This window comes from Pinus tabuliformis, chromosome 1_1 (assembly GCF_031772625.1).
Source record: "Pinus tabuliformis cultivar Carrire ecotype Pingquan chromosome 1_1, CPIR1, whole genome shotgun sequence".
NCBI classification, from domain to species: Eukaryota; Viridiplantae; Streptophyta; class Pinopsida; order Pinales; family Pinaceae; genus Pinus; species Pinus tabuliformis.
Window position 1 is genome coordinate 271407399 of NC_142297.1, and position 144179 is coordinate 271551577.

The following is a 144179-nucleotide window of genomic DNA, read 5'->3' on the forward strand; positions in this document are numbered from 1 at the left end:
AAAGGAGCTGGAAAAAGAGCTTACACTTGGTAAGACTCTAGCTGAGGTCAAGAGAATTTTGTGGGCCAAGATTGGCCAATCCATTACAGACCAATGGCAATCCATTGAAACTATACATGAGCAAATGGATTTAATAGGCCTGGCTCAGTTTGAAAATCAAAAGGCAAGAGCATCTTTGGGAAATATGCCTGAGCTAGCTAATAGAATGATCCACTTCCTCAACACTCATACCAAGGAGAAGCTAGCAGCAATAGGTATCAGGAACAAAACTGATACCATTTTGCTAATAAAAAGGGTGATGACCCTAAGGAATTTTGTACAAACTCTGGAAAGGAAATGCCAAGAAATGCAGGCATAAGTGAATGAGTTCACAACAAAGTTTGCAGCATTACAGAGCCGAGGGCTACCCAGTTTAGTAACCAGTGCTGGAAGATTGCTATCACATGAGCATTATGCCAACAGGTAAACAACTATGCCTCCAATCAAATCACAGCGTCCGCAAGCACATCAGAAGAAACAGGGCCTCCATTTGGACAAAGTCTTTATGACAAGCTGGAAAATCTGTTATACATTAAGCATGAGATAAACCACCTATTTGAAGTCCAGCCAAACTTCTATAGATACACTGAGGCTGAGGAAACACTGATAAAGATACAAAGGCATCAGCTACCTACAGAGGATTGGTGGAGAGGAATGATGGAGACATTGCTCAGGTGATTTTGATTATTAATTCTTTTTGTAAGCTACAGGTCAGCACATACAGATGGCACGTTCCACCTGTCAAAAGGGAAGAAAAGGCAGTGCAAGGCAGAAACAGAATGGTCACTACAGCTCATTGAATGCAAAGAAACCGAGCACCGATGATGAAGACAAAGACAAAGACAGCAACAGACAGCGTACCAGCATCAGGACAGCACACGCAGAATGAATGCGCAGCAAACAGCCGACTCATTCAGCCCAGAAAGTCAAAATTCCTCTGACAAATTGGACAGCTAGCGCATTCATATTTACTACAACATTTATTCCCTCACTTACTACTTCTTAATAGTTGGTAAAGAAAGTTATGAGTTCAAGACTTATCTTCATGATATTTTGTATCACCTTTTCGTATAAATACCTCCCCATAATATGTATTTGGGGTTGGTAATTTCATTTCTGAAAGGCTGTTGGAACTTCAATGTGCTGAACCATATGAATGTGGAATTGATGCCCTGGGAAATGCTACAGAATTCTTGCGTCGTTTATGGATCAATAAGTCTACTCTTCTCTGTGTTTTTATGTTTTCTATGTATGCAATTTCATGTATATTCCATAAACTTGGTAGCTGAGAAGAAGAATAGCACAGACTTTGCTTAAAGAACACTCTGTGTTCGATCTCAGCTATTTTATATGTTTTCTTCAGAATCGGTCATAAATAGGAATTCTTAATTGCTCCTATTTGCACTAGTTCTTTCACTGTGAATGCTACTTAGGAATTCTTCATTGCTCCTTAGTAATTTTCATTCACTTTCCCCTGCCAGCATAATGAAAGATTCTTGATTGCCTTTCATTCACTGACTTCATTCCACCATTTCAAATATCAAAATTGCTCCTAAATTGACTACCCTGCTGTGTAGCAAACTCCTTTTACCAAATGAACACTTCAACACTTCACCAGTTCTTTCACTCTGACTCCATCTACCCAATGGAAGAAACTGTTTCATACTTGCATCCCTGTTCCACCTGAAATTACCTTCCAAAAAACTTAAAAAAAAAATCTATGCATAATAGCTAGCCTAAAACACTTCAAAACAAAGTTAAATTACAAAGAGAGAGCCCTCTCTGGTTGCAGGTAGGCTAGGACCTGCAGCTAAAAGATTGGTTAGTGGTTACCTCGGCTGTATTCCCTCCGGGAGGCAGGGAACAACCTGAGTGATAACATGTCCCTCCTCCAAAAATGGGTATGGTGGCATAGGAAAGATCGAGTTACAGTGAACCACCTAGTTGAGCACTCTAGATCCTTTATAGGAGCATTCCCTATTTATGAGTGACACCAGCTACTACTATGCCCATAAAAATACTTTTAACAGGAACCTGGGCTAGAACTACTACCAAATATTTAATTATACCTAGCACTCAACTCTTTAGATAATAAAAGGAATATAGATCTCAATATTCTCGAGTTATGGTTAGCTTGAGTTTATCCATAATATCTTTTGGCATGAGATTGTGAGAGGTGCTATAATCTATCATACAATTATGAAAATTCCAATCATGAATCTTTAGGCTAATGTAAAAAGGGGGAACAAAATTACCATATTTTTGGTTTATAAGGCCAAGAGTAATTTTGGGAGCATCATCTTGGATGTTAATAATGTATGTTAGCCCCATTTCTTGGGATTGTTGATAGGAATTTTTGAAAAAATAATCAATTTCTTCTTTATAGTTAGAAATCTTAACAACTTGATTTAAAGGCATATTAATTTTGAGTTTGTTCAACTCATTCTGTAATCTAAATTTTTGTGTGAAAGGTGGATCAACCTTAGGGGGATTAGGCTCATGGGGTATGAATGGTTTATCCTTACATGGAAGTGGATGAGGTGCTGGTTCTTTCTGAGGGACATGGCCCTTCAAGGGTCTCAGGTTATATTTGTGTTGAAACTAAGCTTCTAACTGTTCAACAAAATGTTGAAGTTGAGGATCCCAAAAATATTGTTCTATATAATCCAGTGCATCTTGATTGTGCATCTCAAAGGTATTAATGGAATTTACATTAAGATATTCCTCCTCTTCAGGGTTCATCTGTTGACTAGTAGCATCATTGTCGTATTCATCAAAGAGGTTAGCATTATTTCTAACAGGAGATTGAATGTGGACCTTGTCTGGACTTTTTCCCCTTTGGAACATTTGTGGGGCATGATGATGAGGGGCTTGATTTCTTGGTGGAAAATTGGGATTTTTGTTTGGCGGATTAGGAAGAAATTTTGGTTGTACAAGGGGGTTTGCAGGAGGTGGAGGAACTGCCCTATTCCCAACCTCAAGGAATTGGATTTTATTGGTTAATGACATAATAAGCTTCAACATTTCCTCAATTTTATGATTTTGGGAAGAGGAAGAAGCAGGTATTTGAGGAGATGTGTTCACCATATTCTTTTTCCCATCAGATCGATCATCTCGAGAGGAATGTTTCCCAATAGAAATGAGATTCCCCTCACAAGAACAAGCCTTGGATTGAGCATCAACTAAAGTAGTAGGTTTTGTCTCTCGCAAATCATATGAAAAATTGTCATCGAGAGATGTGGAATAAGACACGAATGTGTCGATATCATATGGTCGAGAAGCAACAGGTAAAAGGTTATAGCATTTCATGAACCTCTTGTTAAAATTAGAAATTGACTCATCATGTTTTAATTTTAAGGTAGAAAATTCAGTGAGCCATAACTGGTTACTCTTTTTGACAACATACTATTGTAAAAAAACTCAGTCAACCTATCCGTTGTATTGATACTATTATGGGGAAGAGCTCTAAACCATTTTTGGGCCTCCCCTTCCAAGCCTTGCATGAAAAGTCTCATGGAAATGCCATCGTATTTGGCACCTAAATTCTCATACTAATCTTGAAATTTAACAACATGTTCTTTGGAAGTTCTTTCACCTTCGTTATCGAACCTAGGTAAATTTTTATTGTATTTTGGGGGAAAGTCATGAAGAGGCCCCGGTAGATTAAGGGGATGATATCGGGCATTCACCCAAGCATTCAAGGGTGACATAAAAGGAGGCGAAGGTAGTAAAGATTGATAAGGAGAAGGTGACAGACTATTCTGCAGAGTGGAAGTGAGAGGAAAATATGAGTGGGCAGGTTGAGAAATTGATGATGAAGGTATAGAATGAGAGCTAAAATGAGAAGAGGGTAAAGAAAGAGTTTCTAGTATTCTCGGATTAGGAGACAACAAATGATTTTTCCTAAAATATTCAAGGCATCTCCTCCTATTGGCTATGGTAACCAACAATTCTGGGTCCTCTAAAGGAGAGTGACTAACCTCTGACATAGACCTAGTCAACCTCTGGGGAGTATCCATATTGAAAAATGAACTATGCTACTAAAAGAAATGTACAATTTCACTACTAATTTTACAATCTTAAATATATATATATATATATATATATATATATATATATATATATATATATATCTATATATATCTATATATATATACACACACATTACACAACTCAATATGATATATATTAAACTCACTTCTATGACAAGTTAGAGATAAGGAAAAAAATAAGTGTGATTGATAAGGTACCTGGGAAACGATGGACGTGCACTTTTGTTGTAGACTCAGACCCTCTATTATTGTCATCTTCTATGAGTGTTTGGGTTCGTATGTGCTCACTAGTATTATTGCGCTAACACGTCCCAGTTCTGATGGAGCTCTTGGTAAGTTTTGGAAACCTGCAACGAGAGTTCATATAAACCATTTAATATATTGTGTTGATCAACTAAACAAAAAATAATATGTGGTTTATGTGGGTTAGAATTATTCATCCAATAATTGTTGAACTATTCACTCCCCCATAACGATGTCAAATAATTTTAGTGCTCAAATTGTCCCCACATATGAGAGACTCGAATACACATTCACTGAGGACTCAGAAGCCCTATTGCTCTAGGGTTATAGGATAACCTGCAATGCACCACCGGGGGTAACCCTGATGATAATTATATAATTTTCGATAAGAAATTATAATAAGTTCAATTGATGATAATTTCTTCATTGTAGTAGTTTAATGGTATTAACAGAAGAGGAAGTTATATCCAAAACAATCTCTAAAAGTTATAATCCAAATGCAAAAGACGGATCTTAACAACTAAATTTTCAAATTAGATTATAGAAAGTAAAAGAAAGTCAAAATAAGAACCTACATAAAGGCACAAGATACCAAATCATTTCAAAGATAATGAGAGATCATTACAACATGTGCAAATGTTCTCCAAACTCCCATTCTAAATCTCTAAAGATAGTCATGTTAAATAATAAATATTGAAATCTACAACTTGCAGAGATGATATAGAAAATTATATATTTTAAAATGTGAATAACATCATGCACAAAAAAATTATAAAATGTAACTGTAACAATAAAAAACGTAAAACAAAAATTGTCTTAAGTTAGGAGACAAGCTTCTAAGATGAATTCCAATCAAATTTTTATCATCTAGTGATTGAAATCGATAGTATAATATCAGAACATAAAAGACCAAACGGAATGATTTCTAAAAGAGAATAAGTTTCAAATTTATCTTTCTTCCATTGTCACACACACATAAACAAACAAAACATGATTAATCTAAAACAATAGGAAAATATTTCAGTGATGTAATAAAACATTGTGTAACATGTACAAGCAGTTTTCATAAAATAAAAAATTATCATTTTTGTCAACAACCCCCCCTTTATGGGAAACAAGGTCTTAAATCAGTCTGAAAAATAATTGTTTGAGTAACTATCTTAAATGTAACAAATCTGAATTAAAATAAATAAAAAAAACTCATAAAATAATTTGTTTATATGCTATGACACCTTCGCGGCTTTGAAGTTCTGACTTTTTTCATTGTGCCCGTAGGGGATAAAGTATGGACCCCACGCATCCTGACTATTGGCGACTGAGTAGTGATTAAAGGGATTTCAGTCTAGTCTTCTAGCTGCTCCATTATGGATTGCATTGGTGGAACTGGGTAAACAACTTGAGTGGTTGAGGAGACCTATTCGATAACGAGATTTCGTTTTAAATCGTTCCTCAGTTTAGCCATTTTATCCCATTCTAGAGTCGGAAACCAAGGCACATTTTTATATTTTGTTATAACCACCACGACTAGGGATCTAATTTGGTAACGAGTTGTAGGAAGGATCTATATTATCTTGTTAATCCCAACCAAGATGGTAAATTCTCTGCAAGTCTGGTTATGACTGTAGTTGTCGAAATTTCTTCCTCACCTTGTATGGCCAAGCAACCAAGTTCTTGCTCTATATTCTTTGGTTTATCAAGAAATTCCTCCTGAGATATCACCCAACTATATTTTCCCAAAAACAAAGGCATGCCAATCCTGCAAATATAGTTCGAGTCGGCTCTAAATTCATCTATTTCCTTAGTTTCCTTTTCGAATTCTTCCCGCATCACTTGCCTCACGACATGATTTTCTTTTAACATACGGATAGAGAAAACACATTGATCTTTGGGAGGTAGACCCAAGTCTTCCAAAGTTTTATCTTCTAAAATGTTGATAATATAAATGAGTAAATCAATGTCATTCAATCTTTCCTCAAGAGTCGAGGCTGTACTTTTTTATTCTAAGTTTTCACTCCTAATAATACCCTTTTCACAGTCGGAGAGGATTTTAGCGTAAGCCCGAACTGTAGAAATAGTTTTTCCAATTCCCCTCAAAATCTCTCCTTTAGCCTGTACTAACACTTGCTTACCCATGTAGGTAGATATAATCACATCCTGTAGGGTCTCAATCTCATCATTTTTTTCCTTTAGAGTAGTTTAAATTTTCTTGATCTCATCTTTTTTTCGACTTACCAAATTATCCCCTCTGCATTTGTCTCTTTTCCTCTCTGAGTAGGTCAGTTCCAATTATTTCTCTAATTAAGTTATCTTAATATGTATTATCTTGGAATCCTCAGTTTTGGATGCTCGAATATAGTCAAGATCTTGATCAACTGAAGCTTTTTATTTTCCCAAGAGCTTGAGATGATGCTCCTCTCTTTTATGGGATTCTATCTTTAGCAACTCCATTTGTTTAAGAGTCTCTTAGCATTCTTCCTCCTTGAGGCGCAAGGCTATTTCCATCTCTTGGAGATGGGTTTCAACCTCTTATTTTCTTTCAAATTTTTGAATTAGAACATTAGGGTCATTATCAAGTATTTTGAGAATAGCTTGTAGAGCTTTAATCTCTTTTTCTTTCTCTTCTAGAAACTTCTTAATGGGCCTAGTGTCTTTAGGATTTCCAAACTATGAAACTACTATATCTTCTAATTCACAAGGACGTTCCAACACTTATTGGTATCCATTATCCATTTTCCTTCAGAAAATTTGTTTCTAATGTCAAGGGCCTATCCCCCTAAATTTCACGGCCTTATGTCATTAATAGCTTGCTGGATTTCCTTACCCAACTTCTATACCTCTTGTTCAAACATGTAAATGGAAATATCATCTTCCTTTGCCTTTACCCGTCATGATACTTCAGACGGGGTTAAAATATTTTCCTTTATTTTTGTTGTAGTGGCTAGAGAGACAGGGGTTATTGGTTTCGTGTTGATCTACTGCATTTGTATTTTAGTACCCCTTGGAGCAACATGAGTTCTTCCTTCGTATTCTGTAGGTACAAGTGATACTATTTGTATGATATTATCCATAGGTAACAGAACATTCGCCACCTTTTCCATTTTAGGCTTGCTCTCATGAACATAGGATGATAACCCTACCTGCATATTTAATTCCAAGATGATTCCTAAAGGATCATAGTGTTATATATTATCCTCCACAAATCCAAAAGACAACATTTCCCTTTCTAGGGTATCTATAGCATTATGATTTTTAGCAATTATGGGTGAAACTACATATGGATAGCCAAATAATGCTTCTTTTTTCTTAGAGGCAAAATGTAATTCACTCACAACAATATTTTTCCTAAGAACTTCATAAGAAAACAATAAGGGAAAAACATACTTTAGTCGCTGAAAGCGCTACTTCTCAAAACCATATAGACGAATCACAGTAAGGCTAGGGTATAAAAACCAACTCCCTATACTTTGCTCTTCAGTAAGCCTTAATATTCTTCTCTGCTCTTATGAAATTATTTCTACCTCTGCCTCTATTATTTTAACCTTTAGAGGATATGAAAAGCAATCCATATATTGGGAGTATGAATGAGAAATTTTCAAAGCAATTCATTGAGAAATTTCCAATCAATTTCATCTTCACAAATTTAAAATGCAAGATTGCAAAAGTTTTTGTGAAATTGCTCAATAGATTCATCAGGTGCTTTCCATAATTCTAGAATTTTTTTATTGAGTGCTTTACAGTCTTAATGATCGAAAGCGCGGGCCAACTTTTCAATCAAGTGATTAAAAGAGTGAATAGATGTTGCGGGTGTTGGGATGGGGTCCCCTAGATCAGTGTTGGGGTTAAAATAACCCAAGTTTTTATGTATGTTTTGTAAGTAACATAAATTCTTCACAATTTTTGGATGTGGAGTACGTAGATGGTTAGGAGTCAAATGGGTTTTAGCCCCTTGCTTATGTAAAACTTGAGTCGGTTTTGAGATCCACCCATGGTCCGTGGACAATGGGATTTTGTGTAAAAAGCTATAAATAGGTGAGTCTTAGAGAGTCTAAGGCATGTCTATGTGGATGTAATAGGTTAGTAAGGGAAAAGGGATAACACAGAGAGTGGGTCAGATAGGAGAGAAAGGATTTGTAGCTAAGTGCGCACAGGCCTAGCTAGAGTCTACAGTTGAGTGCACGAACCCCTGCAGCTGAGTGTGCAGGGTAGTTTTGAGTTTGTAAAGTTGAACTGAAGATCAAAAAAGAAGATTAACAAAGATATACTGTGTATGTTTGTTTATTCCTATTTAATCATGTTTACGATATATCTTGTTGATGAATAATGTGTTTATGAAATATTGATCTAATGGTATGCGATTCTATTAGATAACTGTTAGATAATGTACACAAGCATGTTTATGTATTTTCGTGAAGACTCTGATGAATTATCTAATGTTTTCTAAATAAATTAAATAGATCTGCGTGAACACTAATCTAGGCTTGTTCTCTGATGCGCATAAGTGGATAACTCAACTGATAAGGGTCCGAAAAATCCGAACGTAGACCTTCATGAAGGTCTGGAGGCTATTTTAGTAGAGTTGCAATATTGAGCCCTAAGGGCTTTTAGATCTGCCTAAAGGCAGATCTGAGGCGCTAAAAGATATCACACTCATATTGGGATGCAGAAACTTGGTTCCTGCATCCCCCCATACTACTTCGAGTGAGACTATAGCCTGCACTACACGGGATGTTGCCGAAAGGGCCAATAGTGTATGGATTTTTTGGTTGGCACAACTAAATCTGAACCTGAGTCAAGACCCCCTAAGCCAACAAATGCTTTCGTTTCCTGGACCAGGATCTGCATGAAGGAGAAGTGTGATGTCGCATCATTGGAATTCGACGAAGAAATAAATTTAAAAGTGGCTGGATAGAAAAATTCACGAATTCATGACACAGGAAAATAGGAATCTGTGCCTATCAAAGGAGTAGTGGTTGGATAGGTATTTGTATATGGAGATACACGAAATTTTCTTCTACACCTTCCCGATCCAATTATATGAGTGGCTAGCTAAGTTGGAAAACAGTCAAAGGAGGTGGAAGCTTGATGGTCCAACAGTGTGGACTCTGGAACTGGTACGATGATTAGAAGCCTCTGAAGACAAAATCACGCAGGTTGTCGATCACTGGCTCGTTCGAATTATAGGAGGATTTGTTACAGAATTTTCAGTTGATACCTCAGTTAGCTACAATGAAGCAGAGTGATAGTGTTTCAAGGGACCACAAGGTAAGTATTTAAGATCTTTGAATACCTGGATTGAGATGTTGTTATGTGAAAAACGGGTTATGCCATCGCCTTGATGTTCAGAGCTACACAAAGTGGAAAACTCTTCAGAGATCGAGAGAGATCAAGTCCTGAATATAGCTCGTTGATCGAACCTCCTTTGAGTGATGATGAGGGAGCGGTACAGGCCTCACCACAGAGTGTTTTTCATATGATAAGATAGGGTATTCCGTGGACACATCATCCATCCACTCCACCTCCATCGCATACACTTTCGCCCACACCTCCACCACCACCACCACCATTAAACATGTCGAATACAATGAAGCTGCCGATTTTCAAGGGCATAGGGAGTGAAGATACAGAGCTATTCTAGTTTGTTGCAAATTTTGAGTGGAAAGTGCAACATATTACTAATGATAATATAAATAAGGCACAGTTGGTTACCACTCTACAGGGTCACGTGCTGATTGGTATATTAAGTATTGTTCTTTTAACCCTCTTGTAACACTAGGAGAAACTAAGGCTGCTTTAAACAAGGAGTTTAGTAAGCCTAAGTCTAACTCACAGTCAGTAGTTAGATTTAAGGAAATCATGATGAGGGTTGATGAGACGCCTTGGGAATTAGATCAAAGGTTGAAATGTGTGATTCAAGAAGCAAACATGCATCTCACAGATGGTCAGTATCGAGAATGATTTATAGTTTCGATTCTACCCCACTTGAGGATTTCTCTATCACAACAGAAGATAAGAACTCATGCAGAAGCCCTAGAAATCACAATGAGGTTGCATGCAACACCCATTTAGGATGAAATCTTGGGAGTACAACATATTCACTCTTAGTTACAAAGCCTCTTCTTATTGCAAATATTGAAGAAAGACAAGGAGACTAAACCAAAGGTGCGCACAGAACTTTGGTGTCTGAAGTGTAAGGGTCATGGGCAAGATAAATACCATTGTCCCATAGTTGTGAACTATATCACAGGAGGGGGACCAATTCCCCTGAGGCCAGAAGCTCTAGCAGGGCCAATAATAGGGGTTGCACTATGGTGCGCTATTTGTCGGGCTGCTTGACAACATGTGATGGATAACTATCATTTGCTTCAAAACTTCATCTAGACACCTCAATAGTTGTTCTGTAACTTTTGAAAATCAGTGGGCCACAATGAGCACCACTATTCCAGCTATGAGTTGATGATGGAAGGAACACCTACCTACTAGATGAAAGCAAAATCTTGGCCTCCAGAGCAGGGTGTCGGAGGAGCGCGCAGAGGATATCAAGGATGAGGACAAGGTAGAGGGGGAGGAGGGCCTGGTAGAGGGTGAGGACAGGTTATCTGTTACAACTGCGGGACATGAGGTCACTATGCACAAGATTTTCAGAATCAGATCACACTATAGAAGAATTCCTGGTGCTGATAGATAAGATGTAGGAGAAAAAGGTGCAGCCTCAACAACCCACGTAGAACTTATAGATGATGAGAGTTGAGCGTCGTGACGTGGATCATAGTGTGAATATAGTGATAAGAATTTGAATGAAAACTGGTGATGATAAAGGAAAAAAACTTCATGAGGACGGATGGGTCCGCAAGGCCCCAGAAAAGGAAGCTGGTTTTGATTTTGCGAACGCTAAGGAAACTTTCATGGAAGCCAAGAAAACCTTCGTTGAGGCCTCCACCTTAGGAAGCCATAACAAAGTACAATAAATCAACGTGGCTACAGAGGTTGATCCCTCTATGCTTACCACGTTGTTGGGAACAGGTCCCCTAGGGTAAATTTTGGGGTTAAAAGCCCAATGTTTAGGGTTAAAGGCCCAAGGTTTGGGGTTAAAGGCCCAAGCTTTGGGGTTAAATGCCCAAGTTTTGTATAAAGAATGTAAATTCTCCGCATTTTGTGGTCGCAGAGCGTGAAGATGTAAAAGAGTCATCAAGGGTCTCCGCCCTTAGTTTATCTAACTTGTATTAGCTTTATGAGATCCACCCTTGGTCTGCAAACCATGGGATCGTATAAAAAGGGGAGTCTTAGAAGCGTCTAAGGTAGTTTTTAGTTCAATTCAGATATGTTTTGAGGAATCATTGACGTAATGGGTCTATGAGAGCTAAGAGAAAAGAGTCTTAGCGTAGGAAAGATTCTTTGCAGCTATGTACATAGAGGCCTAGGGTAGAAGTCCACAGCTGAGTGCGCAGACCCTTGCAGCTGTGTGCGCAGGGTAGTTAGAGTCTGTAAAGGAGATATGAACATCAATAAAGAGAATTATTCTAGAATTACCTATGTATGAGCTATTTTACTTTTGTTATGAATGCACGCGATTATGTTATGGTGAATATTGGGTTTATTATTTAAAGTTGAATTGATGCGTGAATCTATGTGTTTTACTTTGTTATATGAATGCAAGTAGGAATATTTGTTTACACGAAGATAATCATAATGCATGTTGAAGTTATCCACTACTTAAGCTAATCTGGGTAAAAACATCAATAAGAGTAATTACAGAGGTGTGTAAGTATCTGAATCGCCTGTTTAGGGTATGCGAAAGACATTTGTAGACCTTTGCGGAGGTCTAGAGGAAGCATAAGGGAAGTATATCGATAAGCCCTAAAAGGCTTATGAATCTGCACGAAGGAGGGGTTAGGGTATAAAGCGATATCATTGCCATCTCAAGGTGTGGAAACTTGGTTCCTACATCGCCCCATATTGCTTTGGGTGAGACTTTAGTCTGCGCTCTGTGGATTGATGCCGAAAGGCCGAGTAGTCTAGGGATTTTCTTGGCTAATTAACATTGATCCTGGGTCAGGGCCCATCAAGCCAACAAATGGTTCCATTGGCGGGACCAAGATCTGCATAAAGAGATGTGTGATGTCGCATCACTGGAATCCAACTAAGAAGGAGATTGAAGACTGGTTGGATAGAAAGATCCATGAATTTGTGGCACAAGAGAACAAAAATCTGCGATTGACGAAAGAACAATGGTTAGACAGATACTTGTACACAGAGATACATGAGATCTTTTCTTGTTCCTTCCCAATCTAATTGTATGAGTGGATCACAAAATTGACAGGCAAAAAGCAAGGTGGAGGCTTGACAGTCCAATAGTTTGGACCCCAGAGTTAGTGCAAATATTAGAATCATCTGAAGATAAGATCACACGCGCTGTCGAGCATTGGCTCGATCATATCATACGAGGGTTCATGACAAAGTTTGCGATTGATACCTTAGTCAGTTACAGTGAAGCAGAGCGTCACTTCTTCAAGGGGCCACGAGGTAAGTATTTAATGTCTTTAAATACTTGGATTATGATGCTCTTGTGTGAAAAGCGGGTTATGCAACTACCTTGATGTTTGGAGCTACACGAAGTGGAAAGACCTTCAAGAATAGAGGGAAAATATGCCCTGAATATAGCCCACTGATTGAAACTCCTATGAGTGATGATGAGGAAGCAGCACAGGCTTCTCCACAAAGCGTTGTTCAGTTGATAAAGCAAGGGTTCCCATGAATACTCCATCCACCCACACCACCTCCATCTTCACCTCCACCGCATACACCTTCACCTACACCACCTCCACCTCCACCACTGTTTAGTATGGCAAACTCAGTAAAGCTACATGTGTTCAAGGGCTTGGGAAATGAGGATTCAGACCAGTTTTGGTTCGTCACGAAGGCTGTATGGGAAGCTCAGGGTATCACAGATGATCAAATGAAGAAAGCAATGTTGGTTAGTGCTTTTTAGGAATGCATGCTAACATGGTACATTAAGTATTGCACTGATAACCCAACGTTTGCATTGGCAGATATTCAAACTGCACTAAATAAGGAATTCAGTATACCTAAGTCTGAAGCGCAATCGATTGTGGGATTCAAAGAGATCATGATGAATCCTGGCGAGACACCCTGGGATCTAGATCAGATATTGAAGTGTACAATCAGTGAAGCTAACATGAATCTGACACATGGGCAACATCACGAATGGTTTTTGGCGTCACTCCTGCCTCATCTAAGGGTTGTGCTATCACAACAAAAGATTGGGACCTCGGCGGAAGCTCTGGAGATTGTGATGGGATTGCATAAGACACTGATGCAAGATGCTAATTAGGGGGTTCAGTAGATTCATGCGTATTTGCAGAACCTTTACCTAGAAATGGTGAGTCAGAAGAAGGATAGAATAGCTCAGCCAAAGGTACACGAAGAATTTTTGTGCCTAAAATGCAAAATCCAGAGGCATGACAAAGGTCACTACCTAGTCTTCGCAAATTATGTTGCAACAGGAGGACCAATGCTTCTGAGGCCAGAGGCTCAAGCAGGGCCAAGTGTAGGGCTCGCGCTATGGTGTGCTATTTGTCAGGTAGCTCGAAAACACGTGATATAAATTTTCCATTTGCTGCAGAAATTTGTACAGACACCGCAACAACTCTTCTGCAACTTCTGTCAATTGGTGGGTCATCATGAGTGCAATTGTTGTAGTTATGAGTTAATGATGGATAGAATGCCCGCATATAGGGTGTAGGCAGAAACTCGACCTCTGGACCAAGGGGTTGGCAGAGTGAGAGGTGAATATCAGGGGCGCAGACAAGGCCGAAGTGGAGGAGGACCTAGTAGAGGTCGAGGACAGGTCATTTGTTACAACTGTCGAGGACCAGGACACTACGCGCGAGACTACCTGAATCCGACGCATCTATCATGCCGATATTGTACTTAGTTTGATCACGTAACTTAAGATTGCCCAATATTGCTAGCTAAGATATGTGAAAAGGGGGCACAACCTCCACAACTGACTCAGAACCTGCAGATGATGAGGGATGAGCCTTGTGAAGAGGATCCCAAGGTAATATTGTGCTGCGGAGTGGGATGATGACTGGAGAAGATAAGGGGAAGCAGCCTGAAGAAATTGAATGGGTTTGCAAAGCTCCAGAAAAGGAGGTCCAATTTGATCTGATGCGCGCATGGGAAATGTTTATGGAAGCAAAGAAATGCTTTGCGGAGTCCTCTACCTCAGGAAGTCAGGATAAGCTAGCTGAAGAGATGGACCCTTCCATGCTTACTACTTTCTTGGAGACCTGTATGAAGCTGCTGCGTGACAGCAAGGTTGTGAAAGGAATATAGGAACTGATAAATAAGTGTGTCAGGAAAGAAAATGTTCCTGCTAGACCATGCGTGGTCAAGAATATGGGTAAGCATAAGGCAAGAATGTGGTTTGAGATGAGACTCACAGCGCAGATAGGAGAATATGAGATGGATCAAGTAATTCTGGATCTAGGGTTAGACATGAATGTTCTGCCTAAACAGACATGGGAAAGGATGGGGAGACCTGCACTGCAGTGGTCTCCGATTCAGTTAAGGATGGAAAATCAGCAGAAAATTATCCCCATGGGAAGATTGCAGGGGGTGAAAGTGGACATTGAGGGTGCGAGAGCATTGGTTAACTTCGAAGTGATAGAGATTGTGGATGACAACAATCCATACCTTGCGCTCCTTCGAATCAATTGGGCTACAGACATGAATGGGGTAATCAATTTGAAGAAGTTGAAGATGATATTTGAGAAGAAATCGCTCCACGTAGTAGTGCCCCTGGACACTACAGAAGGACCACGATGTATTGAACCAGTCTGCGATTATGAAAGAAATGATGATTTGGACCAGATTTATAAGATAATAGTGTGAGATCAGGATTGGGTGAATATGACAGTAGATGTACGCATTTCCTGGGACCGCGAAAGTTCTTGCACATCATATTCATATGAGGAGTTGGAGCAATGGCAGAATCAACAACATGAAGTGTCTACGTTGTGCTATAATATGATGACCAAGTCGTTGCACTGTTTATCATCCAAGGTAAGAAATCTACCTTACTATGATGGTTTAACTGATGTCGATAAATTTTTGGATGCATTCGAAAGGGAAGTGCCTGAGAAGCATCGCTTCTAGGCCTTGGATTGGGTGCTGCGTGCTACACCTGTGAGATGGTGGGGTATGCACAAAGATAGTTTTGACGATTGGCGCGTGTACATAAATATGATGAGGTTGCGGTTTGGCCACCCACAAGTGTGGCTAATAGAGAAATATGATGGAAGGAATGACCTGTGCGATCACCCCAGATGGACTAAGGTTTATGGAGCGGAGCCTCAGCCTAAATGGGTGCATCTGTTTTGTCATACTTTGGATGTAATACCGATGAATTGGTACTTGGAGATAGAGCTCTGCCATGGCACTGAAGAATGGGATGTTTTACGATAGGTATTCTTTTTAACGTTTAGCTTTGAGGATAGGGTTGAGAGTATTAACAAGGCATTGCAAGAAGTTAAGGCAACAATCTTTAGAGTACCATAGGATCCCTTGGACTTAATCCAACTGTTGGGCAGCGGATCCCCCCCATAACAATTTTGGGGCTTAAAGCCCAAAATTTTGGGGTAATAGTAGGGTAAAGGTTCCGCGAAGTGCGCGGAGCACGAACCGTAATGAGTCAAGTCAAAGGGTTGTCCGCCCAAAAATAATGTAAGATAATAGAAAGTGAGTCAACCTACGGGCTAGGGGAATGTATAAATATAGTAGGGCTCTAGGTTTGGAAGGCAATTTTTTTGTTAAGATCTGAAGCGTATGGGTTTGTAGAAGAAAGATTTCTCTGAGTCTGTAAGTCGGAGTCTGAGTCATGGCTGGTAGTAGTTAGAGTAGGCTCTGTAGCTGTGTGCGCAGAGGCCTGGTAGAGTCCGCAGTTATGTGTGCGGACCCCTGGAGCTAAGTGCGCAGGGTGGAACTGATTGTACTGAATCGAAGATTAATAAAGATAAGTGTTTCTGAAATATAGTGCATCTGGTCGCAGATCTATATGTTTATGCTTATGTTCTGATTTTATGTAAATCTGTAATATTTATGGTTGCGCGCGCTGGTTATACTGTTGAATGCTTGATTAAAGACCTTAAGAATTAGATTTTGTTATAGACATATTTGGGCATTGCAACCCAAATCTCATATGTCCATAAAGCAAGGGCTTCTAAGCCCCTAAAAGTGTTGTTTCATACCCTAAAGGAACAAGGTCAGCTGATTACATCATCTCCCAGAAGTTCTCCATGAAAAACTACTCAAAACTGGTCAAAACTGGACCATACAGACTGCTCAGTGCTAAGGGTGCGATGCATCTCACCTGCCACATGCAAAAAGTGTGATGCATACTGAAAAGCCCTTCTATAGGGTGTGATGAGCGAGAGCAGACAAATGGTAGAGGTAGTTGGCTAGGTGGAAACCCATAGAATCTTCTAGAAACTACCCATTTGACACTTGCCTCCCTGAATTCGCCCAGGGATGAGTAAGAGATCATGAAATCTCCAAGCGGAACCAAGAACTATAAGAGAGAGGACACTAATCAAAATCCCAGAAGCTGACTCACCCACCTGCAAATATCTATATATGGATCCCTCATCCTAGAGATCCAGAGGTTGGAATTTTGTATTTTGTATGGAAGTGTTGTTGGTTTCTCTGTGTAACATTGTATTGTTGGGTGATCTAAGCTTTTCATGAGATGAAGAGGGCTTTCATGCTGGGAGGATGGCGCTGGGTCAGACCAATGGGTTGTAATCCTCTCTTCTACTACTTCTATAAATAAAGCTATTTGAGTTTTCCTCCATATTCTTGTATATCTCTGAATCTTGTATTGATATATGCATTTGTATGGTTAATATACATATGATCCTATATTTTTTATGGTTATAGATCTCTATGCTTTGATGGTATCATGCTGCTTTGACTCTACAGGTGTTCTTTGAAGCGGGACAAGTAAAGAAGGAGTGGCGAAGCTCTGTCAAAGGAGGGAGGAAACAAGCAAGGAGCCAAGCGAAAGATTGAGGTTGGTACTCTCTGCTTCTCTCTCATCTATCTCTCATAAAGGAAAACACAAGTAACTTTAGTTTGTTTGTTTCTAAGATAGCTACCCGTCTTAGTGGGACTAGCAGCTCTGAATGGACACTAGTTTTCCCGATAACAAAATGGCGACACCACTGGGGAGCGAATATCTTGTTTTCTTTATAAACCACAGATGGAGCCTAAAGTTAAGCTAGCTAGCCTTCGAACTGCATTTTCTTTTCAAGTGCAAAGTATATCAACGTTGCTTTAGTCAATCTCCAAGTTTGTTTATGAACTGAACAACTGACTTGCAAACATCCTAAGTGCCCTTGTGGTAGCTCAAGTAACCTCATTAGATCAGCCCCTATACTTTGTGTTTACTGCCTATCATTAGCTCAGCCTAAACCCCTGAACTTAGCTATAAATTGTGAGCAAAAACCAAGCTCAGTCTCATTCCTGGACCATTGCACTGTCTCTCATTGGCAGTCTGGATGCATCGCACCTCCCGTGTGCTGTAGGTGAGATGCATCCCTATTTCCCTATGTTACAGGTGTGATGATCAGGTAAGACTGTTTCTGCCTCCAGATTTTGGTTTTTTCTTCATTGTCTTCAGCTTTATTCAGTAGTTTTGCTATCTGTGATCAGTATATCACTGTTGAAACTCCCTTTCTTTGCATTATTCAGCCTCCATTGATAAAGAATTGTGAATGTTTTTATGTATTTTTCATCATTTACAGTTCTCCTTGGCAAATAGTAGCTTAATCAAACTGTCGTCTTTTGATTTGAAAGTGTCGCAAGTGTCGTTTTCAGTCAAAGAAAAGAGTCTTCCTCTTTTTGATAGTCGATTACACTTTTGCCATTGTATCTGATTTGAATTAATAGTATTTCAATTGTCGAAAGCATTTTTCAAGTTGAAATTGAAAGTGTCGTCTTAGTCTTCCTTTCATTTTTTTGAAAAGAAAATTGTTAGTACTGTCGCTTCGAAAGAAAAATAGTTCAGATCTGTACTTAGCATTCTTTTTGTCATTCACACATTAAGAAAGCGGAAAAAAAATACATGCATGTACATTTTCATTTAGATTGCTTGTGGAAATTGATTTAGGACAGTGCATCTTAGTGTGCGGTCTCTGCTCTATGTTGAAAGGATTTTACTTCTCTTTCCTTAGTAGCTAGGATTTTCATTGCAAAAAGAAAGTAAATGACTGTTTATCATCTTAGATTGCATATTTAGGAATTGTATATCTACATCACGCAGTGAACCTTAAAGGAAAAATTCTTAAGAAAGATCAACTGTAAAATAAATTTCAATGAACATAAAAACACTTTGGAACCTAACGCACAACATCTAGAAGTCTAGGCTAGAGACGTATTCCGACATTGTAAAGCCTGGTAACTATCACTTTCATCGTAGGTTGGGTGATCCCTCCTCTTTGAGACGACAAGTGCTAGTATGGACTTGTGCTCCCACGTATCATCGAGTATATATTGGGAGACCACAATAGGCTATATCCTTTATCCTTAGGAAGCCGTGTCTGCCGCCCTATCGATTGCAATGCACTGAACACAACATTCGGGAAGATTGACTGCCGTACTGTAAAAAGTATTCTGCAGTTTTGCAATTGGTTTGGTAATCCCACTGTCTAGATTTCCAGAGTAGTCACTTTTGTTCCTTTTCAGACTCCTTAAAAGAAAAGGTCCATCTGAGAACTTGTCACTTCAGGCTCATTAAAAATCGAAGGCAACTAGAGTCATCTTTAGCTTTTTCTCGACTCTTAAAATTTGAAAAAGCAAGTTGTGTCAAAGCGTCGTAAAATTTATTTTAATCGAAATAACATCACTATTCCCTCATTGGTCTTAGGTTGAGAAAATGGAGTCCACCAATCAAGGATTTCCCCTTGGGGGGAATCCTAGTCCCTTCTCCTCTTAGGAAGATGTTGGAACCAGGGCTTACAATTGGTCTGCCAGTATGGCTTTTCTCGACCTCTGTCATTCAAAACACTGTGATTCCTGAGAAATCAAATTAGCAACCAGATGATATTAGAGTTACCCCCCAACCTTCTACTTCATTTGTTACTCCCTCTCCTTCTTCCTCTTTGCTTGGTGAAGCTAGTGAAACTAAAAACCAAGCAATTGAGAAGAAGAAGAAGAAAGGGAAGGAGAAGAAGAAGAAGAAGCCAACGGCGCAAGGAGGCAACCATGCATCGTTTGGCGAAAATCCACACACTGCACCATCCAAACCTAAATCTCCATGTGTCATTTGCAAAGGAGACCACTATCATCGAGATTGTCCTTGCATCCCACAGATCTTAAGGGACTGGTCTCCTCGCTTGCACAATCCGGTGTCCTCAACCTCTAACGATCATGTTGAAAGTACACCGTCAACTAGTGAAAACGAAGTCAATGGACAAAAAGGAAGATCTAAATTTCCTTGTAAAATGTGTGAAGGCGATCATGCCCTCCACCATTGTCCCTTCCTGGATGGAGCTAAAAGAGTCTTGGATAACCGTCTTGCTTCGCCACAGTGACTTCCTCCTGGATACAAGAAACTCTTGCCGAGTCCATCGCTAGTTGAAATTCGACTCACACACCTTTGTTGTACGTCGAAGCACCTATCATTGAAGGAAAACCCTATGAGTCCACATCGGACCAAAGTCAACAGGTCAAGACAGCAGTCGACCCAGTCTTGTCTTCAGAAGGTCCACCTTCAGATGATACTGTCACAAAAGAGAATGAGAACGACATTGTTCAAATTCTTTTCGTAAACACAGACTCCGATGAACATGGGGGTAATCTATCCATTCCTTTACTGTAGGAAGGAGGTTCGTCAGAGATTTATCTGGCTGTTTATTCGGTCCCACCTCCAAGCAATCTAGTCGTTTCCTTCGATTAGAATCTACTAGGTAGACCCTGCCTACCATCTAATGTACCATTCTGAATCATAGTACAAGCTTACAGAATGATCATGGTTGGTACTATTATAGATGAAGGGGTTTCTGTGAGTATCCTTTCCTCAATTTCTTGGAAAGCGCTTGGTTCGCCATCGCTTCTACCTGAGATTCGAAATCTAACAGGCTTCGACAAAGGAACCAATCGACCGTTAGGGATCCTTCCAAATTTGCCTATTACTTTGAGAAGGAAAACCATTCATATAAACGTGATGGTAGTCCAAGGACCTTTAGATTACAATCTACTCCTTGGACGTGACTACATTTATAGCATGGGAGCTATTGTTTCCTCACTCTTTCGAGTGATGTGTTTTCTGCATGAAGGCAGAGTGGTCCACCTAGTTGACAAGCTTTCATTCCCTGGTTCAAACAGAGCTGTTAGTCAAATGCCATCCCTAACTGGTATTTTTACGCAAGGAATGTCTCATCAATATCCAGTCCATCCACCTGATAAGCACGAGTGATTCGGTGATTGTGACTGAAACCTAGAGGGCATGCACCCTGGTCTACTTTGGCAAGAAAACTTTAGGTATAGAATAGGTTTCCACAAAGGATATATGACTAGTCTGACACACCCGTCCATTTAGGAAAATGGGATTAGACTAGAATAAGATTCCCTCGTCAAGGTTATGTGATTGGCACTGACAACAGTCACCTTTGTCCATTTCGATGGACATCGCCAAGGAAGTGTTTTGTCTGTGACGCGGATGGAACAATCTTGCTAGTGCAAGAAACTTCCATATGGTGACCTGGAAACTTTACTTTATACCTGGGGGCATGCAAACCCTTTTGCATGCAAGTGAAAAGTGACCATTTATTTTCTTAGTTTGTAGGCTCTTAACCCTTTAGACTCGTAGGTTGGTCGTTCCTAGCTTGCATGACGAAAGGCTCCAGAGCAAAGTTGCGAATGGGGCAATCTCCCTAAAAAATGAACCTACTGATGAGACATCCTTATTATACAACTGGCACGAGCAGTTTTACGCGAAGTTCAAGCTCGTTAAAAAATAAACCTAGCAGTGAGCATATGTTCCACTAGAGTTTAAGCTCATTAAAAAATGAACGCACCTTCGGTAAATAACCATTGCGATCGCTTAATTATCAGCTTTTGAACCTTGGTCGTGTTCTTACCATCACCTCCACTCTTTTTTAGCCGATCATATGCCTCCATTTGATTGTTTACCCCTTTTGAGGAACTACTGCGACGAGTGATCCTATTAGCCACCTTCGTTACACTGCTGTGATTGAAAAAAGTTCCAAACCTTACCTGGAACTAGCTGCTATCCAAAAATATCACTCGTTCCTCAAAAAATGAGTCTACTTTAAGCTCTTTTCATCTAACTCGTAAAATATGAAAAGATTGCTGAGCAATTGACCTCTCCAGCTCATTAAAGTGATTGGAAGTGCCATCCCTCCTCTAGATTTTAATCTTTTTGGACCTGAGGGATCATTACACAAAATGATCGAGTGCTTGTCTTATTCGGCTCGTTAAAACTATGGAAAAGTCATCCCTTCCATATTATTTTATACTTTTTCAGACTTAAGGGGTTATATTACGAAAAAGGATTACTGGAGTTTCCTTTCCGTCTCTTTTCAAACTCTCTAAAATTGAAAAGGACCAAGTTATCTTTGTCGTTAAACTTGTTAAAACAACAGCGACAAACTTGTTCATGCAGACAAGAGTGAGTTTCATTGTCGCTAGGCTCTTTAAAACATAGCGATGGGTTTGCCCGAAGGGAAAATTATAGAACAAGCATATGTTATCCTCCTCAAGCTTGAAAAAAATAAAGAGGTACTAGTCAGCAATGACTGGGGAGAAATTGGGAAGAAAACTTGAAGAAACTTTATTGGTAGTAGGTCACTCTTGAACATGACACTTTCACTCCATCACCATGATTGAGTCGGGTTGGGTTATTCCATTCACCAGTCATATCACCATTGGTCCTCCGTACCATCCATTTTTGGGGTTAACGCTACCAATCCATTTCTGTGTCGCTGATATGTTCAAGAGAAGTTGCTCAGAGAATTCACCAACCCAGCTTATGTCTCATCCGCTGCAATACTTTCACGCTTCATTCTTTCATGATCGTGACCCTGAACCTTGTATCATCAGATCATTTTCACCTCCACAAAATCATTTTCTCCGTTTCGTGTCGTAGATGTGGGATTCATTAAGGCCCTCCTACGATGGGTCACTTCTTGTTGACATCAACGCATTATCCAAGAAGTCAACTTAGGAACAACCCTTTCAGTAATTTGAAGCTTGCATGCCTCAATGGCAAGTTTCTCACTTCCGGTGACAGGTTTACATCCATGGCCTTCGACTGAAAGATTTTGCGTGGTGTTCGGCATCGACTCATGTATTCACACCACGTGAATTGTACTACAATACCTTGAGGGTCATTATCATTACCTGTGATTCCTCTCGTACCTGTTAACAACTTACATCATTGGCTGGTAATCAGGCATTGTCTTTCCATGTTCGACACCAGAACCTCTTTTCACATGGATCGACTTGTACTTCGGGCGAAGATTGAACAAGTTTGAAGACCCCGGATCTAGTTTTATCCATCTGAGCTACGATATATTCAGGAAAATAAAGACATCAAATGTACATCATAGCTGCACAGATAATCATCCAAGCTAAGTGATGATGGCTCTACCAGAATCATCAGTCTGCCATACAGACAGTTGTCTGTCCTATGTACATGAAAATGAATTTATAAAGCTGAGCATGGGAATGCCTGCCTTAGCTAGATCATGAAAATATTATGAAGATAATGTATTGTATTGTATCTTACTATAGGTCGCCTTCCAGTTCGAAAAACCTTGGATCCTCATGATAAAGCATTTCACCCGACATCAGAAGATTTATGACCTCATGCTTTCGGGGGCAACTGTTATAGACATATTTGGGCACTGCAACCCTAGTCTCATATGTCCATAAATGAAGGGCTTCTAAGCCCCTAAAAGTGTTGTTTCATACCCTAAAGGAGCAAGGTCAGCTGATTACATCATCTCCCAGAAGTTCTCCATGAATAACTACTCAGAACTAGTCAAAACTGGACCATACAGACTGCTCAGTGCTAAGGGTGCGATGCATCTCACTTGCCACATGAAAAAAGTGCAATGCATACTGAAAATCCCTTCTGTAGGGTGCGATGAATGAGAGCAGACAAATGGCAGAGGCAATTGGTTAGGTGGAAACCCAGAGAATCTTCTAGAAACTACCCATTTGACACTTGCCTCCCTGAATTTGCCTAGGGATGAGTAAGAGATCATGAAATCTCCAAGTGGAACCAAGAACTATCAGAGAGAGGAAACTAATCAAAATCCCAGAAGTTGACTCACCCACCTACAAATATCTATATATGGATCCCTCATTCTAGAGATCCAGAGGTTGGAATTTTGTATTTTGTAAGGAAGTGATGTTGGTTTCTCTATGTAACATTGTATTGTTGGGTGATCTAAGCTTTTCATGAGGTGAAGAGGGCTTTCATGCTAGGAGGAAAACTAGTGTCCATTCAAAGCTGCTAGTCCCACTAAGGCGGGTAGCTATCTTAGAAACAAACAAACTAAAGTTACTTGTGTTTTCCTTTATGAGAGATAGATGAGAGAGAAGCAGAGAGTACCAACCTCAATCTTTCGCTTGGTTCCTTGCTTGTTTCCTCCCTCCTTTGACAGAGCTTTTCCACTCCTTCTTTACTTATCCCGCTTCAAAGAATACCTATAGAGTCAAAGCAGCATGATACCATCAAAGCATAGAGATCTATAACCATAAACAATATAGGATCAGATGTATATTAACCATACAAATGCATATATCAATACAAGATTCAGAGATATACAAGAATATGGAGGAAAACTGAAATAGCTTTACTGATAGAAGTAGTAGAAGAGAGGATTTCAACCCATTGGTCTGACCCAACGCCATCCTCCCAGCATGAAAGTCCTCTTCACCTCATGAAAAGCTTAGATCACCCAACAATACAATGTTGCACAAAGAAACCAACAACACTTCCATACAAAATACAAAATTCCAGCCTCTGGATCTCTAGGATGAGGGATCCATATATAGATATTGGTAGGTGGGTGAGTTAGCTTCTGGGATTTTGATTAGTGTCATCTCTCTGATAGTTCTTTGTTCCACTTGGAAATTTCATGATCTCTTACTCATCCCTGGGCGAATTCAGGGAGGCAAGTGTCAAATGGGAAGTTTCTAGAAGATTCTCTAGGTTTCCACTTAGCCAAATGCCTATGCCATTTGCCTACTCTCTCTCATCGCACCCTACAGAAGGGATTTTCAGTATGCATCACACTTTTTGCATGTGGCAGGTGAGATGCATCGCACCCTTAGCACTGAGCAGTCTGTATGGTCAAGTTTTGACAAGTTCTGAGTAGTTTTTCATGGAGAACTTCTGGGAGATGATGTAATCAGCTGACCTTATTTCTTTAGGGTATGAAACAACAATTTTAGGGGCTTAGAAGCCCTTGGTTTATGGACATATGAGATTGGGGTTGCAGTGCCCAAATATGTCTATAACAGTTTCCCCCTAAAGCATGAGGTCGTAAATCTTCTGACGTCGGGCGAAATGCTTTATCATGAGGATCCGAGGTTTTTCAAACTGGAAGGTGACCTGTAATAAGATACAATACAATACATTATCTTCATAATATTTTCATGATCTAGCTGAGGTGGGCATTCCCATGCTCAACTTTATAAATTCATTTTCATGTACATAGGACATACAACCGTTTGTATAGCAGACTAATGATTCTGGTAGAGCCATCATCCCTTAGCTTGGATGATTATCTGTGCAGCTATGATGTACATTTGATGTCTTTATTTTCTTGAATATATCATAGCTCGGATGGATGAAACTAGATCCGGGGTCTTCAAAATCGTTCAATCTTCGCTCGAAGTACAAGTCGATCCATGTGAAAAGATGTTCTGGTGTCGAACATGGAAAGACATCGCCTGATTACCAGCCAATGATGTAAGTTGTTAACAGGCGTGAGAGGAATCACTGATAATGATAATGACCCTCAAGGTACTGTAGTACAATTCATGTGGTGTGAATGTATGATTCGATGTCGAACACCATGCAGAATTTTTCGGTCGAAGGCCATTGATGTAAACCTGTTACCGGAAGTGAGAAACTTGCCATTGAGGCATGCAAGCTTCAAGGTACTGAAAGGGTTGTTCCTAAGTCGACTTCTTGGATAATGAGCTGATGTCGACAAGAAGTGACCTGTCATAGGAGGGCCTTAATGAATCCCACATCTACGACACAAAACGGAGCAAATGATTTTGTGGAGGAGAAAACGATCTGATGATACGATGTTCAGGGCGGCGGTCATGAAAGAATGAAGCGTGAAGGTATTGCAGCAGATGAGACATAAGTTGGATTAGTGAATTCTCTGAGCGACTTCTCTTGAACATATCGGCAACACTGAAATGGATTGGTAGCGTTAACCCCAAAAATGGATGGTACAGAGGGCCAATGGTGATATGACTGGTGAACGGAATAACCCAACCCAACTCAATCATGGTGATGGAGTGAAAGTGTCATGTTCAAGAGCGACTTGCTACCAATAAAGTTTCTTCAAGTTTTCTTCCCAATTTTTCCCCACTCATTGCTGACCAATACCTCTTTATTTTTGTCAAGATTGAGGAGGATAACATATGCTTGTTCTATAATTTTCCCTTCGAGAAAACCCGTCGCTATGTTTTAACGAGCCTAGTGACAGTGAAACTCGCTCTTGTCTGCATGGACAAGTTTGTCGCTATTGTTTTAATGAGTTTAATGACAAAGATAACTCGATCCTTTTCAATTTTAGAGAGTCTGAAAAGAGACGGAAAGGAAACTCCAGTAATCCTTTTTCGTAATATAACCCCTTAAGTCCGAAAAAGTATAAAATAATATGAAAGGGATGACTTTTCGATAGTTTTAACGAGCCGAACAAGACAAGCACTCAATCTTTTTGTGTAATGATCCCTCAGGTCCAAAAATATTAAAATCTAGAGGAGGGATGGCACTTCCAATTACTTTAACGAGCTAGACAGGCCAATTGCTCGGCGATGTTTTCATATTTTACGAGTCAGATGAAAAGAGCTTAAAGTAGACTCGTTTTTTGAGGAACGACTGATATTTTCGGATGACAATTGGTTCCAGATAAGGTTTGGAACTTTTTTCAATCACGGCAGTGTAAAGAAGGTGGCTAATAGGATCACTTGTCGTAGCTGTTCCTCAAAAGGGGTAAACAATCAAATGGAGGCGTATGATCGGCTAAAAGAGAGTGGAGGTGATGGTAAGAACACGACCAAGGTTCAAAAGCTGATAATTATGCGATCGCAATGGTTATTTACCAAAGATGGGTTCATTTGTTAATGAGCTTAAACTTTGGTGGAACATATGCTCACTACTAGGTTTATTTTTTAACAAGCTTGAACTTCGCATAAAACTGCTCGTGATAATGGTCAGAGATGTTCAATTCACCGTTAACACTATGTTCTCTTTACATTCGTACTACCTGTTCAATTGCTCCATCAAACTGATTAGAAATGAGAATACATGCTTGAAAAATGAGTTACGAAACTAATACCTTACTTGAATTACGTGAAAAGTAACTTAAAAGTAGTTTTTACCCCTCATTTTACCATTTCATTTGAATTTGGGATTGTTGGAGCTCTGGAGGTGTTTTCCCCCTTGATTTTCATCAGCTAATTCTAGGAGATTCTGTGGACGATTTTTGGCGCCATCTGGGCCAGGTAGGAGCTAACCCTGAGCTCTTCAATTGCATTCTTTCCTTTTATGATTCTGAGCATGATTTCCTGCTTTTCTGAGCCTCCTTTTCTGAGCCTCTGGGGTTCGAACATTTTGTTCTCTCCCCATCACACCTAGTATACATCGAAAGGTGCGATGCATACTAGGATGACCATTGGCAAGTCAGTATGCATCCCACCCAGTACACAGCTAGGGTGCGATGGGCACAAGGAGGAAAGTTTGTGCACTGATTTTTCATGGAATTTTTTCCTGTTTTTTGCCAAATCAGGATCGTAATTCTTCTCTTGTTTTTTTTTTCAGAGATTCATCGGAGCAAGATGGTCATTACACGGTGTGAACGTGAGCATGAAGAAGAGGATATGATTGCCTTACATGATCCGGGTATGGTAACTGCATTGCAGAACTGTGGCTTGCTCATGTTCTTCCGCATATCTAGCATGAGGCAACAAATCAACTTGTTGCAATATTTCCTTGATGCGTGGGATCCTACCAACCAAGTGTTCCAGATTAGAGGTAAATCCATCCCTTTGACTGTTGATGATGTCTACCTTTTGACCAGTTTATTGAGGCGTGGTGCCCCTCTCTCACTATCAGGTTCTGCCCATGGGGGCGAATCTGTGAGGGATTATATTTGACGATACTGTAGAGATGGATCTCAGCCGAACAGGGATGGCAAGATCAGTATCAGAGACGTTACAGACTGGTCCTTAAGGACAATCTTATTTACCTTTGCTATATTGGCTGGCAGCGCGGCCCTTCACTTGGCCAACAGGTCCTATATATAGTATGCCTTGGAATGCCTTGAACTGAAGGTATTCAACTGGTGTGATGTAGTACTTCTGGTGATAAAAGAACAACTTACCAAGGTGAAAAACGAAAGATCTAAGAACTTTGGTTATGGTTCTATTCTGACTGCCTTCGCCTTGGAGAAGATCCCACTGATGCAGCCGCAGTACATTTCACTTAGACTGCCAGCGCGGACAGAACCACGGATGCAGAGATGGGTCGATCTCATGGCCAGACATGCTGGTCAGTCATAGATTTCATTCTCTGATGCCTTCTTTGAGTGGTTCAACCATCAGCAAATGGTTTATGCCGAGTATCCATATTCCAGGATGGATTTCTGGGGTGACCCAGATTTGGTGCTGCCGGCTGGCGAGCAGTGGGGTGCCATAGGTAAAAATCTCTCCTATATCTCTGTTCATTGCTTTTATAATGTTCTTGTGCTTTTTAAATGTTATCAAGACTAATCAAAACTCATGTATTCATGTAGATATTAGACCAGCGCGACCAGTAGTGCGCCCGAGAGTGGCAACTGTTGTTCCAGCGGGATAGGCTGTAGGGAGTGCTGTCCTTCGTGATCTGGACGTAGCCAAGACCCTTGCAATATTGCAGGATCGGATTCAGGGTCTCACCCTTGGGATTCAGGATGTGAGGACCGACGAGTTACCTCTGAGATTACAGTGCCATACCACTGCCGTGCCGAGCCGATGGACTAGGCTCTTACGTATGATCCCATAGGCAGTGACTTGTTATCACCAGCACCATTAGTCTAGGGTGCTTCCTTGCATTTTTGAGTTTTTGGGTCGTATGATCGATTTTTTCCTGGACACAGAACACCATGTAAAAACTATAAACAGTTATATATATTTTTGATTTTCGGAGCCTTATTTTGGTTAAGTTACATGATCCTGATGCAAATGTTGATGAAATGATTTTCTTTTATAAATGTTGCAAATGTCTATCTAACACATAATTTGCTAATGAATCAGTTAATGTGTTTAAGCTTCTGGAAATGTGTTGATATTGAATAGAATCGAACTGCCTTTCCAAAATCTTGACCCTTGGGAACATACGATAGATAGCTGGATTCCGAACGGAATAGATGCCGGTAAGCTGTAGAATGACGAGTTGTGAGTCTAGCCTGACAACAAGTCGGCATATGCCATGCACGATGGCATCATAGAGGAGCTCTATCAACGCGCTATATTCAGTGATGTTGTTGATTGACTGACCAATACATACCCCTCTGAAACTCACTAACTCGCTGCTTGGGTCAAAGATGGCCCAGGCTGCAGAAGATAGGTTCCGCGTACTACGACTCGCTCCGTCGGTGTATCCAACAAATGATTCCAATAGGTTTGACATCTGAAACAAATGAAAAAGTGGATTACCTAACCAAAACGATCACTCTTAACAAAGACAAAAATGTAACAAAATCATATGAAGAGATTACTATGCTTAGTCAAGCATAGTAACGCTTAAGGTACAACCCGTTTCGGGGTTGCAACAGTGGAATCCCATCGTAATCTACTAGCTCGTAGGCTCCTTTTGCTAATACACGCTTAAAAATATAGGGACCCATCCACAAAGACTGGAACTTACCTGCTCCCAATTTATCGGATTCTTGATCGTAAAGTAAGACCAGGTCACCTTCTGAGAAGACACGGGGTTTGACATTCTTGTCAAACTATGCCTTGACTCGTTTCTTATGCGCTTCATTAGCCAAGGCAGCATCACAATGGGTTTCATCTAGTTGGATTAATTCCAAGAAATGAGCCTCTTCCTCTGAAGTTCCGGGGAGAAGGTCGACTGCGAGCTTGAGAGATGAAATTTCGCACTGAACTGGTAAGACTGCTTCCAGGCCATACACCAGTTGAAAGGGTGTAAATCCGGTTGCATTTCTCACCGATGTCCGGTATGCCCACAAGGCCGAGTACATGATTAGGTGCCAACTCTGTTTATGGACTCCAATCATCCTTTGCAGCATGCGCTTCAAGACTTTGTTGATCACCTCAACTTGCCCATTAGCTTGCGGATAATACGGAGTAGAGTTGTTGTGGGACAATCCTAATTTGGCAGCCAATTCAACCATCATGTGATTGCAGAAATGCGATCCATGATCTGTGACTATGGCTTGTGGAACACCGAATTTGGAGACTACATGATTGAAAAAGAAAAGAGCAGCCATTTCGCCGCTGTTGTTTAATGTAGGCATTGCCTCGGCCCATTTCGTAAAATAGTCAACTGCGACTATGATATACCAGTGCCCCCCAGCCAAGGTGGTGTTACATGTCATGAAATCTATGCCCCATTTGGCGAATGGCCCAACAGCAACTATTCGATGCAGAGGTGCAGGTGGTATTCTAGTTTTGCGGTCGAAGATTTGACAAGCATGGCAACTTCTGACTGCGATTATGTAATCTTTGAACATTGTTGGCCAGAAGTAACCTACTCGTAAAATCTTTTGTATGATAGCATAACCAGATTGATGCCCCCCACACGCGCCTGAATGACAATCATTCAGGACTTTTTCGGCCTCCTCATGGGTGAGGCACCTTCGCAGAACTGTATTGATACCATGACGGTAAAGTGTATCACCGACGATCATGTAGTCTTTTGCTTGGTATCGAGTATGTCGTTGTTCTGAGTGAGAGGTATTAGGCCTATATGTTTGGGTTTGGAGATAGATGATTATATCTCCATACCACAGATCGCTCGACGATATCAGAAACAAAGATTCATCCACGATTGATGCTCTGGATGTTGAATCGTTGGACGACGATGGGAAGTCGCATAGTAACTCGGCGAAAACTAGAGATTTATTTGATTTGGATTTTACGAATTCTAGATCAAACTCTTGCAAAATAGCTATCCATTTCGAATATTTTCCCCCAAGCAACTGTCGCAACAAGATGTAAGTCATAGGGTTGCAATATGACAAAATGATAGTTTTGCGAAAGAGGATATAGTGTCGAAATCTCTGTACTACTTGAACAGCTGCGAGAGCCAGCTTTTCAACATAGGAGTACTTGCTTTCTGTATCATTTAAGTTTTGACTTAAATAATAGACAGGATGTTCGATTCCATTGTCTTCTTGAACTAAAACCATTGCGATGGTCGTATCTGCTGTAGCTAGATACAGGTTAAAGTCTTTTTGATAGTCAGGAGCATACATTAATGATGCTTTTATTAGGGATTCCTTTAGAGCATCAAAGTAAGCTTTCACAACCTAATCACAATTGAAGGGCACTTCTTTTTTCAAAAAACAGGTATAACCTTTAGCAAGTTCGGCGTAATTTGGAATGAACCTCCTCAGAAAGTTTTCTTTCCCTTGGAGTTTCTGAATCTGAAGCAAATTTGAAGGTGGAGGCATATCGATGATCACCTGAACCTTACCTGCGTCGAGACGAATCCCGTCCTTTGAAACCACAAAGCCAAGTAAATGACCAGAACTGACACAAAACACACATTTGTGCGGATTGAGTCGTGTTGCACAAAAAATTTTCACCCTGACATTCTGCAATCTATGTGAGTCCATTACCACTCATACTTTCCTCCTTTGCAAGTCTTAAGCCTCAGTTCCTCATATCAAGCCTTGAAAATAAGAGAAAGCCCTCAAAAGTCTCTAAAACTCTGGTTCCACACTTTCTCTTAGCATTACCTGCAGTCCGACACCTAATGGTCATGTCTCTTGTGCACCTAACCGCTCTGTCTCTGTGTTATGGGTGCGGACCCCTGTAAAAGTAAAAAAGGTGCAAGTATATTCTTAAAAATTCACTTTGAGTCATTTCTAGAAGCTTTTGGAAGGAATCTTGAGGTGGCAAGTTCGCTCCCTTAAGGTTCATGCATCCCATACCTTAAGGAGCTAGCCCCTTGATGTGAGGAGCTTATCCCTTTGAAGGAGGACTCTATCCATTCATAGGTGGACCTATAACCTCCTTCCTTTGCACTATAAAATGAAGCATTGCGCTGGTTACTTGGGAGGTTGAAAGCTGAATATTTTTGAGGTGAAATGCTGCTGGAACTTAGTCTTCTTAATTGAGCTTTTCTGAGGAGAGATTACATACCTCTTTGATCTCATTTGGAAGAGTGTAAGGCTTGTCAAAGTAAAGGAGATTCCTGTTTCGGACCCTGGGAAGAACTTGTTCAACATCAAGGCTGAAATGGTTGTGAGGTTCTTCTACTTCAAAGTTAATACAAATAAGTTTGTTTTTCTCAATAAGATGTTGTTTTATGGTTTATTTTATGGATTCCTTGATGACCATAATGGACATGATTTATGATATTAGCTATGCAGGTGTTATTTGATGTTTTCTTGTTTGTGATTGTAGGTTCTCAAAAAGAAACTCTTTCGGACGGTTGAAAGATGGCTGCTACAAACTAGCATTGGACTTAAGGTAGGGTATAAACACCTCTATAGTTTTTATTTATGAATCGTATATGTTTAGAGAAAGATAGATTTGTTTGTTCTTCTTGTTGCTAGATATCTTTTGATACTAGTGAGATCAGTCTTGTTCGCAAGATCGATTTATCCAGCCAACAAATTGGCGACTCCATTGGGGAACTGAATTTGGTTTTTGGTTTTCCTTTGTCTTTGACTTGAGAAACTTGTTCTCGTTTCTAGTTTTTGCTTGATGTGTGTTGGATTGGGTAGCTTTTAGAGTCTGGAATATTTTTTGTTTTTTTCAAAGTTTTCATGGGACCGCACTTTCTTTTTACAGACAGTGTGGGCATCTCCGCACTTTTCCTTTAGTACACAGAGCGATACCGCATCTGGTTCTTTTGGAAGCTTGCGGACCTTGTAAAGTTTTTTGAAAAACCTAAAATGTTTTCTTCCAGTTAAGTTTAGGTTTCATTTACGACTTTTAGTGTCTACCTAGATATGCATGTATTCTGTCAAAAATCTCTTGTGAATAAGCTCCATTGGTATTTTTGTTTTGGATGATTTTCTAGAAGTTTTGCATGCCTGGAGTGGTTTTCACTTGGTCTCTGTAGTGACTCAAATATCAGAAGCCTAAGAAACCTTATATTACCTTGGTGTCTTTTTTTCTTCCTGATGAGTCTGACTGATTTTTGAAATCTGTCCTTTGTGAGAAATAGATTTCATTTTCTCTTTGCAAATCTTTGAACGAACTTGATTATAAGTTTTGAATTTCATTTTTATAAAAGAAAACATATCTGGATGTTTTTTGATTGATTTGTTATTCTGAACGAATAAATCCTTAGTTTACTGAACAACTAAGTAAAACATCCTCAAAAATAATTGAAACTTTTATACAATTAGGTTTTTAGATCTCAAGATTAGTTTTTGTAGTTTTGAGTGTTTTCTAGAACTTGTAGAATCTCTTTTGAAAGAAATTGTTTTTTGTAGTTTTGAGTTTTGAAAAGGAAAGGGATTTATTGTGAGCATAATTAGTAGTCTCGTTTTGAGTTCTTATTGAAAAAGACAAAAAAGTTTTTCTTTTCATTTACATGTTGAAAGAAAGATTTGTTTTTCAAAAATTGCATTCTCGAACTCTTTCTTTTAGCTAGAAATTCATTGAAAGAAAAAACGAATTGTTTTTTATTTTAGGTGCATTTTTTAGTGTTTTTGGAGTCAAGTCTTCACACCATCAAAGTTTTATTTCCATACCTATTGAATTAAGGAACAACCCATAAAAGTAACGCTTAATTAAAATTGATCTAGCAATCGTTTTTATTTCTAGGGCTCTTATCACCAATATAGCTTAGGCTAGTATCTTGGAGTAGGGAGTAATTAACTCTCCAAGATAGTTAAAACAAACAAGTAGCTATATCTTGCGGTAGGAAATAAATCCAATTGTAATTGATATAATCTGGGAAGCTTCTCTTAAAGGAGTCAATCACGAGATCATGTCCGAACCTTTGAGGCAATCAAGTCTGTCTCATTGGGAAAGATAGAAGATTTGCGCGTATTATAAACGGTAAACCTCGGATTAACCATTGTCGAGGAGCCTGGGGTCACTTGTTGGTAAACCTTAGATTGATCATGTCGAGGAACCTTCAAGGGGATTGAGCTTTGTTACTCTGCCCTTGCGCATAGATCGGATCGTAGACTGTTCTCCTAGTTGTATTTGCTGTTGTTGGTAACCTTAGTGTCCATAAACTTAAGATTATTTCCTAAGGTGACGATGAAGGACGAGTCTCACTGTACCTGGAGCAGACGTTGACTAGACTCACTTGGACTCTCTGGGGGATTCTCTTCAGTCGAGACGGTTTTGTGAAGAAACTTGTGCCAATCTGTTTCATTAAGCAGGTTGTCGAGGTAACTGTTCCAACCGCCCTTTCTGTATTAAATTCTACGATGTTGGATTTCATCACCAACTAGTGTTTTTAGTACGGGAAGTTACTGTTTGTGTGTGGTTTGAACTCTTAGATTTTTTAGGCGTGTGATTCAATTGTTTGTTTCTTTAGAGACTTTAGGTGGTTTTATTGAAATTTTCTTTGTTTGCGTGTGAGTAATTAAATATTTAATCGTGGCTGAATTACTGAGACAATCTCGTAGACTTTGGGGGCAACCTCCTGAGTATACACCAAGCCAGCTTGAAGGGCTACGAGCTCTTGTATCACCTAGTGACAGTAGAGTTGGGTCACCAGAAGCCGGAGAGTCATCCTTAATTGTTCATCCTGATTATCAAGTTCAAGAAACAGAGTATATTTTTGAACCAATTTCATTTTCTGAAGTTACTGGTAGTATTTCTCCCACCAGTCAATTAACTGAAGAACCTGAAATTTCTGAGCCTGAAACTGAACCTGCTACTACTCCATCTTCAGGATTTGCTTCTCCAACTTCTATTGGTCCTGGTTCACCCAGGGTAGGAAATATAATTACCCAAAATCTTCCTTCTGGCCTCATTTCTATTGAAGAACTTGTTAGTCCGGACGAAGATATAACTCTTCCTAAAAATCAACCAACTATAGAACTTAGGGAGCGTGAATCAATTTTCTATAGTCCTTTTAGGAGTGACGCTGGAGAAAATTTTCAAAGGGCTATGTCTTACGCATTTCATGACATCAAGCACATTGTGCAGCCTTATCTCGATGATTTACCTACCCATTCATTACGTAGAGCCAATCATCTCACTCATTTACGAGCTATCTTTATGAGATGTAAGCATTATCGAATTAGGCTGAATCCACACAAATGTGTATTCTGTGTAGAAACAGGTCATTTACTAGGATTTTTCGTTTCAAAAGCCAGCATTCGTGTCGATCCCTCGAAGGTTGAAGCTATTGTCAAATTACCTCCTCCTTCGACTCTTCGCCAACTCCAAAGTTTGCAAGGGAAAGAAAACTTTTTACATCGTTTCATTTCTAACTATGCTGAGATAACGAAAGGTTTTACCATGTTGTTGAAATAGAATACTCCATTCTTTTGGGATGAGATAGCTGTTATAGACAATTTTGTGCCTTGCATGAATTGTCAATAATCCAAGGGATCCAAAGTCCCTAAACATGATGTTCCTACCCCTAGAGGAACAAGGTCAGCAAGCCAACAGCTCTCAGATCAGTTCTCCACCTAAAAACACTCAAAAACAAGCAATCCTGAAATCAAAGCAGGTGCTCCACTAGGCTTCTGCGCTGAAACACAACTCCTCCATGGTGTACCTGCGTTGCAAAGCAAGTGGAACAAAGGCCACCTGCGCTGAGCGAGTTTGGACATGTGGCACACTGAGTCATTGCTCTGGAATCTTCCAAAAATGACACTTGGATCAGGGATTTCGCCTTGTGATGAGTCAGAGGCTCTGTTTCTCCAAGTGGAAGCAAGGTTCTCCAAGTGGACTCAAGAACTGAAGATCAACTAAAGATTAACTGAAGAGAGAGAGGACACAAGGCAGCTACACATCAGTTGCAAGCTGACTCATCCTTTCTCAATTCATCTATATATTGAGCTCTCTCCTATGAGCTCAGGAGGCTGGAATTTTGTGCAAAGTAATGATATGCTGTTGGTTTCACTATTGAACTATTGGGTGATTGCTTGAGGGAGGTGAAGAGGAGAAATTCTTTCTGCTGGGAGGTGTTGCTGGATTGGGGCCTTCAATGGTTGTAACCTTCTTAGAACTTTACTTCTTCATTAATAAAAGCTATTGAGGTTCTTCTATATGCTCTTGTTTCAATGATATATTGTGATAATTGTATATTTGGTTTACACTAATCCTTGAATCAGTTATGATTGCATGTTGCTTGTAGTTTCCTTCTTTGCCATTTTGCAGGATCTCATTGTAGCTGGGCCAGCAAAAGAGCAAGGAGCTGGGAGCAAGCAAGCAAAGAGAAGAGTTTGGATTCGACATTAAGCGCAAGGCAACGGTTAGTGCATTTCTTCATTCTCTCTTGCTTTCATAAAGAAGTAAACCTTAAGTAGTTTTCTTTACAGTTGTTGCTGAGGTACTATCACCCTTAGAGTGGGATAGGGTCATCCGAGTCGGATACTTTTCCCTACAACAAAATGGCGACTCCGCTGGGGATAGTACCTCAACCCTATCCCACAACACCCCATGGTATCGCACAACAACCCATGGTATCGCAACCGTGGATAGTGCAATACCAACAGCCACAATTCCAACAAGTGTACCAAGGTTCTGAACAGCAAATCTTTGCGAATACTGGACAACCATATATCCAAAATGGTCAAAATCAACCACTTTATAGTGGTCAAGTCCATCAACCGTATCAATCATACCAACATCAACTCCATTATGCTGGTATGCAAAGACCAATTGTTCAGGCGATTCCATCGTACCCTGGTTACGCTTCCCCTAACTTGAATCAACAGTTACCATTCGTGGCGACTTTAGAGTTGCCTGATTTACATCGGTTAACCAATGATCCAATTGCTTACGCCCCATGGTGGCCAGTGATCCCGCACAAACTTCCATCCGACATTCCTAAATTCAATGGAAATCCAGGTGAAGACCCGTCGAATCATGTGATGACATTTCATCTATGGTGTTCGTCGAACACTTTAAATGATGATTCGATAAGGCTTCGCCTCTTTCAGAGGACATTGACAGGTCCAGCGGCAAAATGGTATATAGAATTGCCGAGAGCTTCATTCGACAATTTTAGCTCCCTTGCCACGACATTCTTAACCCACTTTCAATTACCAATAAGGTATGAAACGGGAACAGAGATATTGACCAACTTCAAACAGACAACCGCAACTCATATATCAGATCATATACATGAGTGGCGACGCCGACGAAGAATGGTCAAAACATATGTTCCTGATCAGATTTTAGCTGAGTGGTTTATAAAGTCATTACTTCCGGCCATAACGGAAGATGTGGCAAAGGGAGGGGTCGTAATAGAAGAGCAGGTTATTGCTCGTGCACAATATTTGGACTTAGTATATACTCAGTCCGGCACGCTCTATGACAAAATACCAGACGCCCCTAGACCAGAGTTTTCAATCCCTCCTCCTCCTAAATCAAATAGTGACTCTCATGCCGGCGATGGCGTGATTGGCACGGCAAACTCGAATCCCAAAAAGGCCAATCAAAAGAAGGCCCGTAAGGATTCGAATCAAAATGCACATGAAGAAATTCTTGCTTCGGAAGTAAATGCCGTATCGATAGATAAGGGCAAAGAAACCGATCAACCAGGGAGCAAGAAGAAGCAAAACAAAGGGAAGAAGAATAAAAAAGGTGAATCATCACCAAAGAAAAATTCTTCGAACCCTCCTGGGAATAGGAAATCTAATCCATGTCAAATATGCGATGAGAAGGATCATACCACTAAGAATTGCCCATTCAAAGCTGAGTTGAAGAGGTTCTTTAAGAGTCCTCATACCTCAACTGTGTCAAATGATCCATTTCCTAACCCAGGTCAAAATCTGGTTGATAGCGGAAACGCTTCCCCGTCTCAAGTGCTTATGTTGTCGATTTCAAAACAACAAAATGATGCTTTGATTTCGACAAGGAACAAAGATTACGGGAATCCACCGGTGTCGAACGATAAAGGTAAAGATCAACCTAGCAGTTCGACAACAACTTCGGCAGAAGTTGTACCCCCCATCACGCATGAATTAACGATAAAACCGCCAAAGGGAGTAGTACACAAGTCGACATTTAATCCTCGTGCCAGAGCGGCACAGCATTATAACATAGTGGAAGATTTGGCGCAATCGCCATCTGCTATGTCGACTCTTGAGGTACTACAACATTGCCCATCCCAAAGGCAGGCATTGTTATCAGCAATCGGTGGGGTAGATCCTAAAGATTCCAATCTGGTATCCTTTGATCACAAAGGGTATGATCCTCAGTTACCGGCTCAACTAGCTTTCCTCGTCCAAGTGAAAGCCCTCAACAAAACAGTTCATCGAACGATTATTGATGAGGGAGCATCGACATGTATTATGTCGATGAGTTGCTGGAAAACTTTAGGGTCTCCAACCTTGTCGCGATCATCGACAACATTAAAAGCATTCGACGGAAGGATATATACCCCTTACGGTATCCTTAGTAATCTGAAAGTTGAACTAGGGGGAAAAACAGTAGAAATAGATGTTGAAGTCATTGATGGCAATCTTGACTATAACATCCTACTGGGAAGGCCATGGATTTATGCCATGCAAGCTGTTGTGTCGACTTATTTTAGGAAGATCGCATTCCCCTTTGAAGGAGGGATTACGGTCGTCGATCAACAAAACTTCCTCCCTAATGGTTCACAGGTTACAGGAAGCGTTCCCATGATCCATGGCAGCGACCGGTCAATTCAAGATATTGGAGTAGGTCTGTTGAAGGATCCCACCATGATGGGAACTTTCGCGCTACCACCTCCTGTTTGCATAGGAAATGTACCGTTTGTAGCAACATGCAATATGGTATCCACCTTGAAAGACACAGAAGACAAAGTCGCTATGGATCATGCAATGGTTTTGCCACCAAGCCCCATTGAGATATTGTAGCAATCAATGTTTCATGCCTGGGAGGCAAATCCCAATCAGCGCTCTTCGAGCGTTTGGGTAGATAGATCTAGAGAATATGGTACCCCATTAGATCCTTGGTTGAAAGTACATGGGACTGACGAAGAAATCTTACAATCAATGATGATTGAGGGGGCACCCTGGAATGATTACCACCATCGTTCCCTTCTTCCGGAATACGAAGAAGATACTCAAAAAGATCTTTACCACCCTTCAGTCTTTGAATTCCTAACAAATACTGTAAACACGGTGGATTCCGAGTGGAACTTATCCAATATTGAAGAGACTATAGCCATAAATATCTCGACCAAAACAGATGTTGTAGAGAATATTCATGTTGGCAAAGGTTGTTCCCCTTCAGAACTGGAAATATATAACGCTCTTTTTCGCGAATTTAGAGATGTCTTTGCTTGGTCGTATGATGAAATGCCAGGCATCGACTCGAGTATCGTTGAACATGAAATTAAAATGTATCCTGATGTCAAACCAGTAAGACAACGGCTTCGACAGATTCACCCTAAGAAAGCCGCTGCCATCAAGGCAGAAGTTGAAAAGCTTCTCCATGCTGGATTCATCTACCCGGTTCCTCTAACCGATTGGGTATCGAATATTGTCCCTGTTATGAAAAAACAAGGAACAATACGAGTGTGCATCGATTATAGGGATGTAAACCAAGCTTGTCCAAAAGACAACTACCCTACACCCTTCATCGACCAGATAATTGACGAATGCGCCGGATGTGAAATCTTTTCCTTTATGGACGGATTCTCCGGGTATAATCAAATTAATATCCGCCCACAGGACCAGTCTAAGACTGCATTTATATGTCCGTGGGGCACATTCGCTTATCGAAAATTACCCTTTGGTTTAAAGAACGCAGGGGCGACTTTTCAGAGGGCTATGAATTATGCCTTCCACGACATCAAGAGCATTGTTCAACCATATCTCGACGATCTTCTGGCTCATTCGCGAAAGCAGACTGATCATCCGCAGCATCTAAGAGCGATATTTCTACGTTGCCGACACTACAAGATAAGACTCAATCCACACAAATGTGTGTTTTGCGTCGGTTCTGGTCGTTTACTTGGCTTTGTAGTCTCTAAAGATGGGATTCGTCTCGACCCCTGTAAGGTTCAGGCAATCATCAATTTGCCTCCACCTTCGAATTTGCTCCAGATTCAGAAACTCCAAGGGAAAGCAAACTTTCTGAGGAGGTTCATTCCAAATTACGCAGAACTTGCTAAAGGTTATACACGTCTTTTGAAAAAAGATGTACCCTTCGACTGGGACCAGGTTGCGCAAGCTTCCTTTGACGCTTTGAAAGAGTCTCTAGTAAAAGCATCATTAATGTACGCCCCGGATTATCTTAGGGATTTTAACCTGTATCTAGCTGCAGCAGATACAACCATTGCGATGGTTTTAGTTCAAGAAGTCGATGGAGTTGAACATCCTGTATATTATTTAAGTAAAAACTTAAATGATACAGAAAGTAAATATTCTTACGTTGAAAAGCTAGCGCTTGCTGCTGTTCAAGCGGTACAGAGATTTCGACATTATATCCTCTTTAGGAAAACTACCATTCTGTTGGATTGCAACCCCATGACTTATATACTGTCGCGACAGTTGCTGGGGGGCAAGTATTCCAAATGGATAGTGATCCTTCAAGAGTTTGATTTAGAATTTTCCAAATCCAAATCAAAGAAAGCTCTGGTATTCGCAGAAGTATTATGCGATCTCCCATCGTCATCCAACGATGAAACCTTCGAGGAATCAATCGTGGACGAGACTTTGTTTCTGATATCTGCAAGCGATGAGTGGTATGGAGATATAATAATCTATCTCCAAACCCAAAAGTTTCGGCCAGACACCTCACACTCCGAACAGAAACGTATACGATACCAAGCAAAAGATTTCATGATCGTCGGTGATACTCTTTACCGTTGAGGTATCGATACAGTTCTGAGGAGGTGTCTCACCCATGAAGAAGCCGAAAAAGCCCTGAATGAGTGTCATTTAGGCGCGTGTGGGGGGCATCAATCAGGTTTCGCTACAGCCCAAAAGATATTAAGAGCAGGATATTTTTGGCCAACAATATTCAAAGACTGCATAATCGCAGTCCGAAGTTGCCATTCCTGCCAAATCTTTGATAGCAAAACCAGAAGACCGCCCGCACCACTGCAACCAATAGTTGCAGTTGGGCCTTTCGCCAAATGGGGCATCGATTTCATGCAATGTAACCCCACCTCGACCGGGGGGCATGGGTATATAATAGTCGCTGTTGACTATTTTACCAAATGGGCTGAGGCGATGCCTACATTGGATAACATTGGCGAAACAGCTGCCCTTTTCTTTTTCAATCATGTAGTCGCCAGGTTCGGCGTACCCCAGGCTATAGTTACAGATCACGGATCGCATTTCCGCAATCACATGATGGTCGAATTAGCTGCCAAACTAGGGCTATCCCACGACAGCTCTACTCCGTATTATCCACAAGCCAACGGACAAGTTGAGGCAATCAACAAAGTCCTGAAGCGTATGTTGCAAAGGATGATCGGGGTTCACAAAAGAAGATGGCATCTAATCTTGTATGCAGCCTTGTGGGCCTACCGAACCTCGGTAAGAAACGCAACCGAATTCACACCTTTCCAATTGGTGTATGGTCTAGAAGCAGTCTTACCGATCCAGTGTGAAATTTCGTCGCTTAAACTCGCAATTGATCTCCTCCCCGGAACTTCGGAAGAAGAGGCTCGTTTCTTGGAATTAATCCAGTTGGATGAAACCTGTCGTGATGCCGCTCTGGCTAACGAAGCTCATAAGAAACGAGTCAAGGCTCAGTTCGACAAAAATGTCAAACCCCGTGTCTTCTCAGAAGGTGATTTGGTCTTGCTTTATGACCAAGAATCCGATAAATTAGGAGCAGGTAAATTCAATTCCTTATGGATGGGCCCCTATATTTTTAAAAGAGTGTTGGCAAAAGGAGCCTACGAGTTAATAGATTACGACGGAATTCCACTGGCGCAGCCCCGGAACGGGCTGTACCTCAAGCGTTACTATGCTTAAATAGTAACCTGCATGCTTTTGTTGTATTTTGTTTTCGCTAAAGGGGTTATTTTGGTTGAGTGATCCACCTTTTTCATTCGTTGCAGATGTCAAACCTTATGGAGACATGTGTTGGATATGCCGACGGAGCAAGTCGTAGTTCGCGGAACCTATCCTTCGCAGCCTGGGCCATTTTTGATCCAAGCAGCGAGCTAGTAAGTTTCAGAGGTGTATGTATTGGGCAATCAACGAATAACATCGCTGAGTATAGCGCGTTGATAGAACTACTCTCTGATGCCATCACACGTGGCATATGCCGACTAATTGTCAGGCTAGACTCACAACTCGTAATACGACAACTCAATGGTATATATTCTGTTCGCAATCCAGCTATTTATCACATGTTCCTAAGAGTAAAGATCTTGGAAAGACGATTTGATTCAATTCAATATCAACATATTTCAAGAAATCTAAACACATTAACCGACTCATTGGCAAACTATGTGTTAAATAGACATTTGCAACATTTATAAAAAGGACACATCATAAAAAGTGTACATATGAATCATCCAAATCAACCAGAATAAAACTCAAAAATCAAAATATATATAAGTTGTTCATAAAAGTTCATACATAATGTTCTGTAACCAAGACAAAACTGGTCATATGACCTAAAAACTCAAAAATGCTAGGGGGCACCCTAGCCTAGTGATGCTCCTGATAGTAGGCCACAGTCTGTGCTATCATGCGCAGAAGGCGGGTCCATCGTCTAGGCACACCGATAGTATGCTGCTGCATCGGTAAAGGTAACTCGTCAATCTGTACATCCGGAAGACCACGGGTAAGGTTCTCAACCTGCCCCTGCACAGCTGTAAGGGTCTCAGTATCGCTAAGATCACGGATAATAACTCTCCGAGCAGGTTCCTCCGCCGGAGTAGCAACAGGTGGTCTCAGACGAACTGCCGGACGAACAGGACCGACATCTGCAAGCACACATGAGTTCAGTTAAAGTCTTGATAGAATAAAGCACAAGAACATTATAAATGAAAATGAACAGTAATATGGTTGAAGTTCTTACCAGTAGCATCCCACTGAGCACCGTCTGGCAGTACCATATCCGGATCACCCCGGAAATCCATACCAACATATGGGTACTCGGAAAAGGCCATCTCTTGGCGATCGAACCACCTGAATAAAGCAGCATTGAAAGAAATCTGGGATTGACCAGCATGTCTAGACATGTGATCGACCCATCGCTGCATACGTGGCTCGGTAGGAGAAGGCACTCCGAGATCAATGTACTGAGGTTGCATCAGAGGAATCTTCTCCAAGGCGAAGGCAGTCAGAATCGAACCAAAACCAAAGTTCTTTAGCTTCCCGTCCTTCACCTTGTTCAATTGACTTTTCATCTGAGTAAACACTGCATCACTCCAGTTGAAGATCTTCGGTTGGAGACACTCCAAGGCGTGCTGCATATGAGACCTGTTGGCAACATGTAAAGATGCGCTGCCGGCCATCCTACCAAGAGTATACAAAATAGACCTGAGAGGCCTGCTAGTAACTTCACGGATGATTACCTTGTCGTCTCTGCTCGGCTGGGACCCCTCCCTGCAATACTGGCGGACATAGTCCCTCACAGAATCATTCCCCCGAACTGTACCTGATAAAGAAATGGGGGCACCCCGCCTTGACAAGCCAGTCAAGAAGTAAATATCTGTCACAGTCAATGGAATAGGTTTGTTCCTGATCTGGAATACTTGGTTAACAGGATCCCAAGCATCAATCATATACTGCAGTAGTGAAATCTGTGCCCTCATACTTGAGATACGAAAAAACTTCAGCATTCCACAGTCTCGTAGCGCGCCCACCGTAACAGGATCATGAAGGGCAATCATATCTTCTTCTTCATGTTCTCGTTCTCGCCATGTGAGGGCCATCTTGATCAAGAATCCCTGCAAAACAAACAAGAGAATGAGTCAGCTCCTGAAATTGATGAAAAACTGGCGAAAATTTCATCAAAATCTGTGAAAAATTGTTGTTTTTATGCCCCAACGCAAGTGCCCAGTGTACTACCTGCGTTGAGGGACAAGCTGCCTTCAAACAGCTTGAATCCCAACGCAGTTTTCGAAAGGGGAACCTGCGCTGATCAGAGGGCACCCTGGCAAAACCCCAGAGGTTCAATAGAACAACAAAACAAGCATAAAACAGGAAAATGAAACCATGAAAATGAAGAGCTAAGGTTTAGCTCCTACCTGGTCCAAACGGCGCCGAAAATCGTCCACAGAATCTCCCGGAATCAGCTGGTGAAAATCAAGGGGAAAGAGGCTCCTCCAAAGCTCCAACAAGCAAAATACAAATGAAATGGTAAAATGAGAGGTAAAAACCCTTTTTATTTGCACTTTACGTAGTTCAAGGTAAATATTAATGTGTTAATCTCGTTTTCAAGTAAATATTACTCATTTCTAACTAGTTTGTTGCAGCAATTTGAAAAATGCAGTGCTATCATTTAAAAAGAGAAGCTAATTATGGTAAAAATCAAAAGTAAACCATATAACCGAGCAGTTTTAGCACATAGTTCATGCTCGTTAAAAAATAAACATAAGTTGTGAGCAATCTTCCCCTAGAGTTCAAGCTCACCCAGAAAAAATGAACCGGTAAATAACCTTGGTAAATGTAACCTTTGACAGCCATATTAAAGCCCTTGGTCGTGTTCTTGCAGTCTCACCTCCATCCGTTCATTTGGCCAATCGTTCATCTCCATATGTTTGTTTACCCATTTTGAGGAACAGCTGCGAAGAGTGATTTCACTAAGCCATCCTTGTGACACTGCCGTGATTGGAATATTCCAACCTGTACCTGGAATCTGCTGCTACCCCTGTTTATCACTCGTTCCTCAAAAGACGAGTCGTCTTTGAGCTCTTTTCACTGACTCGTAAAATATGAAAAGTTTGCCGAGTTTTGGCCTTCCAGCTCGTTAAAGCGACCGGAAAGCTATCCCTCCTCTAGATTTTAATCTTTTTGGACCTGAGGGATTATTGCACAAAAAGATCGAGCGCTTGTTTTGTTCGGCTCGTTAAAGCAATCGAAAACTCATCCCTTCTGTATTGTTTTATACTTTTTCGGACTTAAGGGATTAGATGATGAAAAAGGAATTTTGGAGTTGCCTTTATGTACCTTTTCAGACTCTCTAAAAGTGAAAAGGACGGAGTTGTCCTTGTCGTTAAACTCGTTAAAATCATTAAATAGCGACAAACTTGTCTTTAGACGAGAACGAGTTTCCCTATCGCTAGGCTCGTTAAAACATAGCGATGGGCTTGCCCGAAGGGCAAGTTATAGAACAAGCATATGTTATCCTCCTCAAGCTTGACAAAAATAAAGAGGTACTAGTTAGCAATGACTAGGGAAAAATTGGGAGAACCTCACAGCTTTAATGGTAGCAAGTCGCTCTTGAACATGACACTTTGTCCTCCGTATCACATCGGGTTGGGTTGTTTCATTCACCGGTCTCATCACCATGGTCCTCGCCACACCATCCACATTTGGGGTAATGCTACCGATCCATCACATCAGTGTCGTTATATGTTCAAGAGATGTTGTTCTGCAGAGAGTCAACCGGGTCCCATCCACTGCCATACATTGTCCTTCATCCATTTCATGACCGCCACCCTGAATCATACATCACAGTTTGTTTTCACCTCATCACAATCACTAGCTCCGTTCCGTGTCACTGATGTGGGATTCATTAAGGCCCTCCTTTGATGGATCGCTCCTTGTCGACATCAGCTCATTATCCAAGGAGTTGATCTAGGAACAACCCCTTCAGTACTTTGAAGCTTGCATGCCTCAATGGCAAGTTTCTCACTTCCGGCGACAGGTATACATCAATGACCTTCGACCAGAAGATTTTGCATGGTGGTCGACACCAAGTCCTTTATTCCCACCATGTGAATTGTACTGCTGTACCTTGAGGGTCATCATCCTTATCGGTGATTCCTCTCGCGCTTGTTAACGGTTTACATTATTGACCGGTAATCAAGCGATGTCTTTCCGTGTTCGACTTCAAGAAATTCTCACATGGATCGACTTGTACATCGAGTGAAGATCGGAAGAGATTGAAGACCCCGGATCTAGTTTCATCCATCCGGGCTGCGATATATATTCAGGATATAAAGACATTTGATATGTACATCATTGCAGCAGATGATCATCCTTCTCAAAGGATGATAATTTCAGCAGAGAATTATCTGTCTACCATCAGACGATCGTTTGTTCTATGTACCAAAATGAATTTATAAAGCTGAGCATGGGAATGCCCGCCTCAGCTAGATCATGAAAAAGTATGAAAAATAATGTATTGTATTGTATCTTATTACAGGACACTTCTCAGCAGATTGAATGAACTTCGGATCCTCCTAATAAAGCATTTCACCCGATAAACGACCTCACACTTTAGGGGGCATCTGTTATAGACAATTTTGTGCCTTGCATGAATTGTCAATAATCCAAGGGATCCAAAGTCCCTAAACATGATGTTCCTACCCCTAGAGGAACAAGGTCAGCAAGCCAACAGCTCTCAGATCAGTTCTCCACCTGAAAACACTCAAAAACAAGCAATCCTGAAATCAAAGCAGGTGCTCCACTAGGCTTCTGCACTGAAACACAACTCCTCCATGGTGTACCTGCGTTGCAAAGCAAGTGGAACAAAGGCCACCTGCGCTGAGCGAGTTTGGACATGTGGCACACTGAGTCATTGCTCTGGAATCTTCCAAAAATGACACTTGGATCAGGGATTTCGCCTTGTGATGAGTCAGAGGCTCTGTTTCTCCAAGTGGAAGCAAGGTTCTCCAAGTGGACTCAAGAACTGAAGATCAACTAAAGATTAACTGAAGAGAGAGAGGACACAAGGCAGCTACACATCAGTTGCAAGCTGACTCATCCTTTCTCAATTCATCTATATATTGAGCTCTCTCCTATGAGCTCAGGAGGCTGGAATTTTGTGCAAAGTAATGACATGCTGTTGGTTTTACTATTGAACTATTGGGTGATTGCTTGAGGGAGGTGAAGAGGAGAAATTCTTTCTGCTGGGAGGTGTTGCTGGATTGGGGCCTTCAATGGTTGTAACCTTCTCAGAACTTTACTTCTTCATTAATAAAAGCTATTGAGGTTCTTCTATATGCTCTTGTTCCAATGATATATTGTGATAATTGCATATTTGGTTTACACTAATCCTTGAATCAGTTATGATTGCATGTTGCTTGTAGTTTCCTTCTTTGCCATTTTGCAGGATCTCATTGTAGCTGGGCCAACAAAAGAGCAAGGAGTTGGGAGCAAGCAAGCAAAGAGAAGAGTTTGGATTCGACATTAAGCGCAAGGCAACGGTTAGTGCATTTCTTCATTCTCTCTTGCTTTCATAAAGAAGTAAACCTTAAGTAGTTTTCTTTACAGTTGTTGCTGAGGTACTATCACCCTTAGAGTGGGATAGGGTCATCCGAGTCGGATACTTTTCCCTACAACAATAGCTGAAAAATCTTTTGATGCACTTAAACACGCGTTAACCCATGCACCGTTATTGCATCCTCCCAACTACAACCAGGATTACTTTTTGTACCTCGCCACTTCTCATTCCACCATTGGGATGGTTTTAGTTTAGGAAGATGAATTCAACAATGAACATGTGATTTACTATCTTAGTCAAACTCTGAATCCAACTGAGCTTAAATATTCGCATGTGGAGAAATTGGCCTTGGCAGCTGTTCAAGTTGTCCAAATATTTCGTCCCTACATCTTATTACACAAAACCACGGTAATTTCTGACAGTAACCCTATGATGTATATCTTCACCAAAAAATTGCTAGGGGGCAAGTATTCCAAATGGATAGTTATCCTATAGGAATTTGACTTGGAATTTGAAAAATCCAAGGCAAAGAAATCTTTGGCTTTTGCGGAACTGATGTGTGATTTCCCATGTACTGATACTGAAACTGTGACGGAAGAGCCCATTGCGGACAAATCCTTGTTTCTTATCAGTACTCTTGATCCATGGTATGGAGATATGTTGGGTCCCTATAATACTAGTGATTACCCCATTACTATTTTAGTTGCATCCCTTATTAATATTTTTGTGCCCCTATTATCCCCATATTGTTATTACTGTGCTCCATAGAATCCCTCTATTGTTATTTTTGTGGCTTTATATTATTATTGTTAGGTCGGCTGGGTTATATTGTGACTCCTTAGACTCCTATATATAGAAAGTAGGTTTTGTCATTTGAATCATCCAATAATTGTTCATTTATGTAATGTAAAGGAGGTTGCCCCCTCGAAGAGGCTGAATTCTAAGGCGTTGATCTATCTTTTCTATCTTTTCTTGAGCTGGTTTCATAACATTTGGTATCAGAGCTTTGGATTCTAGGGTTTCGCTACTCCAAATAGGTCATCATGGCATTTTCACTATAACTTTTTATCTGTGATGTTTCAGAAGCTAAAAAAAACCCATTTGAGAAGACATCACGCTGAACCTCGGGTCCGAATTTCAGAGCTTTTCGTGCTATATTTGCAGAGATATGATCTGAGGAAGTTGGTCTTTTTGCAGACTCCTGAATTACATTCCAAATAGGTGACCTGGGGAAAATCGTCATAATTTTCTCTCTGAGCATCGGATTGAAATTTTGTAAGAAGTTATAGAAAGAAGACGGACTGTAGTTTCTTGTAGATATTTTTCAGAGCGAAAGGTCGAAACAATGACTCGTGGCACGTCGTACAAGTTCGCTCTACTGAACTAGTCTATAATCAAGTCACTGTGGGAGATTTCACATAACTCTTCCTTGGAGAATCCAATTTGGGTCAGACTGGTGGCATTGGAAAGAGGACATAGAGGGCTACTGCAGGTCACAATTTTAGAACTAGATGATCAGAAAGTACAGAGATACATTAGAGGCAATATCAAGCTCCTACAAAGTGAAAAAAGGTGTGTAGATTTTTTTAAATTTTTGCTTAAGCTTGGTTTGAAAATTTATTTTGAAGGAATTCAAAGGGCATAGTAGGGCATTATTATCGGTAACTGATGCCCCGAGGAAAGAAAATGCAAACACCTAGTAGGAAACCTGAAAGCTCTAGCATGACTCATGAAGAATATAAAGAAATGCTACATGATATATCAAAATTACAAGAACAAGTGCAACAAATGTCACTCTCACAAAAGCTAACAGAAGCTAAGATAAATGGCATGGAATCTAAGATAAAGGGCGTGGAAGCTAAGATGGACATTTTGAAGATAGATTTGAAGAGAGACATGGTAGATTTGAAGACAGATTTGAAGACAGACATGGCAGATTTGAAGACAGATTTGACAAATTTTCTACAAGAAATACTTACTAATGGTGAAAAGGTAGTAAAGGAAACTCATGATGCGAACAAAATAAATGTTAATCATGATTTCATAGACTCTAATGTGGGATTGAAGACCCACCATATTCCAAAAATTGATATGAGGAAGTTTGATGGCAAGGATCCCGCAACATGGATATTACAGATGGAGCAATTTTTCGATCTCAATAATGTGCAAAACACACAAAATGTACGTATTGCAACTTTATATTTGGAACCAAATCAGTTTGTATGGTATCAATGACTTTGCTCTCATAAACAAATTATCACTTGGGAAATTTTTACGGAAGAATTGACAACACATTATGAGGATACAAAAAGCAACACTTTTTTTAGCCAATTGATAAGTCTCAAACAAAACGGTTCAATAATGGAGCACATTGAGGAGTTCCAAAAATTGAACATAAGGGTAAAAAAATATTCCAGAAGAGCATATGATTAATGCGTTCATAAGGACTTTAAAGGATAATATCCAACATGATGTTCACCTTTGGGAACCTGATTCATTAGAGAAGGCATTCAGATTAGCAAGAAAAATGGAAAGCAAAATTATGGCAACCAGGAAGCATACCACTCACAACTATAAAGATGGAAGTGTTGTTGCCCCTAGTCTTCCACAACCTATAAGGTTGACACCACAACAATTGAAAGAAAAATGAGCAAAAGGGTTTTATTACAGTTGTGATAGCAAATACACTAAAGGTCATAAGTGTGCTGAGAAGAAATTATTCTACATAGATTGTGAAGAGGAAGAAGAAAAGGAGCAAGAAAGGTCAAAAGAAGAGGATATACTCCAAGAACAAAGCCTAGATAAAGAAGAAATGAATCCGACCATATCTTGTAATGCATTGGTGGGAATTACCACTCCTCAAACCATCAAGATAGAAGGACAAATCAAGAAGAAAAAGGTAATAGTGTTGATTGATTTAGGAAGTACCCACAATTTTATTCATTGTAAGGTAGCAAAAGAATTGAATTTCTTCTTATATCCAGCACCAGAGTGTCAAGTGATGGTTGCAAATGGAAGAACAATAAATTTCTCTGGAAAGTGCCATAATATCAAGCTATCGATGGGAGAATATGTATTGACTATCCCAATGCTTTCCATTTCAATGGGAGGTGCTGATGTTGTACTAGGAGTCCAATGGCTACAATCCTTGGGTACAATAGCTTTTAATTTTCAAGAATTTTTCATGAAATTTTCTATGGAAGGAAAGGAAGTTGAATTAAGGGGTATTGCAGGGAAACCGAGAAAGATAATCAGCTCTAACGGTATGACAAAGCTTCTAAAAAAGGAACAAAGGGGTGTAATTGCACAATTATGTTCGCTAGATGTTTCCACATTGCAATCATCTATTTCTCCAGATCTCCAAAAAGTCTTGGACAATCATTCCAAGGTATTTGAGACTCCCAAAGGTCTCCCACCTATTCGTGATCATGATCATGCTATTCATTTGATTCCAGGAAGTGTTCCTCCAAACATCAGGCCGTACAGATATCCCTATGCCCAAAAGAGTGAAATTGAACGTATGGTTGCAGAAATGCTAGAGGCTGGTATAATTCAACCGAGTCAAAGTTCTTTCTCTGCTCCAGTAGTATTGGTGCACAAAAAGGATGGATCATGGCGCATGTGTCCGGATTATAGGGAGCTCAACAAGCTCACTATTAAAGATAAGTTTCCCATTCCTGTCATTGATGAATTACTAGATGAATTGCATGGATCAATTTACTTCACCAAGTTGGATCTTCGTTCAGGATATCATCAAATCAGAATGAAGACTGAAGACATTCCGAAAACAACATTTAGAACTCATGAGGGTCATTATGAATTTTTGGTCATGCCTTTTGGCCTTACCAATGCACCTTCAACATTTCAAGGTTTGATGAATTCCATTTTCAAACCATTCCTTAGAAAATTTGTGTTAGTATTTTTTGATGATATACTAATCTACAACAAGTCTTGGAAGGATCATGTTGAACATGTTGACAGGGTGCTACAACTATTGGAGGAGAAACAATTATATGCAAAAAGATCCAAATGTTTCTTTGGAGTACAAGAGGTGGAATATCTGGGTCATATTGTATCTCATGAAGGAGTTAAGGTAGACCCTAGCAAAATTAAAGCCATTAAGGAATGGAAAATCCCCACATCCATAAAGCATCTGCGAGGATTTCTCAGGTTGACAGGGTATTATCGCAAGTTTGTTAAGAATTATGGGAGAATAGCAGCACCTCTAACAACATTATTGAAGAAAGATGCATTTTCATGGACTCCAGAAGCAACAAAGGCCTTCGAACATCTTAAAGAGGCAATGTGCCAAGCACCGGTCTTAGCTACACCGGACTTCACAAAAACCTTTATTGTGGAATGTGATGCTTCAGGAAATGGAATTGGTGCTGTTTTAATGCAAGATGAAAGACCCATTGCTTTTGAAAGTCGTCCAATCAAGGGAAATTTTTTACACAAAGCTATTTATGAGAAGGAAATGTTGGCAATACTCCATGCACTTAAGAAATGGCGACCCTACCTAATGGGAAGACACTTCAAGGTAAAAACGGATCATGATAGCCTTAAATACTTTTTAGAACAAAGATTATCCTCTGAAGAGCAACAAAAGTGGGTCACAAAGATGTTGGGTTATGACTTTGAAATCATCTACAAAAAAGGGAAGCAAAATGTGGTGGCAGATGCACTCTCAAGAAAGGATGAGGATGTGGAAGCATTGTTGTGTGCCATTTCTATTATCCAACCAGATTGGATAAATGAAGCAAGGGAGGAATGGAAGAATGATGAAGAAGTGTGGGCACTTATTCGAAAGTTACAACAAGATTCCAGTACGTCTGATACATTTAGCTGGCAAAATGATTCGTTATGGTACAAAGATCGCTTATACCTCTGTAAGAATTCCCAACTAAAACAAAAGATTCTTATGGAATTGCACACTTCTCCCTTAGGAGGGCACTCAGGATTTTTAAAAACTTACCACAGGGTTAAGAAGGAATTTTTTTGGGATGGCCTTAAATCAGATATTCAAAAGTTTGTGGCGGAATGTTTGGTTTGCCAACAAAATAAAGTTGAAACAATTAAGACACCGGGTCTATTACAACCTTTATCCATTCCAAGCCAATGTTGGGAGGAGGTTTCAATGGATTTTATCACAGGTTTACCCAAGTCTGAGGGAAAGAGTGTCATCATGGTGGTAGTTGACAGACTTACCAAGTATGCACACTTTTGTGCATTATCACATCCATTTAAAGCCAGTACAGTTTCTACTGCATTTATGGAAACAATTCAAAAGCTACATGGAAACCCAAAGATTATTGTAAGTGACAGAGATCCCATTTTCACTGGAAATTTTTGGACAGAATTATTTTCTTGTCTTGGTACTCAGTTAGCTCATAGCTCATCTTATCATCCTCAATCTGATGGGAAAACTGAGATAGTAAACAAATGTTTGGAAGGATATCTTCGTTGCTTTGTATCTGATAAACAGACACAATGGGTCAAATGGTTGCCTCTGGCTGAATGGTGGTATAACACTTCCTTCCATACAACAACAAAAATGACCCCATTTATGGCACTTTATGGATATCAGCCACCATCCATCACATCATATTTAAGAGAAAATTCTAAGGTTCAAGCAGTGGAACATCACATCGAACATCAACAACAAGTCCTCCAACTCTTAAAGGATAACCTCGTGTTGGCACAGAATAGAATGAAACAACAGGCAGATCAACATCGCAGCGAAAGAAGTTTTGATGTAGGTGATTGGGTATTCCTACGGCTACAACCATATAAGCAAATGTCCCTCAAGCAAGCTAAGAAGGATAATAAATTATCACCAAAGTATTATGGTCCATACAAGGTGTTGCAAAAGATTGGTACTATGGCATACAAATTGGAGCTTCCTGCAGCTTCTCGATTGCACCCAGTTTTCCATGTTTCATGTTTAAAGAAGGTTATAGGCAACAAGCTCCCAGTTCAAACAATATTGCCAGAACTTGATGAGGAAGGAAAAATTATATTGGAACCGGAAGCAGTCATAGAAACAAGAACTCGAAAGCTACGAAATCGATCAATTTCGGAGTATCTTATCAAGTGGAAGAACTTATCCGCTGAAGATTCCACATGCAAGGATGAGAATTTTATACAGAAGCATCCAGAACTACTCAAGCGTTGAGGACAACACTTTTTGGAAGGAGAGGGGCATGTTGGGTCCCTATAATACTAGTGATTACCCCATTACTATTGTAGTTGCATCCCTTATTAATATTGTTGTGCCCCTATTATCCCCATATTGTTATTACTGTGCCCCATAGAATCCCTCTATTGTTATTTTTGTGGCTTTATATTATTATTGTTAGGTCGACTGGGTTATATTGTGACTCCTTAGACTCCTATATATAGAAAGGAGGTTTTGTCATTTGAATCATCCAAGAATTGTTCATTTATGTAATGTAAAGGAGGTTTCCCCCTCGAAGAGGCTGAATTCTAAGGCATTGATCTATCTTTTCTATCTTTTCTTGAGCTGGTTTCATAACAAGATATTATTGTTTATCTCCAAACCCAATCTTTTTGGCTTGAAATCTCATGATCTCAGCAACGGAAAATACGTTTCCAATCCCAATAATACAATATTATTGGTGATACACTCTATCGTCGTGGAGCAGATTCGGTTTTCCGATGTTGTCTAACTCATGAAGAAGCTGAAAAGGTTCTAAATGACTGTCACTCTGGAGCATGTGGCAGCCATATGTCTTGGTATGCCACAACCCAAAAGATATTGCGTGATGGTTATTTTTGGCCATCCTTATTCAAAGATTGTATCTATGCAGTCCAGAAATGCCACAATTGTCAAATTTTTTATCGTAAGATGTGTGCTCCACCCGCTCCTCTCCACCCTATAATTGTCGTCGGTCCTTTTGCAAAGTGGGGTATTGACTTTATTACATGTAACCCTCACTTAGCCGGGGGGCATGCGTATATCATCCTTGCGGTAGATTATTTTAATAAGTGGGCCGAGGCGATGCCTACATTTTCGGCAGACGGCAAAACTGCTGCAACTTTCATTTTCAATCATATCATTGCTAGATTCGGTGTTCCTCAAGCTATTATTACTGATCATGGAAGTCATTTTCGAAAAACCATGATGACTGAACTGACAGATCAACTTGGCCTGCGTCACATTAGTTCTACTCCATATTACCCACAGGCTAATGGTCTGGTTGAAGCTATCAATAAAATTCTAGTCACTATGATCCAACGAATCATTAGCATTCATAGGTCGAATTGGCATAACATGTTATTTTCAGCACTTTGGGCATATCGAACCTCAGTAAAAACATCAACTGGTTTCACTCCTTTCCAACTGGTCTACGGTTTGGAAGCAGTGTTACCCATTCAATGCGAAATTCTGTCATTACAATTAGCCATAGAATTACTCCTAGCCACTTCCGAAGAGGAGAAACATTTTTTGTACTTGGTTCGGCTAGATGAGAATCGACGCAATGCTGCATTAGCAATCGAGACTCATGCGGAATAGATAAAAGCTCAGTACGACTGAAATGTTACACCTCGTAATTTTTCGGAAGGAGACCTAGTTTTACTATACGATCAAGAAAATGATAAGCTAGGGGCTGGAAAATTTGTACCCATGTGGCATGGTCGTTATATTGTTAAGCGAAAGCTGGCAAAAGGGGCCTATGAATTGGTAGATTTTGACGGTGTCTCTTTGGGTAAACCCAGAAATGGGCTTTATCTGAAAAGATATTATGCTTAAATTTTGGTGTGGAGATTTTTGTTAGATTAGTTTCTTTATAGCTGGTGTGTTTTAGATTAGGGAAGTGTGCCTAGTTTAGAGAGTGCTTTTATCATTATTCCTGCTTATCTCGATTTTACTCTTGATATTGCAGATATCGACGTCTCTTCAAACATACATTGGTTTTGCTGATGGTGCTTGTCATAATACACAGAACATTTCTTCCGCAGCTTGGGTTATCTATTCACCTTCTCATGAGTTAGTATCTATGCATGGGGTAAGCCTCGGTCAAACAACGAATAACATTGCAGAGTATAGTGCAGTGATTGAGTTATTATCTTAATCCATTTCATTTGGGATTCGGAGTTAGATTGTTAGGTTAGATTCTGAACTCGTTGTATTATAGCTTAACAGGGTTTATGCCATTAAAAGTCCAGTGTTATTAAGATTATTTTTAAGAGTTCGTCTCTTGGAACGTGAATTTGATTACATTGAATATCAGCATATTCCAAGACATTTAAATACATTAGCAGATGCAGTTGCTTCTCGTATGATAAATAGACATTTGCAATAATCAAAACAGTAAATTTAAAACAAATTCAATAACAGGTTACACAAGATAGCCAGTAATAGTGATATATCATAGTATAGAAGTGTGTCAAATATACATCGTCTTCGATCATAGGTTGAAAAACACCTTATGATCGGCAAAAATGATAGTATAAAAACACAAAATGTCGTGTGAGTCTACAAAAGCGATCATCCTATCCCTGGTGATGATCATGATAAGAAACCACTGCTCAGGCCACCCTACAAAGGAACCTCCTAAAAGGTCCTGGGACCCCAATCACATATCGTTGTAACCTAAGTGGAATATCATCTATGCCAGTCTCTGGAATATCTGTTGTTAAACGCTCTAGATGATTCTCCAAATCGGTCACGATCTCTGTAGATTGGTCTTGTGGGGCTGGTACTGCTGCAGTTGGGCATCTCCTCTCATAAGGCTAGAGAGTGGCTGGTCGTCGTGGACCCACATCTACATTTAAAACTTTTTATTGTCAATTTTGGACGATTTAAAAAACAAAAAAAATTAGTTAAAACTTAGAAAGTGTTGAAAATGATTTTACCTGAATCATCCCACTGCTCTCCTAGTGGAAGAATCATGTCTGGGTCACTGCGATAATCCATCTCGGCATATGGGAAATCCTAAATCACAAAAATTTGGTTCCTCAACCAACAAAAATACTCAGGTGGAAATCGAACAACCTCTGAACCCTCCTCAGGATGACGGGCCATCACTGCAACCCAACGCATTATCTTAGGCTCTTAAGGAAGACTAGCCTCATCAGAAAGCTGTTGTGGGACTAGCATAGGGACCCTCTCTAGACCAAAGCTCACAATGAGGAAACCGTATCCAAATTTTTTTATTTGTCCGTTCTTTGCTCTAGATAGTTGGCCTTTTACATTCGCCAACACAGCCTCGCACGAGTTGAAGATGGTACCTCGATAACAGTCTACTGCCATTTGCATCTGGGATCCAGTAGCTACATGCAATGCTGCACTCCCGCATAGTCTGGTGACAGTGAATGTAATAACCTTAAGTTCAGGACGGTCGATAGTTTTAATATCGATTCGTTTGTCCTTTGTTTGATCATTGCAAAACTCCAATCGGAGACTAGCGACAGACTGGCCACCTGGCCTAGTCCCGAAAAGAGATAATCGTTCACCTCTCTTGGGCAAACCAATAAAAAAATATATGTCCTCTAGCTCAATTTCGAGCCAGTGGCCACCAATCATGAAACACTGGTCTTGTATGTTCCACCTGTCTACCAGCCATTGCAAGAAGTCTACTTGGGCCCTCATGCCTGGTATGGCCCAGAACTTAAATAGTTTGCATGCTCTCAATGCATCCAATGTAGGTTGATGATTTATTGCGGCAAGATCCACATCCTCATGCTCGCATTCCCACCAAATAAGCATTTTGTATGTCCTACAATGTAAAAAAGACGTATTAGAACAATTTAGTTCGAAAATTTTTGGGCGGAAATGGAGAAATTTGAGTTTTTAAAATCCATTTCGCGGGGTCCGCACCCACTGGTTACAAACCATGCGTAGGTCCGCACGCATCATAAGCAATAGGTGCAGGCTCATGACTCTTTCCTTTGTAGAAAAAAGTCGGGGTCTGCAGGGGCCTCATGTTGCACCTGCAGACCCCCGCGAGCGAATTTCTAAACTAATTTTTCCCTTAAAAATCAAAATGAAAGCCTAAAAATGAAATGTAAACAGTTGAAATGCAAGATAAGGATGATGTGGATTTCCTGGAGCTGACGGTTTTCGATTCCAACGGATGAATTTTCCGCAATCTTCACAGGAAGTTTCTTACCCAAAAGCTCTCACTTCTCACTCTGAAATCAAATGGTAAAAATGAATTTACAAAAGCCCTTTTTATAAGATTTTTTGAATAAATGAATTTTTAATTTATTTATTTTTCACTTTAAAAAGGTAACTTTTTGATACATTTTTATTTATCTTAAACAGGTATGAGTAATGTTTTGAGTTTTTGTGCAGAATATTGGATTTTTCAGGGAAAATTGATCATTTTCAACAAAGAGCATACTTTTCTCACTTTTTCGGACTCTTCCAAAATTTACGAAAAAGTGAAACATTGGAGTCCTCTTTAAGCTCTTTTCTGACTCGTAAAATATGAAAAGATTGCCAAGTTTTTTCCCTTTTAAACTCGTTAAACAGAATTAAAAAGGTGGTCCACTTACAACTCTTTTATGACCGTATAAACATGAAAATATCGCCAGACTTTTTTCGTTTCAAGTTTGATATTGGTTATAAAACGATGTGTCTTCAATCGCTTTTTTACTTTTTCAGATCGGAGCCACTAATTGTGAAAAGTACTCTTTGATTGTAATGGTCAAGCGGTTCTCTCAAGTATTATTTTATAGTTTTTTGGGCTTGGGGGACACAAATTTACGAAAAAGGACACCTATGGAGTTTTCTTAAGTTTTTTTTCTGACTCCCTAAAAATGAAAAACACCGAGTTTTTCCTATACTGGACTCGTTAAAATTTAACAGTAAAGGACCTGTTCAATTTTAAACAGGAATGAACCACTCCTTCTTAGGGTTTGAATTTTAAACTAAGTTGGACTCATCCGAAGGGTGAGCTTATAAACAAGCAAATGTTATCCTCCTCAAGCTTGTCAAAAATAAAGAGGTACTTGCCAGAAATGGTGGGGGAAAGAGAGGAAAATGAACCTGTTTGTTACACTTTGTGTTTTAGAAAATCCATTAACCACTCTTGAGCACGACACTTTTTGTTCACGTGGGTTGGGAAATCCTTTGCCTAACAGTTAATCAAACCATATTGATAGTCTTCAGCCGGTTTTTGGGTATTAGCTTTGGGTCAATTGTCACCAAACCATCTGCAGTGTCGTTATGTGTTCAAAAGGTCAGTTCAAATAAACCATTCATCTGAAAAATATCTGTCATCCATTTTGACCATCCCTGAGTCAAGTCCTTACCAATATGTTTCTTCAAAACTTGATCTATGATTTCGTGTTGTGGGCTTGCCTATGACATATCTCTTTCTATCGACTTCAGCTCATTATCTAGAAAGATGATCTAGAAATCGTTAGTACCTTGGAATCTGCATGCCCTAATGGCAGGTCTCCCGCCTTCGACGATAGGTTGCATCATTGACCTTCGATCAAAGGATTCTATGACATGTTCGTCATCAGCTCATTTATTCGCATTTCATGGATTGTACTGAGTACTTTGAGAGCCATTGACATTATTGGTGGTTTCTCTCACACTTGTTAATAGTTCACATCATTGACTGGTAATCAAGTGGTTTCTACCATGTTCGACTTTGACACATTCATTGACATGGATAGAATCGTACTAGTTCAAAAAGCAGAAATCAAGACCCTGGATCTAGTTTCTACCATCCAGGCTGCGAGGAATTTTGTTATTCATTATACAGTGGACTATTCAAAAACATATGGTTGCGCCCATACTGTGTCTACATATGTCTATACTCTTGATGTATTACAAACTCATTCCTATATCAAATGTATTAGTCAGTTTTCTAGTCAGTTTTGATCTGAGTATGGGAATGCCTACCTCAGCGATGATATGTTCACATATATATATTTTGCATTGAATGTTTTTACAGGTTCCGACTGGGGTGTCCATAGGATGATCCTTGAAATGATAAAGTACTTCACTCTTCTTAGATGACAAACTCTATCTTCATCTATTACAGAGTTTGCACTTTAGGGGGCAATCTATTGCACAAAAAATTGTCACCTTGACATTTTGCAATCTGTGTGAGTCCATTACCACTCATTATTTCCTCCTTTGCAAGTCTTAAGCCTCAGTTCCTCATATCAAGCCTTGAAAATAAGAGAAAGCCCTCAAAAGTCTCTAAAACTTTGGTTCCACACTTTCTCTTAGCATTACCTGCGGTCCCGCACCTAATGGTCATGTCTCCTGCGCACCTGACTTCTCTATCTCTGTGCTATGGGTGTGGACCCCTGTAAAAGTCAAAAAGGCACAAGTATATTCTTAAAAATTCACTTTGAGTCATTTCTAGAAGCTTCTGGAAGGAATCTTGAGGTGGCAAGTTCGCTCCCTTAAGGTTCATGCATCCCATACCTTAAGGAGCTAACCCCTTGATGTGAGGATCTTATCCCTTTGAAGGAGGACTCTATCCCTTCATAGGTGGACCTGTAACCTCCTTCCTCTGCACTATAAAATGAAGCATTGGGCTAGTTACTTGGGAGGTTGAAAGCTGAATATTTTTGAGGTGAAATGCTGCTGGAACTTAGTCTTCTTAATTGAGCTTTTATGAGGAGAGATTACATACCTCTTTGATCTCATTTGGAAGAGTGTAAGGCTTGTCAAAGTAAAGGAGATTCCTGTTTCAAACCCTGGGAAGAGCTTGTTCAACATCAAGGCTGAAAAGGTTGTAAGGTTCTTCTACTTCAAAGTTAATACAAATAAGTTTGTTTTTCTCAATAAGCTGTTGCTTTATGGTTTATTTTATGGATTCCTTGATCACCATAATGGACATGATTTATGATATTAGCTATGCAGGTGTTATTTTATGTTTTCTTGTTTGTGATTGCAGGTTCTCAAAAGGAAACTCTTTTGCACTTTTGAAGGATGGCTGCTACAAACTAGCGTTGGACTTAAGGTAGGGTCTAAACACCTCTATAGTTTTTATTTATGAATCATTTATGTTTAGAGAAAGATAGATTTGTTTGTTCTGCTTGTTGCTAGATATCTTTTGATACTAGGGAGATCAGCCTTGTCCGCAAGATCAATTTATCCGGCCAACAAGTCGTATCTTGTAGTGTCGGCAACGAAGAAATATAGCTCTCAAATGCTGCGGATGATCAGTTCACTTTCGCGAATGAGCTGGAATATTGTCGAGATATGGTTGAACGATGTTCTTGATGTCATGGAAGGCATAATTCATAACCCTCTGAAAATTTGCCCCTGCATTCTTTAAACCGAAAGGTAGCTTCCAGTACGCAAATGTGCCCCATGGACAAATAAATGTAGTCTTTGACTGGTCCTGTGGGTGGATATTTATTTGATTATACCCAGAAAATCCATCCATAAACGAAAAGATTTTGCATCCGGCGCATTCATCAATTATCTGGTCGATGAAGGGTGTAGGGTAGCTGTCCTTTGGACAAGCTTGATTTAAATCCCTGTAATTGATGCACACTCTAATCGTTCCCTACTTTTTCATCACAGGAACAATGTTCGATACCCAATCAGTTAGAGGAACCAGGTAAATGAAACCAACATGTACAAGTTTTTCAACTTCCGCCTTGATGGTAGCGGCTCTCTTCAGGTGCACCTGCCGAAGCCGTTGTCGTACTGGTTTGACATTTGGGTACATCTAAATTTCGTGTTCAACTATGCTCAAGTCAATGCCTGGCATTTCTTCATATGACCATGCAAAGACATCTCTGAACTCGCGAAAGATAGCGTAATATACTTCCAGTTTTGAAGAAGAACAAGCTTTTCCGACATGAATATTCTCTACAACATTTGGTTTGGTCGAGATATTTATGGCGATAGTTTCTTCAATATTGGACAGATTTCACTCGGAATCCACCGTATTTACAGTATTTGATAGAAAATAAAAAACTAAAGGATGATTAAGGTCGCTGGAACAATCTTCGTTGTAATCTGGAAGATGGGAACGATGGTGGTAATCTTCCCATGACGCCTCTTCTATCATCATTGACTGAACAATTCCTTTGTCTGTAGAATGTACATGCGACCAAGGATCTGAAGAGGTACCATATTCCTTAGACCTATCTATCCAAACACTCGATGAGTGTTGATTTGGGTTTTCCATCCAGGCCGAGAACATTGATTGCTACAATATTTCTATTGGGCTTGGAGACAATACCTGGCGATGATCCATGCTAACATCATGTTCAGAAATCCTCTGAATAGAAGATACCATATTGCAGGTTCCCACCGTGGCCACTTCCGCCAGATTGTTTGGAGGCGGTAGGGAAAAAGTACCCATCAATGTAGGGTCTTTTAGCAGGCCTACTCCGATATTTTGAAGCAATTGAGAGCTTTTGTGGATCATTGGGATGCTTCCTGTAACTTGTGAACTGTTGGGGAGAAAGGTTTGTTGGTCGACGATCGTAATTCCTCCTTGAAAAGGAAATGCAATCTTTCTTAAGTATGTTGAAACAACAGCGGCCATAGCATGAATCTAGGGCCTTCCCAGTAGGATGTTGTAATCGAGGTTTCCATCGATAACTTCAACATCAATTTCTACTATTTTTCCCCCCAGTTCAACTTGCAAGTTACTTAAAATCCTGTATGGGGTGTATGTTCATCCATCGAATGCTTTTAATGTCGTTGATGATCTTGACAAGGGTGGTGATCCTAAAGTTTTCCAGCAACTCATTGACATAATGCATGTAGATGCCCCCTCATATATAATTGTTCGATGAATAGTTTTGCTGAGGGCTTTCACTTGGATGAGGAAAGCTAGTTGAGCTGGTAACTGAGGTTCATATCCTTTATGATTAAAGGCCACGAGATTGGAATCCGCTGGGTCGATCCCACCTATTGCCGATAATAGAGCCTGCTTTTGGGAGGGGCAATTTTGCAGTACTTCAAGTGTCGACATAGTGGACGGTAATTATGCTAGGTCCTCTACTATATTATAATTCTTTGCTGCTTTGGCACGAGAATTAAATGTCGATTTGTGTACTACTACCTTTGGCGACTTTATCATTAGCTCAGGAATGATGGGTGGCAAAACTTCAGTCGAAGTTGTTGTCGAACTACTAGGTTGATCAGTAGCCTTGTTGTTCAACAGTTGTGGATTCTCATAATCTTTATTCCTTGTCGATATCAAAGCATCATTTTGCTGTTTCGAAATGGACAACATAAGAACTTGGGATGGGGAAGCATTGTTGCTAGCAACCAGATTGGTTTCTGGGTTTGGAAATGGATCGGTCAATACTGCTGAGGTTTTTGAATTCTTAAAGAATTTTTTAATCTCAGCTTTATGCGGACAATTTCTCGTCCAATGGTCTTCATCACATATGAGACACGGCTGACCAGGTTTCTTTTGCCCAGAAGGGTTTTCAGAAGATTTTTCAGGAGACGAATCATCATGTTTCTTCTTTTTGCCTTTCTTTTTCTTCTTTCCCCTTGGTTGCTTCGGTTCTTTGCCTTTGTCGGTCGACACGGCATTAACCTCCGAGGCAAGAAGTTCTTCATTTGCATTTTGACCAGAAACCATACGGGCTTTCTTAGATGTAGCCTTTGCGGTTTTCGTGCTGGTCATGCCTATCACGCCATCGCCAGCATGAGAGTCTTTGTTTGATTTAGGAGGAGGAGGAACGGAAAACTCTGGTCTAGGAGCATCAGGGATTTTGTCATAGAGCATGCCAGACTGAGTGTAGATCAAGTCTAGATATTGCGCACGAGCAATGACTTGCTCTTCAGTGATAACCCCACCCTTAGCCACATCTTCTGTAAAAGAAGGTAATAATGACTTAATAAACCATTCAGCTAGCAGCTGATCAATAACATATGTTTTCACCATTCGACGACGATGCCGCCACTCATGAATATGATCAGATATGTGAGTGGCTATTGTCTGCTTAAAATTGGTAAGAAGCTCCATTCCTATTTCGTACCTTATGGGTAACTGAAAATGGGTTAAAAAGGTGGTGGCAAGGGCGCTGAAGTTATCGAATGAAGCTCTAGGCAATTCGATGTACCATTTTGCTATCGGACCAGTTAACGTTCGCTGAAAAAGGTGAAGCCTAATCGAATCATCATTGGGAATGTTGGACAAACACCACAGATGAAAGGTCATCACATGATTCGATGGATCTTCACCCCAAAAATGGATGGTACGGAGGACCAATGGTGATATGACCAGTGAACGGAATAACCCAACTCGACTCAATCATGGTGATGGAGTGAAAGTGTCATGTTCAAGAGCGACCTGCTACCAATAAAGTTTCTTCAAGTTTTCTTCCCAAATTTTCCCCAATGGAGTCGCCATTTTGTTATTGGGAAAACTAGTGTCCATTCAGAGCTGCTAGTCCCGCTAAGACGGGTAGCTATCTTAGAAACAAACAAACTAAAGTTACTTGTGTTTTCCTTTATGAGAGATAGATGAGAGAAAAGCAGAGATTACAAACCTCAATCTTTTGCTTGGCTCCTTGCTTGTTTCCTCCCTCCTTTGACAGAGCTTCGCCACTCCTTCTTTACTTGTCCCGCTTCAAAGAACACCTATAGAGTCAAAGCAGCATGATACCATCAAAGCATAGAGATCAATAACCATAAACAATATAGGATCAGATGTATATTAACCATACAAATGCATATATCAATACAATATTCAGAGATATACAATAATATAGAGGAAAACTCAAATAGCTTTATTGGTAGAAGTAGTAGAAGAGAGGATTACAACCCATTGGTCTGACTCAGTGCCATCCTCCCAGCATGAAAGGCCTCTTCACCTCATGAAAAGCTTAGATCACCCAACAATACAATGTTACACAGAGAAACCAATAGCACTTCCTTACAAAATACAAAATTCCAGCCTCTGGATCTCTAGGATGAGGGATCCATATATAGATATTTGCAGGTGGGTGAGTCAGCTTCTGGGATTTTGATTAGTGTCCTCTCTCTGATAGTTCTTGGTTCCACTTGGAGATTTCATGATCTCTTACTCATCCCTGGGCGAATTCAGGGAGGCAAGTGTCAAATGGGCAGTTTTTAGAAGATTCTCTGGGTTTCCACCTATCCAACTGCCTCTGCCATTTGTCTACTCTCGCTCATCGCACCCTACAAAAGGGCTTTTCAGTATGCATCACACTTTTTGCATGTGGTAGGTGAGATGCATCGTACCCTTAGCACTGAGCAGTCGGTATGGTCCAGTTTTGACCAGTTCAGAGTAGTTTTTCATGGAGAACTTCTGGGAGATGATGTAATCAGCTGACCTTGTTCCTTTAGGGTATGAAACAACACTTTTAGGGGCTTAGAAGCCTTTGGTTTATGGACATATGAGATTGGGGTTGCAGTGCCCAAATATGTCTATAACAGTTGCCCCCTAAAGCATGAGGTTGTAAATCTTCTGACGTCGGGTGAAATGCTTTATCATGAGGATCCGAGGTTTTTCGAATTGGAAGGCAACCTGTAATAAGATACAATACAATACATTATCTTCATAATATTTTCATGATCTAGCTGAGGCAGGCATTCCTATGCTCAGCTTTATAAATTCATTTTCATGTACATAGGATAGACAATCGTCTGTATGGCAGACTGATGATTCTGGTAGAGCCATCATCCCCTAGCTTGGATGATTATCTGTGCAGCTATGATGTACATTTGATGTCTTTATTTTCCTGAATATATCACAGCCCGGATGGATGAAACTAGATCCGTGGTCTTCAAAATCATTCAATCTTTGCCCGAAGTACAAGTCAATCCATGTGAAAAGATGTTCTGGTGTCGAACATGGAAAGGCATCGCCTGATTACCAGCCAATGATGTAAGCTATTAACAGGCACGAGAGGAATCACCGATAATGATAATGACCCTCAAGGTACTGTAGTACAATTAACGTGGTGTGAATACACGAGTCGATGTCGAACACCACGCAAAATCTTTCGGTCGAAGGCCATTGATGTAAACCTGTTTCCAGAAGTGAGAAACTTGCCATTGAGGCATGCAAGCTTCAAAGTATTGAAAGGGTTGTTCCTAAGTCGACTTCTTGGATAATGAGCTGATGTTGACAAGAAGTGACCCATTGTAGGAGGGCCTTAATGAATCCCACATCTACGACAGGAAACAGAGCAAATGATTTTTGTGGAGGTGAAAACGATATGATAATACGAGGTTCAGGGTGGCGGTCATGACAGAATGAAGTGTGAATGCATTGCAGCGGATGAGACATAAGCTGGGTTGGTGAATTCTCTGAGCGACATCTCTTGAACATATCGGCGACACTGAAATGGATGGGTAGCGTTAACCCCAAAAATGGATGGTATGGAGGACTAATGGTGATATGACTAGTGAAGGGAATAACCCAACCTAACTCAATCATGGTGATGAAGTGAAAGTGTCATGTTCAAGAGCGACCTGCTACCAATAAAGTTTCTTCAAGTTTTCTTCCCAATTTTTCCCTAGTCATTGCTGACCAGTACCTCTTTATTTTTGTCAATTTTGAGGAGGATAACATATGCTTGTTCTATAATTTTCCCTTCGAGAAAACCCGTCGCTATGTTTTAACGAGCCTAGCGACAGTGAAACTCGCTCTTATCTGCATGGACAAGTTTGTTGCTATTGTTTTAACAAGTTTAACGACAAAGATAACTCGATCCTTTTCAATTTTAGAGAGTCTGAAAAGAGACAGACTCCAGTAATCCTTTTTCCTAATATAACCCCTTAAGTCTGAAAAAGTATAAAATAATATGAAAGGGATGACTTTTCGATAGTTTTAATGAGCCGAATAAGACAAGTGCTCGATCTTTTTGTGTAATGATCCCTCAGGTCCAAAAATATTAAAATCTAGAGGAGGGATTGCACTTCCAATCACTTTAACGAGCTGGAGAGGTCAATTGCTTGGAAATATTTTCATATTTTACGAGTTAGATGAAAAGAGGTTAAAGTAGACTTGTTTTTTGAGGAACGAGTGATATTTTTGGATAGCAGCTGGTTCCAGGTAAGGTTTGGAACTTTTTTCAATCATGGCAGTGTAAAGAAAGTGGCTAATAGGATCACTCATCGCTGCTGTTCCTCAAAAGGGGTAAACAATCAAATGGAGGCGTATGATCGGCTAAAAAATAGTGGAGGTGATGGTAAGAACACGACCAAGGTTCAAAAGCTAATAATTATCCGATCGCAATGGTTATTTACCGAGGGTGGGTTCATTTTTTAATGAGCTTAAACTCTGGTGGAACATATGCTCACTGCTAGGCTTATTTTTTAACGAGCTTGAACTTCGCGTAAAACTGCTCATGCCAGTCGTATAATAAGGATGTCTCATCAGTAGGTTCATTTTTTAGGGAGCTTGCCCCATTCACAACTTTGCTTTGGAGCCTTTCGTTATGCAAGCTAGGAACGACCAGCCTACGAGTCTAAAGGGTTAAGAGCCTATAAACTAAGAAAATAAATGGTCGCTTTTCACTTGCATGCAAAAAGGTTTGCATGCCCCCAGGTATAAATTAAAGTTTCCAGGTCACCATATGAAAGTTTCTTGCACTAGAAAGATTGTTCCATCCACGTTGCAGACAAGAAACTTCCTTGGCGATGTCCATCGAAATGGACAAAGGTGACTGTTATCAGTGCCAATCAAATAACCTTGACGAGGGAATCTTATTCTAGTCTAATCCCATTTTCCTAAATGGACGGGTGTGTCAAACTAGTCATATATCCTTCACGGAAACCTACCCTCTACCTAAAGCTTTCCTGCTGAAGCAGACCAGGGTGCATGCCCCCTGGGTTTCAATCACAATCACTGAATCACTCGCGCTCATCAGGTGGATAGATTGGATATTGATGAGACATTCCTTGTGTAAAAATACCTGGTAGGGATGGAATTTTACTAATAGTTGTGTTTGAACCGGGGAATGAAAGCTGGTTAACTAGGTGGACCACTCTGCCTTCATGCGGAAAACACATCACTTGAAAGAGCAAGGAAACAATAGCTCCCATGCTATAAATGTAGTCACGTCCAAGGAGTAGATTGTAATCTAAAGGTCATTGGACTACCATCACATTTAGATGAACGGTTTTCCTTCTCAAAGTAATAGGCAAATTTGGAAGGATCCCTAATAGTTGACTGGTTCCTTTGTCGAAGCCTGTCAAATTTCGAATCTCAGGTAGAAGCGATGGCGAACCAAGCGCTTTCCAAGTAGTTGAGGAAAGGATACTCACAGAAGCCCCTTCATCTATAATAGTGCCAACCATGATCATTCTGTAAGCTTTTACTATAATTTAGAATGGTACATTAGATGGTAGGCGGGGTCTACCTTGTAGATTCCAATCGAAGGAAACGACTAGATTGCTTGGAGGTGGGACTGAATAAACGGCTGGATAAATCTCTGACGAACTTCCTTCCTACGGTAAAGGAATGGGTAGATTACCCCCATGTTCATCGGAGTCTGTGTTTACAAAAATACTTTGAACAGTTTCGTTCTCATTCTCTTTGGTGACAGTATCATCTAAAGGTGGACCCCTCGAAGACAAGACTGGGTCGCCTGCCGTCTCAACCTGTTGAGTTTGGTCCGGTGTGGACTCAAAGGGTTTTTCTTCAATGATAGGTGCTTTGACTGACAACAAAGGTGGTTCAGTCGGATTTTCAACTAGCGATGGACTCGACAAGAGTTTCTTGTATCCAGGAGGAAGTCACTGTGGTGAAGCAGGACGGTTATCCAAGACTCTTTTAGCTTCGTCTAGGAAGGGACAACGGTGGAGGGCATGATCGCCTTCACACAGTTTACAAGGAAATTTATATCTTCCTTTTTATCCATTGACTTCATTTTCACTAGTTGATGGTGTACTTTCAACATGATCGTCAGAGGTTGAGGACACCGAATTGTGCAAGTGGGGAGACCAGTCCCTTAAGATTCGTGGGATGCAAGGACAATCTCGATGATAGTGGTCTCTTTTGCAAATGACACATGGAGATTTAGGTTTGGATGGTGCAGTGTGTGGATTTTTGCTAGACGATGCATGGTTGCCTCCTTTCGCTGTTGGCTTCTTCTTCTTCTTCTCCTTCCCTTTCTTCTTCTTCTCAATTGCTTGGTTTTCAGTTTCACTAGCTTCACCAAGCGAAGAGGAAGAAGGAGAGGGAGTAACAAATGAAGTAGAAGGTTGGGGGGTAACTCTAATATCATCTAGTTGTTGATTTGATTGCTCAAGAATCACAGTGTTTTAAACGACAGAGGTCGAGAAAAGCCATACTGGCAGACCAATTGTAAGCCCTAGAAGGGGCAATGTAGCCATACGAGGTGCACCAACATCTCCCTAAGAGGAGAAGGGACTAGGATTCCCCCCAAGGGGAAATCCTTGATTAGTGGAATCCATTTTCTCAACCTAAGACCAATGAGGGAATAGTGATGTTATTCCGATTAAAATAAATTTTACGATGCTTTGACACAACTTGCTTTTTCAATTTTAAAGAGTCGAGAAAAAGCTAAAGATGACTCTAGTCGCCTTCGATTTTTAATGAGCCTAAAGTGACAAGTGCTCAGATGGACCTTTTCTTTTAAGGAGTCTAAAAAGGAATGAAAGTGACTACTCTATAAATCTAGATAGAGGGATTACCAAACCAATCGCAAAACTGCAGAATACTTTTTACGGTACGGCAGTCAATCTTACCGAATGCTGTGTTCAGTGCATTGCGATCGATAGGGTGGTAGACACGACTTCCTAAGGATAAAGGATATAGCCTATTTTGGTCTCCCAATATATAATCGATGGTACGTGAGAGCACAAGTCCATACTGGCACTTGTCGTCTCAAAGAGGAGGAATCACCCAACCTACGATGAAAGCGATAGTTACCCGGCTTTACGACGCCAGAATACGTCTCTAGCCTAGACTTCTAGATGTTGTGCGTTAGGTTCCAAAGCATTTTTATGTTCATTGAAATTTATTTTACAGTTGATCTTTCTTAAGAAGTTTTCCTTTAAGGTTCACCGCGTGATGTAGATATACCATTCCTAAATATGCAATCGAAGATAATAAACAGTCGTTTACTTTCTTTTTGCAATGAAAATCCTAGTTACTGAGGAAAGAGAAGTAAAATCCTTTCAACATAGAGCAGAGAGAATACACTAAGATGCACTATCCTAAATTAATTTCCACAAGCAATCTAAATGCAAATGCACATGCATGTATTTGTTTTCCGCTTTCTTAATGTGTGCATGACAAAAAGAATGCTAAGTACAGATCTAAACTATTTTTCTTTCGAAGCGACAGTACTAACAATTTTCTTTTCAAAAAAATGAAAGGAAGACTAAGACGACACTTTCAATTTCGACTTGAAAACTGCTTTCGACACTTGAAATACTATTAATTCAAATCAGATACAATGGCAAAAGTGTAATCGACTATCAAAAAGAGGAAGACTCTTTTCTTTGACTGAAAATGACAGTTTGCTTAAGCTATTGTTTGCCAAGGAGAATTGTAAATGATGAAAAATACATAAAAACATTCACAATTCTTTATCAATGGAGGCTGAATAATGCAAAGGAAGGGAGTTTCAACAGTGATATACTGATCACAGACAACAAAACTACTGAATAAAGCTGAAGATAATGAAGAAAAAACCAAAATCTGGAGGCAGAAACAGTCTTACCTGATCATCGCACCTGTAACACAGGGAAACAGGGATGCATCTCACCTACAGCACATGGGAGGTGTGATGCATCCAGACTGCCAATGAGAGACAGTGTGATGGTCCAGGAATGAGATTGAGCTTGGTTTTTGCTCATAGTTTGCAGCTAAGTTCAGGGGTTTAGGCTGAGCTAATGATAGGCAGTAAACACAAAGTATAGGGGCTGATCTAATGAGGTTACTTGAGCTACCACCAGGGCACTTAGGATGTTTGCAAGTTAGTTGTTCAGTTCATAAACAAACCCGGAGATTGACTGAAGTAGCATTGATCTACTTTGCACTTGCATATCAAATGCAGTTCGAAGGCTAGCTGGCTTAACTTCAGGCTCCGTCTGTAGTTTATAAAGCAAACAAATAGAAACAAGCAAACAAGCTATTCGCTTCCTAGTGGAGTCACCATTTTGTTATCAGGAAAAACTAGTGTCCATTCAGAGCTGCTAGTCCCACTAAGATGGGTAGCTATCTTAGAAACAAACAAACTAAAGTTACTTGTGTTTTCCTTTATGAGAGATAGATGAGAGAGAAGCATAGAGTACCAACCTCAGTCTTTCGCTTGGCTCCTTGCTTGTTTCCTCCCTCCTTTGACAGAGATTCGCCACTCCTTCTTTACTTGTCCCGCTTCAAAGAACACCTGTAGAGTTAAAGTAGCATGATACCATCAAAGCATAGAGATCAATAACCATAAACAATATAGGACCAGATGTATATTAACCATACAAATGCATATATCAATACAAGATTCAGAGATATACAAGAATATAGAGGAAAACTCAAATAGCTTTATTGATAGAAGTAGTAGAAGAGAGGATTACAACCCATTGGTCTGACCCAGCGCTATCCTCCCAGCATGAAAGCCCTCTTCACCTCATGAAAATCTTAGATCACCCAACAATACAATGTTACACAGAGAAACCAACAACACTTCCTTACAAAATACAAAATTCTAGCCTCTGGATCTCTAGGATGAGGGATCCATATATAGATATTTGCAGGTGGGTGAGTCAGCTTCTGGGATTTTGATTAGTGTCCTCTCTCTGATAGTTCTTGGTTCCACTTGGAGATTTCATGATCTCTTACTCATCCCTGCGTGAATTCAGGGAAGCAAGTGTCAAATGGGCAGTTTCTAGAAGATTCTCTGGGTTTCCACCTAGCCAACTACCTCTGCCATTTTTCTGCTCTCACTCATCGCACCCTACAGAAGGGATTTTTAGTATGCATCACACTTTTTGCATGTGGTAGGTGAGATGCATCACACCCTTAGCACTGAGCAGTCTGTATGGTCCAGTTTTTACCAATTCTGAGTAGTTTTTCATGGAGAACTTCTGGGAGATGATGTAATCAACTGACCTTGTTCCTTTAGGGTATTAAACAACACTTTTAGGGGCTTAGAAGCCCTTGGTTTACAGACATATGAGATTGGGGTTGCAGTGCCCAAATATTCCTATAACAGTTGCCCCCTAAAGCATGAGGTCGTAAATCTTTTGATGTCGAGTGAAATGCTTTATCATGAGGATCCGAGGTTTTTCGAACTGGAAGGCGATCTGTAATAAGATACAATACAATACATTATCTTCATAATATTTTCATGATCTAGCTGAGGCAGGCATTCCCATGCTCAGCTTTATAAATTCATTTTCATGTACATAGGACAGACAACCGTCTGTATGGCAGACTGATGATTCTGGTAGAGCCATCATCCCTTAGCTTGGATGATTATCTGTGCAGCTATGATGTACATTTGATGTCTTTATTTTCCTGAATATATCACAGCCTGGATGGATGAAACTAGATCCGGGGTCTTCAAACTCATTCAATCTTCGCCCGAAGTACAAGTCGGTCCATGTGAAAAGATGTTCTGGTTTCGAACATGGAAAGACAACCCCTGATTACCAGCCAATGATGTAAGCTCTTAACAGGCATGAGAGGAATCACCGATAATGATAATGGCCCTCAAGGTACTGCAGTACAATTCACGTGGTGTGAATACATGAGTTGATGTTGAACACCACGTAAAATATTTTGGTCGAAGGCCATTGATGTAAACCTGTCACCGGAAGTGAGAAACTTGCCATCAAGGCATGCAAGCTTCAAAGTACTGAAAGGGTTGTTCCTAAGTTGACTTCTTGGATAATGAGCTGATGTCGACAAGAAGTGACCCATCGTAGGAGGGCCTTAATGAATCCCACATCTATGACATGAAACAGAGCAAATGATTTTGTGGAGGTGAAAACGATCTGATGATACGAGGTTCAGGGTGGCGGTCATGAAAGAATGAAGCGTGAAGGTATTGCAGTGGATGAGACATAAGTTGGGTTGGTGAATTCTCTAAGCGACTTCTCTTGAACATATCGGTGACATTGAAATGGATTTGTAGCGTTAACCCCAAAAATGGATGGTACGGAAGACCAATGGTGATATGACCGGTGAACAAAATAACCCAACCCGACTCAATCATGGGGATGGAGTGAAAGTGTCATGTTCAAGAGTGACCTGCTACCAATAAAGTTTCTTCAAGTTTTCTTCCCAATTTTTCCCCAGTCATTGCTGACCAGTACCTCTTTATTTTTGTCAAGCCTGAGGAGGATAACATATGCTTGTTCTATACTTTTCCCTTGGGGTAAACCCGTCGCTATGTTTTAACGAGCCTAGCAACAGTGAAACTCGCTCTTTTCTGCATGGACAAGTTTGTCGCTATTGTTTTAACGAGTTTAACGACAAAGACAACTCGATCATTTTCAATTTTAGAGAGTCTGAAAAGAGACGGAAAGGAAACTCCAGTAATCCTTTTTCGTAATATAACCCCTTAAGTCCGAAAAAGTATAAAATAATATGAAAGGGATGTCTTTTCGATAGTTTTAACAAGCTGAATAAGACAAGTGCTTGATCTTTTTGTGTAACGATACCGTAGGTCCAAAAATATTAAAATCTAGAGGACGGATGGCACTTCCAATCACTTTAACGAGCTGGAGAGGCCAATTGCTCAGCAATCTTTTCATATTTTATGAGTCAGATGAAAAGAGCTTAAAGTAGACTCGTTTTTTGAGGAACGAGTGATATTTTCTGATAGCAACTGGTTCCAGGTAAGGTTTGGAACTTTTTTCAATCACAACAATGTAAAGAAGGTGGCTAATAGGATCACTCGTTGCAGTTGTTCCTCAAAAGGGGTAAACAATCAAATGGAGGCGCATGATCAGCTAAAAAAGAGTCGAGGTGATGGTAAGAACATGACCAAGGTTCAAAAGCTGATAATTATGTGATTGCAATGGTTATTTACCGAAGGTGGTTTCATTTTTTAATGAGCTTAAACTCTGGTCGAACATATGCTCACTGCTAGGTTTATTTTTTAACGAGCTTGAACTTCGAAAACTGCTCGTGATAATGGTCAGAGATGTTTGACTCACCGTTAACACTATGTTCTCTTGATGGTCGTACTACCTGTTCAATTGCTCCATCAAACTGATTAGAAATGAGAATAGATGCTTGAAAAATGAGTTACAAAACTAATAACTTACTTGAATTACGTGAAATGTAACTTAAAAGTAGTTTTTACCCCTCATTTTACCATTTCATTCGAATTTGGGATTGTTGGAGCTCTGGAGGTGTTTTCCTCCTTGATTTTCATCAGCTGATTCCGGGAGATTCTGTGGATGATTTTTGGTGCCGTCTGGACCAGGTAGGAGCTAACCCTGAGCTCTTCAATTGCATTCTTTCCTTTTTTGATTCTGAGCATGATTTCCTACTTTTTTGAGCCTCCGGGGTTTGAACATTTCGTTCTCTCCCCATCACACCTAGTATACATCGAAAGGTGTGATGCATACTAGGCTGGCCATTGGCCAGTCAGTATGCATCCCACCCAGTACACAGCTAGGGTGCAATGGGTGCAAGGAGGAAAGTTTGTGCACTGATTTTTCATGGAATTTTTTCCTGTTTTTTGCCAAATCAGGATCCTAATTCTTCTCTTGTTTGTTTTTCAGAGATTCATCGGAGCAAGATGGTCATTACATGGCGTGAACACGAGCATGAAGAAGAGGATATGATTGCCTTACATGATCCGTGTACGGCAACTGATCCTCGATGCATGGGATCCTACCAACCAAGTGTTCCAGATTAGAGGTAAATCCATCCCTTTGACTGTTGAGGATGTCTACTTTTTGACCGGTTTATCGAGGCGTGGCGCCCCTCTCTCACTATCAGGTTCTGCCCGTGGGGGCGGATCCATGAGCGATTATATTCGCTGATACTGTAGAGATGGTTCTCAACCGAGCAGGGATGGTAAGATCAGTATCAAAGACTTCAATGACCGTTCCTTGAGGACTATCTTATTTACCTTTGCTAGATTGGCTGGCAGTGCGGCCCTTCACTTGGCCAACAGGTCCTATATGCAGTATGCCTTGGAATGCCTTGAACTAAAGGTATTCAACTGGTGTGATGCAATACTTCCGGTGATAAAAGAACAGATTTCCAAGGTGAAAAATGGAGGATCTAAGAGCTTTAGTTATGGTTCTATTCTGACCGCTTTCGCCTTGGAGAAGATCCCACTGATGCAGCCGCAGTACATTTCACTCGGAGTGCGAGCACCGACAGAACCACGGATGTAGAGATGGGTCAATCTCATGGCCAGACATGCTGGTCAATCGCAGATTTCATTCTCTGATGCCTTCTTTGAGTGGTTCAACCGTTAGCAGATGGTTTATGCCGAGTATCCATATGCCGGGATGGATTTCCGGGGTGACCCAGATTTGGTGCTGCCGGCTGGCGAGCAGTGGGGTGCCATAGGTAAAAATATCTGACTATATCTCTGTTCATTGCTTTTATAATGTTCTTGTGCTTTTTAAATGTTCTCAAGACTAATCAAAACTCATGTATTCGTGCATATATTGGACCAGTGCGATCAGTAGTGCGCCCGAGAGTGGTAGCTGCCATTCCAGTAGGAGAGGTTGTAGGGAGCGATGTCCTTCGTGATCTGGACGTAGCTGAGACCCTTGCAATATTGCAGGATCAGATCGAGGGTCTCACCCTTGGGATTCATGATGTGAGGACCGACGAGTTACCTCTGAGATTACAGCGCCATACCATTGGCGTGCTGAGCCGATGGACTAGGCTCTTACATATGATTGCACAGGCGGTGACTTGTTATCACCAACACCATTAGTCTAGGGTGCTTCCTTGCATTTTTGAGTTTTTGGGTCGTATGACTGATTTTGTCCTGGACACAGAACACTATGTAAAAACTATAAACAATTATATATATTTTTGATTTTCGGAGCTTTATTTTGGTTAAGTTATATGATCCTAATGCAAATGTTGATGAAATGCTTTTCTTTTATAAATGTTGCAAATGTCTATCTAACACATAATTTGCTAATGAATCAATTAATGTGTTTAAGCTTCTGGAAATGTGTTGATATTGAATAGAATCAAACTGCCTTTCCAAAATCTTGACCCTTAGGAACATACGATAGATAGCTGGATTCCGAACGGAATAGATGCCGGTAAGCTGTAGAATGACGAGTTGTGAGTCTAGCCTGACGACAAGTCGGCGTATGCCATGCACGATGGCATCAGAGAGGAGCTCTATCAACGCGCTATATTCAGCGATGTTGTTCGTTGACCGACCAATACATACCCCTCTGAAACTCACTAACTCGCCACTTGGATCAAAGATGGCCCAGGCTGCAGAAGATAGGTTCCGCGTACTACGACTCGCTCCATCGGCGTATCCAACAAATGATTCCAATAGGTTCGACATCTGCAACAAATGCAAAAGTGGATTACCTAACCAAAATGATCACTCTTAACGAAAAAAAAATGTAACAAAAGCATATGAAGAGATTACTATGCTTAGTCAAGCATACTAACGCTTAAGGTACAACCCGTTTCGGGATTGTGACAGTGGTATCCCATCGTAATCTGCTAGATCGTAGGCTCCTTTTACTAATACATGCTTAACAATATAGGGACCCATCTAGAAAGACTGGAACTTACCTGCTCCCAATTTATCGGATTCTTGATCGTAAAGTAAGACCAGGTCACCTTCTGAGAAGACATGGGGTTTGACATTCTTGTCAAACTGCGCCTTGACTCATTTCTTATGCGCTTCGTTAGCCAAGGCGATGTCATGACGGGTTTCATCCAGTTGGATTAATTCCAAGAAACGAGCCTATTCCTCTGAGGTTCCGGGGAGAAGGTCCACTGCGAGCTTGAGAGACGAAATTTCACACTGAACTAGTAAGATTGCTTCCAGGCTATACACCAGTTAAAAGGGTGTAAATCCGGTCGCATTTCTCACTGATGTTCGGTATGCCCACAAGGCCGAGTATAGGATTAGGTGCCAACTCCGTTTATGGACTCCAATAATCCTTTGCAACATGCGCTTCAGGACTTTGTTGATCGCCTCAACTTGCCCGTTAGCTTGCGGATAATATGGAGTAGAGCTATCGTGGGACAGTCCTAATTTGGCAGCCAATTCAACCATCATGCGATTGCAGAAATGTGATCCATGATCTATGACTATAGATTGTGGAACACCGAATCTAGAGACTACATGATTGAAAAAGAAAGGAGCAGCCGTTTTTCCGTTGTTGTTTAATGTAGGCATTGCCTCGGCCCATTTCGTAAAATAGACAACAAGATCATGAAATCTCCAAGTGGAACCAAGAACTATCAGAGAGAGGACACTAATCAAAATCCCAAAAGCTGACTCACCCACCTACAAATATCTATATATGGATCCCCCATCCTGGAGATCCAGAGGCTAGAATTTTGTTTTTGTAAGGAAGTGATGTTGGTTTCTCTGTGTAACATTGTATTGTTGGGTGATCTAAGCTTTTCATGAGGTGAAGAGGGATTTCATGCTGGTAGGATGGTGCTGGGTCAGACCAATGGGTTGTAATCCTCTCTTCTACTACTTCTATCAATAAAGCTATTTGATTTTTCCTCCATATTCTTGTATATCTCTGAATCTTGTATTGATATATGCATTTGTATGGTTAATAGACATCTGATACTATATTGTTTATGGTTATAGATCTCTATGCTTTGACGGTATCATGCTTCTTTGACTCTACAGGTGTTCTTTGAAGTGAGACAAGTAAAGAAGGAGTGGCAAAGCTCTGTCAAAGGAGGGAGGAAACAAGCAAGGAGCCAAGCAAAAGACTAAGGTTGGTACTCTCTGCTTCTCTCTCTCATCTATCTCTCATAAAGGAAAACACAACTTTAGTTTGTTTGCTTCTAAGATAGCTACCCGTCTTAGTGGGACCAGCAAAGGGATTTTTAGTATGCATTGCACTTTTTGCATGTGGCAGGTGAGATGCATCGCACCCTTAGCATTGAGCAGTGTGTATGGTCCAGTTTTGACCAGTTCTGAGTAGTTTTTCATGGAGAACTTCTGGGAGATGATGTAATCCGTTGACCTTGTTCCTTTAGGGTATGAAACAAAACTTTTAGGGGCTTAGAAGCCCTTGGTTTATGGACATATGAGATTGGGGTTGCAGTGCCCAAATATGTCTATAACAATTGCCCCCTAAAGCATGAGGTTGTAAATCTTCTGATGTTGGGTGAAATGCTTTATCATGAGGATCCGAGGTTTTTCAAACTGGAAGGCAACCTGTAATAAGATACAATACAATACATTATCTTCATAATATTTTCATGATCTAGCTGAGGCGGGCATTCCCATTCTCAACTTTATAAATTCATTTTCATGTACATAGGACAAACAACCGTCTGTATGGCAGAGTGATGATTCTGGTAGAGCCATCATCCCTTAGCTTGGATGATTATCTGTACAGCTATGATGTACATTTGACCTCTTTATTTTCCTGAATATATCGCAGCCCGGATGGATGAAACTAGATCCAGGGTCTTCAAAATCATTCAATATTCGCCTGAAGTACAAGTCGATCCATGTGAAAAGATGTTCTGGTGTCGAACATGGAAAGACATCGTCTGATTACTAGCCAATGATGTAAGCTGTTAATAGGCGTGAGAGGAATCACCGATAATGATAATGACCCTCAAGGTACTATAGTACAATTCACGTGGTGTGAATACATGAGTCGATGTCGAACACCATGCAAAATCTTTCGGTCGAAGGCCATAGATGTAAACCTATCGCCAGAAGTGAGAAACTTGCCATTGAGGCATGCAAGCTTCAAAGTACTGAAATGGTTGTTCCTAAGTCAACTTCTTGAATAATGAGCTGATGTCGACAAGAAGTGACTCATCGTAGGAGGGCCTTAATGAATCCCACATCTACGACACGAAATGGAGAAAATGATTTTGTGGAGGTGAAAATGATCTAATGATACGAGGTTCAGGGTGGCAGTCATGAAAGAATGAAGCGTGAAGGTATTACAGTGGATGAGACATAAGCTGGGTTGGTGAATTCTCTAAGCGACTTCTCTTGAACATATCAACGACACTGAAACGGATTGGTAGCATTAACCCCAAAAATGAATGGTACGGAGGACCAATGATGATATGACTGGTGAACGGAATAACCCAACTCGACTCAATCATGGTGATGGAGTGAAAGTGTCATGTTCAAGAGCGACATGTTACCAATAAAGTTTCTTCAAGTTTTCTTCCCAATTTTTCCCTAGTCATTGCTGACCAGTACCTCTTTATTTTATTTAAGCTTGAGGAGGATAACATATGCTTGTTCTATAATTTTCCCTTCAGGCAAACCCATCGCTATGTTTTAAGGAGCCTAGCGACAGTGAAACTCGCTCTTGTCCGCATGGACAAGTTTGTCGCTATTGTTTTAACGAGTTTAATGACAAAGATAACTCGGTTCTTTTCAATTTTAGAGAGTCTGAAAGAGACGAAAAGGAAACTCCAGTAATCCTTTTTCGTAATATAACCCCTTAAGTCCGAAAAGGTATAAAATAATACGAAAGGGATGACTTTCCGATAGTTTTAACAAGCCGAATAAGACAAGCGCTCAATCTTTTTGTGTAAGGATCCCTCGGGTCCAAAAAGATTAAAATCTAGAGGAGGGATGGCACTTCCAATCACTTTAACGAGCTGGAGAGGCTAATTGCTCGGCAATCTTTTCATATTTTACGAGTCAGATGAAAAGAGCTTAAAGTAGACTCATTTTTTGAGGAATGAGTGATATTTTCGGATAGTAGCTGGTTCCAGGTAAGGTTTGGAACCTTTTTCAATCATGACAGTGTAAAGAAGGTGGCTAATAGGATCACTCGTCGCAGCTGTTCCTCAAAAGGGGTAAACAATCAAATGGAGGCGTATGATCGGCTAAAAAAGAGTGGAGGTGATGGCAAGAACACGACCAAGGTTCAAAAGCTAATGATTATGCGATCGCAATGGTTATTTACCGAAGGTTGGTTCATTTTTTAATGAGCTTAAACTCTAGTGGAACATATGCTCACTACTAGGTTTATTTTTTAACGAGCTTGAACTTCGCGTAAAACTGCTCGTGATAATGGTCAGAGATGTTCGATTCACCGTTAACACTATGTTCTCTTGACGGTCGTACTACCTGTTCAATTGCTCCATCAAACTGATTAGAAATGAGAATACATGCTTGAAAAATGAGTTACAAAACTAATACCTTACTTGAATTACGTGAAAAGTAACTTAAAAGTACTTTTTACCCCTCATTTTACCATTTCATTCAAATTTGGGATTGTTGGAGCTCTGGAGGTGTTTTCCCCCTTGATTTTCATCAGTTGATTCCGGGAGATTTTGTGGACGATTTTTGGCGCCGTCTGGACCAGGTAGGAGCTAACCCTGAGCTCTTCAATTGCATTCTTTCCTTTTCTGATTCTGAGCATGTTTTCCTACTTTTCTGAGCCTCTGGGGTTTGAACATTTCATTCTCTCCCCATCGCACCTAGTATACATCGAAAGGTGCGATGCATACTAGGCTGGCCATTGGCCAGTCAGTATGCATCCCACCCAGTACACAGCTAGGGTGCGATGGGCGCAAGGAGGAAAGTTTGTGCACTGATTTTTCATGGAATTTTTTCCTTTTTTTGCCAAATCAGGATCCTAATTCTTCTCTTGTTTGTTTTTCAGAGATTCATCGGAGCAAGATGGTCGTTACATGGCGTGAATGCGAGCATGAAGAAGAGGATATGATTGCCTTACATGATCCAGGTACGGTAACTGCATTGCGGAACTGTGGCTTGCTCAAGTTCTTCCGCATATCTAGCATGAGGCAACAAATCAACTTGTTGCAATATTTCCTCGATGCATGGGATCCTACCAACCAAGTGTTCATTTAGAGATATACAAGAATATGGAGGAAAACTAAAATAGCTTTATTGATAGAAGTAGTAGAAGAGAGGATTACAACCCATTGGTCTGACCCAGTGCCATCCTCCCAGCATGAAAGCCCTCTTCACCTCATGAAAAGATTATATCACCCAACAATACAATGTTGCATAGAGAAACCAACAACACTTCCTTACAAAATACAAAATTACAGCCCTTAGATCTCTAGGATGAGGGATCCATATATAGATATTTGTAGGTGGGTGAGTCAGCTTCTGGGATTTTGATTAGTGTCCTCTCTCTGATAGTTCTTGGTTCCACTTGGAGTTTTCATGATCTCTTACTCATCCCTGGGTGAATTCAGGGAGGTAAGTGTCAAATGGGTAGTTTCTAGAAGATTCTCTCAGTTTCCACCTAGCCAACTGCCTCTGCCATTTGTCTGCTCTCGCTCATCACACCCTACAGAAGGGATTTTCAGTATGCATCGCACTTTTTGCATGTGGCAGGTGAGATGCATCACACCCTTAGCACGGAGCAGTCTGTATGGTCCAGTTTTGACCAGTTCTGAGTAGTTTTTCATGGAGAACTTCTGGGAGATGATGTAATCAGCTAACCTTGCTCCTTTAGGGTATGAAACAACACTTTTAGAGGCTTAGAAGCCCTTGGTTTATGGACATATGAGATTGGGGTTGAAGTGCCCAAATATGTCTATAATAGTTGCCCCCTAAAGCATGAGGTCGTAAATCTTCTGATGTCGGGTGAAATTCTTTATCATGAGGATCCGAGGTTTTTTGAACTGGAAGATGACCTATAATAAGATACAATACAATACATTATCTTCATAATATTTTCATGATCTAGCTGAGGCGGGAATTCCCATGCTCAGCTTTATAAATTCATTTTCATGTACATAGGACAAACAACCATCTATATGGCAGACTGATGATTCTGGTAGAGCCAACATCCCTTAGCTTGGATGATTATCTGTGCAGCTATGATGTACATTTGATTTCTTTATTTTCCTGAATATATCGCAGCTCGGATGGATGAAACTAGATCCTGGGTCTTCAAAATTGTTCAATCTTCACCCAAAGTACAAGCCGATCCATGTGAAAAGATGTTCTGGTGTTGAACATGGAAAGACATCACTTGATTACCAGCCAATGATGTATGCTATTAACAGGCGCGAGAGGAATCACCGATAATGATAATGACTGTCAAGGTACTATAGTACAATTCACGTGGTGTGAATACATGAGTCGATGTCGAACACCACGGAAAATCATTCAGTCGAAGGCCATTGATGTAAGCCTGTCGCCGGAAGTGAGAAACTTGCCATTGAGGCATGCAAGCTTCAAAGTACTGAAAGGGTTGTTCCTAAGTCGACTTCTTGGATAATGAGTTGATGTCGACAAGAAGTGACCCGTCGTAGGAGGGCCTTAATGAATCCCACATCTACGACATGAAATGAAGCAAATGATTTTGTTGAGGTGAAAACGATCTGATGATATGAGGTTCAGGGTGGCGGTCATGAAAGAATGAAGCGTGAAGGTATTGCAGCGGATGAGACATAAGCTGGGTTGGTGAATTCTTTGAGTGACTTCTCTTGAACATATCGGCGACACTGAAATGGATTGGTAGCATTAACCCCAAAAATGGATGGTATGGAGGACCAATGGTGATATGACCGGTGAACAGAATAACCCAACCCAACTCAATCATGGTGATGGAGTGAAAGTGTCATGTTCAAGAGCGACCTGCTACCAATAAAATTTCTTCAAGTTTTCTTCCCAATTTTTCCCAAGTCATTGCTGACCAGTACCTCTTTACTTTTTTCAAGCTTGAGGAGGATAACATATGCTTGTTCTATAATTTTCCCTTTGGGCAAACCCATTGCTATGTTTTAACGAGCCTAGCAATAGTGAAACTCGCTCTTGTCTGCATGGACAAGTTTGTTGCTATTGCTTTAATGAGTGTACTCAGTCCTTTTCAATTTTAGAGATTCTCAAAAGAGACGGAAAGGAAACTCCAGTAATCCTTTTTCGTAATATAACCCCTTAAGTCCGAAAAAGTATAAAATAATATGAAAGGGATGACTTTTCGATAGTTTTAACGAGTCGAATAAGACAAGTTCTCGATCTTTTTGTGTAATGATCCCTCAGGTCCAAAAATATTAAAATCTAGAGGAGGGATGGCACTTCCAATCACTTTAACGAGCTGGAGAGGCCAATTTCTCGGCAATCTTTTCATATTTTACGAGTCAGATGAAAAGAGCTTAAAGTAGACTCGTTTTTTGAGGAACGAGTGATATTTTCGGATAACAACTGGTTCCAGGTAAGGTTTGGAACAAATAGCTAGTTTTCTTGTTTCTATTTGTTTTCTTTATAAACTACAGATAGAGCCTGAAGTTAAGCCAGCTAGCCTTCGAACTGCATTTTCCATGCAAGTGCAAAGTAGATCAATGCTGCTTTAGTCAATCTCTGGGTTTGTTTATGAACTGAACAACTAACTTGTAAACATCCTAAGTGCCCTGGTGGTAGCTCAAGTAACTTCATTAGATCATCCCCTATACTTTGTGTTTACTGCCTATCATTAGCTCAGCCTAAATCCCTGAACTTAGTTGCAAACTGTGAGAAAAAACCAAGCTCAGTCTCGTTCCTGGACCATCGCACTGTCTCTCATTGGCAGTCTGGATGCATCGCACCTCCTGTGTGCTGTAGGTGAGATGCATCCCTGTTTCCCTGCGTTACAGGTGCGATGATCAAGTAAGACTGTCTCTGCCTCCATATTTTGGTTTTTTCTTCATTGTCTTTAGCTTTATTCAGTAGTTTTGCTGTCTGTGATCAGTATATCACTGTTGAAACTCCCTTCCTTTGCATTATTCAGCCTCCATTGATAAAGAATTGTGAATGTTTTTATGTATTTTTCATCATTTACAGTTCTCCTTGGCAAATAATAGCTTAATCGAACTGTCGTCTTTTGATTTGAAAGTGTCGCAAGTGTCGTTTTTAGTCAAAGAAAAGAGTCTTCCTCTTTTGATAGTCGATTACACTTTTTCCATTGTATCTGATTTGAATTAATAGTATTTCAAGTGTTGAAAGCAGTTTTCAAGTCGAAATTGAAAGTGTCGTCTTAGTCTTCCTTTCGTTTTTTTGAAAAGAAAATTGTTAGTACTGCCGCTTCGAAAGAAAAGTAGTTCAGATCTGTACTTAGCATTATTTTTTTCATTCACACATTAAGAAAGAGGAAAACAAATACATGCATGTGCATTTGCATTTAGATTGCTTGTGGAAATTGATATAGGACAGTGCATCTTAGCCTGTGCTCTCTGCTCTATGTTGAAAGGATTTTACTTTTCTTTCTTAGTAGCTAGGATTTTCATTGCAAAAGGAAAGTAAATGACTATTTATCATCTTAGATTGCATATTTAGGAATTGTATATCTACATCACATGGTGAACCTTAAAGGCAAACTTCTTAAGAAAGATCAACTGTAAAATAAATTTCAATGAACATAAAAATGCTTTGGAACCTACAACATCTAGAAGTCTAGGCTAGAGACGTATTCCAGTGTCATAAAGCCTGGTAACTATCGCTTTCATCGTAGGTTGGGTGATTCCTCCTCTTTGAGACGACAAGTGCCAGTACGGACTTGTGCTCCCACGTACCGTCGAGTATATATTGGGAGACCACAATAGGGTATATCCTTTATCCTTAGAAAGCTGTGTCTGCCTCCCTATCGATTGCAATGCACTAAACACAGCATTCAGGAAGATTGATTGCTGTACTGTAAAAAGTATTCTGCAGTTTTGCGATTGGTTTGGTAATCCCTCCCTCTAGATTTCCAGAGTATTCACTTTCGTTCCTTTTCAGACTCCTTAAAAGAAAAGGTCCATCTAAGCACTTGTCACTTCAGGCTCATTAAAAATCAAAGGCGACTAGAGTCATCTTTAGCTTTTTCTCGACTCTTAAAATTTGAAAAAGCAAGTTGTGTCAAAGCGTTGTAAAATTGATTTTAATTGGAATAACATCATTGTTCCCTCGTTGGTCTTAGGTTGAGAAAATGGAGTCCACCAATCAAGGATTTCCCCTTGGGGGGAATCCTGGTCCCTTCTCCACTTGGGGAGATGTTGGTGCACCTCATATGGCTACATTGTCCCTTCCAGGGCTTACAATTGGTCTGCCAGTATGGCTTTTCTCGACCTCTGTCATTCAAAGCACAGTGATTCCTGAGTAATCAAATCAGCAACCAGATGATATTAGAGTTACCCCCTAACCTTCTACTTCATTTGTTACTCCCTCTCCTTCTTCCTCTTCACTTGGTGAATCTAGTGAAACTAAAAACCAAGTAATTGAGAAGAAGAAGAAAGGGAAGGAGAAGAAGAAGAAGAAGCCAACAGCAAAAGGAGGTAACCATGCATCATCTGGCAAAAATCCACACACTGCACCATCCAAACCTAAATCTCCATGTGTCATTTGCAAAGGAGACCATTGTCATCGAGATTGTCCTTGCATCCCACGGATCTTAAGGGACTGGTCTCCCCGCTTGCACAATCCGGTGTCCTCAACCTTTGATGATCATGTTCAAAGTACACCATCAACTAGTGAAAACAAAGTCAATGGACAAAAAGGAAGATCTAAATTTCCTTGTAAACTGTGTGAAAGCAATCATGCCCTCCACCGTTTTCCCTTCCTGGATGAAGCTAAAAGAGTCTTGGATAACCATCTTGCTTCACCACAGCGACTTCCTCCTGGATACAAGAAACTCTTGCCGAGTCCATCGCTAGTTGAAAATATGACTGACACACGTTTTTTGTCGGTTGAAGCACCTATCATTGAAGAAAAACCCTCTAAGTCCACACCGGACCAAAGTCAACAGGTTGAGACGGCAGTGGACCCAGTCTTGTGTTCAGAAGGTCCACCTTTAGATGATACTGTCACCAAAGAGAATGAGAACGACAGCGTTCAAATTATTTTCGTAAACACAGACTCTGATGAACATGGGGGTAATCTACCCATTCCTTTACCACAGGAAGGAAGTTCGTCAGAGATTTATCCGGCCGTTTATTCGGTCCCACCTCTAAGCAATCTAGTCATTTCCTTCGAATGGAATCTACTAGGTAGACCTTGCCTACCATCTAATGTACCATTCCGAATCATAGTACAAGCTTACAGAATGATCATGGTTGTTACTATTATAGATGAAGGGGCTTCTGTGAGTATCCTTTCCTCAACTACTTGGAAAGCGCTTGGTTCACCATCGCTTCTGCTTGAGACTTGAAATCTAACAGGCTTCGACAAAGGAACCAGTTGACCGTTAGGGATCCTTCCAAATTTGCCTATTACTTTGAGAAGGAAAATCGTTCATCTAAACGTGATGGTAGTCCAAGGACCTTTAGATTACAATATAGTCCTTGACGTGACTACATTTATAGCATGGGAGCTATTGGTTCCTCGCTCTTTCGAGTGATGTGTTTTCCGCATGAAGGCAGAGTGGTCCACCTAGTTGACCAACTTTCATTCCCTGGTTCAAACATAGCTGTTAGTCAAATGTCATCCCTAACTGGTATTTTTACGCAAGGAATGTCTCATCAATCTCCAGTCCATCCACCTAATGAGCGCGAGTGATTCGGTCATTGTGACTGAAACCCAGGGGGGCATGCAGCTTGGTCTGCCTCAGCAGGAAAACTTTAGGTATAGGGTAGGTTTCCGCGAAGGATATATGACTAGTCTGAAACACCCATCCATTTAGGAAAATGGGATTAGACTGGAATAAGATTCCCTCGTCAAGGTTATGTGATTGGCACTGACAACGGTCACCTTTTTCCATTTCGATGGACATCGCCAAGGAAGTGTTTTGTCTGCAAAGCAGATGCAACAATCTTGCTAGTGCAAGAAACTTCCATATGGTGACCTAGAAACTTTACTTTATAGCTGGGGGCATGCAAACATTTTTGCATGCAAGTGAAAAGCGACCATTTATTTTCTTAGTTTGTAGGCTCTTAACCCTTTAGACTCATAGGTTGGTCGTTCCTAGCTTGCATAACGAAAGGCTCTGGAGCAAAGTTTCGAATGGGGTAAGCTCCCTAAAAAATGAACCTACTGATGAGACATCCTTATTATACGACTGGCACGAGTAGTTTTACGCGAAGTTCGAGCTCGTTGAAAAATAAACCTAGCAGTGAGCATATGTTCCACCAGAGTTTAAGCTCATTAAAAAATGAACCCACCTTTGGTAAATAACCATTGCAATCACATAATTATCAGATTTTGAACCTTGGTCGTGTTCTTACCATCAATCATATCATAATGATTATGCCCACCAACCTTATCAAAGTTATCAACATCAAATACATTATGCTGGTATGCAAAGACCCACTGCTTAGGCGATCCCATCTTATCCTGGGTATGCTTCGCCAAACCTGAATCAACAGTTTCCTTTCGTTGTGACTTTTGAATTACCAGATCTAAATCGGCTAACAAATGATCCAATTGCTTATGCCCCTTGGTGGCCGGTGATTCCTCATAAACTTCCGTCAGATATTCCTAAATTCAATGGAATTCCGGGTGAAGATCCGTCGAATCATGTGATGACCTTTCATTTGTGGTGTTCATCCAACACTCTCAATGATGATTTGATTAGGCTTCGCATTTTTCAGCGAACATTAACTGGTCCGGCAACAAAATGGTACATCGAATTTCCTAATGCTTCATTCGATAACTTCAACGCCCTTGCCACCACCTTTTTAACCCATTTTTAGTTACCCATAAGGTACGAAATAGGAATAGAGCCTCTTACCAATTTTAAGTAGACGACAGCCACTCACATATCTGATCATATTCATGAGTGGCAGCGTTGTCGTCGAATGGTGAAAACATATGTTCCTGATCAGCTGCTAGCTGAATGGTTTATTAAGTCATTGTTACCTTCTATTACAGAAGATGTGGCTAAGGGGAGGGGGTTGTCACTGAAGAGCAAGTCATTGCTCATGTGCAATATCAAGACTTGATCTACACACAGTCTGACACGTTCTATGACAAAATCCCTGATGCTCCTAGACCAGAGTTTTCCGTTCTTCCTCCTCCTAAATCAAACAAAGACTCTCAGGCCAGCGATGGCGTGATAGGCACAAACAACACGAAAACTGCAAAGGCTACATCTAAGAAAGCCCATACGGTTTCTGGTCAAAATGCAAATGAAGAACTTCTTGCCTCGGAGGTTAATGCCGTGTCGACCGACAAAGGCAAAGAACTGAAGCAACCAGGGGGAAAGAATAAAAATAAAGGCAAAAAGAAGAAATAGGATGATTCGTCTCCTAAATTTTTTTTTGAAAACCCTTCTGGGCAAAAGAAACCTGGTCAGCCGTGTCTCATATGTGATGAAGACCATTAGACGAGAAATTGTCTGCATAAAGCTAAGATTAAAAATTTCTTTAAGAATTCAAAAACCTCAGCAGTATTGATCGATCCGTTTCCAAACCCAGAAACCAATCTGGTTGCTAGCAACAATGCTTCCCCATCCCAAGTGCTTATGTTGTCCATTTCGAAACAGCAAAATGATGCTTTGATATCGATAAGGAATAAAGATTACGGGAATCCACAGCTGTCAAACAACAAGGCTACTAATCAACCTAGTAGTTCGACAACAACTTCGACCGAAGTTGTGCCACCCATCATTCCTGAGATAACGATAAAGCCACCAAAGGGAGTAGTACACAAATTGAAATTTAATCCTTGTGCCAAAGCAGCACAGAATTATAATATAGTAGAGGACCTGGCACAATCGTCGTCCGCTATGTCGACACTTGATGTACTGCAAAATTGCCCCTCCCAAAAGCAGGCTCTATTATCAAAAATAGGTGGGATCGACCTAGCGGATTCCAATCTCGTGGCCTTTAATAATAAAGGATATGAACCTCAGTTACTAGCTCAACTAGATTTCCTCATCCAAGTGAAAGCCCTCAGCAAAACTGTTCACCGAACAATTATAGATGAGGGGGCATCTACATGCATTATGTCAATGAGTTGTTGGAAAACTTTAGGATCACCACCCTTTTCAAGATCATCAACATCATTAAAAGAATTCGATGGATGAACATACACCCCATACAGGATTTTAAGTAACTTGCAAGTTGAACTAGGGGGCAAAACAGTAGAAATTGATGTTGAAGTTATCGATGGAAACCTCGATTACAACATCCTACTGGGAAGGCCCTAGATTTATGCTATGGCTGCTGTTGTGTCAACATACTTCAAAAATATTGCATTTCCTTTTCAAGGAGGAATTACAATCATTGACCAACAAACCTTTCTCCCCAATAGTTCACAAGTTACGGGAAGCATCCTGATGATCCATGGAAGCTCTCAATCGCTTCAAAATATTAGAGTAGGCCTGCTAAAAGACCTTACATTGATGGGTACTTTTTCCCTACCGCCTCCAAACAATCTGGTGGAAGTGGCCATGGTGGGAACCTGCAATATGGTATCTTCTATTCAGAGGATTTCCAAACATGATGTTAGCATGGATCATTGCCAGGTATTGTCTCCAAGCCCAATAGAAATATTGTAGCAATCAATGTTCTCGGCATGGACAACAAACCCAAATCAACGCTCATCTAGTGTTTGGATAGATAGGTCTAAGGAATATGGTACCTCTTCAGATCCTTGTTCGCATGTACATTCTACGGACGAAGGAATTGTTCAGTCAATGATGATAGAAGAGGTGCCATGAGAAGATTACCACCATCGTTCCCATCTTCTGGATTACAACAAAGATTGTTCCAGCGACGTTAATCATCCTTCAGTTTTTTATTTTCTATCAAATACTGTAAATACGATGGATTCCGAGTGAAATATGTCCAATATTGAAGAAACTATCGCCATAAATATCTCGACCAAACCAAATGTTGTAGAGAATATTCATTTCGGCAAAGCACGTTCTTCTTCAGAACTGGAAGTATATTACGCTCTCTTTCGCAAGTTTAGAGATGTCTTTGCATGGTCATATGAAGAAATTCCAGGCATTGACTCGAGCATAGTTGAACACGAAATTAAGATGTACCCAGATGTCAAACCAGTACGACAACGACTTTGGTAGGTGCACTTGAAGAAAGCCGCTGCCATCAAGGCGGAAGTTGAAAAACTTGTACATGTTGGTTTCATTTACCCGGTTCCTCTAACTGATTGGGTATCGAACATTGTTCCTGTGATCAAAAAGCAGGGAACGATTAGAGTGTGCATCGATTACAGGGATGTAAATCAATCTTGTCCAAAGGAAAACTACCCTACACCCTTCATCGACCAGATAATTGATGAATGCGCCGGATGCGAAATATTTTCATTTATGGATGGATTTTCCGAGTATAATCAAATAAATATCCACCCATAGGACTAGTCAAAGACTGCATTTATTTTTCCATGGGGCACATTCGCATACCGCAAGCTACCTTTCGGTTTAAAGAACGCAGGGGCAACTTTTCAGAGGGCTATGAATTATGCCTTCCATGACATCAAGAACATCGTTCAACCATATCTCGATGATCTTCCAACTCATTCGCGAAAGCGAACTGATCATCCGCAGCATTTGAGAGCTATATTTCTACATTGCCGACACTACAAGATACGACTCAATCCGCACAAATGTGTGTTTTGTGTCGGTTCTGGTCATTTACTTGGCTTTGTGGTTTCAAAGGACGGGATTCGTCTCGACCCATGTAAGGTTCAGGCGATCATCGATATGCCTCCACCTTCAAATTTGCTTCAGATTCAGAAACTCCAAGGGAAAGCAAACTTTCTGAGGAGGTTCATTCCAAATTACACCGAACTTGCTAAAGGTTATATGCGTCTTTTGAAAAAAGAAGTGCCCTTCAACTGGGATCAGGTTGCGCAAGCTTCCTTTGATGCTCTAAAGGAATCCCTAATAAAAGCATCATTAATGTACGCTCCTGACTATCAAAAAGACTTTAACCTGTATCTAGCTACGGTAGATACGACCATCGCAATGGTTTTAGTTCAAGAAGACAATGGAATCGAACATCCTGTCTATTATTTAAGTCGAAACTTAAATGATACAGAAAGCAAGTACTCCTATGTTGAAAAGCTGGCTCTCGTAGCTATTCAAGCAGTACAGAGATTTTGACACTATATCCTCTTTCGCAAAACTATAATTTTGTCAGATTGCAACCCTATGACTTACATCTTGTCGCGACAGTTGCTTAGGGGCAAATATTCGAAATGGATAGCTATTTTGCAGGAGTTTGATCTCGAATTCGTAAAATCCAAATCAAATAAATCTCTAGTTTTCGCCGAGTTACTATGCGACTTCCCATTGTCGTCCAACAATTCAACATCCAGAGCATCAATCGTGGATGAATCTTTGTTTCTGATATTGTCGAGTGATCCGTGGTATGGAGATATAATCATCTATCTCCAAACCCAAACATATAGGCCTAATACCTCTTGCTCAGAACAACGACATACTCGATACCAAGCAAAAGACTACATGATCGTCGGTGATACACTTTACCGTCGTGGTATCGATACAGTTCTGCGAAGGTGCCTCACCCATGAGGAGGCCGAAAAAGTCCTGAATGATTGTCATTCAGGCGCGTGTGGGGGGCATCAATCTGGTTATGCTACGACACAAAATATTTTACGAGCAAGTTACTTCTGGCTAACAATGTTCAAATATTGCATAACCGCAGTCAGAAGTTGCCATGCTTGTCAAATCTTTGACCGCAAAACCAGAATACCACCTGCACCTCTGCATCCAGTAGTTGTTGTTGGGCCATTCGCCAAATGGGGCATAGATTTCATGACATGTAACCCCACCTCGACTGGGGGGCATGGGTATATCATAGTCGCAGTTGACTATTTTACGAAATGGGCCGAGGCGATGCCTACATTAAACAACAACGGCGAAACGACTGCTCTTTTCTTTTTCAATCATGTAGTCTCCAGATTCGGTGTTCCACAAGCTATAGTCACAGATCATGGATCACATTTCCGCAATCACATGATGGTTGAATTGGCTGCCAAATTAGGACTGTCCCACGACAGCTCTACTCCGTATTATCCGCAAGCTAACGGGCAAGTTGAGGTGATCAACAAAGTCCTGAAGCGCATGCTGCAAAGGATGATTGGAGTCCATAAACGGAGTTGGAACCTAATCCTGTACTCGGCCTTGTGGGAATACCAGACATCGGTGAGAAATGCGATTGGATTTACACCCTTTCAGCTGGTGTATGGCCTGGAAGCAGTCTTACCAGTTTAGTGCGAAATTTTGTCTCTCAAGCTCACAGTCAACCTTCTCCCCGGAACTTCAGAGGAAGAGGCTCGTTTCTTGGAATTAATCCAACTGGATGAAACCCGTCGTGATGCCACCTTGGCTAATGAAGCGCATAAGAAATGAGTCAAGGCGCAGTTTGACAAGAATGTCAAACCCCGTGTCTTCTCAGAAGGTGACCTGGTCTTACTTTATGATCAGGAATCTGATAAATTGGGAGCAGGTAAGTTCCAATCTTTGTGGATGGGTCCCTATATTGTTAAGCGTGTATTAGCAAAAGGAGCCTATGAGCTAGTAGATTATGATGGGATTCCACTGTCACAACCCCGAAACGGGTTGTACCTTAAGCGTTACTATGCTTGACTAAGCATAGTAATCTCTTCATATGCTTTTGTTACATTTTTGTTTTCGTTAAGAGTGATCGTTTTGGTTAGGTAATCCACTTTTGCATTTGTTGCAGATGTCGAACCTATTGGAATCATTTGTTGGATACGCCAACAAAGCAAGTCGTAGTACGTGAAACCTATCTTCTACAGCCTGGGCCATCTTTGATCCAAGCGGTGAGTTAGTGAGTTTCAGAGGGGTATGTATTGGTCAGTCAATGAACAACATCACTGAATATAGTGTGTTGATAGAGCTCCTCTCTGATGCCATCGCGCATGGCATACGCCAACTTGTCATCAGGCTAGACTCACAACTCATCATTCTACAGCTTACCGGCATCTATTCCGTTCAGAATCCAGCTATCTATCGTATGTTCCTAAGGGTCAAGATTTTGGAAAGGCAGTTTGATTCTATTCAATATCAACACATTTCCATAAGCTTAAACACATTAACTGATTCATTAGCAAATTATGTGTTAGATAGACATTTGCAACATTTATAAAAGAAAAGCATTTCATCAACATTTGCATCAGGATCATGTAACTTAACCAAAATAAAGCTCCGAAAATCAAAAATATATATAACTGTTTATAGTTTTTACATGGTGTTCTGTGTCCAGGACAAAATCGATCATACGACCCAAAAACTCAAATATGCAAGGAAGCACCATAGACTAATGGTGCTGGTGATAACAAGTCACCGCCTGTGCGATCATACATAAGAGCCTAGTCCATTGGCTCAGCACGCCAGTGGTATGGCGCTGTAATCTCAGAGGTAACTCATCGGTCCTCACATCTTGAATCCCAAGGGTGAGACCCTCGATCTGATCCTGCAATACTGCAAGGGTCTCGGCTACATCTAGATCACGAAGGACAGCCCTCCCTACAGCGTCTCCTACCGGAACGGCAGCTCTCGCTCTCGGGCGCACTGCTAGTCGCACTAGTCGAATATCTGCACGAATAGATGAGTTTTGATTGGTCTTGATAACATTTAAAAAGCACAAGAACATTATAAAAGCAATGAACAGAGATATAGTCAGAGATTTTTACCTATGGCACCCCACTGCTCGCCAGCCAATAGCACCAAATATGGGTCACCCCGGAAATCCATCCCGGCATATGTATACTCGGCATAAACCATCTACTGATGGTTGAACCACTCAAAGAAGGCATCAGAGAATGAAATCTGTGACTGACCAGCATGTCTGGCCATGATATCAACCCATCTCTGCATTCGTGGTTCTGTTGGCGCTGGCACTTTGAGTGAAATGTACTACGGCTGCATCAGTGGGATCTTCTTCAAGACGAAAGTGGTCAGAATAGAACCATAATCAAAGTTCTTAGATCTTCCATTTTTCACCTTGGTAAGTTGTTCTTTTATCACCGGAAGTACTGCATCACACCAGTTGAATACCTTTGGTTCAAGGCATTCCAAGGCATACTACATATAGTACCTGTTGGCCAAGTGAAGGGCCGCGCTGCCAGCCAATCTAGCAAAAGTAAATAAGATAGTCCTCAAGGACTGGTCAGTGACGTCTCTGATACTGATCTTGCCATCCCTGCTCGGCTGAGATCCATCGGCGAATATAATCCCTCACGGATTCGCCCACACAGGTGGAACCTGATAGTGAGAGAGGGGCGCCATGCCTCGATAAACTAGTCAAAAAAGTAGACATCCTCAATAGTCAAAGGGATGGATTTACCTCTAATCTAGAACACTTGGTTGGTAGGATCCCATGCAACGAGGAAATATTGCAACAAGTTGATTTGTTGCCTCATGCTAGATATGCGGAAGAACTTGAGCAAGCCACAGTTCCACAATGCAGTTAGTGTACCTGGATAATGTAAGGCAATCATATCCTCTTCTTCATGCTCACGTTCATGCCATGTAACGACCATATTTCTCTAATGAATCTCTGAAAATCAAACAAGAGAAGAATTAGGATCCTAATTTGGCAAAAAACAGGCAAAAATTCCATGAAAAATCAGTGCACAAACTTTCCTTCTTGCGCCCATCGCACCCTAGCTGTGTACTAGGTGGGATGCATACTAACTGGCCAATGGCCAGCCTAGTATGCATCACACCTTTCAATGTATACTAGGTGTGATGGGGAGAGAACGAAATGTTCAAACCCTAGAGGCTCAGAAAAGCAGGAAATCATGCTCAGAATCAGAAAAGGAAAGAATGCAATTGAAGAGCTCAGGGTTAGCTCCTACGTAGTCCAGACGACACCAAAAATTGTCCACAGAATCTCCGAGAATCAGCTGATGAAAATCAAGGGGGAAAACACCTCCAGAGCTCCAACAATCTCAAATTCGAATGAAATGGTAAAATGAGGGGTAAAAACTACTTTTAAGTTACTTTTCACGTAATTCAAGTAAGGTATTAGTTTTGTAACTCATTTTTCAAGCATGTATTCTCATTTCTAATCAGTTTGATGGAGCAATTGAACAGGTAGTGTGACCATCAAGAGAACATAGTGTTAACGATGAATCAAACATCTCTGACCATTATCACGAGCAGTTTTACGTGAAGTTCAAGCTCGTTAAAAAATAAACCTAGCAATGAGCATACGTTCCACCAGAGTTTAAACTCATTAAAAAATGAACCCACCTTCGGTAAATAACCATTGCGATCACATAATTATCATCTTTTGAACCTTGGTCATGTTCTTACCATCACCTCCACTCTTTTTTAACTGATCATACGCCTCCATTTGATTGTTTACCCCTTTTGAGGAACAGCTGCGATGAGTGATCCTATTAGCCACCTTCTTTACACTTCCGTGATTGAAAAAATTTCCAAACCTTACCTGGAACCAGCTGCTATCTGAAAATATCACTCGTTCCTCAAAAAATGAGTCTACTTTAAGCTCTTTTCATCTGACTCGTAAAATATGAAAAGATTGCCAAGCAATTGGCCTCTCCAGCTCATTAAAGTGATTGGAAGTGCCATCCCTCCTCTAGATTTTAATATTTTTGGACTTGAGGGATCATTACACAAAAAGATCGAGCGCTTGTCTTATTTGGCTCGTTAAAACTATCGAAAAGTCATCCCTTTCGTATTATTTTATACTTTTTCGGACTTAAGGGGTTATATTACGAAAAAGGATTACTGGAGTTTCCTTTCCGTCTCTTTTTAGACTCTCTAAAATTGAAAAGGACCGAGTTATCTTTGTTGTTAAACTCATTAAAACAATAGCGACAAACTTGTCCATGCAGACAAGAGCGAGTTTCACTGTCGCTAGGCTCGTTAAAACATAGAGACGGGTTTGCTCGAAGGGCAAATTATAGAACAAGCATATGTTATCCTCCTCAAGCTTGAAAAAAATAAAGAGGTACTGGTCAGCAATGACTGGGGAAAAATTGGGAAGAAAACTTGAAGAAACTTTATTGGTAGCAGGTCGCTCTTGAACATGACACTTTCACTCCATCACCATGATTGAGTCGGGTTGGGTTATTCCGTTCACCAGTCATATCACCATTGGTCCTCCGTACCATCCATTTTTTGGGTTAACGCTACCAATCCATTTCAGTGTTGCCGATATGTTCAAGAGAAGTCGCTCAAAGAATTCACCAACCCAGCTTATGTCTAATCCGTTGCAATACCTTCACGCTTCATTCATTCATGACCGCCACCCTGAACATCGTATCATCTGATCGTTTTCACCTCCATAAAATCATTTGCTCCATTTCATGTCGTAGATGTGGGATTCATTAAGGCCCTCCTACGACGGGTCACTTCTTATCGACATCAGCTCATTATCCAAGAATTCGACTTAGGAACAACCCTTTCAGTACTTTGAAGTTGCATGCCTCAATGGCAAGTTTCTCACTTCCGGCGACAGGTTTACATCAATGGCCTTCGACTGAAAGATTTTGCGTGGTGTTCGACATCGACTCATGTATTCAGACCACGTGAATTGTACTACAGTACCTTGAGGGTCATTATAATTATTGGTGATTCCTCTCACACCTGTTAACAGCTTACATCATTGGCTGGTAATCAGGCGATGTCTTTCCATGTTCGACACCAGAACATCTTTTCACATGGATCGACTTGTACTTCGGGCGAAGATTAAACGATTTTGAAGACCCCGGATTTAGTTTCATCCATCCAGGCTACGATATATTCAGGAAAATAAAGACATCAAATCTACATCATAGCTGCACAGATAATCATCCAAGCTAAGGGATGATGGCTCTACCAGAATCATCAGTCTGCCATACAGACGGTTGTCTGTCCTATGTACATGAAAATGAATTTATAAAGTTGAGCATGGGAATGCTTGCCTCAGCTAGATCATGAAAATATTATGAAGATAATGTATTGTATTGTATCTTATTACAGGTCGCCTTCCAGTTCGAAAAACCTTAGATCCTCATGATAAAGCATTTCACCCGACATCAGAAAATTTACGACCTCATGCTTTAGGGGGCAAGTGTTATAGAAATATTTGGGCACTGCAACCCCAATCTCACATGTCCATAAACCAAGGGCTTCGAAGCCCCTAAAAGTGTTGTTTCATACCCTAAAGGAACAAGGTCAGTTGATTACATCATCTCCCAGAAGTTCTCCATGAAAAACTACTAAGAACTAGTCAAAACTGGACCATACAGACTGCTCAGTGCTAAGGCTGCGATGCATCTCACTTGCAACATGCAAAAAGTGTGATGCATACTAAAAAGTCCTTCTGTAGGGTGCAATGAGCGAGAGTAGACAAGTGGCAGAGGCAGTTGGCTAGGTGGAAACCCAGAGAATCTTCTAGAAACTGCCCATTTAACACTTCCCTCCCTGAATTCGCCCAGGGATGAGTAAGAGATCATGAAATCTCCAAGTGGAACCAAGAACTATCAGAGAGTGGACACTAATCAAAATCCCAGAAGCTGACTCACCCACCTGGAAATATCTATATATGGATCCCTCATCCTAGAGATCCAAAGGCTGGAATTTTGTATTTTGTAAGGAAGTGTTGTTGGTTTCTCTGTGTAACATTATATTGTTCGGTGATCTAAGCTTTTCACGAGGTGAAGAGGGCTATCATGCTGGGAGGATGCTGCTGGGTCAGACCAATGGGTTGTAATCCTCTCTTCTACTACTTCTATCAATAAAGCTATTTGAGTTTTCCTCCATATTCTTGTATATCTCTGAATCTTGTATTGATATATGCATTTGTATGGTTAATATACATCTGATCCTATATTGTTTATGGTTATAGATCTCTATGCTTTGATGGTATCATGTTGCTTTGACTCTACAGGTTTTCTTTGAAGTGGGACAAGTAAAGAAGGAGTCGCGAAGCTCTGTCAAAGGAGGGAGGAAACAAGCAAGGAGCCAAGCAAGAGATTGAGGTTGGTACTCTCCGCTTCTCTCTCATCTATATCTCATAAAGGAAAACACAAGTAAATTTAGTTTGTTTGTTTCTAAGATAACTACCCATCTTAGTGGGACTAGCAGCTCTAAATGGACACTAGTTTTTCCCGATAACAGATTTTATCTATGATAACCACAATAATAATAAGAATCCAAGAATTTCTTCATCGCTGAGCTACACGAAGGCCTGACAGCTGTGCAGAGTAGCGTGAGTGTGTGGATTGGTTTGTGACCCTCCCTAACCTCATCAAGACATCCCTAGGGTGTGGAAACTTGGTTCCAGCACCCTCCCATACTACCTTGGGTGAGACTTCAGTCCGCGCTCTGCAGATTGTTGCCGAAAGGGCTGGTAGTGGAGGATTTGCTTGGCCGAAACACTTCCGAACCTAGGTCAGGCCCCAATAAGCTAACAAATGGTTCTGTTGCTGGGACCGGGATTTGCCTAGGGGATATCTAACGTTGGAATGCTGGAACCCTACGAAGAAAGAGATTGAAGATTGGTTGGGTCAGAAGCTTAACGAGTTTGTGGTGCAGGAAAACAAAACCCCGTAGATATCTGAGAAGAGGTGGCTGGATCGATATCCACGAGATCTTCTTCACATCCTCCTCATCAGAAATATATGAGTGGATTATGAGGCTAGTTGACAGTCAGGGAAGGTGAAAACTCGATCAACCATTAGTGTGGACTCCAGAGTTGGTGCACAGGCTAGAGACATCTGAAAATAAAATCGCACGAGTAGTAGATCATTCACTAGATCAGATAATAGGAGGGTTTATCACTGAGTTTGCGATAGACACAACCGTGAGCTACAACGAAGTAGAGTGGCGTTTTCTCAAGGGATCATGAGGTAGGTACATTAAATCCCTGAATACCTAGATTAAGATGTTGTTATGTGAAAAACGGGTGATGCGAATCCATTAATGAGTGGAACGACATAGAGCAGGAGGGCCTACAAAGGTATTGAAGGGTTAGGAAGCAGTCCGTTAATTTCACCTCCGTGAAAGGACGAGGAAGAGTGCACTTGGGCTTCTCCAAGGAGTGTGGTCAATTTGATAAGGCAACGCATTCCACAGTTATCATCCCCGCTAACACCACCACTCGCATCACCTCCTTCACCCCCATATTCGCCCACACCACCTCCACCAAACCAGAAGTTTAACATGGCGAGCGTGATCAAGTTGCCTGTATTCAGAGGAGTAGGATGCGAAGATCCAGATCAGTTTTAGTTTGTAGTAAGAGCAGTGTGGGAAGTGCACAGAGTTATGGATGATAACATTAAAAAGGCCACCTTGTTAAGTGCGATGTAGGATCGCGCGCTGACTTGGTATATCAAGCACTCAAATGATCATCTCAATGTCGGAATCGCAGAAATCCAGATTGCGTTAAACAAGGAATTTAGCCGGCCGAAATCAGAGACGCAGTCAATCATCGAGTTCAAGGAGATCACGATGTTGCTAGGAGAAACCCTGTGGGATCTGGATTAGATACTGAAGAGTACAATCTGTGAGGCTAACATGACACTAACGGATGCACAACACCATACGTGGTTTGTGGCATATCTGACACCACATCTGAGGACGGTGCTATCACAGCAGAAGATTTCAACCTAGGCAGAAGCATTGGAAATTGTGATGAGGTTGCATGAAACTTTGATATAGGATCCTGGGTTGGGAGTCTAGCAGATCCATGTGCAACTACAAAACCTATGCTTGGAGATGCAAAGTTTGAAACAGGATAGGGCGCCCCAACCAGAGGTGCATGATGAAGTGTGGTGTATCAAATGCAAAGGCCAGGGTCATGACAAGGATCACTGCCCTGTATTCGCGAACTATTTGGCAGGAGGGGGACCAATGCCATTGAGACTGGAGAAACAAGAAGGGCCAAGTGCGGCACCTGCACTCTAGTGTGCGATTTGTCAGGTAGGAGGAAAGCACGTGACAGGAAACTGTCACCTGTTGCAGAAGTATACCCAGACTCCGCAACAACTGTACTATAACTTCTATAGATCAGTGGGTCACGATGAGCGAACGTGTCAGAGCTATGAGCTAATGATGGATAGGACCCCAGCCTATTGAATGCAGACTGAAACGTGAGGTTTCGATCCAACCGCAGTGGCACGTGGTGGATTCCAAGGACACGGATGAGGGCGAGGAGGAATGGGACCTGGACGAGGGTGAGGACAGCTGATCTGTTATAATTGCAGAGGACCGAGGCACTATGCTCGCGATTGTACCAACCCAACGAGAATATCTTGTCCATACTATGAGCAGTTTGATTATGAAATGGTAGATTGTTCGACGTTGATTGCACAAATGCGTGAGAAAGGGGTACTACAGCCTACGCCAACTCAAAATATCCAAATGATGAGGTCCGAACCACGCGAAGAGGACCCCATCGTAAACATGGTACTCAGAAGTGGTGCAAATACAGGGGAAGATAAGAGGAAACAATTCAGAGAAGATTCGTGGGTTCGTGAGGCTCCTACAAAGGAACCTGAGTCTGAGATGGAACACATGAAGGAAACGTTTAAGGAAGCTAAGAAGAGCTTCATGGAGGCCTCTACTTTAGGTAGTAAGGATCAACCTGAGCCGGGAATGGATCCTTCTATGCTTACTACCTTTTTAGAGACATGTATGAAGCTTCTATGCTACAATAAGGCAGTTAAGGGACTATAAGAGCTGATGACAAGGTGCGCAGGGTCAGGAAAGCCACGCGTGGTCCGGAAACTTGGAAATCATGCTTTGCGCACGGGATGGGAAATGCAATTTATAGCACAGGTTGGTGAGTATGAGATGGATCAGGTCATCTTGGATTTGGGGTCAGATGCAAATGTATTACCAAAATAGACATGGGAACGCATGGGCAGGCCCGCACTGTAGTGGTCTCCTATTCAATTACGGATGGCCAACCAACAAAAGATCTTACCAATGGGAAGGTTGCAAGGGGTGACAGTGGACATTGAAGGCATAAGTACGCAGACAGACTTTGAGGTAATAGAAATTTTTGATGACAGTAATCCGTACCTTGCGTTGCTAGGAATAGACTAGGCCACGGACATGAATGGGGTCATCAACTTAAAAATACGGAAGATGATATTCGAGAAAAAGTTGCTCCGTGTAATAGTTCCATTGGACCCAGCCGAAGGAGCGCGCTACACTAAACCTGTGCGCGATGAGGACAATGACAATGAACTAGACTACATCTACCAGATAATGGCGCAAGACCAAGATCGGGTGAATCCAACAGTGAATGGGAGAATCTCATGGGAGAGGGATAGTTCCTGCCCGTCGAATTTAGATGAAGAGATAGAGCGATGGCAGAATCTATTGCATGAAGTAACAATGCTAAATTGTAATATGATGATTAGATCACTGCGACGTGTGACAACCGAAGTAAGGAAACTGCTAGCAGATGACGGCGCAACAAACATGGAGGAATCTGTAGACCACTGTGAAAAGGTGATACTGGAACGGAAGCGGCACGGTGTGCAAATAGGGGCACTGCGTGCGACAACTGCATAGGGGTGGAATACACATCAAAAGACTAGGTGGACCTAGTGCGAATGTAGAAGGTGGGCGTGTGTATGGTTTGGAGGACAAAGCAGTTTGAGCGTCCACCGGCGGCAAAGGATGCAAATGTATGTTGTGCAACTGCCTACCCAACTAAGAATAAAAAATCAGAATCTGCCACGATAGCAAGGAAAGCGATGCATTCTGCCAGCCGTTCACGACAAAGAAATCAGAAAAACAGGTGGGAGCATGAATAGAGTTTGCCAGATAAAACAAACCAATAAGAATCTGCGTGTACCAAGGGTTCGATGGGCATATAGGACCATAAGCAAAAAGAGGAGTGTGAAGGTGATCCTATCATTGATGAGACAAGATGAAATTAGGAGGATAGCGGAATCTCCCCAGACTGCAACCCCCGCAGTTCGAATAGGATGCGAGGACCGGGGTAAAGGAATTCGACAGTTACAGGAAGCCATTCGGTGCGAGAGCTTGAAACTTCGCAAACTCAATGAAGAATGGGCACGACTGAGGAGGAAAAGTGTGATATTGGACGAAGAAATCAGCAAACTAAACACCGAAGTCGCACAAGTGGACCGCATGGAACTAAGGGGACCAGGCCTGGCCGGCCCTACTACTACATTGGAACAAGCTGCGACCCTGCTATCATGGCTGCGATCGCACCTTATTGAACAAAGGAGCGTAGAACGCGATGTGCTACTGAATACAAAGGTACTCGAAGAGTGCCCGTAGCACAGGCTAATAGGGAAACAGACGTCTTGTATGTGGGGTGCGACCACTTGACTATCCATAGGAGGCCCAGTCTCAGCACTCCAGGCAGTTGGAAGAGGGCATGGGACTATAAAGGAGTCTGTAGGGAGTTGTGCGGCTCAGACGTGGCACACAAAATCAGTATGAAGCACAGAACGTGTCTGCGTACAAGGGACTGCGCTGCCACATGGGGAGGACAGAAGGTGACTGTTGCAGATAATGTTCATGACAAGATGTCCCATTTAAGACATCGAGGAGTGGACGATGGGAAATTAAGACATAGGGTCGGAACTCGGGTTGAATGGATATACCGCCAAAATCACATTAATGAGCCACGAAAGGGGGGAATGATCGAATTTGAATTCAATGAAGCATATAAAGAACAGGTGGCTTGTCACCAAACAACCCTTGGCCTATTTAAATTGTGGTGTTATCAAACGAGCGAGAACTTGATGAACTTGGAGACCGTAAAATCAAGTCCGTGGTTTGAAGCATTTCCAAAGGATACATAGGAGTCCTTGATCAGAATCATGACAACAACTAGGGGAGTTGCCCGAAGTGCTACACCGCCGGTAGGAGAGATACTAGAAATCCCTAAATCACCCCAGACGTCATGGCCCAAAAAGGATCCACAGACAACAGGACCAGTCCACATGTCTCCATGAAATCCCTCATTTGGCAAACTGTCGATGGAAGAGAAAGGTAAAACGGTTAATATTGAAAGCGATGATGAGGAAGAGGACCTTCCCACCTTTGTTGAAGAAATGGAACTAGAGGAAGAGCTAGAAGAAGACATCCAGCGAGTACGCGCCACAGCGAAGCTACCCAAGTATGTTCCTCCATGGAAAGGGAGGGTCAAGGTCCCTAAAGATTTGGATGTTGTAACGAGCACACTCCTCACCCCGTTCCTCCCTGAAGGGGTTCTATTTGAAGGTACGGTTGTAGGCCGCGTGCCCACTATAAAGTTTGAAGACTGGGACCTCGTGGATACTGAGAAATTCCCACATTTAAAAACTAGCGAGCTGATGGAACAAGGCACAGAAGGGGCGGTTACCACTTTGCAGCCATGGGCATGGCTGCACAAGGTGGAGGAGGCCGAGCTACTCCACCTCCTATCAATTCCTCACTTCCATCGGCCTCCAATCATGATATTTGTTATCAGACAATTGCTTTTCCTGGTGCATGATGGGTACTTGTGGCTGGAGGAGCCCATTACCATCACGGTGGAACTCATTCATAGGATTTCTTGACTCCCCTGTTCGGGAAGGGACCCCACGGAAATTGCCAACGGTGGGGACTTGATGCTGGCAGAGGCTATGAAAAAGAAATATAAGTTGGAAAAGAAGTAGAGGGGGTATGTTATTACTAGTATTCAGGAAAAAGACGTCCGCGTAGCTACCTAATCATTGGCAGGAAAGGTGATGAGAAAATGCAGAAGTAATGAGGTACCCGCCATAGTCATCGCGCTGGCCGAGCAATGCGTAGAACGGGTACAGTTCAACTGGACGCAGTTCCTCTACGACGAGTTTCTGACAAACTGCAGGGAGGCCCAAGAACAGGGTAAGAGCTTCCACTACGCATGGTTTCTCCTATCCATCCTATTGGTTACCAGTGAATTACTGGAGGATAGTCAGTTTCCTTGCCTTGACCAGGACTGGCCAGAGGCAGCAAAATACGCGTCGCTGTGGGCAGCAAAGGATGCTATGCGGATCAGAGAAACCAAGATATTTTGGTTGCTGATGGAGGCAAGCATACGACTATGGATCAACAAACGGCCACGCCTCTCTGCCGAAGTATACGATAGTTTAAGAAAATTTGTAGACTTTAAAGCAAATATGCACAATGTATATATCAGGGTGCGAAGGGATCCATAGTAGAAGTGGACCGCACTGCCTTCATCGCCATAGATGACGTTGTCTTCGCGGTGGTCAATACATGGCCACTGGAATGGCACACCCTAGATGTGGTAGTGTGTGACAGAGTAGAGATTCAAAAACAAAAGGCTGCTGCCAAGCAACGAGCCCAATAGGAGCGGAACGAACAACTAGTTACAGAAGTACGGGCGCCCCAGGAGGCAGTGAAGGCAGCCGCGGAAAGGACTACAACAGCCGGGGCCACTATGACGCAGGAAGAAAGATGCCTGGACATAACAACAGAATAGGGGACAGATGCGACAACGGAAGGTGCAGACCCAAGCATCACCTCGACACAATTGAAATGACCGCGCGTGCCAGAACGCACTGGGCCACGGAAGAAGACCAAGGCTTCCAAGTTGGAAAGGGAGCCTATTACACTAACCAAGGGTGACCTATATGACATTGGCGACACAGTTCATGAAGCCACTAGGGAAGTGATCCAAGAAGCAATGATAGAGCAACAAACTGTGTTGGGGGCGCTTAGGACACAAATCCAGGATCTTCAAGTGTGGGCCCCACAACAGGGAATGGTCACCGCCCACAAGACCACAGGTACATCAGCAACTGAGCAGTTGCTACAGGCTAAAATGGCTAATTCTATTGTGCTACTGGAGGGGACACTGACAGTGGATAACGTGGAAGACAGAGCTACAGTCTGCCAGCTCAAGGGCCTTGGACTAAACTTGGCTGCCCTTCCACGCGAAGTATTATACTAGCTGTAGGATGGAGCCATGACAGAACTCCGCACTAGGGAAGGACACATAGTACAGATGCTCAGTGAATAGTGGATCAATATTGAGCAGTTGAGTCTCAAACATGGTGAAGTGGTAGCCCAGACTCGACAGTTGGAGCAGATCATCGAGGAAGCATGTCATCGCGTACCTGAACTTGAGATTACCGCAGACTTACCAATGGGTATACGGATCCACAAATTAGCCAGTGGATTCTGCGCGGTGAAGGAAGAAGCAATGAAGATCTAGTTGGACCTCAGCTTACAGATCGCGGAGCTGAAACAGAAGGCACATCCCTCTACACCACCAGAGGTTCGAGAGTAGCGGCAACGCACCATTCAATCCAGACAAGAAGCAATAGCACGTGCCATGCAAGAGTGCACTAACTTGTTAGATCAGTCATTAATCATGGTCACTTCACTCCAGGAAGACCCAACATTACAATGGTTAGGGACGGAAGAACGAGAGTGGTAGTAGGCCTATGATAACGTCTGTGAGACCGTGCAGATAGTTGCCATTACTCAGCGATTGGCCAAGATGAGGGAGGCCCAGGCTCTCAAGGCACAAGTTGACACCGCTCGACAGAAAGAAGTTGTGCTTAAAGAACGCATCCAGCCTTGGCTTAATGAGGCCTTCGCGCTCACTGCAAACATCGAGGGAAAGCTAGCGCACATGCAGGCAGTATGCGAACTTAGACAAGTAAGTGAAATTGATAATGACGTATCGAAGGTTCGTGCACAACGGGTACAATGGATGGCCAAAAAATGTGTTGCGGATGTAAGCGAAGTGCAGAAGTTGCTGGATGACCTCTGCGCGAAGAACAACGCACTAGTTGAGTGACTCGGGATGAGTCACAATGATTGTGTTGGGAGCCTGTTGGGCAGCAGATCCCCCGCGTAATGGTTTTGGGGCTTAAAGCCACAATTTTGGGGTAATAGTAGGGTAAAGGTTCCACGAAGTGCACGAAGCGCGAACTGTAATGAGTCAAGTCAAAGGGTTGTCCGCTCGAAAATAATGTAAGATAATAGAAAGTGAGTCGGCCTACCCATGGTCCACGGGCCAAGGGAATGTATAAATAGAGCAGGGCTCTAGGTTTAGAAGGCAGTTTTTTTGTTAAGATCTGAAGCATATGGGTTTGTAGAAGCAAGATTGCTCTGATTCTATAAGTCAAAATCTGAGTCGTGGCTAGTAGTAGTTAGAGTAGGCTCTACAGCTGTGTGCACAGAGGCCTGGTAGAGTCCGCAGCTATGTGCATGGACCCCTGCAGCTGAGTGCGCAGGGTGGAACTGATGTACTGAATCGAATATTAATAAAGATAAGTGTTTCTGAATTATAGTGCATCTGGTCGCAGATCTATATGTTTATGCTTATTTTATGATTTTATGCATATCTGTAAGATTTATGGTTGTGCACGCTGGTTATACTATTGAATGCTTGATTAAAGACCTTAAGAATTAGATATGATCTATGATAACCACAATAATAATAAGAATCCAAGAAGTGTCTCATCGCCGAGCTATGCGAAGGCCTGACAGCTATGCATAGTAGCGCGAGTGCACGAATTGGTTCGCGACCCTTCCAGACCTCATCAAGACATCCCTAGGGTGTGGAAACCTAGTTCTAGCACCCTCCCATACTACCTCGGGTGAGACTTCAGTGCGTGCTCCACGGATTGTTGCTGAAAGGGCCGGTAGTGCAGGATTTTCTTGGCGAAAACACTTCCGAACCTAGTTCAGACCCTAATAAGCCAACACCAACCAGATTGGACCACACAGCTGAGCCACGCGCTGGAGTGCTACAATGTGACTGTCGAAGAAGAGGATGAGAACCCGAGGAATATTAACATCCCAGATACTGAAGGTCACCACGAAGTTGAAGGACCACAAATTGAAAATCCATATATCACTGCGCCGCTAAAAACAAGACAAGTAAAGATTGGGACAGAGGCAGAGCCGAAGTTTGCAAAGATTGGGGACTACTGGGATGACACAATAGTAGATAAGGTTGCTGAATTGCTCCGTGAATACCAGTACATGCTCCCTATGAAGTTATCAGACCTAAAGGGGATAATAGGAGACCTGGGGGTTATGAAAATCACGCTGAAACCAGACGCAAAGCCAGTCAAGCAGAGGCCTTACCACCTCAATCCGAAGTATAAAGAAAGGTTTCACTTACAGTTGGATGAAATTCTTGTAGCGGGAATCATTGAACCAGTAGAAGAGTCTGATTGGGTAAGCCCAATGGTAGTTCGGGACAAGAAACAGAAGGATGAAATAAGGATACGCATAGATCTCAGGAAGTTGAATGACGCCTGCATACATGATCCCTTTCCAACTAGGTTTACCAATGAATTAATGGATAATGTTAGCAATCAGGAAGCGTATTCATTCACTGATGGGTTCTCTGGGTACCATGAGATCAAGATCATACGAGAGGATAGAAGTAAGAATAATTTCACGACTGAATGGGGATGCTTTCAGTACATTGTGATGCCTTTTGGGTTGAATAATGCGTTGGCGATATTTCTTTGTGTGGTCATCGCAGCATTCAAGGACTTCATTCACAAGTTTTTGGAGGTGTACTTCGATAATTGGAAGGTGTTTGGGTTGGTAAAGAGTGATGTAGCTAGTCTACGCTTGATGTTGGATACATGTCGGATGTACTAGATTGTGCTCAATTTGAAGAAATGCTTGTTCTGTGTCCCTTTTGGGATCTTGCTGGCTCATGTGGTATGTAGACAAGGGTTGATGGTAGACCCTGCTAAGATTGCGGTTATAATTAATTTGGAGGCACTAAGAAGTGTGAATCAGCTACGCACAACATTGGGGCATTTAGGATACTATATAAAGTTCATCAAAACCTATTCCCAGACTACCGCGCTGATGTAGAAGCTGCTAAAGAAGGATGCTGCGTTCTGTTGGAATGGAGAGTGTCAACAAAGCTTAGATGTGTTGAAGGAAAAGATGGCCACTGTGTTGATCCTAGTCTTCCTGGATTGGAAGAAGGAATTTCATGTGCATGTGGACGTGTCATGTATTGCACTCGAGGTAGTACTGAAACAGGCCGTTGAGGGAGACCTGGATCACCCTCTAGCATTTGCAAGTAGAAAATTGTCTAAAGTTGAGAAAAACTATTCAACGATAGAGCGCGAACGATTGGCTATGGTGTATGTGCTTCAGAAGTTCATACATTAGTTATTAGGTAGACACTTTAAGATGTGTACAGACCATTCTGCATTGAATTACTTGGTGAACAAGCCTATGTTCAGGGTTAAAGATATGTAGATAGTTGTTGCTATTTCAGGAATATGATTTTGAGGTTATTGTAAAGCCACAATGACTGAATGCAAGACCAGATCATCTATCGTGCATTGAAACAGGAGAGGAGCCTACTAATTTGGAGGAAGGACTGATTGATGTGCAACTTTTTGTAGTACGTGTTGTAGACAATCACTTTGCAGATATCATACACTTCTTGATGACGGGGATAGATCCAGAAAGGTATATTAGTCAAGAAAAGAAGGAGCTAGTGGTGTGCACGACAAACTTTTCTGTCATTGCAGGGCATTTATATAAAATGGGCTCGGATGAAATTCTGTGACATTATGTACCTGACTTTTAACAAAACAACATCCTTGCTAAAGCTCATGGAGGAGTCGCGAGAGGACATTACGCAAGAAAATCTACAACGCAGAAGATTTTACGCATTGGGCTATGGTGGCCAATGGCTCATAAGGATTCCAAGGCTTATTGTAAGGCATGTGATGCATGTCAAAGGATGGGCATGCCATTGCGGAGGGATGAGCTGCCTTTGAATCCACAGATGTCATTACAGTCATTTGAAATGTGGGCAATTGACTTTGTAGGACCAATTCAACCTCCAAGAAAGAAGACGAGTGCACGGTACATCATCACCGTGACTGAGTATTTGACCAAATGGGCAAAGGTGTAACCTATGAAGGAATGTATAGGGGAAATAGTAGAAAATTTCATCTTTGAGTATGTACTAACTTGATTTGGTTGCCCGAAGATTTTGATGAGCAATCGCGGTATGCATTTCCTTAATGAGACGATCAGCGTGCTGACAGAGGAGTTCTAGGTTTATCATTAGAAGAGTATGCCATATCACCCATAGGCTAATGCGATGGTGGAAGCATTTTAATAATATATTAGAGAACCAACTGACAAAGGTCTGCAATGTATGAAGGAATGACTGGGATATGCATGTACTCTTGGTGCTATGGGCTTATAGAACGACTTGCAAAAAGATGACTGGACAAATGCCTTTCAGATTGGTTTATGGCATAGAAGTTGTGATGCCAATGGAGTACATCATACCTAGTTTGTGCATAGCAACATTCATAGGAATGGCAGATCGTGGATCCCTAGAAGAAAGTCTTGCACAATTGGTAGAGCTGGAGGAGGATAGATTTTTGGATGGATTCAACCAACAAGTTCAAAAGGAGCACGAAAAGGCATGGCACAATCGGCACATCAAACTGCACACCTTCAAGGTAAATGATTTAGTATTATTATATGACAGCAAGTTTGATAAATTTCCATGAAAGTTTCAAATGCATTGGCTGGGGCCCTATGTCATCAAGGAGATTACCGTTGGTGGAGCTGTTCAGCTGGTGAAGTCGAATGGAGAGCCATTTCCAGGGAAGGTGAATGGCAGCTAATTGAAGCCATACTCTAAGGATCCACCCAGATTACTATATGGTGAAGGCATAGACTTCGTGCTCTAGGGAGCTGAAAGGAGGGACAGGACTATAAACTACACTGCCTAGGTTGTAGAGCTGCACGAGTGGGGAACTGTGTGGAAGGGAGGAATGTCACAGTATCGGAAGAAGCATGGAGGGAGTTGCGCCATAGAAGGCGAGATTGCGTGGGGCAGCTAGAAAGTGACTGTTATGGTCACTATTCATGAGTTGACAGTGGGAAAATGGATAAGTGGAGCAGGGGGGCAGAAATTAAGTTAGAATTTAAGAGAGAAATCTGTGAAAATTTGCCACCAATCTATCATTTATGAGCGGATTTTGGGCAGAACGGTCGGATTCAAATTTGAATTTTCCTATAAATTACAGATGGCTGCCCAATGAAAAACACTTTGCATTCTAAGAATTGAGGTGTTGAGCTATCAGGTGCACATGAACCTTCAGAATTTTGAGGCTTTGGGGGCTTCTTCAGTATATGAGAAGTTGCCTAAAGCAACCCAAGAGTTTCTTACTAGACTCATGTCAGCTCCTGTGGAAACCACAAGTGCTGGAGGATCGGTGGCATTTGAGGGAGCTGCCCATGTGGTTGCAAGTGTAGAAGTTCCTGCAAAAGTGCCAAAATCACAGAGGTCACCCAGGCTTAGACCTAGGCCACCCAAAGAGGGTCCGAAGACAAAGAAGGATAAGTAGAAAGAAACACAATCGATGCGTGACTGGCCAAGAAAGCACCAAAAGGAAAAGCCCACCACATAGGAGAAAGGCAAGGTGGTAGACTTAGAATTTGAGGAAGGCAGTAAAGATGTGGATATGGGCGCAGAGGACATTGACCTTGAGGATGTAGACCCTATCTCAAAGCTACCTGGGTACATCCTTCTGCGCCAGGGTAAGGTGAAGGTCCCAAAGGATCTAGATGTCGAGAAGTTTCTGCAAAATACCCCGCTGCTGCAAGACCAGATCACATTTGAAGGGTTGCGCTCGGTACATATTCCCACTCTCAAGCTGGAGGCTTGGGACTTGGCAGACACAGAGTGATTCCCCCACTTGGCGACTAATACCTTTATGACCCCTGTGTTTTATAAATACCTTGGTGTCACGGCGCCGAAGTCGCGACAATGCATTAAGGGGGTGTGTTATAGACATATTTGGGCACTTCAACCCCAATCTTATATGTCGATAAAATAGGGCTCTTTAACCCCTAAAAGAGTTGTTTCATACCCTAAAAGATCATATTCAACTGATTACATCATTCCCCAAAAGTTCCACCTGAAAAACCATCCAGAATTGGCCTAAATTGGACCATACTGACTGCTCCACTGTCAGGGTGCGATGCATACTGAATTCTACACTAGCCAAGTGCAATGCATACTGATGAGGCCTTCTGTAGGGTGCGATGAGCAAGGATGGAGAAGTGTCTGAGACAGTTTGCTAAGTGGATGCTCATGGAATCTTCTAGAAACTTCTTCTATGACACTTTCCTCTCTAAATTCGCCCAAGGATGAGTAAGAGATCCAAGAAATCTCCAAGTGGAACCAAATGCAACAAGTGGAATGACACTAATCAAAAACCCAGAGATGACTCACACCCTTGCACACATCTATAAATGGATCCCTCATCTAAGAGATCTGGAGGCTGGAATTCTGAAATTTGTAAGGAAGTGTTGATAGTTTGAGAAAGAGCATTGTATTATTGGTGTGATCTTGCTTTTCATGAGGTGAAGAGGGCTTTGATGCTGGGAGGATGATGCTGGATCAGACAATTGGGTTTTGTTAGATTTTAAGCTTCTGTGGTTGTTTCTTGGAGTAGCATGATCCGGATTATCCACAGTATAATTGGGTTTTAATTCTCCCTTCTATTTAATAAAGTTCTTTGAGTTTTCTTCCATATAACTATGCAATTGTGAATGCTATTGTTTATGAATGCCATTGTATGTTCATTACATTTTTGATTCTATAATGCTTATGATATAATAGATCAAGATGCTTTGACGGTTCTTTGTTACTGTGTTTCTACAGGTACTCTCCAAGCGGGATAAGTACGGAGAGGAGTCACAAGCTCTGTCAAGGGGGAGAGAGATCAAGCAAGGAGTTAAGCGGAAGATCTAGGTTGGTTCCTTTGCCTTTCTCTTGTCTATTATACATAGAAGAAATCACAAATTGCTTTAAACTGTTGTTTCTAGGGTAGCTGCCAAACCTAGAGGGCTAGTCGATTGAAAAGACACTAGTTTTTCTAGAAACAAAATGGCGACTCCACTGGGGAGCGAATAGATGTTTGTTTTTTGTTGTTGTTTGTTTTATAAACTATAGATGGAGCCTGAAGTTAGCCAGATAGCCTTTGAACTACTCTTGCTCTGTAATTTCATAGTAGATGAATGCTGCTTTAGTTAATCTCCGGTTTAGTTTATGAATCAAAAATTTGACTTACAAGCATTCTAGATGCCCTTTTGGTAGCTCAGAATCCTCCCAATATCATTCCTATGTACTTTTCTCTTTACTGTCCATCATAGCTCAGCTTAACTCACTAAAATCTGCTGCAAAATTTGAGCCAAAACCCACCGCAGTTGCGCTCCCTGGCCCATTGCACTGTTTGTCACTGTCAACTAGTATGCATTGCACCTCCCGAACTTGAAAAGTGCAATTCATTCCTATTTTTGTGAAGCCCAGGTGCGATGACTCACTGAGCCTATTTCCCTTCTTGAAATTTGGGGTTTTTGTCCTTGTTTTCAGTTTTGTTTAGTTGATTTGCTGCTTATGGACAGTGCCTCATTACTGAAGCCTACTTGCATCACATAGATCAACCTCCATTGATTAGGATTAGTAAAAAATTTTATGTATTTTTCCACCATTTACAATCCTTTGTCAAAAAGTTGCTTAAATCGATTTGTCGTTTTGGTACAAAAAGTGTCGTAACTGTCGTTTTGTGTCAAAAAAGAGAAGTGTCGTGGAGTCTTCCTTCCCTGAATAGTCGATTGAAATTTTTGTCATGTATTTGATTTGATTTGTTGTTATTCGAAGTGTCGAAAGCATTTTCTATTCGAAATTGAAAAGTGTCGTTTAGTCTTCCTTTCTATTTTGAAAAAGAAATTGTCGAAAATGTCGCTTTGAATGAAATATTTCAGATCTTTACTATACTTAGTTTTCCTTTTTGGCATTTTTCACATTAAGGGGAATGAAAAACAAATACATGCATTTGCATTTAGCTTGTGTGCGAAAAATGATTTAGGAAAGTGCATTTAGTGTGTGCTCTTTGCTCTTTGTTTGAAAGAATCGTAATTTTCTTTCCCTAGTAGCTAGGATTTTCATTGATCAAAATAAACAACGATTGTTTATCATTGTAGATTGCATTTTTAGGAATTTCAAATCAACATCACGCGGTGAACCATTGAAAGGCAAACTTTTAAACAAGATCAACTCTAAAATAAATCTCAATGAACCTAACAACACTTTGGAACCTAACGCAACACATCTAGAGGTCTAGGCTAGAGACGTGTTCCGGCATCGTAAAAACTAGTAACTATCGTTTTCATTGAAGGTTGGGTGATTCCTCCTCTTTGATATGACAAGTGCTAGCACGGACTTGTGCTCCCCGTATCATCGAGTATATGTTGGGAGACCACAATAGGGTTATATCCTTTATCCATAGGAAGCTGTGTCTGCCACCCTATCGATTATAATGCACTGAACACAACATTCGGGAAGATTGACTGTCGTATATAAGTCCTTGATAACTTCTCTTTAATTTATCACCAAGGTGGATATTGCAGTTTTACGATTGGTTTGGTAATCCCTTTGTCTAGATTTCTAGAGTATTCACTTTCGTTCCTTTTCGACTCTTTAAAAGAAAAGGTCCATCTGAGCACTTGTCACTTCAGGATCATTAAAAATCGAAGGGGACTAGAGTCATCTTTAGCTTTTTCTCGACTCTTAAAAATTGAAAAAGCAAAGTTATGTCAAAGCGTCATTAAAATTTATTAAATTCAAAATAACATCCCTATTCCTTCATTGATCTTAGGTTGAGATATATGGAGAAAAATCCGAGATCCACCAAACAAGGAATCCCTTTTGAAGGAAATCCTAGTGCTTTTTCTTCTTGGGGAAATATTGGTGCTCCGTATATGGCCACATTGTCCCTTCCGGGAATCACAGTTGGCCTGCTAGTATGGCTATTCTCAACCTCTGTGGTTCAAAATACCATGATTCCTCAGCAATTGAATCAACATCCAGTTAATACTGAAGTTGACCCTTCACCTTCTTCTTCGTTTGTTTCTCCCTCCCCTTCTTCCTCTTCACTTGGTGAAAGTAGCAATGCTAGTAACCAGGTAACTGAGAAGAAGAAGAAAGGGAAGGAGAAGAAGAAGAAGAAGCTGATTTAGCAAAGGGGCAACCATGAATCATCTGGTGAAAATCCGCACATTAAATCTCCTAAACCAAAATTTCCTTGTGTAATTTGTAAAGGAGACCATTTTCATCGAGATTGTCCTTGCCTTCCTCGGATCTTGAGAGAATGGTCTCCCTGTTCACACCGTCAGGTGTCATCAACCTCTGGTGATCATGTTGACAGCACACCATCAACTAGTAATAGTGAAGTTCATGGACAGAAAGGAAAGGTCAAAATTCCATGTAGATTATGTGAAGGGGACCATACCCTTCCCCGTTGTCCTTTTTTGGATGAAGCCAAAAGAGTCTTGCATAACCGTCCTGCTTCACCGCAGCGACTTCCATTTGGATACAGGAAACTCTCCCCAAGTCCTTTACTAGTTGAAAATCCGACTGACATAACTCAACCGTCGATCGAAACACCTATCGCTGAAAGTGAACCTTCTAAGTCTATACTCGACGAAAGTCAACAGGTCAAGGTGACAGTTGACCCAGTTTTACCTTTAGAAGATCATACCCTTCCTGAAGAGAGTAAGAACGATACTGTTCAAATTCTTTTTGTTACTTCAGAGTCCAATGAACTTAGGGGCAATCCACCCGTTCCTTCACAACAGGAAGAGAATTCCCCAATTCCCGTGACTCAAGGGGTTATTTCTCCCATTTATTCGGTACCCCCTCCAAGTAGTCTAGTCATTTCCTTTGATTGGAATTGACTAGCAAGATCTCGCCTTCCTTCTTATGTACCTTTCTGGATCATAGTACAAGTTTACAAAATGATCGTGTCAGGTACTATCATAGATGAGGGTGCATCAGTGAGTATCCTTTCCTCAACTTCTTGGAAAGCGTTTGGTTCGCCATCGCTTATGCCTGTTACACAGAATTTTCCAGGCTTTAACAAAGGAACTAGTCGATCGTTAGGGATCCTTCCAAAGTTACCGATAACTTTGGGAAGAAAAACCGTTCACCTGAATGTGATGGTAGTCCCGGGACCATTAGATTACAATCTACTCCTTGGACGTGACTATGTTTACAACATGGAAGCTATTGTTTCAACACTCTTTTGAGTGATGTGCTTCCCATATGAAGGAAAAATTGTCACTGTTGACCAGCTTTCATTTCCCGGTTCAAGCATAGCTCCAAGTCGATAATCATCCCTAAACGGTCCTTGTACATTAGCAGTGTCTCTCAAACCTTCATTCCATCCACCTAATTACCACAAGTAGTCTGGTGAATGTAACAAAGCTTAGGGGGCATGCATCCTTGTCTATTTGGCGGACAAACCCAGCTGAAAAGATAGGTTTCCCTGTAGGTTATGTGATTGGTTTGAAACACCATTCCCCTTTGTCTGCGTTGCGGATGAAGCTAAGGAAGTGTTTTGTCTATTTGGCAGACAAAACCATCCTACCATATGAGTTTCCCTGTCGGTTATGTGATTGGTCTGACACACCATTCACCTTTGTCTATTTGGTGGACGAAGCCAAGGAAGTGTTTTGTCTACTCTGCAGACGAAACAATCCTACGTAACCACAGAAGTTTCCATATGGTTATAGGAGAATCTCCTGTTCATCATGCTGGGGGCATGCAAACCCTTTTCAATTTCATTTTTTTAGCTTTTTAGCTTTTTAGCTTCTTAGGTTAGGTGATTGGTCTGACACACCATTCACCTTTGTCTATCCTGCAGACGAAACAAAGGAAGTGTTTTGTCTATTCTGTGGACGAAACCATCCTGCCTAACCTTAGTAGTTCTTAGTTTTTTGGTTTTGCTAGTTCTTTAGTTTTGTCTTTTCTAGTTTTTTAGTTTTTTCATTTCTAGATTGCAAAAAAAGAAAAACTAAAAACTGAGCATATGTTATCGCATGGTTCAAGGTCGTTAAAAAATAAACCTACCACCGAGCATAGTTCCCCATGGTTCAAGCTCGTTAAAAAATGAACCCACCTTCGGTAAATAACCTTTGTGATTGCCATGCTATCGGCCTTTTGAGCCCTGGTTGTGTTCCTGCCATCACCTCCATTCTTTTGGCCGATCATACGCTTCCACTTGATTGTTTACCCCTTTTTGAGGAACAACCACGACGAGTGGTTTTGTTAGCCAATGTCTTCACATCACCATGTTTTGAGAAGTTCCAAGCTTACCTGGAACCAGTTGCTACCTTAGAAACCACTCGTTCCTAAAAAATGAGTCTCCTTTCAACTCTCTTCAGACTCGTTGAATACGAAAAGATTGTTGAGCAATTGGCCTTTCCAGCTTATTAAAGTAATCGAAAAGCCATCCCTCCTGTATATTTTAATCTTCTTCGGACCTGAGGGATTATCTCACGAAAAAGTTCGAGTGCTTGTCTTTTTCGGCTCGTTAAAGTGATCGAAAATTCATCCCTTTCATATTATTTTATCCTTTTTCGGACTTAAGGGATTATCCTACGAAAAAGAATTGCTAGAGTTTCCTTTTCGTCCCTTTTCAAACTCTCTAAACATGAAAAGGACCGAGTTATCTTTGTCGTTAAACTCGTTAAAACAATAGCGACAAACTCACCCACCCAAGGTGAGACAGAGTCCCCTTTTCATCCCTTTTCAAACTCTCTAAACATGAAAAGGACCGATTTGTCTTTGTCGTTAAACTCGTTAAATCAATAGCGACAAACTTGTCCACCTAGACAAGAACAAGTTTCACTGTCGCTAGACTTGCTAAAACATAGCAACAGGTTTGCCCGAAGGGAAAATTATAGAACAAGCATATGTTATCCTCCTCAAGCTTGAAAAAAATAAAGAGGTACTGGTCAGCAACAACTGGGGAAAAAGGGAAGAGAACTTGAAGAATTTTATGGTAGTAGGTCACTCTTGAACATGACACTTTCACTCCATCACCATGATTGAGTCAGGTTGGGTTATTTCGTTCACTGGTCATATCACCATTGGTCTTCCACACCATCCATCTTTTGGGGTTAACACTACCAATCCATCTCAGTTTCGCTGATATGTTCAAGAGAAGTCATTCAGTTGAGAAACCATAATCTAGTTAATGCCTCATCCACTGCAATACCTTCACCCTCCATTTTTCATGACCGCCATTCCTGAACCTTGTGTCATCAGATCGTTTTCACTTCTGGAAAATCATTTGCTTCATTTCGTGTCATAGATGTGGGATACATTAAGGCCCTCCTACAACAGGTCACTTCTTGTTGACATCATCTCATTATCCAAGAAGTTGACTTAGAAACACCTCTTTCAGTACTTTGTAGCTTGCATGCCTCAATGGCAAGTTTCTCACTTTCGGCGACAGGTTAACATGAATGGCCTTCGACCAAAAGATTTTGCGTGGTGTTCGACATCAGATCATATATTCACACCACGTGAATTGTACTGTATTACCTTGAGGGTCATTTTCATTATCTGTGATTCCTCTCACATTATTGGCTGGTAATCAGGCGATGTCTTTCCATGTTAGACTTCATAACATCTTTTCAAATGGATTGACCTGTACATCGGGCGATGATTGGACGAGTTTGAAGATACCGAATCTAGTTTCATCCATCTGGGCTGCAATATATTCACGGATACATCAAATGTACATAGAAGCTACACAGATGGTCATCTGAGCCAGGGATGATGAATCTACATTTGAAGAATCACCAGTCTGCATATGTAGACAACTATCTTTTCCATGTACATGAAATGATTTTATAAAGTTGAGCATGGGAATGCCCGCCTCAACTAGATCATGAAAATTATATTATGATGATGTATTTTATTGTATCTTATACAAGTCACCTTCCAGTTTCGAAACCTCAGATCCTCATGATAAAGCATTTCACTCGAAATCAAAAGATTTACGACTTCATGCTTTAGGGGGCAACTGTTATAGACATATTTGGGCACTTCAACCCCAATCATATATGTCGATAAACTAGGGCTCTTTAACCCCTAAAAGAGTTGTTTCATACCCTAAAATATCATGGTCAACTGATTACATCATTCCCCAAAAGTTCCACCTGAAAAACCATCCAGAATTGGCCTAAACTGGACCATACTGACTACTCCACTGTCAGGGTGCGATGCATACTGACTTCTACACTAGCCAGGTGCGATGCATACTGATGAGGCCTTCTGTAGGGTGCGATGAGTGAGGATGGACAAATGTCCGAGACAGTTTTCTAAGTGGATGCTCATGGAATCTTCTAGAAACTTCTTCTATAACACTTGCCTCTCTGAATTCGCCCAGGGATGAGTAAGAGATCCAAGAAATCTCCAAGTGGAACCAAATGCAACAAGTGGAATGACACTAATCAAAAACCCAGAGATGACTCACACCCTTGCACACATCTATAAATGGATCCCTCATCTGAGAGATCTGGAGGCTAGAATTTTTTAATTTGCAAGGAAGTGCTGATAGTTTGAGAAAGAGCATTGTATTGTTGGTGTGATCTTTCTTTTCATAAGGTGAATAGGGCTTTGATGTTGGGAGGATGATGCTAGATCATACAACTAGGTTGTAATTCTCCCTTCTATTTAAGAAAGTTCTTTGAGTTTTCTTCCATATAAATATGCAATTGTGAATGTTATTGTTTATGAATGTCATTCTATGTTCATTACTTTTCTGATTCTGTAATGCTTATGATATAATAGATCAAGAAGCTTTGACAGTTCTTTGTCACTGTGTTTCTATAGGTACTCTCCAAGCGGGATAAGTACGGAGAGGAGTCACAAGCTCTGTCAAGGGGGAGAGAGATCAAGCAAGGAGTTAAACGGAAGATCCAGGTTGGTTCCTTTGTCTTTCTCTTATCTATTATACATAGAAGAAATCACAAATTTCTTTAAACTGTTGTTTCTAGGGTAGCTGCCAAACCTAGAGGACTAGACGATCGAAAAGACACTAGTTTTCCTAGAAACAGGGTGGACAAGGCAAGACTATTAAACCTGCTGTGGGTGCCTCATTACCACAGTGTGCCCATAACCTTGATGGTGATCAAATAGTTGCTGTGCTTAGTGCACAATGGGTGCTTGTGGTTAGGAGAACCGATACCCATCACAGATATGTTAATCCATAGGGTCACATTGTTACCACATTTAGTATTGAATCCATCCATGGCATTGGCGGAAAGATGGGAAAGCACGACCTCGCCATGAGAATGAAGGACAAATTCAAGCTCATGAAGAAACCACGTGGATACTCAATTTCTAGCATAACCGACCCCGCGGTTAAGGTTGCCACCCATATTTTGACTGGGAAAATAATGAGGAAGTGTCACACAAATGAAGTGCCAGCACCTATTGTGTCTTTAGCGGCCTAGTGTGCAGAGGGCGTACAATTTAATTGGGCACACTACCTCTGCTGTGATTTCCTCCAAACTGCAGAGAAGCACAAGATGAGAGTAAGACCTTCCATTACACCTAGCTCTTACTCTCAATTGTGCTAGTTGCATGAGAATTACTGGAGGACAGCCATTTTCCTTCGGTCATGTCAGATCTATGAGAAGCATCGAAGTTCGCTTCACTCTGGGCCACCAAGGACGCCGCGAAGGTCAAGGATGCCAAAATATTTTGGGTGCTGATGGAGGAAAGCAGTCGCGCTGCGATAAACTGCAAGCCGAGGTTATCCCCAACTGTCTTTGAGTAGTTTTGAGGATATGTGGAGTTCAAAGCAAACTTCCACTGTGTTTCCACCTGAGCACAGAAGGACCCGAGAAAAAATGGTATGATCTTCCCTACCTAGAAAAGGACGATCCAATCACAACGATCCTAGAGAGTTGTCGATCAGAGTGGTGCACGGCCTCAGACTTATCAGCTGGGTCTAGTAAGTCCGCTGCGAGGAAAAAGAAGGAAGAGGCCCAGCTCAAGATGTAGCAGTTGACCGATAGAAGGAAAAGGAGGCCAAAGGCAAAGCTAACGCAGAACACGCTGCTAAGAAGCAGGAAAAGGAGGAAGAAGAATAGGAAGAGCACGAATCTGACAGAAGTCAAAATTCGCCTTCATCGCAGATGGAGGAAGAAGAGTAGGAATTAGGACAGGGGGGTGCAGACCCGGAGACTACTCCATTCCGGGATAAGCACACTAGGGAGCGGGAAAAAGTAGGGCTACGGAAGAAGTCCAAGGCTAGAAAATCATCACTTGACCTGATCACTTTTACTGAAGGTGATCTAAATGATATTGGGGACATAGAGAGGGACACAACCGTGGAACCACTACAATAGTTTGAGTAGCAGTAGAAGCAGGACTTGGTCACCATTCAAATGAGTCTACACGAGCTGCAGATCCAGGCCACTCAAGTGTAGACCAGTGTGGGACAACGTAGCATGACATCAACTAGCTTAGTGCCTAGGACCTCAGAAGCAGCTTATCTGGTCCTCTCCTTGCATCCCCGGGCCTTCGTGTTACCAGACAGAGCATTGACTATAGAAGTGGAAGCTGATGAGGCCACCGTTAGTTCTCTCAATAAGGTTGGGTTGAACTTGGTCACACTGCCAAGTGAAGCCCTTCAGACCTTGCATGACGGTGTGATCACGGAAATTCGAGCCAGAGAGCAGCACACGCTGAATGTGATCAGTGAACAGAAGGTCAAAAATGCCCAAATTTTCATAGAAAATACTTCCTTGATTGATCTCCTTAAGAATATCATAGAGAAGAATGAGTGTACCACAGTTGTGATAGTTGAGGCCTGTAGGATTGTTCTAGAGATGAATATCCCAGAATATGTGCTAGTCGATGCAAGAATTTGGAAGCTCGTTGCAGGTGTGCATGACATAAGGACAGAGCTGGCTAAGGTTCATTTTGAGTTGAACCTTAAGATCACAGAGCTCGAGTTGAGGGCCCAGCCTTCAACTCCACCAGAAGTCAGAGAGCAGCGTGAGGCATCTATCAAAGATGCAGTTTTTGCAGTGGATGCCACAGTGAAGGATTGTACTTCACTCTTCGAGCAGTTGCTCAAAGTAGTTACCAGCTTGCAGGAAGATCCCAACATACAATAGCTAGAAAGAGAAGCAAGGGAACTGCAACAGAAATATGATGAGGTCAAAGTGATGACACGCACCGTCGCCATCACACAGAGGTTCGTGAAGCTGCAGGAAGTGAAGGCACTGAAGGAACAGGTGGACGCAGCACAGCGCAAGGAGGCAGTACTGAAGGCCAGATTGGGGCCTTGGCTAGATGAATCCTATGTGCTCATGACCTCCATTGAAGGAAAATTGGCTAGTCTGTAGGCAACATAGCAGAAAATACAGGCAGATAGCACAAGACCAGCGACAGAGTAGCTGGTTGAGCAGGTTAAGCACATTAGGGGATTTTTGAGGTCTAAAATGCTCCTCCTAATAAAAATGTACAACCAAAATAAACTTTATAAGGACCAATAGGATTCAAGATGATGATGTCAACCATGGGGAATGGTTCACCATTTTTGGAGTAAAAAAGTACAAAGATTAAAAAATAATAAAATAATAAAACTACCTTTTCAACTCGTATTTTCAACTTATATCCATAATATTTTACTCAAATTTTGAGTGTGATTACTCGTTGGATGAAAAATTTAATTCCTCATCCAAGGAGTACACATGCTACATACTTTTGATGGACCTTGCTACACAAAAAATAAGAAATACATGAAAAAACATGATTGTAATCACGTTTTTCATGTATTTCTCATTTTTTGTGTAGCAAGGTCCATCGAAAATATGCAACATGGGAACTCCTTGAATGAAGAATCAAATTCTGCATCCAACAAGTGTTTTCGCTCGAAATTTGAGCAAACGCATAGGGAGATAAGTTGAAAATACGAGTTAAAAAACTAGTTTTGTGTTTTTTCCCTCTAACTTTTGATGATGTAATGTAATATTATTTTATTATTTCCACTATTAATTTATAATTTCCTTAGGAGTCCCATTTTAGAACTCAATATTCCCCTAATGGGCGGTGACGCAATGTACCGCTGATGTTGCAATAGTACAGGTGGAGCTAGGAGGTCATCGCGACAAGATCTCCGTGCCAACAGAGTGACTTGGGGGGCGAGTCACCAAATTTTTCTTGGGTGCCTATTGGGAACGGATCCCCTATGGTCAATTTCGGGGTTAAAATCCCAATTTTTGGGGTTAAAGGCCCAAGTTTTGGGGTTAAAGGCCCAAGTTTTGTATAAATAATGTAAAGTCTTTGCATTTTGTGCTCGCGGAGCGTGAAGATATAAAAGAGTCATCAAGGGTCTTCACCCTTAGTTTATGTAACTTGTGTCGGCTTTATGAGATCCACCCTTGGTCTGCAAACCATGGGATCATATAAAAATGGAAGTATTAGAAGAGCCTAAGGTAGTTTTTAGTTCAGTTCAAATATTTTTTGAGGATTCATTGATGTAATGGGTCTGTGAGAGCTAAGAGCGAAGAGTCTTAGCGTAGGAAAGAGGCTCTGTAGCTATGTGCACAGAGGCCTAGGGTAGAAGTCTGTAGCTGAGTGCGTGGACCCCTGTAGCTGTGTGCGCAGGGTAGTTAGAGTCTGTAAAGGAGATCTGAACATCAATAAACATAATTATTCTGGAATTACCTGTGTATGAGCTATTTTACTTCTGTTATGAATGCATGCAATTATGCTATGGTGAATACTGGGTTTATGATTTAATGTTGTATTGATGCACGAATCTATGTGTTTTACTTTGTTATATGAATGCAAGTAGGAATATCTATTTACGTGAAGATAAACGTAATGCATTTTGAAGTTATCCACTACTTAAGCTAATTTGGGTAAAAACAACAGTGAGAGTAATTACAGAGGCGCGTAAGTGTCTAAATCACCTCTTTAGGGTACATGAAAGACAGTCGTATACCTTCACGGTGGTCTAGATGAAGTATAAGGGAAGTATATCGATAAACCCTAAAAGGATTATCGATCTGAGTGAAAGAGAGGTTAGGGTATAAAGCGACATCACTGCCATCTCAGGGTGTGGAAACTTAGTACCTGCATCTCCCCGCACTACCTCGGGTGATAATTCAGTTTGCACTCCCTGGATTGATGCTGAAAGGGCTAGTAGTGTAGGGATTTTCTTAGCTAATTAACACTAAACTTGGGTCAGGGCCCATCAAGCCAACACACGTTCTTGGAGACCTACATGAAACCGATCTGCAACAACAAAGCTATGAAAGGCCTGTAGGAGTTAATAAACAAATGCACCGGCAAAGAGAACACCCTTGATGGACATGACATAGTTAGAAAAATTGGCAAACATAAGGCTAGAACGGGGCGCGAGATGAGGCTCATTACGCAGATAGGAGATTATGAGATGGACCAGGTCATCTTGGATATAGAGTCCAATGTGAACGTTTTGCCAAAACAAACATGAGAAAGAATGGGGAGACATGCGTTACAGTGGTCTCTGATCCAGCTCAAAATTGCAAACCAGCAGAAGATCACTCCTATGGGACGACTATATGGAGTAACAGTTGATATAGAAGGTGCGAGTGTGATGGTTGACTTTGAAGTGATAGAGATCGTTGATGAATGCAATCCATACCCTGCGCTCCTCAGAATTGACTGGGCCATTGACATGAATGGGGCCATCAATTTAAAAAAGAGGATAATGTCATTTGAAAGGAAATCACTTCTAGTTGTAGTACCGTTGGACCCTGTAGAAGGGGCGCGCTACACTGAATTAGTCCACGAATATGAAGAAAGTGAGCATGAGCTAGATCAGATCTACAAAATAATAGCGCGAGACCAGGACTGGATCAATCCAATGGAAGATGGATAGATTGCATGGGACCAGGAGAGTTCTTGTCCCTCTGATTCAGATGAAGAGTTGGAGCACTCACAGAATCGTTTGCATGAAGTATCTACACTACGCTGCAACATGATGACTAAATCATTGTGTTGTGTTTCACCCAAGGTAAGGAACTTACCTTATTATGATGGTTTAACTGATGTGGATAAGATTTTGGATGCGTTTGAGTGTGAATTCCCTAAGCATCACCGATTACAAGCATTAGGTTTTGCACTGTGCGCTACACTCGCACGATGATGGGGTACTGTTATATAGCAAAATGACCTCCTCATCAGCTCAGGGGAGAAAAAAATGATGGCTGAAGCAATGACCAGGTTCACAAGCCTTGTTTCCACACTAATGCTGCCTATACACTGACAAGATTCCTTATAAAGCTTCTCTGCAAGCCTAAGGGAGCTTTAGTGACCCCAGTAACTCTACTTGTTAGTTCGGGGACAACATTAGTGAACCCTAATGAGGATCTAAAGGTAAAAGGAGTGAATTGACTAAGAAATATCCCTACATTCTCTCCTAAATCTACTTTGAAAAGCAAGGAAACATCAAAGTTCAACCTATTTGATGGATTCCTAATCCTAATGAAGAAGGCAAATGGGAAAGAGCTCAAAGGAATGGTAACATCATTGCTTTTACCTAAGGAAACTCATGGAGAAACTTGGCAACCCTAACATCGAATACTACATAAGTAGAGCTAGGGCTATTGTGATAGGGGTCAGATTATTTGAAAGGATAACTTACTTGATTGTCAATTAGAGTCTCAGACATAAGCATAAGAAGCTGGTAAGAAGGGAGAGAGAGAGAGGAGTTGGAGGGGTAAGGGAAGGCTGATGCAACCAATGGTTGTAATCACTCTTTTGAAGTTAATATAGAACTACAGTTGTATTGTCTACTCTGTGGTGTTGGTACTATAATTCATTTATTTGTTTGTTCAATGCCTTTTAGCATGAGTAGCTTAGTTATGTACAACTAGATGTCTTGTGTATATTCATGCATTAATTATCAAGGTTTTATGTTGTGATTATGATTGTCTCTTCTATATGTAGGACTTGATCTGGAGCCGGCTCAGGGGACTTCCACCTAGCTGCATTGTGCACTCCAGCAAATCTACATGGAGACTCGAGGTAATGAATATGTTTTTCTTTGATAGTTAGTTATTCAGTATGGACATGCATGTAGCTTTGTGACAGTTGTAGATAATCTTACAGTTTGCCAAGCGTCCTAGGAAGACCCTTGAGGGTTTCTTCATTCTCCATACACCATGAATTTAATCGTATAGCAGAATTAGTGACTCCGCTGGGGACTACACATTAGTTCCCGATTTACCCAGAAAGTTCCTAGTTTCCTCCTCCTTCTAGACCTTCCTGTACTTCTTCATTCCTTTTCTGACCCATCAAGACCTTGCAGCACTCTTCTTTCATTGCTCAGCCTTGGATCTGATCCCCACAACCCTGTTTTGAAGTATTTTCCCTCACTAAAGCAGGTTAGAAGTGTAAACAGAGATTTATAAAGCTCTATTTTTGCAAAAATAGAGTGTTAGTGCCTCCAGTAACTCTTTGTGGCCTCTAGCACAGAGCGTTAGTCACCCAATTTTGGATATACAGCTGTGTCCGTGACCTCAAAGGGTTGGGAAACTTGCTTCTAGACTGATAAGGGATCTGTAGCTATGTTTTGTTTGCAAGATATGTGTCCTGAAAGAATTTTTTTTTAAGAAAATAACTTTTCTTCTTAAAAGTTTTTATTTTCATAAAAGAAAAAATCAAAATTTTTTATTAGTTTTTCTGCTTAGCTGGTTAAGTTCTGCATTATTTGGTTTCAATATTTGTTAGAGAGCATTGAAAATTTCTGTCGGTTATGCTAGTTTTGTAATGAATAGGATGCATGGAATGAATATTGATGTATGAAAGACTCTCCCTTTGTAAAAAACAGCTTATTCATCGAAATTGAAAATTTACAAGCATTGTCTTTTGCATGATTTGAGTCAGAGTCCCACCAAATATCATACGTCAACACCCCTATTGAAGACTCTAACATAGTACACTTAAAAGCTACCTAAAATCAATCAGTAACTCTTTCTAGAGAAAACAAACATTAGTTTAGGCTAGGATCCTGGGATATGCAGTGTGTGTAAACTGCCCAAGATCATAAACCAAAACTAGTGTCATTAAAAGAGAGAAATCCTTCTACACTCATACTACCGGGACCACTCTAGTAAAAGTGGAGCTAAATACGAGACAACATCGAACTGTAAGTGAAGGTAGCTTGCCTTTGCTTGCATCTCCTTTGGGTATTCTGTGTATCACGGATCCCTTCTAGGATATCGAAGTTGAGTCGGGGACTCAGGTATCCTACCCACACAACGTACTATCTACGACTATGTCCTCCCCGGTAGTGTCTGTGATCTGAGGTATCCTTAGTGGCCATACTTTTAGGTACTAACACAAGGTGACTGGGGCAGGCTGCCCTAGTACCTAACATAGACTGACCTACTCTGTCTTCAGTTTTTGGGAGGGTGCTCGTCTTCACGAGAGTACTTGGCCCCTCAATCTAAGGTTCGGGTGAAACTCTAGAGTAACCATAACTATACATTTGGCCAGATCTCTCTATTATTCATTGTGATACTGGGTTTCATCTCTAGTGATCGGTGCTTATTAGACAGGGTGATTGATTCACTTAGTGTATTTTTTATTTTTTAGGTTCCCGGGTGTTATCATTGAGACTTCAATAAACATCAATGTAAAAAATTATTGATAAAAATTATCGGCCACCATGGCTACATCTGACCCTCGTCGTCAATCTAGATGATTGTTAGGACTTCCCCCACTCATTGTGGAGGATCCGCTGAGCTCCAGTGAACTGGATTCCCCATCTTCGGGAAATCAATCTACAAGATCTCACATAGAATCAATTTGGACATCCGAGGATTCAATCTTACTGGAGGATTTCTTTACTACAGGATTTCTTCCTCCATACAATCCTCCGATCACGAATCCGTTGGGCCCACTCTTGGTTCCCATTGCATCTGTACCTCCTTTGTCCTTAGTTGGAACACTTCCACCCATCCTGTCGATGACTAATGGGTTGTGGGACTTTTTGGACACTTTTGGTCCCCCACCACTTCCCTAGTCGACAGTCAATACCACACCTTTGATGGTGAACCTTGTTATCCAATTTGTCCTAGGTACAATGCCTAACATGACACCCTCCATGAGTGGAACCCAATCTATTCCAGGTTCTTCCCCTTTAGTGTCAAACTCTATACCTTCAACAAGTGCTACATACAGTTCTCCTTATAACGCTCAATATAGCATAGTTAGTGTGGGTCCCTTCAACCAACAATATGGTTGGCATCCATTGTATAGTTCTAACCCCTAGATTCAAGTACCTGGGAGCACTCCCAATATGTATATACTGGCCAGGAACGTAACAATTCCCCCTCTGTTTTCAGGCAATCATGGTCAGTCACTGATTGATATGATCACTCCTTATGCTAGTCAAGGGCTTATGGTTAGTTCCGTAGTAAGCGAGAATCCTCAAGGAGGTCCCAATCAATCCATGGGGGCACCCTACTCACAACCTCAAATGAGTCAAGGGGGCACTTCTTATCTTTGGGGAAACTCTATACCCGAGCCTAACAATCCCTATGGAAATCCACATTACAATACCATACCCCAAGGCAACTACTATACCACGTAACCTATGTATAATATTGGGAATCACACGATGGGAGGACCGCAAGGATCCTCAAGTCATATGTCATCGCCTTGGTCCAATTCAGGGGCATCACACACTCTGCCTTTCTTGGCAACACTTGATATCCCCGACTTGTACAAACTTACAAATGACCCCATCTATCATAAGTTACGCTGGCTGCCAATCTCGCATAAAATACTGAGAGAAATCCCTAAGTTCAAAGGGAAACAAGGGGAGGGTCTGGGTACCCATATCACCACCTATGATCTTTGGTGTGTTTCTAACTCCATGGTGGATGATAGTATCTAGTTATGTCTTTTTCCCCGCACCCTTACTGGCAATGCAGCGAAGTGGTACATCGAGTTACCACGCAAATCAGTCAATACCTTTGACACTCTAGCGATGAAATTCTTAAAGAACTTCTAGCTACCCATCCACTATGAAACTGGGACGGAACTCCTCACTTCATTACGTCAAGATACCGCCACCCACATCTTTGATCATATACATGAATGGAGATGTAGGCGGAGGTTGGTCAAAGCTCCCCTCCCAGACTATCTCTTAGCGGATTGGTTCTACAAGTCTCTACTCCCCCAAATCGCTAAGGATGTTACCTTATGTGGTACGGTCATAGAAGACCAATCCTTACGTCGTGCCCAACACTTAAATATGATATATTCGCAGTCTGGCACTCTATACGATGTAATTCCCAATGCCCCTTGCAACTCCAATGCTCCCGCTACTCAGCAACCTAGAGCGTACGTCGATGTGATTATCAGCACAACCTATGAGTCTGTTGTAAAACAAATCAGCTATCACATTGCCCAAATGTCAGTGGACCCCTCTACCAAATCGACTACTCTTCCTACCACCGCAATAAACTCTGTGCATTCTACGCAAAAACCCAGTGGTAAGAACAAGAAGAATAAGAAAAAGACCACTCTTTCTTAAGAGAAATCAACAAAGCAACAAAACCCAAAGTAGAAGGTTGTGGTGCCCCCTGATGATGGAAAGGATAAACCCACTAGATTCCCTTGCAAAATCTGTGCTGAAGACCACATGACCTATTGTTGCCCGCGTCTTCAGGAATGCACAGATTTCATTGCTAAAAAGGATACTGGCAGGACCCCTGTTGTCCTAAATAATCCTTTCCCCACTCAGCAGCAACAACACCTTATTGCAAACCAACCCCAAACCTCGCAAAGGGGCAATGGTGGTTTGCAACATCCTTTAGCTAGTGAAGGACCCTCTACCATTTACACATTTGAAATGGTAGATCTACAGACCACAGCCAAATCTTATGGAGCTCCTGTCGCTCATGCCGAGGAACCCTCCTAAAGTCAAAACGCACTGCCGCCTAAAGATCTTCATATTGAGAGGCCGGTTGCTGACCTTGTGATTCGCCCCCCTAAAGGGGCAGCTCAACGCACAATGTATAATACATCTGCACGTGCCGCCCAAAATTACATCATTGTAGAAGACTTGGTGCAAGTGTCATCTACTATGTCAGTGCTCGAAGTATTACAAACATGTCGATCACAAAGGAAATTTTTTCTTTCAGCCATTGGTGGTATCGACCCATGGGATTCCATGCTTGCAATTTTTGACATGGAAAAGTGTAAACCTCCCCTTTCTCACTAGCTTGAATTTCAGGTGCAAATCTTTTCGAAAGGTGAAGGTATACATAGAACTATCATCGACGGAGGTGCTTCTACCTATGTAATTTCGGCTTCATGTTGGCTCGCTTTGGTTTCTCCAACCCTATCCCCGCCATCGAATTCACTTAAAGATTTTGATGGCCACACTTTCATCCCAAAAGGTTACCTTGCCAGCTACCCCATCACTTTGAGTGGGAAAATGGTAATGGTGGATATCAAAGTTGTGGATCATAAACTCGACTATAATCTGCTTTTGGGCCGCACTTGGACTTACGCCATGAATGCCATTGTGTCTTCGGTCTTTTGTATCATCCTATTTCCCTTAGATGGAAAGATAGTCACAGTGGACCAACTGTCTTTTTGCACCCTAGATTACTCCCCATTACCTAGCGGCTCTGTACCCCTAGTGGGTGGTGTACCTGACTCTTAAGTCAGTATCAGTACTGTTCTATTGAAGGGATCTTCCCTGATGAGTTGTTTCCCCCTTCTGCCGCCAGTGGTTCCACAGATGGTCAATATGGTTTCATCCATTCCTCACGAAATGACCGATCCTTGGATCCTACCGACCCCTTCAGACATTGACACTTAAGGAGAACAAATGCCACTGTCACTAGTTGAATTAATCTACCAGGCCATTCAATCTACATCTGACTCTCTAGTCATTTTGGTCACAAAAAACAGTATCACTGCCCTTGCCATAACTGCTCCTTCTTTCGATCCCCTCAATCAGGTCCTACCTACGGACAAAGCTATTAGAGAGATAATGAGTTTAGAAGAGCGAACTTGGGTGGACTCGCACCATCGTGTTCTGATATCTGATTCGAACACAATGCCTCTTCAAATCTTGTCACCTGATGCACCTGAAATCGTTTCCTCACCATATACGACTATCCAAACTTTGGACTCAGAAGGAAACATGGGCAATACTTCAAAGACATTGCTCATCGATATTTTTGTCATGACAGGCATCATGGAAAACATCCAGGTCAGAGCAGATTACAATCCTCAGGAAATTGCAAGCTTCACCTACCTTTTTAAGGAATTCTGCTATGTTTTCCCTTGGTCTTATGAGGAAATGCATGGCATAGATCCTTCTACTTGTTAAGCATGAGATCAAGAAGTATCGAGCATTCTTTTTACGGTATTTTTCTTGCTCGTTAATCCAAAAATTCCTCGAGTCTCCTTCTTCAGGATCGTTAAACTACCACGAAGAAGATCGAGCATTTTTTTATGGTATTTTTCTTGCTCATTAATCTGAAAAACCTCGAGTCTCCTTCTTTGGGCTCGTTAAACTACTACAAATACGATATGAGCATGTTATTTTTTGGGAATTTTTCTTGCTCCTGAACTAAAAAATCCCCGAGTTTTTCATCGTTGGGCTCATTAAACACATACGATGATGGTTCGAGCAACTCTTTTTCGCTCTTTCTCTAGCTCATTAAACCGAAAAAGATCATTATAGCATTCTTTTTAGGAACTTTTTTCTCTCTCATAAAACTAAAAAAATCCCAATTTTTTTGTTCAGGCTCATTAAAAACTTACAAAGATGACCTGAGCATTCTTTTAGGTACTTTTCTCGCTCGTTAAACATCTACGGAAACAACAAGAACACTTGCTTTTTTGGGACCCTTTCTCGCTCTTAAATCGAAAAATCCCTAAGTTTTTCCTTTCTTTGGGCTCGTTAAAGCTACGAAGAAGGAATGAGCAGTAATTTTACCTCTTTTTCCTTGCCCACTAAACTGAAAAAGATACCTTGAGTTTTCTTCATTTGACTCATTAAAATTCAATGAAGGTATTGATTTTGTCATCGTGTGACTCATTAAAAATTCACGATGAATATCGAGTTTAGTCTGTCTCCTCATACTCGTAATAAAATGAGGTCAACATATATTGAGCATAGGTTTCTCTTTATCCGGACTCAATAGATTAACTCACGGAAAAGTAACCAATCTGGGTATACTATTAAAATTTTGTCACACCTAGTTAAAAACTATGACAAAGGGACCACCCTAGAGTCATTCTTTACGATCTTTTCAGACTCTCTAAATATGAAAAGACCACCCAGTTGTCTCGTCTGGACTCATTAAATTACACAAACGATGTATAAAGTCACTCTTTTTACAATCCTTTTCAGACTCTTAAAACATGAAAATATTGATGAGTTTACCTGTCTGGACTCATTAAACTAATCAAATAGGGCATATAGTCGCTCTTTTTGTGGTCCTTTTCAGGCTCTTAAAATATGAAAAGATCGATGAGTTTACCCATCTAGACTCACTAAAATAATCAGATGGGGAAAGTGGACAATACAATTGTGTTCAGTATTTGAAAGCATGGTTTGGCAACAGTCGTTCCCTTGAACATGGCACTCCCTTAGATAAACCTTCCTTGTGACGGTCGCTCAATATGAATCCTACCATCCTATGAGTTTAGCCTAAATACCTCGATGGTCTTGCATCTTTGTATCCTAACACTCTTTGGTGTTCATGATTCTAGTGCTACATTGTTAAAACCGTTGTTGTGACTTCTATTGTTCAAGGGTTAACCTTTTGTTTCCTCCATCAACCCATCATGCATATCCTTTCATCATGCCCTCTGTCGTTTTGACCCAATGCTCAAAGATTCCTCAAAAATCAAATCATTCTTGTCCTGTTTCGTGTCGACTGATGTAGGACACATTATTTCCTACCTTTCAATAGGTCTCTTCCTATCGACTTCAACATTCTATCTAGGAAGACAACCCAGAAACACATTCAGTGCCCTGGTACTTGCAAACATTAGTGGCAAGTAACCTTTTGTTTGATCAGGAATTCTCATTATTGGCTCCTGGTTAAGTGATTCTACGAGTGTTCGACAACAAAAACATTCTTCACACTCGCTAGATTGTATTGTGCATCTTGGAGACCATCACCATTATTGGTGGCTTTCCTTGCATCTGTTAACAGTCTCCATTATTGACTGGTAGTCAGACGATTTCATGCATGTTCAACATCAACGCATATATTCACATGCATCGATCTATGTTGTTCGGTGAAGCGGAAATCAAAACCTTGGGTAGAGGCTTGCATCACTCAGCCTTGTTTCCTCTCCCAAGTTGTGTATATTGTTTTTTGGAGACAACTCATTAGAATGGTCCTATTATGACACTAGTTCCGCATTGTGCTTATCGTGGCTAGCATCATCATATCTCTTTTATGAGAATATCACTCTGACATAGCTACTGAGCATGGGAATGACCGACTCAGGACATGATTTTAGTTATATATATACATATATATATGTTGTATCAGGTTTCGCGTACCGCCCAAAGCTCCGATCCTCTCTCTTTTTTTGTCAAAGAAGAAAAATAACAGTTAAGTAAAGTATTTCGGCCATCTTCTCAGCCTCTGATCTCACACTTTAGGGGTCATCTGTTATACAAAAAAATGACCTCCTCATCAGCTTAGAGGGGAAATACATGATGGTTGAAGCAATGACCAAGTTCACAAGCCTTGTTTCCACACTAACACTGCCTATACAATGATAACATGCTTTATAAAGCTTCTCTACAAGCCTAAGGGAGCACTAGTGACCCCAGTAACTCTACTTGTTAGTTCGAGGATAGTGTTAGTGAACCCTAATGAGGATCTAAAGGGCAAAGGAGCGAATTGACTAAGAAATATCCTTACATTATCTCCTAAATCTACTCAGAAAAGCAAGGAAACATCAAATTTCAACCTATTTGAGGGATTTCTAATCCTAATGAAGAAGGCAAATGGGAAAGAGCTCAAAGGAAAGGAAACATCATTGCTTTTACCTAAGGAAACTCATGGAGAAACTTGGCAACCCTAACCTCAAATGCTACATAAGTAGAGCTAGGGCTATTGTGATAGGGGTCAAATCATTTGAAAGGATAGCATACTTGATTGTCAAGCAGAGTCTCAGACATAAGAATAAGAAGTTGGTAAGAAGGGGGAGAGAGAGAGGAGCTCGGGGGGTAAGGTAAGGTTGATGCAACTGACAACTGTAATCACTCTTTTGACATTCATATAGAATTGCAGTTGTATTGTCTACTCCATGGTGTTGGTACTATAATTCATTTATTTGTTTGTTCAATGCCTTTTAGCATGAGTAGCTTAGTTATGTACAACTAGATGTCTTTTTTTCATTAATTATCAAGGTTTTATGTTGTGATTACACTTGTCTCTTCTATGTGTAGGACTTGATTTGGAGCTGGCTCAGGGGACTTCCACCTAGCTGCATTGTGCTCTCCAGAATATCTGGAATGGGTCCATCCAGATTGGAGCACCCAGTTGTGCCATGCGATGGAATTTTATAATGTAACTACTGAGGAGGTGTATGTAGATCCAAGAAATATCAATATTCCAGAGGCAGAAGGGCATCACAAAGTTGAGGACCTGCAAATAGACAACTCGAACATCACCGCGCCATTGAAAACAAAGCAAGTAAACATTGGGACTGAATCAGAACTGAAGTTTGCAAATATTGGAGATTATTGGGACGATGCTACTATGGATAAAGTTGTCGAGTTACTCCGCAATATCAAGATCTGTTTCCTACCAAGTTTACGGATTTGAAGGGGATAGTTGGTGATTTGTGCATTATGAAAATCACTCTGAAGCTGGACACGAAGCCTATTAAGCATAGGTCGTATCACCTGAATCCTAAGTATAAGGAAAAGGTTCTCTTGGAGTTGGATAAGATGTCGGAAGAAGGCATCATAGAATCAGTGGAAGAATCTGATTGGTTGAACCCAATGGTATTTCAGGAGAAGGAGCAGAAGGGAGAAATAAGGATTTGCATAGATTTGCATAAGCTTAACGATGCATGTGTCCATGATCCCCTCCCAACACTGTTTACCAATGAAGTATTAGATAATGTTGGAGCGCAGGAGACCTAATTGTTCACTGATGGGTTTTTGGGGTATCATCAGATTAAGATCGCACCTGAATATAGGAGAAAAGATACCTTCACGATGGAATGGGGATGTTTTCAATACATTGTGATGTTGTTCAGACTCAAGAATGCACCTGCAACATTTTCTCGCGTAGTCATCGCATCATTTGAGGAGTTCATTCATAAGTTCCTGGAAGTATATTTTGGTTACTAGACGGTGTTCAGATTAGTAAAGCACCATGTATTAAGTCTGTGCCTAATGTTGGATACATGTCGTAGATACGAGATCGCACAAAATCTGAAGAAATTCATCTTCTTTGTTCCCTTCGGGATCTTACTGGGTCATGTGGTGTGAAAGCAAGGGTTGATGGTGGACCCTGCCAAGATTGTAGTGATAGTGAATCTGGAGGCCCCGAGAAATGTTAAGCATCTACGCACAACGTTGGGACATACAGGATATTACAGAAAATTTATCAGATCATATGCTCAGATTACTGCACCTATGGAGAGACTACTGAAGAAGGATGCAACATTCTACTGGGATGAAGAATTTCAACGCTGCTTAGATGTTTTGAAAGAAAATATGGTCACTGCGCCGATCTTGGTATTCCCGGATTAGAAGAAGGAATTTCATGTACATGTTGATGCCTCTTGCATTGTATTGGGTGCAGTGTTAACGCAAGCCAGTGAAGGAGAAGTGGACCACCCTGTAGACTTCGCAAGTAGGAAATTATCGAAGGCTGAGAAGAATTACTCGGTGACTGAGTGAGAAGGATTGGACATGGTATATGTGCTATAGAAGTTCATGCACTATTTGTTAGGAGGGAATTGTTGGGCGCGGGATCCCCTAAGGGAAGTTTTGAGCCTTAGAGCCTAGATTTTGGTCAATTTTGTAATTCCAGTGTCAAGACTCCACATTTTTTGGGCACAGAGCACGTAGTTTGTTAAAGAGTCATAGGTTTGTCCGCCCTTATTTTGTTAATGTAGTGTCGGTTGTAGAAGATCTACCCATGGTCCGCGGACCATGGGATTGTATAAATAGAGTGAAGCTCTAAGTAGTGAAATATAATTGATAGATTGAATCATGAAGATGTATGCGAGATAGATATGAAGTGGAAAGTCTAGTTTTGGGTCGTAGCGTAGGAAGAGGCTCTGCAACTGAGTGCGTAGAGGCCTAGTAGTCCACAGATGAGTGCGCGGACCCCTGTAGCTGAGTGTGCAGGGTGAGTTGAGTTTGTAAACAGTTGGAAGTATTAATAAAGATAAGTTTTATATCATTTTTGTGTATTTATTTCCTGTTATGCATCTTTTATATTGGTTATGAATTTCACTTTAATGCTTATATGATGCGCGGATTTGTATAACTATATTGATTAAGTGAACGTAAGGAAGAGTATATGTTTTCGTGAAGATAATTAAGATATGTCACTAATATAAGTAAGATACTTAGTCTGGTTTGGGAAATAGCGCAGATTGATGCCCTAGTAGCGCAAAAGGACTTTAGCCCCTGGTTAAGGCTACGTGAAAGCCGAGTGTAATAGATCGCTAAGGTACGGAAGCTTAGAACAGGGTGTGAAGCGACCTATGCAAAGGCAGGTCTAGTTGGACTAAACTGACATCACAAACATCTCAAGGTTGTGGAAACTTGGTTCCAGCATCCCCCCATACTGCTTCGGGTGAGACTTTAGTCCATGCTCCATGGGTTGATGCTGAAAGGGCCAGTAGTGTAGGGATTTGTTTGGATAAATAACTTTGAACCTGGGCTAGGCCCCCATAAGCCAAAAACTGGTTCCGTTGACGGGACCAGAATATGCATAAGAGATGTGTGATTTCGTATCATTGGAATCCAACTAAGAAATAAATCGAAGGTTGGTTGGACAGAAGAATTCACGAGTTCGTGGCACAGGATAACAAAAACCTGCGATTGTCAAAAGAAGAGTGGCTCGACAGCTACCTGTATATGGAGATCCACAAAATATTTTTTGCGTCCTTCCCTACTGATCTATATGAGTGGATCATGAAGCTAGTAGATAGAAGATAGAAGGAAGTTTTGATGATTGGCGCGAATGTAGGAGAATGATGAGAGCGCGCTTTGCAAAGCCTAAGATGCGGCTGATAGACAAGTATGATGGACAAGATGACCCATGCGTGCATCTGGCTAGGTGGATGCAGGCCTATGGAAAAGAGCCCCAACCTGTGCAGAAGCACATGTGCTCCGCACTAAAATACCTCGTCAATAAGCATGTGTTGGGGGGGTGACCTTGCAGATGGATCTTAATGTAGGAAGACGTTATGCAATAAGAGAGATCACGTAGAATATTCTACGCACAGAGGCATTCAAAAAGGTACTGGAAATCGCATTGACCAAGGTATGCAATGCACAACGAAGTGATTGGGACCTATGTATACGTGCAGTGTTATGGGCTTATTGAACGACATGCAAAAAGCTAATGAGACAGACACCTTTTAGGCTTGTCTATGGAGTGGAAGTTGTAATGCCTATGGACTACATCGTGCCTAGTCTACGCATAGCAGCACTCACAAGTATGATGGATCACGAAGCCCTGGAGGAGAGGCTCACGCAGTTGGATGAGCTGGAAGAAGAATGATTTTTGGTTGGATTTCACCAGAAGTTGAACAAGTAGCGCGAAAAGGCATGGCACGACCGACATATTAAGCTGCGGACATGCAAGGTGAATGATTTGGTGTTATTTTATGATAGTAAGTTTGATAAATTTCCAGGGAAACTCATACTGCATTGGCTAGGGTCAGATGTTATTAAGGAGATTACATATGGTGTCGCGGTACAGTTGGTAAAGTTAAATGGAGATCCCTTCCCAGGAAAAGTGAATGGCAGTCATCTAAAGCCATACACAGGTGGCACGACCATCTGACTAGCCGACAGAAGTACGGTATTAGTGCTCCAGGCACCTGAAAAGAGGCACGAGACTATACACTAATCTGCCTGGGAACTATGTGCAGTAACAAAGTTTCACAGGGTCCGCGACAACGTGGGGGTAGCTGCGCTGGCACGCAGGTTGGATGGAAAGTGACTGTTAAAGTCACTATTCACGATATGATGCTTGGTTTGAGGCCAAATGTAGTGAGCGACAGGCATTTATGACAAACTTTATGGGCTACATTCTTGAAAATCTGCCTCCAACCTAGCATTAATGGACTGAATGTGGGGGGAACTGTCGAATTCAAATTCAAAAGGCGCTACAAATTACAAATGGTTGTCTAGTAAACAACACTTGGCAATTTGAGAACTGATTTGTTGTGCGCTCAGATATTCATGAACGGAGACTTGTTCGATATTCTAAAGGCAACTTCGTTACTTGAGAAATTACTAGAGACACTGAGAGAACTATGGAATCACACTATGGTAGCACCCGAAGAAGTCATGGATACCAGAGCAATGATAGCCGAGGAAGCCGCACAGGAAATTATGGAAGTAGAAGCCACAGAGAGCACCAGAATAGTCGTTGAGATCCCTAAATCACCGCGCACACCGAGACCTAAGAAGGATAAGCAGGCCATGATATCAGTGCGTGTCTTGCCTAGAAACCGCTGAGGTCCAAGTTCACAATGGAGGAAAAGGTGAAGGAAATCAATTTGGAGGCCGACAAAGAGAAAGAGTTTGAAGAAATCCTGGTAGAGGAGGAGGATGTAGAGATGGAAGTCGAAAGCCAGGGTGCAAACCCTCTCACCAGGCTGCCTGCATATGTTCCTCCGCAGTAGGGTAAAGCCAAGATGCCCAAAGATATAGATGAGAGCAAGAGCTCTCTGCAAACTCTGCTGCTCCTAGATGATATTGTGTTTGAAGGAGCACACTTGGGATGGGTGCCCGTGTTGAAATTTGAAGATGGGGACCTCACGGACCACGAGAATTTCCAGCATCTAGCAACTATGTAACTAGTGCACCAGAAGAAATACGTGTCGGCTGGAATAATAGAGTTGGAGCCACGCAAATGGCTCAGAGGTGTTGAGAAAGCAGGGTTGCTAAACTTGCTCTGGGTTCCACATTACCACAGTGCCCGAGTGACCATTTTCATCATCAAGTAGCTGCTTTGCTTGGTCCATGATGGGTACTTGTGGCTAGAGGAGCCCATCCCCATCACAGACCATCTGCTTCACAGGATTACATAGCTCCCTTGCGCAAGGGAGGACCCAGCGAACATTTTAGAAGGAAAGAGTGGCAATTTGGCCATTGCGGAGGCCATGAAAAAGAAGTTTAAATTGGAGAAGAAGAAGCGAGGGTACGCAATTTCTAGCATCAACAACCCTACAATCAAAGTTGTGACATAGATATTTGTAGGAAAGGTGATGCGAAAGTTCCGCACGGATGAGTTGCCCACACTAGTGATTGCACTAGCAATGCAATGTGTAGAAGGGGTCCAGTTCAACTAGGCAAACTATCTATGCGGTGAGTTCCTTGAGAGCTGCTACACTGCACAGGAGGAGGGAAAAACATTTCATTATGCATGGATCTTGTTGTCGATAGTACTGGTGGCATGGGAGTTGCCCGAAAATAGCCAGTTCTCGTCGATCGCGCAGGACCTTCCGAATCAGCAAAGTACGCTTTGTTGTGGGCAACCAGGGATGCACAAAGGATAAGGGAGAGCAAGATATTTTGGGTGCTCATGGAGATGAACATCAGAATGGGGATTAATCGCAAGCTATAGTTATCACCCACGGTCTACAATAGTCTACAGAGCTTGGTGGAGTTTAAAGCAGACTTCCACCATGTCTTCATCAGGGTGTGTAAGGACTCCACGAAGACATGGCATGAGTTACCATACTTGGTGACTGCTAATGTCATCTTCGCGGTCCTTGAGTCTTGGCTGCTAGACTGGCGAGCTCAAGCTGGCTCCCTTGTGGAAGTAGAGAAGTCTGCCATGCATCGGAAGAAGGAAGAGATGAAACTACAGATGGCATAGCTGGTGAAAAAGTGCAGGAAGGAAGAAGTAGCAGCTAAGGCCCAGGCCGTACGCGACGTTGGGAATTTGGCCAAGGAGCAGCATTAGACAGCAAAAGAAGAGCGCAAACGACAAAAGTCACCTTCGCCCGAGCCAGAGACCGATACAAAACAAGGTGGCGCAGACCCGTAGACAACGTCCACCCAGCTAAAGCATTCGCGATCACGAGAGCAGCTAGGGCCACGAAAGAAGACAAAGGCCTCAAAAACATCTTTTGACCCTATCACCCTTATTGAAGGTGATCTGCATGATATTGGCGAAATGGTGAGGGACGTCACCATGGAGGCCCTCCAGCAGTTTGAGGAGCAACACCAGTTGGTATTGGGGGCTCTTCGGACACAAAAATAGGAGTTGCAGGTGCACACTCCACAAGCTAGCACAGTGTCAACCAGCCTCGCAGTTGGCACTTAAGCGGCCGAGGAAATGTTGTGCACCCAGATGACCAACACAATAGTGCTGTTAGATGGAGCACTCATTACATAAAATGAGGCCGACAGGTCTATGGTCAGCAGCTTGAAAGGGATCGGGTTAAACATGGTTGCGCTCCCTCAGGAGATGCTCTATATTTTGTTGGATGGAGTCACTGCAGAACTACGGGTCAGGGAGAGTCACACGCTATAGGTAATGAGCGAGCAGCGCATCAACATTGAGCAGTTGAGCCTGCAACGCAACGAGGTAGTGGTGCAGAATAGACAAATAGTTCAGGTGGTGGAAGAAGCCTACTAGATGGCCCTGGAATTGGCCATCCAAGCAGAGGAACTGGTGGAGGTGCACGTTTGAAAGTTAGCAACAGGGGTGCACAACATTAGAGCTGAAATGGCCAAGGTTCAGCTGGAGATGAACCTTCAAATAGTAGAATTATAGTTGAAGGTTCAACCTTCAACTTCGCCAGAGGTTAGAGAACAACGCACCACCACAGTCATAACAACAACGGCGGTGATTGATAGTGCAGTGACAGACTGCACGAAGATGTTTGAGCAATCATTCGAGGTCCTCACCACCCTGTAAGAGGACCCGAACATAGAGCACTTGGAGACAGAGGTGCATGAGCTATAGTAGAGGTACGGCGAGGTAAAAGGGACTGCTCAGATGGTCGCCCTTACATAGAGGCTTGCAAGGATGCAGCAGGCAAAGGCGCTCAAGGAGCAGGTGGATGCCGCTCGCCATAAAGAGGCAGTTTTGAAAGTGCGCCTATAGCCATGGATTGATGAGGCATATACCATTACAACATCCATTGAAGCAAATATCGCGCAACTGCAAGAAACTCAGGAAAGGATTCAGGGCAGCAATTCAACGACAGCAGTCATTGAATAACACGTAGAGGAAGTTCAGTAGGTAGTCACTCAGTATGTTGTCGAACTTGCAGCGATCCAAACAGAGTTGGGAGGTCTTTGCACAAAGATCTCCACACCTATAAAGTGACTCGAGGGTGAGTCACGATGTTTGTGTTGGGGGCCTATTGGGCGTGGCATTCCCCAAGGGAAGTTTTGGGGCTTAGAGCCTAGATTTTGGTCAATTTTAAAATTCCAATATAAAGACTCCACATTTTGTGGGCGTGGAGCGCGTAGTTTGTTAAAGAGTCATAGGGTTGTCTACCCTTATTTTGTTAATGTAGTGTCAGTTGTAGGAGATCTACCCATGGTCCGCGGACCATGGGATTGTATAAATAGAGTGAAGCTCTAAGTAGTGAAATATAATTGATAGATCGAATCATGAAGATGTATGCGAGATAGATATGAAGTGGAAAGTCTAGTTTTGGGTTGTAGCATAGGAAGAGACTCTGCAGATGAGTGCGCAGAGGCCTAGTAGTCTGTAGCTAAGTGCGTGGACCCCTGCAGTTGAGTGCGCAGGGCGAGTCGAGTCTGTAAATAGTTGCAAGTATTAATAAAGAGAAGTTTTATATCATTTCTGTGTATTTATTTCCTGTTATGCGTCTGTTATATTGGGTATGAATTTCACTTTAATGCTTATCTGATGCACGGATGTGTATAACTGTATTAATTAAGTGAACGCAAGGAAGAATATCTATTTTTGCGAAGATTATTAAGATTTGTCACTAAGATAAGTAAGATACTTATTCTAGTTTGGGAAATAGTGCAAATCACTGCCCTAGCAGCGCGAAAGGACTTTAGCCCCTGGTTAGGGCTGCGTGAAAGCCGATTGTAACAGATCGCGAAGGTATGGAAGGTTAGAATAGGGCACGAAGCGACCTGCGCGTAGGCAAGTCTAGTTGGACTAAACCGACATCATAGACATCTCAAGGGTGTGGAAACTTGGTTCCAGCATCCCCCCATACTGCTTCGGGTGAGACTTCAGTCCGTGCTTCGCAAGCTGATGCCGAAAGGGACAGTTGTGTAGGGATTTTTTTGGCTAAATAACTCTGAACCTAGGTCAAGCCCCCATAAGCCAACAAGCATTTCAAGATGTACACAGATCATTCTACCTTGAAATACCTAGTCAATAAGCCTCTGTTGGGGGGAAGATCTGCCAATGGTTGTTGTTATTCCAGGAGTATGGCTTTGAGGTCATTGTGAAGCCAGGGAGGTTGAATATGGGACCTGACCATCTATCGTGGATCGAAACAAGAGAGGATCCTAATAATTTGGAGGAAGGGTTTTCATATGCTTAGCTCTTCGCGGTGTGTGTAGCCAATAACCATTTTGCAGATATCATTCATTTCTTGACTACGGGGATGGCACCGGAAGGGTATACAAGTTAGCAAAAAAAGAAGCTAGTTGTGCGTGCGGCAGACTTTTTAGTAATTGTGGAACATCTATATAAGATGGGTGCATATGAGATATTGTGAAGATATGTGCTATATTTTGAGAGCAATAGCATTCTCGTTGAATCTCATGGAGGGGTTGTAGGAGGACACTATGTAGGAAAAGCGACTTCCCAGAAACTTTTACGCATAGTTCTATGGTGGCGAATATTGCATAAGGACTCCAAAGCATATTATAAGGCATGTGATGTGTGTCAGAGAATGGGAAGACCATCACGAAGGGATGAATTACCATTATAGCCTCAAGTATCATTGCAGCCATTTGAAAAATGGGCGATTGATTTTGTTGGGCCAATTCAGCCACTAGGGAAGAAAACTGGTGCGTGCTATATCATCACCACGACAAAATATCTAACCAGATGGCTAGAGGCGCGGCCGGTTAAGGATTGTATAGGGGCTACAACAATGAAGTTTTTGTTTGAATATGTATTAACTAGGTTGTTGCCTCAAAGTGTTAATAAGTGACAGAGGTATGCACTTTTTGAATGAGACAATTAGTGCGTTAACCGAGGAATTCTAGGCCTACCACCAGAAGAGTACACCATATGACCCACAGGCCAATGGAACTGTTGAGGCTTTCAATAAGATTTTGGAGAATGTGCTAACGAAGATCTGCAAAACACAACAAAATGACTAGGATGTTCACGTACCTATCATACTATGGGCATATAGGACTACTTGAAAGAAGCTGACAGGACAAACGTCGTTCAGGTTGGTCTATGGTGTAGAAGCTCTGATGCCAATGGAGTATATTGTGCCTAGTCTATGCATAGTAGCTCTCACAGGTATGGCAGATTGTGAAGCCTTGGAGGAATGACTCGCATAGCTGATGGAGCTTGAAGAGGACCGATTCTTGGCTAGATTCCATCAGCAAGTACAGAAGGAACGTGAAAAATCATGGCATGATCGACACATCAAGATTCACACATTCAAGGTAAACGATCTGGTCTTGTTATATGATAGTAAGTTCACTAAATTTCTGTGTAAATTTTAGATGCATTGGCTGGGGCGATACATTATCAAAGAAATTACAGATGGAGGTGCAGTTCAGCTTGAAAAGCTGAATGGAGAACCTTTCCTGGGAAGGGTGAATGGGAGTCGATTGAAGCTGTATACAGGGGATCCTGCACAATGACTATATGGTGGTAGAACAGTCTCAGAGCTCCAGGTAGTTGCAAGGAAGCGTGGGACTATAAACTACACTGCCAGGGTCGGAGGACTATGCAACAGGCGGGCTGCATAGAAGATGATGAAGAGATGACTAATGTAGCTGCACGCAAGAAGCTGTGTACACAAAGATGAGCTATGGAGGTAAGTGTCGCGCAGCATAGTAGGAAAGTGACCGTTGGAGTCATTGTTCATGATTTAATAGCTAGAAGATAGTTAAGAGGAGCAGGCTAGCGAAATTTAAGGGAAAAATCTTTGAAGATGTGCCGCCAAAACAACATTAATTTTCAAACTTTGTGGTAACAGTCAGATTTGAATTCAAATACCCCTATAAATTATGCATACCGGTCCAACAGAGAACACTTTGTAAACTTAGAGTTTTTGATGAAATTTGTTGTCTGACGCTTATGAGCCAAGTGTTTTGGGAGGAATTCTTCACCCACATAGATGTTTCTCTAGAAGCCCGTGAGTTGTTTATGGAAAGGATGGCTACCACCAACCCTGCCAAAACCTTGAGTTCGGAAGAAACCGTATCTAATGCCCCAAGACCTAAAGTATCCATTGTTGAAGCTACAGCTGCGGTGCCCATGGTGCCGAGGTCACCAAGGCCAAAACAATCCATATTGAAAGAAAAGCAACTTCCAGCAAAGGAAAAGTAGAAAAATCCGGTGCAAATACGTTCTTCCACAAGGAAGCATACAGTGACACTAGCCCAGAAGAAAGATAAACAACCAGCAAAAGATATGCAAAAGGTTGTATACCTAGAGGCAGAAGAAGGCCAGTGAACGGAGGATATTGATGTTAAAGGCACGGAACCAATCACGAAGCTACCTGGGTATATCCCTCCGGAAAAGGGGAAGGCGCAGATTGCTAAAGACCCTGACTCAGACAAATTTTCCATTTCTACACCCCTGCTACCTGAGTAGGTTCCTTTTGAAGGTTAGCGGCTTGTGCGAGTCCCATTATTGAAGATGGAGGATTGGGACCTCGTGGATCATGCTAAGTTCCCGCACTTAGCAATGGAAAAGTATATGAAGAGAGTTTACTATGAAGAAACGGGGGTGACAACGCTAGAAATGGAGGAATGGGTCCGCGGTGTCAAGCAATCAGGATTGCTCAACTTGCTATGGGTGTCACACCACCACCGCACCCCCATTAACACAATTTGCATCCGCCAGTTGCTCACTTTGGTGCATGATGGGTGTTTATGGCTAGGAGGGCCTACACCCATCACATATATGCTCATTCATAGGATTACGCACTTATCGCATGAAGTTCTAAACCCAGCCAAGGAGTTTGGTGGAAAGACGAGGGAGAAGGAGCTTTCTGAGCGAATGAAGAAATATTATGAACTTGTAAAGAAGTCGTGTGGGTACTCAATTTTGTCTATCTCAGACCCTGCAGTTCAGTTGGACGCACAGATATTGGAAGGAAAGGTGATGAGGAAGTGCCACGCGGATGAAGTTCTGATGCCCGTAGTGTCCCTAGCTACTCAGTGCATGAAGAGCATCCTGTTCAACTGGACCAGGTACCTGTGCCAGGAATTCCTCACGAATTGTCGTGAGGCCCAAGATGAAACCAAGTCATTTCATTACGCTTGGTTACTATTGTTGATTGTATTGGTTGCATGGGAACTGCTGGAGGATAGCTAGTTTCCTCCTCTGGAAGAAGGATTACCGGAGGCAGTGCAGTTCGCCTCCCTATGGGCTACCAAGGACTCCGCGGGGGTCACAGAGACACAAATATTTTGGGTCCTGATGGAACCAAGTCTTTGAGTGGCTATTAAACACCTCCCAAGGTTGTCACCAACCTTATACATGCAACTGTCAACCTACACAACCTTCAAGGCTGACTTTCGGAGAGTATATATCCAGGCACGAAAGGATCCAACATAGAAGTGGCATGATTTGCCATATTTGGTGACGGAGACCACCACAAAGAAAAGGAAGGAGGCAAGTAAACAAGTTGTACAAAACTTGGC